The sequence below is a fragment of the Heloderma suspectum genome, chromosome 13, assembly GCF_057233095.1.
Source record: "Heloderma suspectum isolate Gila_16-S chromosome 13, 16-S_ref, whole genome shotgun sequence".
Classification (NCBI taxonomy): domain Eukaryota; kingdom Metazoa; phylum Chordata; class Lepidosauria; order Squamata; family Helodermatidae; genus Heloderma; species Heloderma suspectum.
In genome coordinates, this window is record NC_139470.1 from 3,026,363 (window position 1) to 3,141,911 (window position 115,549).

The window sequence follows — 115,549 nt, forward strand, 5'->3', positions numbered from 1 at the left end:
CCCTACTCATCCAGCTGCTCATCAGTCCTCACACCTGCCCAGCTGTCACGCTGCCACAAACTGAGGGATGTTCAGCCAGAACAACACCAAATATGCCAGATAGCTGGCTTGAGGAACGAAGCCGCCCAAATCAGTTCAGTAACGGGTTTGCAGCGGGAGAGAGAAAATACACATCATCCAAGGCAGCTGCCCTCTCAAAGGACTCCACAAACTTCATGTGCTGTTTATATTATATACAAGCTGTGCTGCCTTGAGGTAACGTTAGGCTCTGGATGTAATGGTCTCACAGCCCTCCCTGCTCCTTTTAGATGGTAATGTGTAGTACTTTACTTCAAAATGTGGTAAGCCAGTCTTGCTCCATTTGGGTGCCTTCCTGCTAAGCGGGGTCTTGGACTTCTGCTCCAGAGTCCTGCTCTGAAGGCACTCCTGTACACAAACATCCTTCTCTCAGCATCCCTTCCACCCACTACTGCTTTTTACACCTGTATTCCTCCCAGAAGCCAGGCATTTTAGCCTGACACGGCATCAGCACTGGAGATGGCTGAAGTCACTCCTTCATAGCGGGTGCTGTTCCACACAATTTCTGAGGTGCTCTGGAATGTTCAGAATGTGTCGCCTACATTATTTATTTATTTTAAGACATTTATATCCCACCAAAGAGTTGTAGGCACCGCCTTATGACAAGCCTGTCATCTGTACAACAACCCTGTAAGGTGGCAGGTATTCTGATCCTCATTTTGTCAATGGACAGGAAGAGTATGAGAAACTGCTTTCTACCAGGTCAACAATGTGTTCATCTGGTGTTGTCTTCTTTGAGTGGCAGCTCCTCTCCAGGGTCCCAGGCAGGGATGTTCTGCTGCTACACGACCCTGATAAAAAAAGATGCCAGGAACTAAACATCCCTGCATCTCACCCAGAGGGTTCAAGCCCGCACATGCTTCTGCCACAGTAAATTCAGGTCCCACAGCATGACTCTTTCAGAGGTGGTAGCCAGGTCAGTCTATTCTGGCAAAAGTAACAAGGAGTGTTTGTGGTGGCATCTGCCCAACTAACCAAAATTATTATGGCAGAAGCTTTCAGAGACTGGAGTCTGCCTTCGTCGATGCAATTTCACTTCCTGCAGTGGGCTTTCCTAGCCCACAGAAGCTCCTGCTGTAATAACTTTTATTCCATTGCATTTATTCATTATCTTTGTATACTGCCCCGTAGCTGAAGCTCTCTGGGCTGTTCACAAAAACTAAAAACCGTTAAAAATACAAAACCATTTACCTAAAAAACATATAAACAGGTAGCGTTCGCGCAGACAACATATATCTAAAAGCAATTTTTAAGCGATCAACCAAAGGCGATCCGGACCCGATTAAAAACTCATGGTGTGCCTTCAGGGTGCCGCAAGGCCCGCTGAGTGCGTCCCGCCAGGAGCTTCTGCCACGCCGCCGCAGCCCTTAGGGGGCCTCCCAACCCGCGGCCCTCCGCATGAACTGGGCCGCAACGCCCGGAACCAAGCCGCCGCCCAGCGCCTCCGGAGCGCCCCGGGCCAGGCTGCGTCGGGGTGCCGCGGCTCCCTCCGCCGCGGCTCCGTCCACCGGCAGCTCCCCGCCTTCCCTCGCCGCCGCAGGGCTGCCCCCGGCGAACACACAAGCGGGGCGCGGGAGCAGGACGCGCGAGGCAGCTGGCGCGGAGAGGGCGCGCGCGCGCGGGAGAGGCGCGCGAGGGCGTGCGAGGGCAGCTGCAGCGGCTCCCCGCCCGCCGCTCCCCGCGCGGCCGCCCGCGGGTCCCGCTCGCTCGCTCGCCCGGCCGGCGCGCCGCAGAGGGAGCCGCCCGGCGCGCCGCCCTGCTGCAGCCGCCCGCGCCTGGCCGAGCGATGAGCCGGGCGCCTCCGCCATGGAGGAAGACCTGTTCCAGCTCCGGCAGCTGCCGTAAGGCCCGGGGCGGGCGGCGCCCCGCGGGGCGGGCAGGGCGAGGCGAGGCGAGGCGAGGCGAGGCGGGGGTCCCGGGCAGGCAGCGTCCCCCGCGCGGAGAGCCCGGCGGCGCAGCTCCCCTCCCTCCCTCCCTCCCTCGCCGGCCCGCCGGCGCCCGCGCCCGGCTTGGCTTTCCGTCGCGCACGCCGGGGGCCCCGCCGCGCAGGCCGCGCGCTGGCCGCGAGGCGGCTGCGCGTCCCCGGCCCGCGGCCCGCTGCCGTGCGAGCCCGGCGCCAGCCGCGCGGAGAGGCTCTCCGCGTGCCGCTGCGAACGCGGCTGGCCCAGAGAGGCAGCCCCGGCGGGGGCTCCGGAGACGGCGGGGCGCGGGGCGCGGGGCGGGGGGCCTGCCGCCGCGCGGAGATGTGCCGCGAGCAGCGCCGCCCCCGCGGCGGACGCGCCCCGCTCCGGGCGCGGCTGCGGCGCAGCGTGGCGGCGCGGGCGAGCGCGGCTCTTGGCCGGCCGGCGCCGGGGGCCCGTCGGGCGCCTTCCGAGCGCCGGCACGGACTGGCCCCGCCTCGCGGGCGGGAGGCTCCCCGGCGCGTCTGGAGGCGCCCCTGCGGAGCCCCTCGGGCGCCCGGCTTGGCCGCCGCCGCCGCCAGGAAGGGCCCTCGAGCAAGGCGCGCTGCCTCGCTTGCCGGCAGCGGCGGGGCTGCTTCCGAGCAAGCCGCGGAGGGCCCAGCGGCGGGCGCCCGGCCGCGCCGCCGCCGCCGCCCCGAGCGGCCCCAGCAGCCGTGCGTCGTCAAGGCGGCGTCCATCCCTCGGGAAGGCTCGTAGCCTTTCCTGAAGCGAACGGCCGCGGAGCCTGAGGGCAGCTGCGGCGCCTGTGGGTGCGGACGAGGCTTCTCTCCCCGTCCCCAAAGCGCTTGGAAGCTCAACCAGCCGTCGAAGAGCGCTGCGCCCAGAAGACGAAGCCGAGGTGTCCTTGTGGGGAAATGGGCTTGCGTTCCCCGGGGTCTCCAGTCTGCCGCCCGCTGCCCCACTGGGCACATGGGCCCCGCCCTTGGCGCCCGCTGGGCCCCCTCCCCCTCCTGGTTTTTATTTTATTTCTTACAACTTTGGTTAATTATTTTGTGACTGGGGCCTGGCATGATGCAAAGCGAAGCGCTGCTTTCCAGCGCCACCTCTATGTGGGTCCAGACGAGGGGTTTGGGGTTTTAGAGCGCAGACTGCACCTCTGCCTTGGACTTGGGTTCTGGGGCAAGTTACTTTTCTTTTAGTTTCAGCACTTTGCCTTCTGGGAAATGGGTGTTTTGTGACCAGCCAGGCCCACCATGGCAGTCATTTTATGCACGGGCAAGCCTGCGTGGCAACCATTTTGTGAGAGCACCCATGACACACTTTCAACATTCCAGATGTGCCCACTGCTCCAAAAAGCTTGCGGACCTCAGTGTCCCTTCACAGATCGAGAAAGTGCAGTTGGGAGGGGGCAGCCAATACAGGTATGGACAGTCTGAGGTGACAACCTGAGTCCAACACTCTCAGAGAACAAAGGTGCTGCTTCTCTTGAGACCCTTTTCACAGCAGCAGCAAGCATGGCCAGCAGAAAGTGCACAGTGTTGGGTAGATGGACCCGTGGTCTGATTCAAGCACCACAAATCCACTGCTCACCTCTTCTTCATGTCCACAACTTATGTTCCTCTCTGTGGGCCAAGCCAGATGTGATGTGGCAGCCCATTTGGCACATAAAGTGGAAGGGGAGGATGGGGATGTCCAGTTTTAACATCAAATTGGGCAGTGCCGGTAACAGGTTTTGGGGGCTCTTGGGCAAGCTGCCCACAGTGGGTCTCCCTCCTGTTCCCTGCAGTCTGCCACTGGATCTCCCCACTGGCTTCTGGGCCCAATACACACTGCTGACCAGAGAGAAAAGGCAGGTGAGCTGCCATTCCTTTGGATCACTCCAGTTACTTGCTGGCACTCCCTCTGGCCTGTACCTCCAGGATGGAGGAGGAAAGCAGATGACAGTGACAACAGCGTTGGGCCTCCTGCTGATCCGTGATGCTGGCCCTGAAACCAGGCGCCAGAGGGAGAGGGCAATGGAACTTCCCTCCACCTTACTCTCTCATGGTTGATCACATGAATTTGCTTGCAATCAGACCTCACCCTGGCCTTATCCATGAAATGGGCCAGGCGCATGAATGAACAAGCATGGCTGCACCAGTCCTGACTATTTTGAAAACCTTTCTTGCTGCAGTGAGGCTGCTAGGAGGTCAACTTGAATGTGCTCCTGTGCATCAGAGGAGAAGAGATAAGCAGAGACCATATACTATTAAAGCAGCTTTGTTTGTATCTCCCCTCCCCCTTTTATCTTCACAACAACTCTGCAAGGTAGATTAGGGTGAGAGACAGTGCTAGGTCTAAGGTCACCCAGTGAGCATTGTGGCTGAGGAGGGATTTGAACCCAGGTCTCCACAGTGCTAGCTTGATACTCTAACTCAGCCTTTCCCCAACCACTTCTTGGTGACCACCAGGTGTTTGGGACTACAAATCCTATTGCCTCTGACCATTGGCCATGCTGGCTGAGGCAGATGGGAACTACAGTCTAAAAAACCTGGGGGACACCAGGTTGGGGAAGGCAGCTCCAACCACTGCACCACCCAGCTCTCTTTAGGCTGGCTCTCACAAACAGGATGCCCTTTGGATCCTTGGAAGAAATATTCACACCTGGGAAACCATTTGGATATTGATTATGAAATAAACAAAGCTTCTTTCCTATCCTAGTTCACAAATCATCTCCAGGAGAGTTCACACATCCATGGCTCATAATTAAGGTGTCAATTCAAAACGGCTGGATGCCGGCCATGGAGCAAAGGGGGAGGCAGTGGCACCCCGTGGCTCTAATGTCCGTGGGGCCATGAATCCACTCCAGAACCAGTCAGAACTCTAAAACTTCACACCTTGGATAGCTCCTTTAGAGTTCTGACTGGTTCTGACTGAAATCCAGAATAGATTCACTGCTCCACGGACATCGGAGCCACTGGTCCCCCTGGGGAGAGGTGTGTGAATTAAACACAAAAAGTTATCTAAGCTCTCCATCTGTGTAGATCTGGGACTACGGATGGTGTTTGTCATGTGATCGTTACATGGGATTTTTATCATGCAGTCCTAGTATATTCGGCATGCTTTACAGATGTATAAAATACCTTAACAATATGACATTTCTACCATGTCTATAAATTGTTGCTTTACACATTCAGCTTTCTAAAACCTTTTCTCTTTCCAATGACTTTGGGGTACTCAATGGACCAGCCTTCCCCAACTGGATGCCCCGTAGATGTGGACTACAAGTCCCATGAACCCCAGCCAGCATGGCCCTTGCAGTCCAACACAAGTGGACAGCACCAGATGTGTCGGGGAAAGCCAGGCCCTCTCCTAAATTTATGAAGATACTTTATTGTGAAGGAGATTCTTGGTATTTACTAGCCCAGTATTACAAAATGTGATTGGCATCAGCTCTCTAGGGTCTCAGGCAGAGATGAGACTTTTTCAGCTCCTTGTTTCTTGATATCCTTTTAACCAGAGATGCCAGGAACTGAACTGGAGACCGTCCGCAACCATGTGCTCTGCCCCTGGGCTATTGCCCCAGTCTTATGATCGTGTTTGTTTAGATGCACAGCTTTCTCTGCACACAAATTGCATGTCTCCTCACTAACAAACTACTGATATAATATCCCAAATCTCAGCTGGGGATGGAAGTCTGATCCATGAAGCTGACACATATTTCTGGGAGTCGGATCCTTTAAAAGTGCCCCTTTTGTTCATTCTGTGCACCGGAGTTCCCATGTTCAAAGGCACGATGTTGCTAGAAGGAGCAGATTGTCTGACAAAGATGACTCCAGCAGCTTCTTGCAACACCGATGAAGTGTTTGCACATAAAAACCTGAATGGGCAAAATATTAATAGCAACTTCATATGGGAAGCACACATCTTACCCACACCACCGTCCTCGACAGGTTCAGAGATTTCTGGATTGGTTGACTGGGGATGTTTCCTGTTTTTTAGGTAATATGAGAGTCCCCTGAATAATGTTGATACGACCTTTTATTTCATTTATTTCTTACATGTCTATCCCACCTTTCCTCCAAGGAGCCAAAGGTGATGTACATGATCCTCCTCCTCTCCATTTTATCCCACACCAACTCTGTGAGGTAGGCTAGGCTGGGAGTCAGCGACTGGCCCAAAGTCACCCAGTAAGGTTCATGGCCGAGTGGAGCCTAGAACTCAAGTTTCTTGAGTGCTAACTGTAGTTATCCGTCCCCAGAACTGCCAGCGAACAGCTCAGATGCATCCCAGCAGCTTTTTGTTAGAATAAAGTTTGCAAATGGAACTGAATGAGGTGGTGAGGAAGAGAGATATTTAGATGTAAATGGAACACATCCCCAGATGCCTTTGAGACTCCCAGATTACCAAGACATTAGTGACTCATGCTGCAGTCCTATTGAAAGCAATGTGGCTTCTGAGCGGACATGTACAGGATTGCGCTACATATCTGGTTTCACGTATATCTTGGGGAAAAGCACCGGGGGCCGTTCAGAGGTGAATTTTTCCTCTCAGCCCCTAACTGGCAAATAATTGAAGTTGTTTTTTCTCTTCAGAAAAAGGGGTAATGGAAAGTGTAGTCCAACACATCTGAAGGGTTGGGGACGGCTGATCTAGTTGCTGCATTCTATTGGACCTATTGTAGAAGATAAGAGAGGCCACCAATTCAAGAGGCCACCAACAGAGATGCTAAAACAGTGACGTACGTGTGCCTGTTTCCTCCGAACATCTGTGCAATGCATTCATGATCTCTCCCGCTTCGCTAGGGTCGTCAAGTTCCGTCGCACGGGGGAAAGTTCCCGGTCAGACGAGGATGCCATATCGGGAGAGCATGAAGTGCAAATTGAAGGTGTCCAGACAGAGTTAGAGGCTGTGGAGTTGGAAGATGGAGGGATGGTGCCAAAGGAGTTTGCCAACCCAACTGATGGTGAGTTGAGCACCAGTTCCCATCCCTGAGAAAGGAGCAAAGTGTCCATATTCTTGTAAAAGAGAATTGGGATGTGATGGTTTTGAATGTAAGATATTAACAACACCAATATATTAGGTTACATTTCTTCTTTTAAAACTTTTTATATAAAGAGGTTGTGTGTGTGTGTGTGTGTGTACACACACACACACACCCAGTGGCTGGAGAGCACAAGCAGGAGGACACTGTTGTGCTCATGTCCTACTCGTGAGCTTCCCATGGGCATCTGCTTGGCCAGTGTGGGTGTGGAATGCTGGGCTAAATAGGCCGTTGGTCTGATCCCGCAGGGCTCTTATGTTCTGATGTGTCTGATTCTCTTCCAGATACTTTTATGGTGGAAGACGCGGTGGAGGCTATTGGATTTGGCAAGTTCCAGTGGAAGCTCTCCATTCTGACGGGCTTAGCATGGGCAAGTAGACTGAATCTACCAACTTTGATGAGGTTGATCAAATTATCACAATTGAAGCTAGTCCTGGACCAGGGATTGAGAATTAGCAGCCAGCCCCAAGCTGCATCCATTTCCTGTGCTGGTTTTTCCCACCATCCCAAGCTAGACAGTAGAAGACGTTAATTCCGAAGAGAAATCTTGTGAATGCTCATGGCAGCCTTATGCTCAGGCTGGCTCTCGTAGTAACGCCTTGTTCCTTCTTGCCCTTCTAGATGGCTGACGCCATGGAAATGATGATTCTGAGCATCCTTGCACCTCAGCTTCATTGTGAGTGGCGATTACCCACCTGGCAGGTTGCATTGCTCACATCGGTAGGAAAATATCAGACAGCTCCTTTATTCTGTAAGGTTTTTCCACTCATTACTGTGGGTTGTTAAAAGAGTCGGAGCCCATTCTTTTCAGCAAGCTCGCTGGTTTGGGAACATGAGGGGGTGTAGGAGTCTTTTTCTCTCACGCAAAGAGATCTGTGGCACAGTCCTGTGCATGTTTGTTCAGGAATAAATCTCACTGTGTTTTCCTTCATATTACAATTCATATTACAATTGCAGCTTTAGGCTCAGTTCTCACATTACATTGAAGGGGATTATTTTTCCGTTGGGCACCTCCACCCCCAACCCCAATTTAATTACTGGATTATGGGGCTTGGTTAGAGGGGTGAGTGTGTGTGTCCTTGTGTCCACCTACTTTCTTATGGGACCCCACTCTGTTTTTTTCCATGGGGTAAACTCTCTTAGTTTCATCTCTTTACAGATAAACCCAGATGATATTGGGGTCAACTGGCATATTTATGGTGGGGTATCCTCACCATGTTCTGGTGTGTGTTGTGTTGATGCTTTTCAGAAATGCAGTGGCAGCATCCAATTAGCTCCACTGAGTAGACTATAAAAAGAATCAATAATCCACCATGTCTGGGCCCAAAGTTAGCAGGAAAAAAGTGATTATCTGAGGTGGGGGAGGGGGTTTCTCCTGAAAAAAATTCCAAGATTGGTATTAGAATAGTTATATTTTATCCCCTCCAAATACTATTGTTGTTGTTCAGTCGTTCAGTCGTGTCCGACTCTTCGTGACCCCATGGACCACAGCACGCCAAGCCTTCCTGTCCTGCACTCTCTCCCGGAGCATGCTCAAGTTCATATTCATTGCATCGGTAATGCTATCTAGCCGTCTCATCCTCTGCCATCCCCTTCTTATTGCTATTGTACTATCAGCCACTAAAGGTGCTATCAGCCGTCACGATAGATCTGTCACCTCCTGAATCCAGGAGTATCAGCCATCCAATAATGGGACATTTTATTGAAGCTTTGCTCAAACTTCAGGTGCTCATGTCAAATTCCAGTGTTGAGATTCTGCCAAACTTTGACTAGGTTGGCTATCGTTCTTAGCTTTTTCTTCTGGATGGTGCTCTCAGAAAACTCCTGTCTCAGCCTGTAACTAACAAATATTCTTCCTCTCATTCACTGCAGGTGGTTTTTATGGGAATGATGTTCAGTTCCACACTCTGGGGAAATATTTCAGACCAGTATGGTAGAAAAACGGTAAGTCCCCAGCATTGCTCAGGAATATTTGATAGGTGAATGCAGACACATTGGGCTGGCTTGAACATAACAATAAACCACAAATTAGTGTTACAAGAATGAGCTGCAGTGAGTCTCATTCTCACATGCTCCCTCTCCTCTGCAAGGGGAAATTTAGAAGTGTTTGCTTTTGCTTTAGATTAACTGCAGCTTGCCGTGTTGTTTGAACCTGGAGAAACTGTGATTAATCTTAACTACAGTTAACGGAAACATGCCAACTTCATACCACTCTTTATGAAGCTGTTTTGTTTTCACTAACCATAGTTAAGATTAACCACATTTTATGGTTCAGGTGGCACACTAAACTGCAGTTAATCTAAAATGGAAGTGGGAGCTTTTGATTTCTTCCTGGCTGCCATCCCAGAAGAGGAGAGGGTAGAGGCTCATGCACAGCGCCTATATTCATTTTTGTAATGCTAAACTATGGTTGGCATTACATCCAAACTGGACCATTGAGTATCACAATGGTCCCCAGTGACAGATAGTAGAACTTAAATCAGGGAGACTTAGATGTAGTGGAGGCTGGTGGCTCCGATGTCAGTGGGGAGGTGAATCCGCTCTGGGTTCCAGTCAGAACTGTAAAGGAGCTTTCCGAGGTGTGGATCCCCACTGATGCCCTGAGCTCAGCTTCTTTCTGTCTTTTGCAAGCCAGCTGATTCAATTTTAAGATAAAATGGCCTGCCAAATGTACCTCTCCTCCCCTCTTCTGTGCCACAGTTATGTTATTTTACATTATCTTTCTGTTCACTTTTTGCTTTATGGTATAGGAGCATTTACAGGTATGGTGTTGGCACTGTAAGGGGAGGGAATTACCTGGGGAAGATTGCTGGCTGAGGGGCCATCTGATAGGTGTTCCACAGGAGCACAGGTTTCAATGCTAAGGGGAAGTTATTTGATCTTCAGTTTGCAAGAATTACAGATTCCCCACCCACCCACCCCCACACACACACTCAAATTTGTATTTCTTCATTCTATGCAGGGGCTAAAGATCAGTGTACTATGGACCTTATACTATGGGATTCTTAGTGGCTTTGCACCAGTTTACAGCTGGATTCTGGTGCTGCGAGGACTGGTGGGCTTTGGCATTGGAGGAGTTCCTCAGTCGTAAGTCAATATTCACATTCCTCAGTTATGTCCCTCTCTTAGTAGTGGTTTTACTGAAAAGGTGACTGGGTGACATGGCCCAGGACAACCCCTCGTCCTCAAGAGGAAAAAGCTCCTGAGTTAATAGGTCAGGGAGAGGGCTATGTTGCAGAAGGGCATCATGGGTTCCCACCTTAGGACTTAGTTCTCCAGGAAGGTCCCAGGGTCCAGTTCCCCTGTGTCCAGAAGAAGTTATGTTCCTGTCCTTGGATTCTGAGGGCTCTAGCCATGAAGCTACATTTCAGTGTTGTCACAGCCTGAGGCCACTGAAATAGACCAGGTCCCTTTAAGGGAGAAAGCCCCAGTCAATAGGGAGGCAGGGCTAACCAGCCTAAAGGAAACCAAAATCATACTTGAGGCTCTGTCACAATCTGCTGCTTGTTGGAGCAACGTACAGACAGGTTTGTCTGCCTTCCAGCCCCAGCATCATTCAGAGCTCTTCGTGGTGCTGTTCTGTTCCTGTTCTTGCCTCTCTGGGAAACCTGACTCCTCTTGGTCAGAGTTCAACTTCAACAGATTTGCCCCAAGCCCTCGGTGTGAACCAGATTCATAGTAGACCCCCTGTAATCAAGAACCCCAGTGTTGTTTTCCAGTCTCCTGGCATGACTATTTTTTGGGAGGGGGGATGCAGTGGTGGTGGCTATTGGGAGGACTATGAAGTTGATTGTAGCCACAGCAGTGCAGTTAATTAAGGACTGGAGCGGGTGAGGAGAACCAGGGAAAGAATGGAGGGTTTGAGATTTGGTGGAAAGATGTCAGTTGGACACCAGATCCACCCGCTGAGAAACAATGGAGGGGTAGAATCATAGAATAGTAGGGTTGGAAGGGACCTACAAGGCCATCGAGTCCAACCCCCTGCTCAATGCAGGAATCTAAGTCAGAGCATCCCTGACAGATGGCTGTCCAGCCTCGTCTTGAACGCCACCAGTGTGGGAGAGCCCACCACCTCCCTAGGTAATTGGTTCCATTGTCGTCTTGCTCTAACAGTCAGGAAGTTTTTCCTGATGTTCAGCCGGAATCTGGCTTCCTGTAACTTGAGCCCATGATTCCGTGTCCTGCACTCTGGGATGATCGAGAAGAGATCCTGGCCTTCCTCTCTGCGACAACCTTTCAAGTACTTGAAGAGCGCTATCATATCTCCCCTCAGTCTTCTCTTCTCAAGGCTAAACATGCCCAGTTCTTTGAGTCTCTCTTCATAGGGCTTTGTTTCCAGTCCCCTGAGCATCTTTGTTGCCCTCCTCTGAACCCTCTCCAGTTTGTCTGCATCCTTCTTCAAGTGTGGCACCCAGAACTGGACACAGTACTCCAGATGAGGCCTAACCAGTGCTGAGTAGAGGGGAACTAGGACTTCCTGGGATTTGGAAGCGATGCTTCTATTAATGTAGCCCAAAATAGCATTTGCCTTTTTTGTAGCCACATCACATTGTTGGCTCATATTCAGCTTGTGATGGACAACAATTCCCAGATCCTTCTCGCTTGTCGTGTTGTTGAGCCACGTATCCCCCATCTTGTAACTGGTTTCTTTTTCCTAGGTGCAGAACTTGGCATTTGTCCCTATTAAATGTCATTCTGTTGTTTTCTGCCCAGCGCTCCAGTCTGTCCAGATCACTTTGAATTTTGTTTCTGTCTTCCAAAGTATTAGCTATCCCGCCCAATTTTGTGTCATCTGCAAATTTGATCAGCATTCCCTGCACCTCCTCCTCCAAGTCATTAATAAACATGTTGAAGAGCACTGGGCCCAGGACTGAGCCCTGCGGTACCCCACTCGTTACCTCTCCCCAGTTTGAGAAGGTCCCATTGATAAGCACTCTTTGAGTCCGATTCTGTAGCCAACTGTGGATCCATTGGATCATTGTCTTATCTAGCCACTTTGAACTAGTTTGCTCATCAGGATATCATGGGGCACTTTATCGAAAGCTTTGCTGAAGTCAAGGTATATGATGTCTACAGCATTCCCACAGTCCACAAGGGAGGTTACTTGATCAAAAATGAGATCAGATTCGTCTGGCAGGATGTGTTCTTGACAAATCCATGTTGGCTTTGAGGAATCACGGCATTGTTTTCAAGGTGCTTCCAGATGGATTGCTTTATCATCTGCTCCAGAATTTTCCCAGGGATTGATGTCAGACTGACTGGTCTGTAGTTCTCAGGTTCCTCCTTTTTGCCCTTTTTGAAGATAGGGACAACATTAGCCCTCCTCCAGTCCTCTGACACTTCCCCTGTCCTCCATAATTTCTCAAAGAGAATAGACAGCAGTTATGAGAGTTCTTCTGCCAGTTCCTTTATTACTCTAGGGTGCAGCTTATCTGGCCCTGGAGATTTGAACTTAGTCAAAGTAATTAGGTTTTCCTTGACCATATGCCTATCGATCTCAAGCTGCAATCCTGCCCCTTCAGCCTGTACTTTGCCTTTGCCAGGGGGGTCATAGACCCTCTTTTGGGAGAAGACTGAGCCAAAGTAGGAATTGAGCACCTCTGCCTTTTCTTTGTCATCTGTTATCATTTGCCATCCTTATTTAATAGCTGAACAACCATTTCTTTCCTCTGCCTTCTACTGTGCACGTAGCTGTAGAAAGCCTTTTTGTTGTTTTTAGCCTCCCTCGCTAACCTCAGCTCATTCTCAGCTTTAGCCTTCCTGACGCCATCCCTGCAATTCTGTGCTACCTGCCTGTACTCTTCCTTTGTTACTTGGCCTTCTTTCCACTTCCTATATGTGCCCTTTTTTGTTTTCAGGTCATCCCTAAGCTTTTTGTGAAGCCACATTGGCTTCTTCTGTTGTCTTCCACCTTTTCTTCTTGTTGGAAGTGTTTGTGATTATGCCTTGAGAATTTCCTTTTTTAAAAGCTCCCACCCATCTTGGACTCCTTTTCTCGCTAGCATCGCTTGCCATGGGACCTTACTGATCATTGTTCTGAGTTTATTAAAATCAGCTTTCCTAAAATCCAGGGTACGCGTTTGACTACACTCAGCTTTTGCTTCCCTTAGAACCAAGAACTCAAGTACAACACGGTCGCTTTCCCCCAGAGTTCCTGTAACTGCTACTTTATCCACTAAGTCATCTCTGTTGGTTAGGATCAAGTCAAGGAGAGCCGATCCTCTAGTTCCTTCCTCCACTTTCTGTAGGAGGAAGTTATCTGCCACACAAGTCAGGAATTTCCTGGAGGGGCCATGTTTTGCAGAATTTGTCTCCCAACAAATATCGGGGAAATTGAAGTCTCCCATTACTACTACATTATGCTTCCTTAAAACATTGGCTATTTGCTTTTCAAAAGTTTCATCCTCGTCTTCTCCTTGGTTGGGTGGCCGGTAGTAGACTCCGACCATCAGGTTCCTTTTATTCTTTGCTCCATTTATTTTGATCCAAATGCTCTCGATGGGGCTACCAAGCTCATCCTCCTGTATTTCTGTGCAGATACATGTATTTTTCACATACAGTGCAACCCCACCTGCCTTTCTGTTCCTCCTGTTCTTTTTGAACAAGTTATATCCTTCAATTGCTTTGTTCCAGTCATGAGAGTCATCCCACCAAGTCTCAGTTACACCTATCGAGTCATAATTGTATACCAAGGGTAGACTTGGTATACAAATTTCCCAGAGGACAGATCTCCCCAGCTTGGTAGACCTGATGCCCACACATTTCTGCTGCAAGTCACCCAAGATACAGCAGACCTGTTCCCTGATGGTAGTTATGTATGTATATTTTTTGCCTCTCCCTGGAAAAAATCCTGCAGGCAACCATGTCCCTAACTTGATTTGCATTTGGTAACTCCCTTTCAGCCCCCAAGTGCCGACTTTATCCTTCTGGGTTGTGCAGCTGTGCCCCTCCTCCCTTGGGCAGGATGAGATTTCAGGCCTTCTGACACTACTATGCACCACTGTTGAACTAAGTGTTGCATGCAAACAGCTTTCCCTAACCTGGTGCCCCCAAATGTGTTGGACTACAACTCCCATCATCCAACATATCCAGAGGTTGGGAGGAGGGCATATACAAAACATGTGACTTGCAATATAAAATGGATCTCCTACTCTTTACTAAAAACCTGGAGCCCAGACCTCAGTTTTGTCTGACAGCTCAGGTCTTGCAAAGGCACTCAGTTTTCTTGGAAAGGACTTCTGTTTAGGAAGCCCAACCTTTTCAGTTGTTCACATTAACAGCACGGTTTCAGAAAGCTCTGGGAAGGCAAAAGTTACCAGGAGAAAGGTAGTGTTGGGAGATCAAGATTGTAAAACTGGAGGGAGATTGGTACTAAAACAAGATATTCGCTACTGACATTCAAAGGATCGGGCAGATCCAAGAGTTGTGCTGATGCAGCAGCTTTAGGGTTGCTGCTGCTCTGGTCCACATAAGCATTTTTATTTTCCATCCCTCTCCTCGTTTATTAGATTTATTAAATGTTGATGATCTGGCCCCACAGTGGAGCTATTCCAATGCAATCTGAGCCTGCCTGAAACCAACAGCTAATGGTCTTTCTTAAAAGACATCAGTATCCACTCACCACTGAAGACTTTTTTTCCCCTGGAGTTGTTCCCAGGGGTCTAGAAAAAAATAGAACCAAAGCTTTCAGGACCATTACAAAGTGATGGATTCTCCCACCACCGACCATGGGGAAAAACACCAGGCAGGACTCTGGATTCCAAGATATCAGCAGTCAAGGGCCAAGTATGCCTGAGAGTCTATCAATATATGTAGCCTTATTGGGCTCCAGGACTCTAGCAACAGAATCTTATTAACTCCAGTTGATTTATTCAAACATGTTAGCTCTGCTCCTAGGATATTTACCTGTATAATTTAAAATCTTGCTTGTAGAACAGGTTTTTTTCTGTCCTGATGCATGTTTTTATATAATATCCAGCACCATTTCCTTGCACTCAGTGGAACTTACTTGTGAGTAAACATAAATAGGATTGGGTCACAATGGGTGTTTACTCACAGCAGGCTTTAAGAATTTTTCTGGCTTAAATCTGTTTGGTATGTAAATATAAAACCTACATTGTTCAGAAGGTCCATTCATATTATAGGAAGCCTCTCTTTTGCTCTCTTTTTTATCTTAACAAGGATCATATATTTGCATGTAGAGTAACTCATGAAATACTCAGCGCTTCTGAGAATTAAAGCTGGAGGCAGTATTTTTTCAAAGCTCAAGGTCACTATAAAGTGGTTTTTCAGTGGATTTGGACAGTGTGTTTGTGTGTGTGTGTGTGTGTGTGTAGTTTATCACCGACATTTTTAATTGCATCATTAAAAATAAGTTTCCCCGAGAATGGCTCTCTCTCCCCCCCCCCACACACAAGTCTTGTAAATCATCCAGACTGTAATGATAAGCCACAAACAAATCTGTCAAGAAGTAGCAGGCTCACACAACTCAAGTTGTGATCCGGATTTATATCGTGGCCTTTGCCCTGCATCTTAAACCGTGTGTGTGTGTGTGTGTGTGTGTCTATCAGCAGCCGGCTAGAAAAATGCTACCTGAAGGTCTCCTTCTGCCATTTTCAGTAAGAAGCCAGTTTCTGGACACACAAACCTCAGCGCTCATGTGATTGTCTTCTTCCACTTATTTATCCTCTCCAGTGTAACGCTATATGCAGAATTCCTCCCGATGAAATCCAGAGCAAAATGCATTTTGCTGATTGAGGTAGGTGGGAAAACAAGAGGTGCTTGCTTGGCACAGAAAGGGCCTCAATTCTTTTCCAAAACACAAACATTTCTGAGCTAATCGCTAGATCGGGCAATGAATTACAACTGCTTGGTTCACTTTTCAGAAGGTTAGCCTTTGCAGCAAAACAAAGAGTCTTGTGTTAAAGATTAACAAGTTTATGATGGCGTAAGCTTTCATGGGCGTTTATGCCGTAATCGCCCAGAGTGGCTGGGTGACCAGCCAGATGGGCGATTAATAAATCTAATAAATCAATAAATTTGTTGGTCTTTAAGTTACCGCAAGACTCTTTGTTGCTTTCGCTCCTTGGTTGCAAGCCTTTCCCTTGTGGGGCAGCAGTAACCGACCCTCAGCCCTTTGCCACATTGGTTACTGTATTGCCCCAAGAAGGCCAATTCTGTTCTGAATGTTTGACTGAACATATGGACTGGTCACTTGTCTCACAGAGTACCGGCTTCGTAGTGGCACGGTACCACCAGGGGTGTCGTGTCACATGCTGAAGCACAGGCATTCATCGTGACGCTCCCCATAGCCATGCTCCCAAGGAGAGTCCAAAAACGCCTGATGCTGTGTTGACCCATATCGGCAAACCAGTTCTAGCAGTTTTCATCTCCATCAGGAGCAGGTCTTTTGCAAAGCGAATGGGTCTTAATTTCCCATTGAAGACCAGGGCACCCCAAAACACTTTGTATTGCAACAGGAATAGTACATTGTGGTTGGGAAAACCCATCCCTCACCTCCCCCACCCCCAGCTACTGTGAGGATTGCAGCTAAGCTTGGAGGGAACAGGGAGTTCTGGGTGGGGGGTGGCAAATGATGTCAGCATCCCTGCTAATCAGAGAGTGCTGGCACTGCATCCCTGCGAGCCCTAGTCCCAGTACGCCCCTGGTGGCACAGACGTAGCGGCCAGCAACGGAGACGATTCTATTTCACCTGCTGTGATGAGCTCATTCAGCCACCCGCACTTCTTCCCCTTCCACACGGGCAGGTTTTCTGGGCCATTGGGACGGTCTTCGAAGTCCTCCTAGCGGTGTTTGTCATGCCCACCCTCGGCTGGCGTTGGCTGCTCATCCTTTCGGCCGCCCCGCTTCTGCTGTTTGCTGTCTTGTGTTTTGTGAGTATTCCTGCTGGCTTCACAAAGTCTTCAGGCAACCTTTGCTGGGAAGCAAATGACTTCAAATTTAGGTAAACTAAATTTAAAAGGGGATTAGACAGATTCGTGGAGGAGGGGAAGTCTGTCAAGGGCTATTAGTTACAATTGCTGCATATTACCTCCAGGATCAAGGGCAGTATGGCTCTGTGTACTAGCTGTTGAGGAACGTGAGCGGGAGGGGGCTGCTGTGTTCACACCCTGCTTATGGGCTTCCCATTGGGGCAGCTGGTTGGAAGAGAATACTGGACTAGATAGACCTTTGCTCTGATCCAGCATGGCTCTTGACGTTCATAAATTATCTGTTTGGTTGGTCCTCCCTCCCTCCCTCCCTCCCTCCCTCCCTCCCTCCCTCCCTCCCTTTCTTTCTTTCTTTCTTTCTTTCTTTCTTTCTTTCTTTCTTTCTTTCTTTCTTTCTTATTCTTTTGTCATTTATTGTACCCTGTGGAGTATCTCACAGGCTTCCTTTGCTCCCTCAGTGGCTGCCAGAAAGTGCACGATATGACGTGTTATCTGGGAATCAAGAAAAGGCCATTGCCACTCTGAAACGAATAGCGACTGAGAACGGCGCTCCGATGCCTCTAGGGAAATTGATCATCTCCAGGCAGGTGAGTGTAGAAAGAAAAGGGGCATTCATAACTGCCAGAAATACCCACCCTGAGACCAGTGAACTACAACAAGTGGATGTGGGTCTCTTGGCTCAACTCTGGATTGTTTATTTATTCATTTGCTTCCAACATTTATATCCCACCTTTCTATAAAATATCCCAGGAGGCTTACAATCAATATTAAAACAATATACAATAATAAAACAAGACATCAATACAATCAAAACAATCTTTAAGCGATTATAAAAAGCAGTGGGAGTCTAAAGCAGCTGAAGGGTCAAAACAAAAGCTTGCCAAAAGCAAACAAAAGTGAACAGTGAGGGGGGCCGGGTGGAGCAACCTTGAAAGGCTATTCCACACCTTGGGGCCACGGCAGAAAAGGCCCTGTCTCAGGTACCCACCCAGTGGGGGAACCCAACTGAGAGCTGCAAAAGATGAACAAAGATGTTGAGCAGGCACATATGGATTCATTAAGCTATGAAAAAAGGCTCCTAGGTGAAGCCTCATATATACATATAAACACACACACATCCCTTTTTCCAATGATTTCAGACAATACCAAGCGTTCCTTCTTGTGTTTATTTTTTTCCAAACAGGAAGACAGAGGGAAAATGAGGGACCTGTTCACCCCTCAGTTTAGATGGACGACGCTTCTACTTTGGTTTATATGGTAAGAGGAAGAGGGAAATGATTCTGTGTAAATCTGCCTCACCTGTGTGCCTGGCCTGGTGCCCTGTGGGTGGTACAGCAGGTGGCCACACAGGACTGGGCTGTTTTTGAGCAGCTCAGGGATAATTTGCTCAGACTGAGAAGCCAGGTGAGAATCAGCAGCTTTATTGGGCCAGGTGGGATTCTACTGGTTCCTTGGGCCACAGCAGGGGCTGGTCAACAATTCTTCTCTCTGCCTGGAAGGTGTCCTGGCAGTGCACGGAGTAAGAAACAAGGGCCCTTTTGCACAGACAAAGAGAAAATCAAAAGGCCACCAAAGCCAACAACAAAACGATAAAGCTGGTGAAATGAGATGCTTTTGGCAGTCCAGAATGGGAAAAGAGAGCAGCCAGGGATCTCTAAATGCAAAAGAACAAGGGGTTCTTTAATAACTGTGCAGGGTTGTCATCCAATTAGTTGATTATTTTATTTATTTATTTAAAACATTTGTATCCCACTCGTAAAATCTCAGGGCGGGTTACAGATAAAATCAGTTTAAATAGTATAAAACAATAAAGAATTTAAACAGCTAAAAACATATAAACCATTAAACAAGCTAATACCAATTAAAATCTAAAACAATATAACAGTTAAAACAGTGTGCTACCTTAGGGAACACATTTAGCCATCAAAGGCTTTGGTAAAAAGCCATGTTTTTACTTGGCTCCGAAATGAAACCAACGTACACATCAATCGGGCCTCCAAGGGGAGGGCATTCATAGAATCATAGAATAGTAGTGTTGGAAGGGGCCTACAAGACCATCGAGTTCCTGCTCAATGCAGGAATCCAAGTCAGAGCATCCCCGACAGATAGCTGTCCAGCCTCATCTTGAATGCCTCCAGTGTGGGAGGGCCCACTACCTCCCTAGGGAATTGGTTCCATTGTTCCATTGGTTCCATTCCACAACCTGGGTGCCACAGCAGAGAAGGCCCTCTCCCACGTCCCACCATAGTGCATATCTCGCACTGGTGGGATGCAGAGGAGGGTCCCTCCAACAGATCTCAGTCCTCGGGCAGGCATATACATTGTTATATAATTTTTTATATGATAAATATATAAATATGTGAGTTTTAGCCAATTAACTGATTAAGAGACATCAGTTAAATGAGCAAATTTGCATGAATTTACACATAGGCGAGTAGTCACCCTGAAGCAGAAAGCACACTTCTTCTGTTTCCAGATGACACAAGAATATAAGCAGAGTTATGCTGGATCTGACCAAAGGCCAATTTAGTCCAACGTTCGTTTGCACAGTGGCCAACCAGATGCGCCAGTGAGACACCCACAACCGAGACATGAGTGCAACCGTACCATCCTGCTTGTGTTTCCCTACAACTGGCATACAGAGGCATACTGCCTTTGATACTGGTGGTGTTACACAGCCATCGTGAGAGCAGCCATTGATAGCATCGACCTCCATGGATTTGTCTAATCCCCCTTTAAAGCCAGCCAAGGTCACAGTCATCACTACATCTTGTGGAAGCGAATTCCAAAGTTTTAATAATGCACTGTGCGAAGAAAGCCTTCTTTTTATCTGTCCTGAATTTCCCACCATTTGGGTTTTTATTGGCATCATAACGCATCTATCAACTAAATCTCCTGCAGTTAATCAACTAAGATTTCTTTAATCATGTGAGGGCATTTAGCCGATGCAGCTTCCTAGACTGCACTGCGGCCAGTGAGGGTTTTTTTAAAAGCACTGTACCTGTTGGATTTCTCCCTCCAGCACAGCCAGTAAGGGTACAGGAGCATGCTGCTTCTGGTGTATTTCCTGTGAGCTTATTTCATCCTTTGTTAACCCAGTCGTGCTGTTTTCTTATCTGCAGGTACACTGAAATATCCCCCAGGTACTCTGAGGAAAAGACTCAGAGTAATTTTAATTTAGTTGCAAGCTCATGGCCCATCTAGAGAGCTTGAATCGGACTGAATCACTCCCCTTTCCTCTACTGGATGCTGAGAAATAACTCCCCCCAGATTGCTACACCTTGCCACAGGTTCATTGTAATTCCATGTTGCTTTAAGTCACACCTGACCGTCGCACTCTCTCTCTCTCTCTCTCTCTTTTCCTTCCCCACAGGTTCTCCAATGCCTTTTCTTATTATGGATTAGTTTTATTAACAACAGAGCTCTTTCAAGCAGGAGACCTCTGCAGCTGTGAGTACAGTCTCCTCTGTGACTACAAAAACTGTGGGTGAAGCAGGTTAAGGGAAAATCTTCCCAGTGGGGCCCATTTCTACTTGAGACTCTGAGAATCTGAGCTGACTGGGGCAGATGTCTCTGCCCTGGTTGCACAAGGAACTGGAAAGTGAGATTATTATGCCAGATTACTTGGATGGGTTTTGTTTTAAGATCCGCACAGGGGAGTTTGTTGGGGGGAGGGCAGGGGACCTAGAACTATCTTGCCCTTCAGGGGGTAACCTCAGTTGCTCCCTCCAATAGCTCCTGACCTGCTTGCTGTTGGTTTCCCATTCCTAACACGATCATTCATCTGGCAAGCCGTAGCAGCAGGAATGGCATGCCAGGCCCAAAGGTGCAAGGCGGAATGCACTGGGAAGAGATGATTTAAAACATCACATATTCCTCCTTTCTCTTTCTTTCTTTCTTTCTTTCTTACTTACTTACTTACTTACTTATTGCCTCATCTAAGTATCTAGCAGGAGGAAAACAGTGAAGGCCAAATGCAGCCTGGCGTGTGAATACTTAACAGAAAAGGACTACATCGACCTGCTGTGGACCACTCTGTCTGAGTTCCCAGGTAGGCAATTGGGAAAGGGAAGGCATATAGAGAGAGCCAGTGTGGTGTAGTGGCGAGAGTACTGGACTGGGAGTCGGGAGATCCGGGTTCTAGTCCCCACTCAGCCATGGAAGCTCACTAGGTGACTTTGGGCCAGTCACAGACTCTTAGCCCAGCCTACCTCACAGGGTTGTTGTTGTGAGGATAAAATGGAGAGGAGGAGAATTATGTATGCCGCCTTGGGTTCCTTAATGAGGAAAAAAGCGGGATACAAGTGTAATAAATAAATAAATAATATATGAGCAGAATGGAAATTCACAGACAGAAAGAGCAATTCATATGTGGCTGCAGGAAAACTCATATCCCACCCCCACCTTCTTCTTCTGCATTGCCAACATGTTCTTTAGCTTTTTCTCTGCAGTCAAAAGGACCAGCCTCATGCTTAAACGATACCTACAGTTCTCCAGATCAATCTTCCCCAGACTGGTGCCCTTCAGATGTTTTGGACTACAAATCCCATCAACTCCAACTGACATGGGCAATGATCAAGAATGCTGGGAATTGTAGTCCAAAAATATCTGAAAGGCACCAATTTGGGGACAGCTGCTCCAGCTGCAAAACACAATTTAAAAATACATAAACACTGGCCTTTGGGATTTCCCCTTAGACTGATATTTTTTAGTTTGCTTTTCATCTTGTTTTTATTGATTTTATGATGATACCTTTAATGTTTCTCTCTCCCTTTGTCCTTGTAAGCTGCTCTGAACACATGTTGGAAAAGCAGCATCTAAGTTTTAAAAAGAAACAACTAAATGTTTCCTTTACTTAACCGGTGGATATACAAAGCACATACAAATCCTGGCTTTAGAACTGGCCTCTATGTATGTCTGTGTAAATGGAAACATGACAGGGAGCAAGGAATGGCCATCAGAGAAGCAAAGAAGAGCCTTCATCATAGCTTTGCAAATATGTTTTGAAAAGTTGCCAACAAAAATAAAAATTTAAAAATAAAACCACTAGCCTGTTAGCCTGCATACATCCATGTTTGTAGCTCAAAATAAAAATGAACGTTCACTTTATGAACTTTCATAAACGTTTCTCTGACGGCTTACCTGAAGGCTGCCTGTACTCATGCACCTTCTTGAATCAAGCTCTGCTGACAGGAAGATGCGATAACCGGTTTCTCTCTTCTCCTCCAGGTGTTCTGGTGACCCTATGGGTTATCGATCGGATTGGGCGCAAAAAGACGATGGCCCTCTGCTTTTTTGTCTTTTCATTTTGTAGTCTCCTGCTCTTCCTCTGTGTTGGAAGGTGAGCAAAGGGATCCAAATAAGTGGGGATCCCCCATTTTTTTTTGTAGAAGGGCACCCCCTTCCCCTCTCCTCAAACACAACACAGGAACCAAGTGTGTCAGAGAGCTTGTAAGTGCCTAAAATGGTGTCGACACGAGGTAGCACAACTACTTCCTTGCAGTCACTGCTTATACATAGCAGAAGCTGAGCTTTGCTTCCCAAAGAGCGATCCCAGGGCTTCTTCACACGGAGCTTTTATCCTGCGATTGAGATGGCTCGCTCACGGGAGTTTGCGGGCCCATTAGAGGATGTTGTGAACCTCCAGGGCGTCTGCCGCACTAAATGACCATATTCCATTTTTTAAAAGGTCGGAGATAACGAGCAATCAAATCACCCTTCTGAGTTCCCTCCATGAAAAAGGAAAAGCCACAATAAGAGGAGCGAGACCAATGAAACATATGGAAGACTCAGATGAGGGGGGAAAGGGTGTGTAAAGGGAGTCCATCATGATCCTGCATTTAAAATGGAAGCAGAAAGCCCCATTTAAATGTGGGATTTTAGGCTGGTGTAGAGATGCGCCTCTACTATTCTATGATTCTATACTCTAGCCTCCCGAACCTGGCCCCCTTCGGATGTGCTGGACAACAACTCCCATCATCCCCAGCCACCATGACCAATGGGCATGCTGGCTGGAGATGATGGTGGTTGTAGTCCAACATAGCTGGAGGGCACCAAGTTGGGGAAGGCCTCTATATTCCAGTTACACTTGGGATTATACTGGGTTGGGGAGAGATATGCTAGTGCTACAGTGGGGGAACAGCCGCTGTATCCTATAGGTCGGGTGCAGAACCTCCCTCCTGGTGGGGGCAAATGCAGCCCTGGGGTTCCCCAGAAGGACAATCCCCCTTTCCCTTGGCCCTGTTCCCTTCCCCCCATCACAAGTTGTTTGATGGTTTCCTGGCTTCTGTGCAGCCCCGCCCCCTTCCAAAACGTTGACGTGCCTCTCCGAAGGCAGAGTGACTGGCGGGAAGAGTTTTAAGCCAAAATCTGCTGGTACTTTTGGTATTTGGGCCATGCCCCTTTTACCTTCAGCTTCAACCACTGCTGGAATGTGGCCCCCGGGAACCTCTCTGAGATGGAATCCAGCCCTTAGGCTGAAACAGGTTCCACATCCCTGCTATAGGTGCTCAGTCCAGGAGAGGAAAGCATAAGGTGTGTACAAATCCAAACACAGCCACCACACCCCGCAGTGACCCTGGAAACACCCCCACCAGGCAGGGGCAGAGCTGGCCCTGGCATCCACATGCGCACCACGCGGAGGGAGCCAATGAACTCAGGTGGGCCGGGACATGCCCCCAGCACGCCTCTCTGCATCAACAGGCCCCCGTTGCACAGCCAGCAACGACCTCGCTGCTGCCAGACCCAGTGGCGCTGCTTCCTGTCCTATTACCCCGCCCCCCCCAAGCCGGCATAACTGAAGTACAGGACTGCAGCTCAAGAGTCCCCTTTGGGGTAGGGTAAAGAAGGTTGCAGACAAGCACCCAGAATTTCATTTGCAGCGTTGGCCAGACTTCCGTCTTGCGCTTTCCATTTGTTCTGGTCCTCCGACTGAACACAGAGAAATGGAAAGAAGACCTGCCCAAAATGTGCAGCCACTGATCCAGAAATGCAACGAAAGCCTCGGGTCAATGCATGGCACCTTTAAGGAACAATATTGTGTCTTCTGTTCTTGCAGGGAAGTCCTTACTGTGCTACTATTCATTGCAAGGGCTTTCATTTCGGGAGGATTCCAAGCTGCTTATGTTTACACTCCTGAGGTAAGAAAGGACATCAGTTATTTGTAAAACAAGAGATTCTGTGAGACTTGGGCCTGACCAGCAGTAGTGCACTTAGGTAAGCTTAGACTCTGGAGTTAATGGCCTTATGCCTGCCCGCCGCTTTATTTATTATTACATTTATATTCACATTTTTTCCTCTTGCAAACAAGAGGTTGTTAGGTTAGGCTGAGAGTCAGCGGCTGGCTCAAAGTCCTCCGGCGAGCTTCATTGCCAAGTGGGGACTAGAACCTGGATCTCCCGAGTCCCAGTCCAACACTCTAACTACCACTCCACACAGACTGTCTCGTTAGATGGGAATGTGTATTACTTCACTTCAAAATGAGGTCAGCCAGCCAGCTATGTTTGGGGGACTTCTGCCCAAAAGTCCTGCCCTGATGACACCATCACTGCCCAAGCCTAGGTTCAGGAGTTTGAGTGGTCTTGGGCAAGAAACCATCAGCCATGACCTCTTGAGCAGCAAGGAGGAGAGCAGAGAAGGGCATGCCAACCAAATCCCAGGAGACTTTGGGAGGGTATGATCTCTCTATTTGCATGGAGAAAACACAAAGACCTGGTTCATACATAACGGCGGCAAATCCTAGTTTGTTCTTAGGTTAACTTTGATTTGTTTAACCTACAAACAACCCAAAGTGTCCAGGTTCAGACATCACACTAACAAGCTACGGATCCAGGAAGGTGAGGAATGTGAGATGTTTCTGGTTTTCCCTGCAGGTTTACCCAACAGCCACCCGTGCCCTGGGCCTTGGGACTTGTAGTGGAGTAGCCAGAGTTGGTGCACTCATCACACCCTTCATTGCACAGGTAAAACAATCTCTCTTTCTCTCTCTCTAATATTTGTGGCAAATCCATTCCTTGGTGGCCCTGTCCCCTTTCCCCCCAATTGCCAATCATTTGGTGGTTTCCTTGCTTTCGCGCTATTTTTCCCCCATTCTAAAAAGTTGAAACGCCTCCCCTAAGTTACTGGCAGTAAGAGCTTCAGGGTCAAATATGCTGGTATTCTGGCCCTCTCCTTTTGTCTCTGGTCTCACCCAGCACTGGAATACAGCCCCTGAGTGCTTCTGCAAAATGGAATTCAGCCCTCAAGCTGAAAGAGGTTCTGCACCCCTGCAATAAACAGACAAATGCCTAACTGTCAGTCTGCCTAAGTGGACAAATATGGCCTTGTAAGAATGTGGTTTTAAGGTTCAAAAGCCAGAAGGCCCAGGGGGCTTCCGGACAGAGGGCTCCTAGCACTGGCAGTCCAGAGGCATTCCGCAGCTATTCTGTCTTTTCCTCCTGGACAGATGTTTTGGTAGAAAGAGAAAAGATGGAAGCAGTGGTGGGAAAACATGGGAGGGCTGCAAATTGAAGATGACATTGGCTCCCCCCATAAAATTCCATGAATGAGGCAGTTCGATTGCTCAGTAAAAGCCTGGTCTGGAAGCACCCTCGGGGCAGTGACTGGAACACGGACACCTTAGGAGCACGTGGCACAGCTGGGTTGTGAGCCCAGGCCAATCCCCTGAACAACACTGACTCATCTTTATTTATTATTACCTATCTCACCTATTTTCCTCTTGCAAGGAGCCCAAGGTAGTGTGCACGATCCTCTTCCCCCTCTCCATTTTATCCTCACAACAACCCTGTGAGGTAGGTTAGGTTGAGAGTCAGTGACTGGCCCAAAGTCATGCCATGAGCCTCATGGCAGAGTGGGGGCTTGTACCTGGGTCTCCCGAGTCCTAGCCCAACACTCTAACCACTACACCACACAGCCTCAGAGTTAAATCAGCAGCCTTTCTGTGTCCATACATGGGCAAGTGCCAGGGCCTTTGCTGACTTCCTCCTTCCCTCCACGTCAGGTCATGCTGGAGTCCTCTGTCTACTTGACGCTGATCGTTTATAGCGGGTGCTGTGTCCTGGCGGCCCTGGCCTCTTGCTTGCTGCCCATCGAAACCAAAGGCCGTGGCTTGCAGGAGTCCACCCACAGAGAATGGGGGCAAGAGATGTTTGGCCGCGGAATGCCCCGGTCAAACTCTGGATCTCAGGGGTGACGGGGCACATCACTGCAGCCATAGGGAAGTCTGGAGAGGGGGTTCCCCCCAAAACTCCCAAGTCTGGCGTCTGAGAAGCAGGACATCTAGATACTGCCGTGCGTTTTCCAAAAGCAAGAATGCTCCGCCTGTGTCTCCTTGGACTCCTTTTTTGCTCGCACCCATCGCCATTCCCTCGTGCAAAGAGAGGAATTAGATCTGGAAAGCGAATGTGTGGGCGTGTGTTGGGGAGGAAGGTGATGGAGCTAGGGAAGAAGAGAGGGAGCCTTTCCCAAGCTGTCTGCTGTGTTTTCATGGCTGACAAACAACAACTACAACAACCCAAACGAGTTTAGTTTCTTGGTGCCAAGCAAGTCCCTCTGTGTCAAGCAAGCAGTTCGATGAACATGATTTAGACTCCTCTGTCCACAAGTGGCCAATGCCCTTGACACACGCAAGTAAGTGGGCTTGTATCTAAGCGCACTCGTTCCTGCTGTAGCATGCAGTCCGGTCTTGTGCATTAAATTACCGGCTGTGCACTTTTTCAGTCGTAAACAACCATCGGCACCCATGAACCATGGTCAGTCTGCTCAGAGCCTCCTTGCTGATCCGTGTTGCTTTTTGAGGAGTTGCTGGGCATTTGACTAAATGGGAGTCCCTTCGCTGACAAAGAGTGTCGCTGGACCTAGAGGGGAAGTCTGCAAAGAAGTCTGTGCAATTGGAAATGCCGTGTACAGTTCTGGTTGGCCTCATCTCAAACGAGGTATCATATGGCTGGAAGAGGGTGCTGAAAAGGGCCACTGAAAGGATCAAAGGATGGGAACACCTCTCCTATGAGGGAAAGTTAAGTATTTGGTAGGGCTTTTTAGTTTAGAAAAAAGACAGCTAAAGGAGCAGTTTATAAGTTTATAACCTATAGAAGTTTATAAAATGATGCATGGTGTGGACCAAGTAGATAAAGAGACTTTTTTCTCCCTCTCTAGTCAATTTCACTCAGGATCATCCAGTGAAATTGATGGCAGCAGGTTCAGGACAGGCAAATCGATTACAACCAAGAATCCTTGAGCCACTTTAAAGACAGACAACGTATTGTGCCGTAAGCTTCCATGGACTACAGCCTACCATTAGATGCATGCACATACACACATAAATTGGTTAGGCTTTAAGGTGCCACTGGAGTCTTTGTTTTTTGCTGCAACGGACTACCATGGCTCCTCCTCTGGAAAATTAATTCTTCACATAATGTATAATTAATTTGTGGAAGCAGCCAAGGTTCTTGGCCAGTTCTGGATATTTATTTCTATTTATTTAAGTTATTTATACCCTGCCTTTCAAACTAATTTTCCAAAGTGAGAAAGGGCTCAGTGGTAGAATGCATACTTGCATGTAGAAACTGCCTGGTTCAGTTCCTGGCATTCCCAGGGAGGACTGGGAAAGGCTGTGCCTGAAACCCAGGAGACCTGCTATATGAGGTAGCTTCCTGTTATAGACCAGGTATTTGGATTGCAGTCTCTGATGGATGTGAGAGGTATCACTTCCAATGGTGCAGGCATGCATATTTTTCTTTGTCTCACAATTGCCTCTGGTCAAATAGGTCTTGCAGGGTTTGAAAACAAAACAAAAACCTGTGCAGCCTGTTTGACCAGGGGCAGATGTGAGGTAAATGACTAGACCATGAGTGGCAGTTCCTCATTCAAAACTGTCTCCATTCACAGTTTCAGCCAATAAAAATACCCAGGAGATTTAAGCTATTTTATTTAAATCACAGAAGTGAACATTGGCATAGCCCTTCAAACAATTTTCTATAATGCTAAAAATATAAAAAGGCCAAAGAAGCTTGTATTAGAGTTCTTTGCCTGCAGGATGTCAAAAATAGGATGGTCAAGGAACCATTCAGCCACCTTTAGAAGACAGCTTGATACACATCAGGGAATGTAGCTGTTAGTACTTTCTTAGCTTAGGCTCCATCTTCCTGATTTCACATCATTTCTGCATTTTTATGCTGCAGATTCAAAATTTACAACATCACACTGAAATAAGACACTCCTGTAAGGTTTTACATTTCAGTTGCAGTGACATTTTGTCTCAGTGAAGTATTTCAAACTCATAAGCCACTCTGAGGGGCTAAGACCAAGGGTGGCAACATGACACCGTCCAGTCATATTCAAGGCTTTCTCTTCTGGGGGCTGGCCATTCAGAGAGGTTTTTCCCCCATACCAGGTTAAGGGCGCAATCCTATAGCCGGTAGTTAGTGGCTAGGTGGCCATAGGATAGGTCGGCTCGGAGCCTGCACTCCGAGGTCGGTTCCCGGAGAACCGACCCCCACCCTCTCCCACGCCGCCTCGTAGGCAGTGCGGATCGGCCCCGCACTCTGGGCTTGTAAGAGCAGCGTGGAGTGAACGGGGTGTTCCTGGGGGCGGGCCAGGGCAGGGAAGTTTGAAATCCGGTATGACACATCCTATGTGCCATCCAGCCGCTGCTTCCCATGCTCTGAGGTCCTGTGGCTATACAGCCGAAAGGCGGTTGCCCCTGGAGTTGGAGGCGACCGTTGATATTGATAGGATTGCTCCCTAAGTGTTGTAGGCTAAATCCAGCCTCCAAACCTCAAGGTGTTTATTTTATTTATTACATTTATATCCCACCTTTTTTCCTCTTTAAGGAACCCAAGGCGGCATACATAATCCCTCTCCATTTTATCCTCACAACAACAACAACAGCCCTGTGAGATAGGTTGGGCTGAGGGTCTGTGACTGGCCCACAGTCACCCAGCGAGCTTCGTGGCCAAGTGGGGACTAGAACCCAGATCTCCTGACTTGCAGTCAACACTCTAGGCGCTACACCACACGGGCTTTCTTTGCTTCTGGGTAGGACTTTTGAAATACTGGTGGTGATGAAATTCATAATGTCCACATAAGACAACATAAATCTTTTTTGAACTACGTTTGCTTTATATGTTTTATTAAATACTGTGTAAAAGTGTACATAACCCCTGGTGATTCATCCACCTTCACAACTACACCAGCTTTTTGTTGAACAGTAATAACCATAAAAAAGGGATTGCCAAATTGAATCACACATAATTTAATAAATCAATGGGATTTCTCTTGGATGGTATAAATCAAGTTAAATTTAGTAAGAGCTCTGGACTTGTTAAGCTAGAAATCTACAGTATTGTCTTAACTGAAATATATATATATATAAAATCTGGCTTTTATACATAATGCCCTACAAATGCTCAGAAACCATTAAAAATAATAATACAAAAATCACCCGTGTATATAACAAACGCTTCCAAAGATTTTGTTCTAAATGCATTATGAATTTTTCATCTGAGATAAATTACAGTTGGTACATTCATTAAAAAAAATAATGAAGCAAAAATATCATTTGGAATTGAACTTACCTGTGGTGTTCGGAATTCTGTCGGTCATCCAGTTCGTTAACGTGCAAAGCTGTCGTGAGGGGAAAGCGATTCTCCGTGTGTGTGTGATGACTGATCTTCGTATTCCTCAATGCTTGCCGGAAAAAAAGAACACTTGAATGTCTCTGCTGTGTTTGAATGTACAGTTCCGAAACTTAGACATGCGTTCATTTTGAAGACGAGACTTCTGTAAACTGAGCTTATTGTACTATATTCTTCTGTTTCTCTGTTAATGATGCAACCTTAGTTTGATTCCACACTGGGTATTTTATGTTGAATAAATGAATAGTTTTTACAATAATAAGCCTTGTGGAGTTTTCTGGCTGTTCTGGGCCCAAAATAGAGATCATCTCTCCGTAGGACTGTATGAATACACAGCTCAGCTTCTCTCAAGGTAATTTGCTGTAGATGAACCTGGACCAGAAATCAGCCAAGAGGTGGGTGAAGGCAATAGTGAAGAGGAGGAGCAAGTCCAGGGGCGCTTGTCAGTAGGCCCCTGCTGGGGTGCGGACCCTTGGCAGGTGCCCAACCATACCTTGATGTCAGCCCTGTCAACTCAGAGTGTCTACAGCTCAGTGGCACAACCCAGGTTCAATCCCCAGCACCTCTTATTGAAAGAAACTCAGCTAGCAGGACTGGAAAAGAGCCAAGGCCTTTGATTGGCAGTTTGACTCTCCGAGTAGACTGCACTGGGCTAGAAGGCCCAATGTACAAGGCAGCTTTATGTGTTCAAAATTCTCCATTTTTGTTTAGCAGATTTTGTCTGTGCAAAGCTCAGACTCCAGCCTCCCCCAATGGTGCCCTCCAGATGTGTTGGACTACCATCCCCGTTGCCCCCAGCTTACTGGTGATGATGTGAGTTGTAGCCCAGCACATCTGGAAGGCACCAGAGTGGGGTCTGCTGCTCCATTCCTTCCTCTGCCTCTGTGGCTTATCCCACTCTTTGTCACACACTGGATGCTGCAGAGACTGAATGACAAGCCCATACATTTTACTTGGGTGCATCCCATCATCAATCATTTGGGCAGTCAGCCCGCGCCTCTTAAGGACCAAGCTCAGGGGGAACTTGTTCTAATTGGCTGGACCTTTTGACCATCACAGAGACACTCCTAACTCCATCCAGTTAGAAAAACTGGGCAAAATATTAATAAGACGCTACAAACATTTGGGGTGCTTCCAAACAGAGGGCTCCTAGAACCACCAATTAGAAAACACTGTACGGCCATTCCACCTTTTCGGCTTAATGGATTTTCTGTAGTAAGAAAAAAGATGGAAGGAGCAGTGGGAAAACACAGTGGGGCGAAGAGTGGAAGACAAGTCTGGGCCCCCTGTAAAATTCTGACAACAGTGCGATAAAAGCCTCTTCTGGAAGCACCCTTCATCAGATATGCTTGCAAGCTACTTCAGAATTTTTTTTTTTAAAAAAAAGATGACAGCTCACCTGAAGCACAGAGGAGAGGGATGAAGAGTAAATTAAGAGTTAGATTTGGAAGCCATTTTAGGAGTGCTGGAAAGCTCAGCTCACACAGCAGTAATGAAAGAACATTTCTACACGAGGCTTTTATTGTGCACTTGTGATTGGTTGCTTTTTTTTGCGGGGCCCTTTACATAATGTTGTCAACCTCCAGGGCCCTTCCTGTCCCTTCTGGCCATTGTAGTGCGTTAATTCTCTGCGTAATAAAGAGATTTCAAAGTGCAATAACTTTCTGGTGAAATTCCAGGGTCGTGCTATATTGCAGTGCCATCTAGTGGCCATATAATGAAATGTAAAGAACTTGCCCAGAAAATTTAAAAAATCAGATGAAACGTGAAAAAGAGCAAACCTCAGTCCCACAAGGAATCTGGAAGCAGAGACACACTGACCCTTGCCTTGGGGTATAGCTGTACGAACCCTTACTAGTACTGAGGAATACTGTTCAATGGTTGATGTTTGGAGGGAGGGGGGTATGAAGGGAGGGGGACATGTATCAGCCCCAGTGAGCTACTCTGTTGTTCTCTGGTCAAAACTAAGTAACTTTGGATTCTTGAATGCTCTTTAAGGAAAGCTCCTGAAGATTAGATCCACCCTGAAAGAATTTATTTCAAGCATTTGTACTCTGTTCTTCAGTCAGAAAGGCTCCCACAGTGGCCGACAGGTCAATAAACACAAAATAGTTCTTGCCCTTGGGCTTACGATCTAAAAATGCATGACACAAAAGGAAAAAGAGATGAGGGTGAAAGGAAAACAAGAACACTCAGGCACCAATTCTTAATGTTACACAGATCTTATAATGAGCAGAAGTAACGCTGCAATGGATGCAGTGCACCCGGAAAGAAGGAAAAACCAAAGCAGGGACTTCCTGAACTGATGCCACATGCTCAGAGGTTGGCGCGGGGTGGCTTGACCAACTTCTGGCCTTCTAGGATCTTCCCAAATAACCTGGCCGCCTCCATTGCACAACCCCAGTGGATGGTGAGTCCAAAGCCACCATGGCCATAGTTGTGAATCACCTGAAAGAGAAAGGAAAGATGAGACCAGGGAAGCAGAGCTCCTTTAGGGTTCCTGCTCACCAGGGCTCGCATGCTAATTTGGCAATCAATTTAAGGCACAATCCTATGCATGTTTAGACAGAAAAAAGGCCTACAAGTCCCAGCATGCCCCAGCAACATGGCTGCCTGGGGAATTCTGGGAGCTGTAAGATGTTTTTTTCTGTCTAAACATGCATAGGATTGTGCCCTTGGTGCATTTAGAGCGCAGGCTTGAACTGGCTTAACTGTCATACTGTGAGCGGAGACTGAAGACCAAGCTAAATGCGATGTCAAATGAGATATTCAACTTAGCATGCATGCTTAAAAAAAAACCCCCACAAAGGGCTGCCACTGGAGATGCCCAAGCAGGACTGGGATTGCAGAGGGCATGGAGGCAGAGTTTGAGCTTCCCCCACCCACCCCCTCTGTCTCAGTTGTTACTATTATGGCGTTGGGATTTTAAGAACTTCGCTGCTGCTTTCGGCTTTTCCAGGCAAATGAGGTAGCTGTGGCGGAACAACTTGAGATAGCAAACAAACCCCCCCACCCCCATTCTGCCAGCAGTGACATGGGGTGACAGTAGAAGGCAAAGGGAACACCATGGCCTGCTCCAGTTGGACTGTTCCCCCTGCAGCCCCCCACCCCAACTCCAGAGAGTAAGCAGGGCCATTCCACAAGTCCTGCTGAAAGTCTGCTTAACTTCTTCCTCTTTCCTCCCCACCCCTTTTTCCTTGTGTGTCATGTCTTCTTAAAAGATTGCAATCCTGCAGGCAGGGACTGTTTTGTCTACGGACTGATTGTAAGTCACTCTGGGCCTTTTTTGGCTGAGTGGGATAAATATACTTTTAATTAATTAATTAAATGAATACATTGGATGAGTCAACATCAAGAAAAATATGGCTCTCTAGGATTCCTTTATTTTCGTCCCATGTTCCCCGTTGCCATTCCACAGCTCTCACTTTATATGCTGGTTTCCTTCCAAGAATCCAGACTCTGAATTATCTTCATCTGTGAAGCTAACGCTTTCTTAACCAAGGTAATTACATTTTGCAGGCACACTCTTTGCTGTTAGAGCTTTTAATAATCTCAGAGATTTCAAGGCACTCAGTGCTCAGTGCTCATAAGGGAAGAAGCTGGGGAGTGATTCAGGCAAGAGTAGTGAGATGTTTGTTGTGTGGGGAAGAAAGGAATCTGTTGTAGGAAGGATTAGAGGTTAGCCTTAACAGCGTTGGAGCCAGAACCTTAGCAGGATCAAGTTTCAGGTGGAATTAAATCCAGGCAAGAGGCAAGTAGACTGGGACGGCCCAGACAAAAAGCAAAACAAGCCTAGGTCTGGGAATACCTGGACAGGTAAACTCAGAGAATAATTCCCACTAAAAGCATGACAAGGAAGAGGAAAAGTCTGGACACACACACACAGGGGCTGTTCACACAAGACACTAACCCACACTCAGTGGTTGAGTGTGGGTTGTTTTGAACCATGGGTTGTTTGCTGAGCCATGTGTTACCGTGTTGTCTGAATGCAGCCAGGATGGCTTGTTAACCATGCAGTGTGACTTGTTAACCACCCTGAACAACCCAACAACAAGCCATGGGTTCTCAAAGTGGCTTCATCAAGAAAAATAAGCCACACTGCATGGTTAACAAGCTACGCTGGCTGCGTTCAGACAACACAATAATCCACAGTTCAACAAACAACCCACACTCAACCACTGAGTGTGGGTTAGCATGTTGTGTGAACAGCCCCCCATCCCCCAGCTACTAAACAATGCATCCATGGATTATTGCCTACCTCTGATTGTAGCATTCCATGGTGAACAGCTTCATGTTCTAACCGTACTTTCGGCCGTACTGGACGGGAACCACTCCATTCGTTGACAATCTTGGCTTTCTGGAAGCAATATTATTCACTCAGTATTTCACAGTTATTCTCAGCAGGCAGGCAGGCCTGCTGAGAATAAGATAACATGGGAATAAGATAACATGGGAACTGGGAACTGCAATAGCAGTTCTGATTTGGTGTACATGCGTGTGTGTGTGGGGGGGAAGAGACAGAGAGACAGAGAAAATATTTATGGCTGCTTCCAGATGGAGAGTCCTAGCACTCACAATCTAAAGGTAGTAAAAAAGAAAAAGATGGAAGAAGTGGCGAGAAAACACAGGAGGGTTACCAATAGAAGATGATATTGTCTGGACCACCCGTAACGTTCTGTGAATGAGGCAGGGCGATAGCACGATAAAAGCCACTTCTGGAAGCACCCTATACCTACCTATATCAATGACAGCTAATTGTTAGGAGAGACTTTTGCTATCCAGATATTCTTTTTGAATATTCATAGCCATGACAGCAGGGGTGGGGCGAGTCCCCCTAGCCAAGAGCAGGGGCAGATGTGTGCTAAGGAACAGCAGATTTCTGAGGAAAGCAGAGAGAGGTGCTAAGGTAGCTGAATGCTGAAAGGTCCTTTTAGAAGCAGCACCTCCTTGATGTGAGGCAGTGTATTTGCTGCTGCCTGGCCAGTGAGCTTGCTGTTGGCCTCCACTTATGTTCTGCTTACAGCAGCCTTCCTCAACCTGGCGCCCCCCAGATGTGTTGGAATACAACTCCCAGCATCCCCAGCCAGCTATCTGTATTTGAAAACAAAGCAAATATTGCAGAAGTATCTTAAGTGTCCACTGATCTCTCAGTTCAAAAGATGCTAAATCCAGCTTGTGCTGCCCTTGGAACTTCTTCACCCTGTGCAGGGAAGCGGGCCGTAGGGCGCTCTGCATGCGAAGTAGCACTGACTCGTCTTCGCAGGTTTTGGCTGGCTGACCCACCTGGAGGCTAGGCAGCAACTGGCAGCACCCACGCCAGACTTGCTGGTGGTCCTGGGGGCTGTTCTTTTCACTCCAGTTTCCCAGCTGAAATATCCCCCCCAAGGTCACGGCATTGCTCCTGCAACAGAAAATGCGAAGGAAGTTAGCCCTAAATCGGGATGGAAGGAGTCATGCCAAGCAAGTGGGACCGAGGGCCTGTGTCCATGTCAACTCCAGGGTGTGGTTGGCTTCAGCACGGTGGCTCATGGCTCAGGGCAGAAGTGGGGAAACTTTCCACCTGGGAAACCTCTCAGAGGCCGCGTGCTGGCGTTAGGTGGGGCCACCCCTCATTGTCACAAACACGCCATTCACACACACTCACACATATATCCACACACGCACACCCTGTTTCACACCATTCATACACACAGAGACACACACATTCTCACACACACACACACACACACACACACATATATATATATATATACACCCACCCATCAGTAAAGCAGATTTCCATCATGGTCAGTTGCATTTTCCTTACCCAGGTATGATGTAAGGTGTCTTATAGATCCCAGATGCAATATCATGGGTGAGGATGAAATGCTTCACCCACGGGGCCTCGACCTAAAGAACCAAAACAAGCAGGGACAACAGCTACGTAGGGCCTTAATTCAGCCTGCAAAGACATTCCCAGTGGAGAAACTCGAGCAGCTGCCATGACTGCATTTGCTCGTATCCATAATTTGCCTCTCCAGTATCTCTCCTCCCACTTGGTGGTTTGCTACCTTCAGCCTCAACGCAAGCTCTCTCACCGCCTGACGCAGGACAGAACACATGCCGCTGCATCACCCCCTTCTCACTGCCGCTACATTTGGTCCCTCCCCTTCCCCTGTTGTGTGCCCCCCTTCCTTTTACCACCACGTTGGCTCTGTGGAGATCTGCGTAGCTGGAAGAAACCGCAGGGTTCTCCAAAGAGCCGACACAGTTGCAAAAGTAAGGGGCTGTGTGTGGCAAGGAAAAGGTGGCTGCTCCAGAGAGTCCCACCAGCTGCTCTCTCGCTGCAGCAAATGCCACAGTAGGAGAGCGGCTGGCGGGGCACTCCAGGACACCCACTGGAGGTGGTGGGTCAGAAGCAGCGGACCCCCTGGAGGGGGCAGGTGAAGCAGCACAATTTGCCACTCCTCCCATTCCGCCGCCTGATGTGCCCACCTCACCCAGTTTCAGGAGAAGGACAGCCCTACCTTTGCCTTTTCTCCCACTCCCTCTCTTGTCTGCCCCATAGAAAACTTCTGGAATGAAAACTCCTTCGGGCAGGGACCTATATTTTTGCTTATGAAACTCAGCAAAACAGTATGTACATTGATGATGCTCTAGAGCAGGGGTGCAGAAGCTCAGGCCCATGGCTGGCCCCACCTCCTTTCCCCTGACTGGCATTCATTTGGTGGTTTCCCAGCTTTTTTCTGACCATTCTAAAAGTTTGAAATACCTCTCTTGAGGCTGAGTTACTGGCAATATGAGCTTTAAGCTACAACATGCTGGTATTTTTGTTATTTTGGCCACGCCCCTTTTGCTTTTGACCCTGCCCCTTTTTTCCTTCTGCTCCACCCACCACTGGAATGTGGCCCCCGAAACCTTCTCCAAAATGGAATTTGGCCCATAGGCTGAAAGCAGTTCAACAGCTTGCGTTCTTTATTTGCTATAACAACTGGTCCACAGGTGAGTTCCTCCCCAGTCAGGCAGGTGGATGCTGCTCTCCACCCAGCAAGCAAAAGGTGCATCCTGGTACTTGCTCTCGCCTTTATGATTTGTCTCCAGACTGAGGGCCATTTCTGATGCTTAACACTGACCAGGCTACTCTACAAATTAGCTCCTCCCATCCAGCTGTGCCACTTCCTGTAGATGCTTCCTCAGCCTGTAAGAGGTTGGGGGTGGGGGGCTTGAACCGGAGACTCAGGCAGCATCTTACTCCCTGATGAAGGGCTCAGACTCAGGGCTCTGGCATCTTGCTCCCCGAGACACCATCATGGCACCTTGCAAGCGGAGGGAGCTGCCATCTGGATCTTGGCTGCACTGGAGCACCACCACTGCAGATGGCCAGAAGGTGTATTGCAGCATTCAGCTCAGCTGACATCAGGTGCCCTGAGGAACCAGCAGAGTCCCATCTTGCAGCTGGCACTGGTCTGGTTCCTCAGTCTGAGCAATATAACTGACTTGGCTGACCCTTCAGGCCAAACACACAAACCCAGTAATGTGGGCAGAAGCTTGCCTCCTCAAACATAGGTAACTGCTTCCCCTCTCATAAACAAGCCAAAATTATGTCTTAGAACTTGGCCTCACCTTGATGATTTGTCCCCGGCCTGGGCGCAACTCGGGATCAGGCTGCAGCTCCCCGGCACGAACCCCGGTACAGTTCATTATGATGTCCACACCTTGAGCTGTCAACTAACAAAAGACAGATTTGTGGACTCTCTCGCTCTCTCTCAGCAGAACATGGCATGTAAAGTCATAAAAGATGCATCACATCTGTCTAGAGCAGCCTTCCCCAACCTGGTGTCTTCCCCAACTCCCTCTCTGGGAGTTGTAGTCCAGCACAACTGGAGGGTTGGGGAAGGCTCCCTAGAGTCTAGAATACTGCACCACTGTTGAGCCTATCTCCTGGTTTCCACATACTGGAGAACTCCAGCTTTCTTTCCTAAGTCTCTGGCACAGTTGCTGGGGCCAAGGAATGGCTTCTTACCTGCAACTCGCTTCTATTCCCATTTATTTAAGGCAATTTAGTCGAGAGTGTTTCTGCTACAACAGCCCTCAAGGTGGCTCACAAGTCAAGTCCTTCCTTCTTTGAACTCTAAAGATCCCAACAAAGAACTCTACTGGCCAACCTTCCTCGGAGATATTCCCTTGCCTGTTTCTTCTCATTTCATGATCCTCTAACCCAGGAGTGTCGAACCCCCAGCCCACAGGCTACATCTGGCTTGCCTGAAGCCCCAGTCTGCCCTAGAAGCTGGTATTTTTGGCCCCAGCCACCACTGGAATGCAGCCCCTGAGAGCTTCTCTGAACCTGAATTCGGCCCTTGAGCTGACAGATGTTCTAGTCCTTTTGATTCTGGCAATGCAAGGGAAAACGTGCAGGCAGGAAGATACCGAATGGCTTTATAAGAAGTTATGCCCGCTAACATCTTCTGGCCAATCTGAGCAAAGGTATCAGGATTTATTTTATTTATTTAAAATATTTCTTAGCCACCTTTCAGGGCAGAAGCCCTCCCAAGGCAGCGTTCAACAACAAAACACACACAAAAAGTGCAATATTGAGAGTAATAAAAACATAACAAAACAGTAAAAACACAATAAAAACAGCAGTAAAAACAGCAACAATGGCAACAAAACCAGCAACAACAGGGATGACTGTGGAGGAACTGGGCCACTAGCCTTTCATTTCTTATTATTAACTGTTATTGTATTGCATTTTTAATCAATTTAATTACATCTATAAATCAGATTGTAAGCCCCTTGGGGGAGGGACCTCTTCTCTAGTCTGCTCAGTGCAGCAGGATCTGCAGTGCCGGATGCAGTTACAGCACCCTTGACACATGGCCATTCAGGCTGTTATTTGTACAGCACCATGCACATCGATAGTACAATATAAATAAACAAGCAAGCAAACACATAATACTTTTGATGTCAACATGTCACGTGTTTTACCTTTCTGCTGTTTCACAAGGATTTACAACTTCCTCTTCCCTTTCCCCTACCCTATTCCTTGTTACAGTCCAGTTCAGGAGGCAACCGTATTTAAATCCCAACAGTGGATTTTCCCCTTCCACATTGTATCTCCTCCTCTCTCCAGCTGGAGAGGGGGCCATCTTGATCAATGCCCCTCCACAATACGAATTATATACTAAAATTCCCAACTAACCTCCTGGAAAGACTTGATCTTCCGATGAAAGAACTTGATCCTCCGCAGCTTCAACCTTGAAGAGCAATGTGGGTTTGTAAAGAACAGAATAGGCCACCAGATCTGATGGGCGATGTGCAAGCTGAATTCTGTGACTTCGCATATTTGGGGGGGCAGGGCTTGCTGGACCCCTGACAATGGAGACATGCCCCTAGGAAGCAAACCTCATTCTGAGATCTGCAAAACATTTTCTTTTAGGATGTGCAAGAGTGAGATTTGCTGACACTCGGTAGGGCTCCGAACACTTATCTTTCTGCATGATTCACTGGAGGTAAATCCAGCATTCGCTCATGGGAAGGGAGGTCTCTCAGCTGGACATTTGCACCAGGACTGACAAAATGATCAATTCTCACTCAAAGCAGAGAATAACCTGCCCTTAGCAAAGGCTGCTTGGAAGGAGGCCAGGCCAGGCCAGAGCTGTGCATCATGCTGAGACGGAGTGGACAAACTCCTCTATAAATGGGCACTCTGGGTTGATAGGGAGGCTTGTATTATCTTCTCTATTTGTGTACTCTGAATGCTGATTCTTATGGACCCAAACTGGTACCACCCATGCACGAGAGGGATGTATCAGCAGACTTAGGGGAGCCCCAAAGTTGGCAGAAATACAAAATAAAAAAATAGAAATAAACCTGTGAGGGAGGGGGGTAGAACCCCAAAACCAACTCAATGAGAACTGAGCATGCTCAGTGGGCATGGAATGCTGGATGACTGTTGGAGGAGGGCAATGGGATGGCGTATCATGGAGGAGGGCCGGGCCTAACATTAGGCAGAGTGAAGCAATTGCTCGAGGGAGCAGATGCTGGGGTGGGGGGCAGTGGTGGTAGCCTCCTGGATGTTCCTTCTGGAGTCCTCAGCTGTGTTGGAAGACAGGGGGTCTAGGCTGCACAACCCTGTCCTGGCCCCACCAAACAACCTGTTGCCGCAGGTGTGCTGGTGGACAGCATTCCAATGCCAGTATTGAAATGAGAGTCAACTGCTGCTGTAGCCTGCTTTGCCTCAGGCAGACTTTTAGGTTTAGGAATGGAAGAGGAGGGTCAGACCAATGGTGTCAGGATTCCTTTAGGCCCCACTTCACTTCAATGCTCAGCCATACAATGCCCAGACATACACAGACAAGAGGCTTCAGTCTATAGCTTTAAATCTATTACTTCACAGGGTCATACAGATGCAAATCCTCAGAGAAACTCTCCGTCTACAAGGAATGCCTTCAGGGGATCCAAATGGAATTTACGAGAGTTGCCCGCTGTTTGAAGAAGGAGGTGGTCTCACTAGTCTAACTTAAGCGGGGGAGCTCCCTCTCTTCTCGTGAGGCCTCTAAGCGCAGCTTCTCATGCAAGGCCTATTGGGTAGACCGTCTAAGTTCTGCCCCGGCCTTCTCTCTCTTTGCTCTGTGTCTGTGCCTGGCATCTATTAGGTCAACCTCCTGTTCACTGCCTCCCGCGGAGGGTGGTGTGTGTGTGAGGAGGGACCCTCAATCTCAGGCATCTGTACATTTGTAACCTGAGAAGCAGGCGTACTCATATCTGGACTAGCCTGGGAAAACACCTCCCCCATGTCTGAAGGTTTTCCTTCAGAATCTGAACTGCTATCCCACTCCCTGAGCTCAGAAACACCCCTGACAAATGATCCGTCCAGTCCAGTATCCTGCTTCTCGCGGGGGCCAGAGAGATGCCCCTGGGAAGCCCATAAACAGGGCACAAACCGCCCTCTCCTGTTGTTCCCCGCTCTCCCACTGCAACAGGCATTCCGAGGTACACTGCCTCTGAACCTTGAGATTCTTTATAGCCATCAGGATTAAGAGCTAGCAATTTACTGACTCCCCCATGATTGTTCAGATCTTTAAAAAAGGCATTTCACCTAGATATAAGGTTTGATCAGGAGATCCAGCTGACTTCACCAACTGGCTGCTCAGTTACTGGACTCATCGGAGGCGTTGTCAGAAACATTAGCAGAGCAGGAGGCAGCATATAGGACTCATACGCACCTGTTTGTGAGCCAGGGTAAATAGCTTTTGCCCTCTAGCATCAGCGCTGTGTTAAACCAGCCATAGCTGAAATGGGGGTGGGGGTGGAGAAGAACAAGGAAATGTAAATGTGCCATGAACTGAAAAATTGCCTCATCTTGCCCATATATTGGGTAGGATTTGAACTCAAACCTTGCAATCTCAAGTTTACTGTTCTATCTCCTGAACTGCACTGGCTCTTTTATGTAGCCACACTTAACAGCACTAATAAGCCATCCTGAGACCACTACAGGAGGCTCTTCATGGGCTGTTGATCAGCTATATCTACTTTCAGTTTTGTCTCAAAATTGAGATCCCAGCAGTATACGAAGAGCATTTCCTTTTCTGTTTTTCTGCTATATAACCTCTAGGTGGCACTGTGGTCTAGCAGAATAGCGCAAATACACAAGTGAAAAAAGCTATTTCTTTCACTTTCATAATTAAATGCCACATTTTCCCAGCTCTAAAAAAAACTCACCAAAAGTGCTCTTTAGACACAGAAGTGAAACTGGAGGGTCTTGACGTTGTCTAAAGAACCCATAAACAACTGTGAGTAGGCAATGACAAGTGCACGATAAATGCCATGTAGAAAAACCTTATAGGAGCCTTTCTCAACCTGGCACCCTCTATATGTGTTGGACTACAACTCTCATCCCCCAACCAGCATGATCACTCCCACTTCTCAGTTTTCTCCTGCCTGAGACTGGCTCCTGACCCACCTAATAGATAGTCTGAGCCCTCTGCCACAAAATAAACCTTGCCACCCAAAATCTAAAGGGAAGGGCAAAATGCACAATACCTGTAGCCTGGGAATAGCTCAAGCTCTTTCTGCGACAAGTTCCTAAATCCTAAGACAATATCCTTCCATGATGGGTCCTGCAGAGAAGAAAACATTTCAGGCCCATTTATTGGAGGGCAGAAAAAAAAAGCCCACAAGCACAAGACCTTGGAAGTGCAAGCCAGCCACCTTGCTCTCTGTGAAAATAGATTTAATAGAATTGTAGTTTTACAGAGCTGGAAGGGATCTCAGAGGTCATTTAGTCCAATCCCCTGCTCAATGCAGGATCTGCAATGCAGGATTCAATTACAGTATCCCTGACAGGCGGTCATCCAGCCTCTCTTAAATACCTCCAGCAAAGGAGAAACTACCATCTCCTGTGTCAGTCTGTTCCACTTCTGAACAGCTCTTACCAATAGGAAGTTGCTCCTAACGTTTAGCCAAAATCTGCTTCCCAGCAATTTCCACCCATCAGTTTTTGTTCTGCCCTCTGGACCAAAAGAAAACATATCTGCTCCATCTTTTCTATTTGATATTTGAAAACAACTATCACATCTCCCCATGATATAACAGATTCCCTTGTTGAAGAGCTATTTTCTTGAAACATTTGGATTAGTACTCCTATACCTGTTGGGGCTTTTTTTCTGCATTGTGCCTTGGCAGTGATGCAAAGAATCACATAATAGCAAAATATTTTCCTCCGATTCCTTCTAGTCAATGCCTTATTCCAAACCTCCACCTCCCAGGAGAATTATCCCTTCAGATAATGTCACGAATGCCTTTAAGATCAGCTACTTACTGGAACAGGCTGTGTAAAGAGATTATACCCAGAGAGCAGAAACAACCCCATCTCCTTGGCTTCTGGGGAATGAATGTGTTGGAGTAGATAATCAAACGTCTCTTTGTTCCAGAGCCTGTAATATTAAAATATATATATATATATATATATATATATACACACACACACACGCGTATATATATATATATATATATATACGGTCAGACAATCCCCCCCCCCCCCACACACACACACACCTGTGCTCAAGGATTGCATAGGAAAATTTATTGGAAGTTGAAGGTTTATCTTGAGGTGTAGTTGGGATTTATGTCCGATTAGGGAAATTCAACACAGCCTAGGGTATTATTGGGCTTTAAAAGCTCAGTTTCAGACTTAATGCTTCCAAATAATGAAGCAAGATGGGTCTTGAATGGGGTATGTAATGAGTCTATAATTGCTCTTACTGGAGTAACTGCACATGCTAGTTAGAAGAAGCCTCCTCTCTCCACACATTTCCTTATGCAGAGAAACAGCATGGAAAGCTCACCTAATCCAACATCGCTCCCAAAACAGGACATCCCATAACCATCCAACAAACCCAGACATACTGTATGTAAGTAAGTCTGGAGACAGATTATAGTTCCCCACTGCACAAGCTAGCCGAAGTTGGCTCGAAAGAGGGACCGCTACTCTTGGTTTGGGTACATGTATTCCACCCCTCTTTTGTTCCACTCTTGCCTCTGGTTAAGCAGGTTTTAGAATCATGGAGTTAGAAAGGACCTTGGAGGTCATTTAGTCCACCCTACTGCTCAGTGCAGGCTCTCCAATTCAGGATGCATCTACAGCATCCATGACAGACGGCTGTCCAACCTCTGCTTAAATACCTCCAGCGAAGGAGAGCCCACCACCTCCCAAAGAAGACTGTTCCATGGTTGACCAGATCTTACTACTGGGACGTTTCTTTGAATGTTTAGCCTCCCCAACCGAGGTGCCGTCTAGAGGAACGACCCTCCAGCCAGTGTCTTGGTCAAGGTGCCTGGTTGCGTGTGGGCTTTCCCTGGCCTGATGCAGCGCCACCCCCTGATGTCTTTTGGCCTGTAGAAGACTCGAGGAGAGAGGTTTCATCTGGCTCTCCACCCCCAAACAGTTCCCTGCTCCCGGTGTTCAGGAACACAAGCTCTCATTTAGCAAGGGAGTCAAAGCTTTGGCCCTTACGTCTCATGGGTGTTTCCCTTGTCATAGAGGTATGGCTGCCAGAGTCCTGCTGCCCCATCGCTGGTGGTGTGAGGCGTAAACTTGTCAGCATAGACCTCTATCTCCAGTGACTGATCTGTTGAGTGGTATTGGTCATAGATGCAGAAGGCCGTGGACAGTCCGATCACTCCTGCTCCAATCACAGCGACACGCATGGTGGATGCTTGAATCGTCTCCTGAGGGGACAAAATGACTACAGTCTTGGACACTCAGGAGTCATTCCCAATTTACTCCTCAGTTGACATACATAGAATTGGGCCGTATATTTGTAAATACTTAGACTGAGTCAAATCATTGGTCGAGCCAACCCAGTACTGTCTGCTCCAACCTTCCCCAACCTGGTGCCCTCCAGATGTGTTGGACTACAACTTCCAGAACTGCCGGCCAATGATGGTTAAACCTTTTACAGCCAGTAACGAAGCCTTAGGAGAGGCATTTCAGTCTTTTAGAATGGGGAAAAAACTGCATAGAAGCTGGGAAAGCACCAAATGATTGGTAGCTGGGGAACAGAGGTATGGCCAGGAGAAGGGGGTGTGGCCATCTGGGGAACCCCAAAGGGCCAGGTTGGGAACACAGGAGGGCCAGATATGGCACCTGGGCCTGAGGATCTGAGCCCCTGTTTAGCACCTAGGATTGCTCCTAGTAATCACCTTGCTCCAATCAGGTCTGGTACCAGACTGAAGCTGCAGCAGTTTTATGCAGCAGTTTTTATGCTTCAGTCCAGAAGTCCCTTCTTAGACTCTGCCCCTTCCCACAAATTGGAAAGCCTTAAAGGGACATGCCTCTGACCCAGCCCCTTGCACTCCTCTGTTTCTCCAAGAGATCATGTTGGTTGTGCTGCCAGCACTGATGCATCCGTTCCATGGATGGTGGAACTCTTGGTTGATGGGTGCACTGGCCTCATGCTAGAGTTAGGCTTGGGGGCCACAGTTGTTGGTCATGGCTCAAAAGTCTTGAGCATTTTAGGCTTGGGGATCTCCAGTTTCACAGTTGCGCTCAAGCCCGGTGCCTCCTCTGCTGGCACGACTGCTTCCTGATCATCTCAGAGTGCAGGACACGGAATACTGGGCTCAAGTTACAGGAAGCCAGATTCCGGCTGAACATCAGGAAAAACTTCCTGACTGTTAGAGCAATACAACAATGGAACCCATTCCCTAGGGAGGTGGTGGGCTCTCCCACATTGGAGGCGTTCAAGACGAGGCTGGACAGCCATCTGTCAGGGATGCTCTGATTTGGATTCCTGCAGTGAGCAGGGGGTTGGATTCGATGGCCTTGTAGGCCCCTTCCAACCCAACTATTCTATGATTCTATGATTCCTCAGTCTCTGAGTCTGTGTCCAGGTCATTGCTGGACTCCAGGGTCATGACAAGATTAGAGGCACTGGAGTACCAGGACAAGCAAGAGGGGATGTCTACCTCCATCTTGCTCCCCTTGTGAGCACCCAGGGGCATTCTTCTTGGCCACATTTGGAGATCAAGTGGAATACCCAGCAGGGACAAGAGAGTTCTGTATGTTACTCTACAGGTGAGAATCAATCTGTAGCCAGAAATCGGAGGGGATTGAGAGTGCCCAAAAGCAAATTGGCTGGCAAGTTTCTTGGTCAGTGTGTCACACGGCAGTGGCTCCATCTGCCTGAGGAGCTTGGCTCACCCTCTAGTTGTGGCCACTTCACAAAGGGCTAACAACAGATCCTTCTATGCGCTGGGATGCCCAGATGAAAAGGCTGCTTTATGATTCTCAAAACTCTGCACCCACTGGCTGGAGAACTTGGCTTCCCTCCCTGAAGGGTCTTGAACAGCTATCCTATTATTGCAGCGGATTCTTTCAGAGAAAGACAGTGCTGGAAAGAAACCCTGAGAATGGCAGAAGTGTTTATTGCCAGAAATAACAAAATGTGAGAAATGCTGGACAGTGCAGGCCTTAAAAAAAAAAAATGAAAAGAAAAAAGCTGACTCACTTCTGCAGCGTAGTCTGACTATTGGGCAACTCACTCATTTCAAGAATGGTTCATTTGTCCAACCTCCAGCCACAGCAGGACAGAAAGGGCCAGTCCATCAACTCAGTAATAGATGGCATAACCTTCTAACATTTCACAGATAAAAGAGAGACATATTGGTTATAACATCCCTATCCTCCCACCAAAGATCAGTGCCCAAGCCTGACTCCCATTCTAATGACACCCCGCTGAAGGATCTACTTTGTCTATTATTTTGTTACGCCTGGAACGCAGTGGAGGCTGGGGGCTCCGATGTCAGTGGGGAGGTGAATCCGCTCCGGGTTTCAGTCCGAACTCTACAGGAGCTGTCGAAGGTTCTTCACTCATGGCATTTCTGTGATGGAGGGTTTATTTACATGCATGTACAAGTTAAGCATCAGTAGGGGTCCTCAGGAAATCACTACTAGCGATGTCCCAAAGTTTGTTGCTCCCACATCAGATCTCTAGGGAGAACAGCCATTGCCCTGTGACACTGTTACAGAGCTCAGATTTAGCCACACTGCAGCTAATGAGGTGTATTTTGAACTACTGGTAACACAATTGTGTGGCAATTACAGTTTTCCTAGGTTATCTTTAACCCAAGAACAGCAGCCTTGTTTTTTTAAAAAACCAATAGAGAGCAGGTTATTCCAGAGTAAATGAATAAAGCATAGAGTAGAAAGAGTAGAACCTCCAGCCATGTGTGAATGTGTGGGTGGGTCCAGGCAGTGGTCCATGGTGTGAAACTACGGGTGTTATACATCTGTCCCTATTTTAGCCTGTGAAATGATGAGGATATTTTGTTGGTATTATCAGGCAGATCTCGTCTGTATCCCGATTCTTTAGGAGAAACTGGCCATACACTAACACGTTTTTCTGTACTATCACGAGGACTTACAACCAGGATCTTTTTTCTTTCTTTCTTTTTTTAATTTACACTGAAAGGTGAGGTTCTGAAAACTTTGTGAGACTAGATTAGAAGTTACATTCCACCAACTTGGTATGTAACAGCAGCTCAGGAAATACCCGAAGAGCAAAGCCTGTTTTTGATCCCTTTCTATCCAGTTTTCTGTCTATTTCCTACTGTTATCAAGCCAACCTACACAAAGAGCAGACAGAATTCAGGAACAGCCAAAGAAAGCCATGTTTTCTGCAAATAAATGACAACCACCAGGCAGGCGCATTTAAATCTAGCAAGCCGAAAGAAAGCGAACGAATGAACCTTACCCTTTCGCTGGAAAAAGGCACACTTCCAGAAGTGCTTTTTAACTCCACAGTTTGCCCAAGCTGCTGACAGGCGGGAATGCGGAACACGTCCAGTGGTTCACCTGCAAGAAGATCAGCCACACACGTCCTTATGTATTTCAGGAGCTGGAAAAGAGGGGTCAAAGTTCCCTGTAGAGGGGCCACTGTGGACAAGGAGGTGGAGTTTAATACTCTCTTCTGCCAAGGAAGGAGAGCTGGCATTTTTCCTAGATAACTCCTTTCTTCAAGGGTGTAGTTCAAATAGCAGTTCCTGCTACTGGACAAACAATGCATAATACTTCTGGCACAGCGGGAATGGCTTGTGGGGGGCTTGGCCAGTAGAGACCCTGTTGTGTCAGCCTGCAATCTCCATAAAAAAATAATATTCATAGCAGGAAATGTAACGCTAAAAAAAGGTGTTCCTCCCCTCTCAAGTGTTTAGGAACTCTTTTTTTGTAAAGAACTGTTGCTTTGAGGTTAGAAATATTCGTCTTTCTCTCTTTCCCCACCCCTGCACACAGCTCATGCCCTGTTCATGCTAAGACTGCTTGACAGTGTAGTCTTCACTGACTACACAAGGGTATCAGTTCCTAGAAGGACCTTCTGGCAAACACAGAACGTTTTTAGTAATGCTTACTTGCTCTGACTCTTTATGTAATGTACATATCTATGTATCTATGCATCTATCTCCTGCCAACAATCTTCTCTCCCACTGCAACTCTACAACCCTTAGCCACCCAGTGCACATCTCTTGCTCTCCTGAATGACTCTCCTTATTCTCCCTTGTTGCCCCTTATACCTGGGGCCCTGCCCAGACCAACTACATGGTGCCACCTTCCACCCCCCTTTCTGCTCAAGTCCTTCCTCAAAACCCACCATTACACGGAAACTCTGGCTGCTTAATTCTGTAATCTTCATTGCCAGCTGTAGGCAAATGTTGTTGTTGTTGTTTATTCAGTCAGTCGCTTCCGACTCTTCGTGACTTCATGGACCAGCCCACACCAGAGCTTCCTCTCAGCCGTCACCACCCCCAGCTCCCCCAAGGTCGAGTCTGTCACCTCCAGAATATCATCCATCCATCTTGCCTTTGGTCGGCCCCTCTTCCTTTTGCCTTCCACTTTCCCTAGCGTCAGCATCTTCTCCAGGGTATCCTGTCTTCTCATTATGTGGCCAAAGTACTTCAGTTTTGCCTTTAATATAATTCCGTCAAGTGAGCAGTCTGGCTTTATTTCCTGGAGTATGGACTGGTTTGATCTTCTTGCAGTCCAAGGCACTCTCAAAATTTTCCTCCAGCACCACAGTTCAAAAGCATATATCTTCCTTCACTCAGCCTTCCTTATGGTCCAGCTCTCGCAGCCATAGGTTACTATGGGGAATACCATTGCTTTAACTGTGCGGACCTTTGTTGTCAGTGTGATGTCTCTGCTCTTAACTATTTTATCAAGATTTGTCATTGCTGTCCTCCCAAGAAGTAAACTTCTTCTGATTTCCTGGCTGCAGTCAGTTACCTAGGCAAATGTAGGTACAGACAAATGCATTTGCTCACATTCGCCTCTTGGTTGTCTCTCCCCCTGTTGTCTTCATGGCTGCCAACATTTGGATTGTAACGCCTTGGGGGAGATCTGTCTTTTTGGACTTAAGTAACTCTGTCAGCCCCTTCATGGATCACTTGTTGTGGCGAAGGGGCTTGCGTAACTCAGTGAAGCTATAAGCTATGCTGTGCAGGGCCACCCAAGACGGACAGGTCATGGCAGAGAGTTCTGACAAAATGTGGTCCACTGGAGAAGGAAATGCAACCCACTCCAGTATTCTTGCCAAGAAAACCCCATCACAAGGCTAAAAGTATCACAAGGCTAAAAGATATGACACCAGAAGATGAGCCCCTCAGGTCGGAAGGTGTCCAATATATACTGGGGAAGAGCAGAGGCATATAGGAGGGGAAGAAATGGAAGCAGTGACAGATTTTATTTTCTTGGGCTCCAAGATCACCGCAGACGGTGACTGCAGCCATGAAATTAAAAGACGCTTGCTCCTTGGGAGGAAAGCTATGGCAAACCTCAACAGCATAGTAAGAAGCAGAGACATCACCTTGCCGACAAAAGGTTCGCATAGTCAAAGCTATGGTTTTGCCAGTAGCAACGTATGGCTGTGAGAGCTGGACTATAAGCAAGGCTGAGCGCTGAAGAATTGATGCTTTCGAACTGTGGTGCTGGAGAAGACTCTTACGAGTCCCCTGGACTGCAAGGAGGTCCAACCAGTCAATCCTAAAGGAAATCAACCCTGACTGCTCAATGGAAGGACAGAGACTGAAGCTGAAGCTCAAATATTTTGGCCACCTAATGCGAAGAGAAAACTCCCTGGAAAAGACCCTGATGCTGGGAAAGACTGAAGGCAAAAGGAGAAGGGGACGGCAGAGGATGAGATGGCTAGATAGCATCACCGATGCAATGAATATGGACTTGAGCACGCTCCGGGAGAGAGCGGAGGACAGGAAGGCCTGGCGTGCTATGGTCCACGGGGTCATGAAGAGTCGGACACGACTGAACGACTGAACAACAACAACAACAACAACAAACTCTGTCAGGCTGTAGTAAAGGTCAGTTTCCAGGCACTTAGGTTCCAGGACCTGCAGGGAGTGGGGTGGAGTGGAGTAGGGTGGGGAGAAGACGGCTGTCAGCCCAAGTGGGCTGGAAGCAGAAGCAGGTCCATTAGGAACACACACACAACCGCCTCTCTCACCACACACAGAGAAATACACCATCCATCATAGTGACTGGCATTTCTCTAGTTTGTGAGGAACTCCCCAAGCAAACAAGTTGTTATCTCAGTGGTCCTCAGAGCTGGATCCCACAGGCGAGTCAGTGCCATCAGTTGTCCCCTTTGTGAAGTGAAAGGAAAGTCAGGCACCTGAGGACCTCAATGGCGAAAGGCTTTACTGACACTCAGCAAAGCCTATTACATTAATTACCCCATTACTCGTCTGTCTCTTGCTTTTAGTGTTTCTGGCCCCTCACACTTTCACAGCCCTGCAATCTTTTTAAACCTGTGTTTGGTGTGGATCTTTGCACATAACTGTAAGTGGCCAGCCCTCTTGGAACAGACTATCACTGCTGCGTTCTGGGCCAATGCGCAATACTCTGTTGACGGGTTGACACTACTACAAATGTCTTGTGGGCAGATTCTTGAGGCCACTCAGTTCATTTTAACCTTCTCCTGATAATCAAGCTGGTTAAAGTGAGCTCGCAGTGGGATTTTACGATGCTTTCAATACTTGATGTACAAAATGAGCAGTAATTATATTTGCCCACCAAGTGAATGAAGAGCTTTGAAGAAGCCTACCAATACGTCCCTCCTCAGAATTTGTTTAAAACATTAACCTCTGACCTTTTCTTTCTCTACAACAATAGGAGAGCTATTATTTCTACTGAACACTGGTTTCATTGCCAACAGCATATTAGATGCTGGAGAGAGTAAGGAGTGGCCAGGCTGGATGGATAGGACAGAGATGGAGATAAAAGAAAGGGTTTGAATAAATAATTAGGCAGGGGAAGAGTAAGGGTACCTGGAAGCAGAAGCCATTGGGGGGGGGGAGCTGCAACTTTGAATGCATGTTTGCATTGATGTTCTTACTGCATGCTACTTTCAGTGCATTTTTTTACGTAGAAAAGGATAAAAATAAAATGAAATAAATAAAAATAGCTATTTCCTTACTGTGAATTGCTGCCATAATTTGGCCCTAATCTCATCCATTGCCCCTCATCTTCAACAACTAACAGCAGAGGTGTTTAAAAACAAACAAAAATAAACTGAGTCAGCTGTCAGTCTTACCTTGTGACAATCAATTGATCCATCAGCCTCAGGTGTACAAAGACTTTTAGAATCCAGCATTCCTTCCAGTCTGCCAATCTCCCTTCCATCTGGAGAGCAATTTGGTTCAAATTAGATGGGTTTGGAAGCAAATTTGTATGCTGTATGGAGAACCCTTCTTTACCAAGGCCTCTTTTGAACACACACAGAAGAAATACACACACTCTGCTCGTATCGTCTGCTTGGCCTTTTTGTCTAGCTGAAGCAGTACAGCCGTAGTGCAAACTCTTGGATGCTATTCAAAGACATGTTATCAGAGAGGTGTACACTTCAGAGAGAGATCAGGTGTAGCTATCTCAGAGGGACAGCTAAGCCCGCTTGTGGATCGGCCTGATTTAAACAAATGCCCCCAGATCCAGGGAACAATCTGCTAGAAAGTTCTCTGCATGAGCCCCATTGAAATAAATTAGATATTTGCTCTTGCACAACCCATTCATTTCAGGAGAAACTCCCAGTGGATTGTGCCTATAATAGCTCCAGATGACAACTTAAATTGTAATCAACAATTGAGAACCAGGTGTGTTTCAATAAGCCCTGTTGCTATCGTTTTGTCATTTATATTTTGTTACTATTATTAGCTATCTATGTCATTGCCAGCATACATCATCTTTATGAAATGAGCCACAGGGCTGAGGCCTGTGAACGTAGTCATCATCATTTGCATCTTCTGCATTTTCCTGCATGGGTCCAACATCATGGAGAGAGCTTTGGTGTGCAACCAAGGGGGTATAATTCCCCCTGGAGACTGACACTTTAGGGGGAACTGGTGGATGCAGGCTGTTTATGTTTCAGCAGGGATTTTATGGAGCTGTCGGGGTCTTATAAATGGAGCCAAGTAGTATCAGGGTTGCCCCCCCCTTTGGAATTATGGGATCAGTGATGTTCTGTGGGTCTCTGGAGGTGTGAGGCCTGTTCTATGGGATGGAGACGCACAAACATCAGCTGTACAGATGTAGGTATTATACATAAAGTGCTGGGAAACTATACTGCCATATCCTCTCCCAAAAGCCCTGCTCCTTAAGCTTTGAATTTTGTGGGGCTGAATTTAACAAGGGTTTCTTGCAAGAGACGGAGTGGCAAATTATTCTATGGGTTCTACAGCATATATACTGCCCTAGACTCTGGATGATCTCTTCTTGATCATCCCAGAGTGCAGGACACGGAATAATGGGCTCAAGTTACAGGAAGCCAGATTCCGGCTGAACATCAGGAAAAACTTCCTGACTGTAAGAGCAATATGACAATGGAACCAATTACCTGGGGAGGTGGTGGGCTCTCCCACACTGGAAGCCTTCAAGACAAGGCTGGACAGCCATTTGTCAGGGATGCTCTGACTTGGATTCCTGCAGTGAGCAGGGGGTTGGACTCAATGGCCTTGTAGGCCCCTTCCAACCCTACTATTCTATGATTCTATGATTCTTGGGATGGCAGGATTTTATTCTATGGTGAGCAATGTAATAGGGTTAATATCAGAACAGGTGCGTGTAGGGCCTTGAGCCTATTCTGTGTGGAGTATTTTATGGTGCTTTATTGGGGGCAGAGAGAATTAATTCTATGAGGCTTCATTTACATAATTTTAAAAGCTTATATCCCGCCTCAAAGAACTCAAGGCGGCCAACAGACTAAATCAGCAATATTTAAAACAATCTTCAAACCCCGAATAAACAAACAACGATAACAACATTTGGAATCAAAGTCCTGTATGTATCCCTTTCAGCTTCTATGGGGCCAGTTGGGAATTCTATGGTGCTTTTATTGGAGGTTGGTCTTTATTCTACAGGCCTGTTTGGTGATTCCGTGGGACCCCATGGGGGCAGAAGTTGATATGTACTCTAGGTGGATTCTATGGGGCTCATGGGGATATTCTAAATCCAAGGGGCTTTGGCAGGTGCAGGTGAATTTTGGCTGTATTCCATGAAGCTTCTTGTGGAGCTCAGCAGCCATTTTAGGGAGTTTTTTGGGGGTGGGGGCCATATGGTTTCTATGGGTTTGAGGGGATATAAGGAATTTCATTATAGGGGCCGCGGTGGTTAAGACGCTGAACTGCAGACCGGACGGTCGGCAGGACAGCAGTTCGAGACCCGAGTGCTGCGTGACGGAGTGAGCTCCCGTCTTCAGTCCCAGCTCCTGCCAACCTAGCAGTTCAAAAGCAAGAAATTCCAAGTAGATAAATAGGTACCGCCTCGGCGGGAAAGGTAACAGTGCTCTGTGCACCTCGGTGTTGTCATGCCGGCCACATGACCACGGAAGCGTCTTCGGACAGCGCTGGCTCTCCGGCTTAGAAACGGGGATGAGCACCGCACCCTAGAGTCGGACACGACTGGCTGGGGACACCTTTTTAAGGAATTTCATTATGCAGTGAGATTGTGTTTTTATGTATTCCAGGCTATTCTATGGGGCTTCAAGGTGTCATTGGGTGGTGGGAGTTTTGTGTCCATCCCTTGGGGACATCTATGAGGCCTCCCATCTATTCCACGGGGCGTCATCGAAGAACGCCGTAGTTTCTTAACCGCAAACAACCCCCAGTTCACAAACCATGTGTTCTCTTCCTCGTCTACAAACCGTGGTTTGTTAGCCTGGCCTGCTTCACACAACCCAAGATTCAGTGACAAGCCACACTCAACCAGTACAAGGGCTTGTCACGTCGTCGTGTGAACCTCCGTGTGGGGAATGGCGGGCGGGCGAGGGGGGGCTTTCTACCTACATGCCTCCCCTGAGGTCTCCCTGTGAGGCTGAGCCAACGCCATTCCGTGGGGCTTTTCCCCTCAGGGCGGGTTTTTTGTATGTGGGGTGCGCATTTTCTGCGGGGCCAACACGTTTCCCGCCCTGTGGGACTTGACGAGGAGTAGGAATTTTCCTTTTCAAAACAACAAACAAACAAACCCTTTTACATTTCCCAACTAGACACACACACACAGGGGAGGGGGAAGAAAGAGGGCCCTAGATGTCAGCGTGCGCTTCTTCCATGAGGGGAGGAACTCACTAATGCATTAATTAATTAATCCTGCCGCGGGGGAGAACCCCCCCACGCCGGCCAAAGCGCCCCCCAATACCGCGGGCCCGGCTGACCGAGGCCTCTGCTGAGCCTCGCCTCGGGGACTCCACGGCCCCGCCAGGCCAGGGAACGAAGCCGGCTGGCTCTGGGGCCGCTCCAGCCCGGCCGAGCCGGAGGCGGCGGCTGCGCAGGCGGGCGGGCCGGGGGCGGAGGCAGGGAAGGCGAGGACGCAGACGGGAGGCGGCTCCGGCTAGGAGGCCGCCGGCCCGCCCGCCGGCCGGAGGAGCGGAGCAGCAGCAGCAGGAGGCCGCGCCGCCGCCGCCGCCATGGCGCTCGTCACCTTGCAGCGCTCGCCCACCCCCAGCGCCGCCTCCTCCTCGGCCAGCACCAGCGAGGTGAGCGCGGCAGCCGCGAAGGACGCGGGCCGAGCCGGGGCCCCGAGCCCCACGCGCGCCCGGGCCGGAGGCGGCCTCCTCGGACGCTCTGCCCCGCCGCCGTTGCTGCGCCCCGCAGCGGCCTCTCGTGCCCTCCTCCCCACCCCGCATAACCGGCCTTCGGAGGCTGCCTCCCTCCATCGCTGGACCCCGTAGCTTCTTTCCTTATGCACCCCGCTCCCCCGTCACACCTGCCAGGCCCCGTAACTTCTCTCCTCCCCAGTTACTTGGCCCCATAGCGTATCTTTTTATGCTCCCTATAACTCATCCACTCATGCTGGGCCCCGTAACTTCTTACCCCTCATGACCCCATAGCCTCGTTGGCCCCCGCCCCTGTTGTTGGACCCATAACTTCTGATGTTTCCCTTCATTCGGCCCTATAGCCCCCCCTCTCGTGTTCCCCCAGTTACTTCTATTGCTGAGCCCCATAGCTCATCCTCCTCATGATGGGCCCATAACTTGTCTTCTGATGCTTCCTATTATTTGGCTCCATAGCCTGTCCTATTATGTTCCCTCTATCCCTTTTATTGCCGAGCCCCATAGCTCATTCTCTCATAATGGACCCCACAACTTGTTTTCTGATGTTTCCCCTCATTATTTGGCCCCATAGCCTGACCTCCTATGCCCCCCTGCATGTATTGCTGGGCCCCTCAGCTCCTCATGCTCTCCCCTCATCACTGCTGGATCCCATAACATGTCTTCTCCTGCAGATGCCCCCCCCCCCATACCTCATAATTGCTATCATTGTCATGCAGTCAGCCCCCTATCCAAATTCGTGTCAGTGTTCCCACTGACCTTTTGCATCAGGCCCTATAACATACATGTATCCCCCTGTTTCCCCTTCATGGATCACTGCCTTGTTGTGGCGAAGGGGCTTGCGTAACTCAGTGAAGCCATAAGATATGCCGTGCAGGGCCACCGAAGACGGACACGTCATGGCAGAGAGTTCTGACAAAATGTGGTCCACTGGAGAAGGAAATGGCAACCCACTCCAGTATTCTTGCCAAGAAAACCCCGTGGAACGTATCACAAGGCTAAAAGAGATGACGCCGGAAGATGAGCCCCTCAGGTCGGAAGGTGTCCAATATACTACTGGGGAAGAGCAGAGGGTATTTCCAAGTAGTGCCAGAAAGAGTGAAGCAGCTGGGCCAAAGCCAAAAGGACACAAAGCTGTGGATGTGTCTGGTGGTGAAAAGAAAATCCGATGCTGTCAAGAACAATATTGTTTAGGAACCTGGAATGTCAGATCAATGAATCAAGGTATGCTGGAGGTGGTGAAACATGCAATGGCAAGACTGAACATCGACATCTTGGGAATCAGCGCACTAAAATGGACAAGCATGGGCGAATTTAATTCAGGTGACCATCATATCTACTACTGCGAGCAAGAATCCCTTAGAAGAAATGGAGTAGCACTCATAGTCAACAAAAGGGTGGGAAAAGCAGTACAGGGCTAGAATCTCAAAAACGATAGAATGATCTCAGTACGAATCCAAGGCAAACCATTCAACATCACCGTAATTCAAGGCTATGCCCCAACCACTGAGGCTGAAGAAGCTGAGGTTGATCAGTTCTGTGAAGACCTACAACACCTTCTAGAACTAAGACCAAAAAAAGAGGTCCTCTTCATCATAGGGGATTGGAATGCTAAAGTAGGAAGTCAAGAAATCACCGGGATAACAGGCAAGCATGGCCTTGGTGTACAAAATGAAGCAGGACAAAGGCTACTAGAGTTTTGCCAAGAGAACACGCTGATCATAGCAAACACGCTTTTCCAACAGCACAAGAGGCGACTCTACACATGGACATCACCAGATAGTCAATATCGAAATCAGATTGATTATGTCCTTTGCAGCCAAAGATGGAGAAGCTCTATACAGTCAGTAAAAACAAGACCTGGAGCTGACTGTGGCTCACATCATGAGCTGCTTCTTGCAAAATTTCGGCTTAAATTGAAGAATGTAGGGAAAACCACTAAACCATTCAGGTATGACCTAAATCATATCCCTTATGAATATACAGTGGAGGTGAGGAATAGATTTAAGGGATTAGACCTGATAGACAGAGTGCCTGAGGAACTATGGACGGAGGTCCGTAACATTGTTCAGGAGGCAGCAACTCGATCCATCCCCAAGAAAAAGAAATGCAAGAAAGCCAAGTGGCTGTCTGATGCGGCTTTACAAGTAGCCGAGGAAAGAAGAGAAGCGAAAAGCAAGGGAGAAAGGGGAAGAGATATCCAACTGAATGCAGAGTTCCAGAGAATAGCAAGGAGAGACAAGAAGGCCTTCTTAAATGAACAATTCAAAGAAATGGAGGAAAACAACAGAATGGGAAAGACCAGAGATCTTTTCAAGAAAATCGGAGATCTCAAGGGAACGTTTTGTGCAAAGACAGGCATGATAAAGGACGAAGAAGGCAGGGACCTAACAGAAGCAGATGAGATTAAGAAGAGGTGGCAAGAATATACAGAAGAACTATACAGGAAAGATCTGAATGTCCCTGATAGCCATGATAGTGCGGTCACTGAACTTGAGCCGGACATCCTCGAGAGTGAAGTCAAGTGGGCCTTAGGACGCATTAGTAACAACAAAGCTAGAGGAGATGACAGTATTCCAGCTGAGCTATTTAAAATCCTAAAAGATGATGCTGTTAAAGTGCTGCACTCAATATACCAACACATTTGGAACACTCAACAGTGGCCACAAGACTGGAAAAGGTCAGTTTACATTCCAGTTCCAAAGAAGGGCAACGCCAATGAGTGTTCAAACTACCGTACAATTGCGCTCATTTCACATGGCAGCAAGGTTATGTTCAAAATCCTACAAGCTAGGCTTCAGCAGCATGCGAACCGAGAACTACTGGAAGTACAAGCTGGGTTTCGAAGAGGCAGAGGAACTAGAGATCAAATCGCCAACTTTCACTGGATCATGGAGAAAGCAAGAGAATTCAAGAAAAACGTCTATTTCTGCCTCATTGACTACGCTAAAGCCTTTGATTGTGTGGATCAGAACAAACTGTGGCAAATTCTGAAATAGATGGGGGTACCAGACCACCTTATCTGTCTCCTGAGAAACCTGTACGAGGGTCAAGAAGCAACAGTAAGAACCAGACATGGAACAACCGATTGGTTCCAAATTGGGAAAGGAGTACGACAAGGCTGCATATTGTCACCCTGCTTATTTAACTTATATGCAGAGTACATCATGAGAAACGCCGGGCTGGATGAATCACGGGTCGGAATTAAGATTGCCGGGAGAATTATCAACAACCTCAGATACGCAGATGATATCACCCTAATGGCAGAAAGCGAAGAGGATCTAAAGAGCCTCTTGTTGAGGGTGAAAGAAGAGAGTGCAAACAGTGGTTTGAAACTCAACATTAAAAAAACTAAGATCATGGCATCTGACCCCATCACTTCCTGGCATATGGAAGGGGAAGAAATGGAAGCAGTGACAGATCTTATTTTCTTGGTCTCCAAGATCACCGCAGACGGTGACTGTAGCCATGAAATTAAAAGACGCTTGCCCCTTGGGAGGAAAGCTATGGCAAACCTCAACAGCATAGTAAGAAGCAGAGACATCACCTTGCCGACAAAAGGTCCGCATAATCAAAGCTATGGTTTTGCCAGTAGCAACGTATGGCTGTGAGAGCTGGACTATAAGGAAGACTGAGCGCCGAAGAATTGATGCGTTCGAACTGTGGTGCTGGAGAAGGCTCTTACGAGTCCCCTGGACTGCAAGGAGGTCAAATCAGTCTATCCTAAAGGAAATCAACCCTGAGTGCTCATTGGAAGGACAGATACTGAAGCTGAAGCTCCAATATTTTGGCCACCTAATGCGAAGAGAAAACTCTCTGGAAAAGACCCTGATGCTGGGAAAGACTGAAGGCAAAAGGAGAAGGGGACGGCAGAGGATGAGATGGCTAGATAGCATCACCGATGCAATGAATATGGATTTGAGCACGCTCCGGGAGAGAGCGGAGGACAGGAAGTCCTGGCGTGCTACCATGGGGTCACGAAGAGTTGGACACGACTGAATGACTGAACAACAACAATCCCCTGTTTGGTCTGGCCCTACAGTAATTTATATTCTTCTCAAACCACCCCCTGCTATGTGATAATCAGGCCCCAAAGCCTATACTTAGTTGCTCCAGGGACCTCATGGACAGGCCCTACAACTCATACCCCTTTGCCTGACCCGCTCCACGTTGCCTTGGCTCCATAATAATTTGTATAATTTTCTCTCTTCTCCCCCCCCCCGCCCCCACAGCAAGTTACATCCCATCTCTTGCATCTCTACAAGTCAAACTCCCCTGTTTGCTTCACTTTGCCCTGTTCTGCTCCCCAGCTGACCTATAGCTGGACCTTATAAATGGCATTTATCCACACACATCCAGACCCATTCACTTTTCATGTACTCAGGCCCCACAACCTTCACCCAGTGCCCTACTGCTTGTTTTTTAGGCTCACCACTTTACCCAAAATCTGCCCCTTTGCTTTCCCTCTCTATGCCCCCTTCCTCCTTGTCATAATTGTTTTATTTCTGAGGGCCACCACAACCCACACTCCTTAGCATGATATATTGCACGTTCCATATTCTGAATCCACAGAGTTTCCTATAGCGAAACCCCACTCAACTTATATTAACCCCCCTCTCTTTATAGACAATGTATATTAAACCCCACACAACTTGTATTAATCCCCCCAGGCCTTTCAACTCTTGCCCTATGACTTATTCCTCCTCTTCCCAGACATGACAACATGCACACTCTTCCTTTGTCACTGTAGCTTCATTGCTCTCAGCCTTTTAAGCTCTGCGTAATTTTATTCAGCAATAGGTGGTGTTTCTCTCCAGTCACAAGGTTTCTGCCTGACTTCTCCTTAAATAAACCTTTTAAGGGTGAGCTCAGGTCACCCTTGCATGCTCAGTGACTTGTATGTGTGAACAAGTTACCAAACAACACAGGCAAAGTTTCCATGCCACCTGTCTTTGCCTCACGCACAGTGCTTTTTGGTGGCAGCGAGTCACACGTTCAACTGAAGGCCTGGTCTATACATGCAGTGGACCAAAATGGTAGAAATGCTGAGGAGGTAGAATGGGCTGTGTACCACTTTAGGCTGAAGCTGGAGGAAGGCACCTGTGCTGCTGTCTTGTGAAAAGGTAAAACCCCAAGAACTGCCTGCAAGTAGAAAACTAGCAAAGGCAGGAAGGAGGTGAAAGATTTCTAGCCCAGTGTTCTAGTTTTCTACTTGCAAGGCTTTTTATTTACATTGGGGAGCTTTCAGAGATGACATCCACCTCCTGAAGCCTGACAGTCAACTCTACTGCCTCTGGATTCTGCTCCATTTATAGGTCTGGTCCAAGGCACAGCAACAAGAGCTCACAATGTACAAGTTTGTAAGTTCCTCATCAAAAGTGCCTACCTCTTCCAACATACCTGCCCCCTTTCCTTGCCACCTGCGTCTCTATAACCTGAGGCCTCTGCCATCTTAAACTCCTTGCTGATGCATGTCCCACCTTTCCATACTCAAATTGAAATGTATGTGGAGAATTCCATTCTTCATTTTTAATATTTAGTAATAGTAATGCATCATTGTGCATGGCTCTTTACCGAGTAACAAGATAGCAGGTCACCTGCCTTGAGGAGCTTACCATCTAAAATTTGGCACAAGGGAGACCATAGGGAGATAGAGGCAAGGGAAGATCCCTGTCTTACCTTACTTTTACCTGGTCTTCTATATCAACTCCATGAACTTGTGACCTGTACACAGGTTCTGTACACGCCTGGCCTGATGATGACCTCATTCGCACATAACGCTAACCCATCGTTTATTTAAACCATGTTTTGTTGCCTTACTGAGGGTTTGCCCTGGTTCTCACATAACAACAACTCAGAGTATGGGTTGAGCATGGGTTAGAAAACCCATGGTTTGTTGTTGGGTTGTGAACTCTGGATTGTCTGTGGATAACAATCCATAGTTAAACCATAGAGAAGGGTTCGCACATAATGACAACCCACGATTCAACAACAGCCCATACTCAACCTGTATTCTGGGTTGGCATTACGTGCAGACCAGATCTTTGTCTAGCAGACAAAGAAACTATGGTTTGTTTTCTCAGTCTCTGGGTTGTTTGTTTTCCTTTTCTTCACCTGGTCCCTTCCTGTATCCCAAATGCCTTTCTGGCACTGCAGTATTGGCATGTAAAGAGGTTGGGTTGTTTGACTGCTCTTGTCTCCTGCCTCTGTAGGCTGGCAAAACAACCCATGAACAAACCACAAGTCTGGGTACACACGTAATGACAGCCCATGGTTTAAGCAACCTACAGGTCACAACTCATCAACAAACCACGGGTTCTCTTCATGGTTTCTTCATGGTTAACAACCCATAGTTAACCTATAGTTCCGGGTTCTCATGTAAAGACAACCCATGATTGAACAAACCACAGTTAAACCATGGTTTGTAGTTACATGCGAACCGGGTTCTGTGGCATAGTCTCAAATCCTGCCTCTTCCTCTCAGGTTATGAATCCTATTTCCCACTTTCAGATCCTTGCTGCTCTTTCTTTCCTACCCGCAACTTCTGGTGGCTTCTTTGTGCATTATTGAATAGTTGAAATCACTCCCCACCCAAGGCATATTCTTCATGCCCAAACTAGATTATTCAGTTCAATTCCCTTGTTAATCTGCTTCCTCTCTTGTTGGAGTCATTCCATCTAGCCATGTTTGCTGTTAGTGAGACCAGTTTGTGACTTTCAGCATAATCCTATACATGTGTACTCAGAAGTAACTCACGTTAACGTTCAGTCAGGCTTAGTCTCAGGGTGAGTGTGCATAGGATTGCAGCCTTAGCGAAGGCTTTTAAAATCACGTTACTAGCAGTGCATACAGCATAATTTTAAACTGTTGTGCATTTGGCTGTGTTGTTGAGAGAGCGTGAGCATTACATGGCTTCATTGTGATCCATTTACCCAGTAGTAAATTGGGATTAATCCTAATAGAAGTGATTGGGATTAAATTGCTATGTGAACTGATAAGTGTGAATGGTGTGTCGTGTTTGTTGTATCTCATTCATCCTTTTGTGTGTTCTGTTCTGCTGTCTTTAGGCCTCCTAGTGTGTAAGGTGCTGCGTGCATGCAGCTCCTTTTGTGAGATCTCTGTGGCTCCACCTGTCATTCAAAGTAGCCCAGTGATTGGATTCCAAACAAAAAATTTATTTTCACAGACTGTTCAGTTTGATTAGGGGAGTTCTGAAAGAGTAGCTGGTTTTAAAGAATATTAAAGTGCATAGCACCAAAACCTCCATAGAACTGCCATTTTGAAATACTGAAAGCAGGGTAAGGTAAACTACAGTTTAATGGAACATGAGCAGCCATTCAGGAAAGAGCATCTATAATGTTTTCTTTTTTCAGTCTCTGTTACGATAACATCCCAGACCCAAAATAGCCTCAAAAGAAAAGTATGCCATTAACTCTCAGCCCTGCCGTTTAAAATTTGCATTTACCAGTTAATTAACGAAAACATCATGAGCTTAATCTGATGATTAAAGTTTGCAGTCCTAAGAGATAATGTACCAGTCTCCCCACCTCCAGAAACATGAACATAATACTTCCTTTTTTATGTTGTCAAACAAAGACAAAAAAACTTAAGGGCCATTGTGGTGTAGCCGCCTTGAGTGCTGTTTTTCTTCGTAGAAAGAAGAAAATGGGATATAAATCAAATAAAAAAATAAAATAGTGGTTAGAATGTTGGACTAGTGGTGGAGAGGCTTGAGTTCAACTGTCTTGTCAGCCACAAAGCTCACTGAGTGGTCATTGGCCCCTCTCTCTGCCTGCCTACCTTACAGGGTTATTAAGGTAAAATTGGAGGTGGGGAGGGGTGGGATAAAAGGGTAATAAAAGTATATATGGCTGCATATTATTTTATTGCAGGTATTCTAAAAACAAAATATTTGAAGTGTATTAAGATTATTTTGGCTTTTAATACTTAAAGCTTCTTTCACTTTTGCCTTCAGTTGGAGGTTGGCAGTGATGAAGAACGGAAACTGAACCTGAGGTAAGCATGAGCTATTTAAACTTTTGCTCTAGAAGTTATTCCTGGCATTTTTTTTAACCTCCTTTGTTTTATCTCTTGCTGTATAAGGCTTTGATTTGGTGTGAAATGCGGGGTGGAGTGGAGGGCGGGGTGCGTGCTCACAAGGAGGTGGGAATTGCTGCTGAATGGAGTGTGGTTGGATCCCACTTCAGCATGCCAGATTGGTCAGTTGATCATTGCCACTTCTTCCATCCAAACTTTAGTACGTCTGTGGTGCAATTTTAAATGTGATGTTGGACATGCAAGAAAAATTTACCCATGTGGCGTTCCACATTTCTCATTTAAACTGGGTCACCTCATCTTCCCTGGAGCAGGAGCATACCAAGGACCAGTGATTTAATACTGCACAATGCTAACAGACATGCATGTGCTAGTGCCATATATGCAGCGTTTGTAGGCCTGGTTTAAAAGTGAAGGTGGTTGCATGGAACACTGTACAATCAAGTTTTCTTACACTTGTGTTGTGTCATGTTTATTTTATTTATTTCTTATCAGTGTTTAAATTGTTAAACAGCAGCACAATAAACATTTATTAGTGTTTAAATTGGGCCTTACCAGGTCTTACCCCCATGAGAGAAGGGGATGCATTAATAACATCTTTTAAGCTAGCCCCAAAAAGGTTACTAGCCCGCAAAAATGTTCACTAGCCTGCTTTTTGCTGATAAGAAGGTCTGCTGAAGGAGGGACAGATCATCCTTCCTTTTGCCAGCCCCTGTTTGGTTTCTCTGCTGGATGTGTGAGGGGACTTTTTCTTCTCGGTAGCCAGCCTGCTGTGTTTCTCTACTGGATTTGTAGAAGGTTTGCCTCCTGCTTTTGTCTAGCATAGACGAACAGTGGGATGGTGGCAGACAGGCCGAGCTACCTATTCTGCCACCTCTCGTGGTCTCTATGCTGGATGCGCAGGAGGAGGCTTTCTGTCTGCTGCAGCCAGCACTGAAATGCAGTGGGCTGCTGGAGGAAGGATGGAGCACTCTGTCCCTCCCCGAGCATCCCACCTTGGGTTTCTGCGTTGGGCGGGGAGGAGGCAAAGAGCCTTGTTCCCCCCTCAACATAGAAATGCACTGGGCAGCCAGAGGAGGGGGGAGCACTCTGTCCCTCCTGCAGCAACCTGCTCACTCGCCTGAATGAAATTCCTTGTTGCCTGTGGTGACCAGACGAGTGGTTGAAAACAAGGCTGAGTTAGTGATGTCATAGGGATAGGGCTATGCAAACTATTTCTGTCCCAGCTGGCATGGGTGTTCTGCTGTGCGGCTAATGGTGAATGTCTGTAATAAAAATACACAGCCCTGTACGCATTACTCTTTCCTTTTCCCCACATGGTATAAAGGACAGAGGGATTTCCCCCCCTAACACAGATACAACAGAACTTGCTGTTCCTAGCACATAAGGCTCTACCTCTCTGACATAGTTCTCTTCTCCTTCTCTCTCTCTCTGGGATGTTCTTAGGTGTCCTATGAGTAACTCTTGCTTTGCATCGCTTCCCCTTCCTCTCTGGTTGTACCTGCATGAAGACAAGTTATGCATGGGTCGGCTGTACCTCAGCTGTGGGGGTAACAGCCAGCTGACGTTGTGCACTGCCAAACTGATTTGGCCAGTTTGGCAGCATGGCTGTGTGGCAGCACAGGACTGAACGTGTGACCTGGTGCGATTGCAGGTGCATTATCTGTGCTGGTATCTGCCTGGTGGTAGGAGTTTTCGGTGATGGGTCTTCATCTACTATGGCATTTCCCATTAAAGAGGAGACAACGTGCATCTCAACTCCTCCTCCCAGTTTTAAAAATTTTTCCCCCAGGCTTTTAAGATACAATTTTAATAATGTGGAGTGTTTTATGCTGCTTTTGTGATTTTTTTGGTGGCTTTTAGCTTATTATATTTTCTGTATTTGCATTTTATTGTTTTATTCTTTTTTTGTAAACTGCCCAGGGAATGTAATTGAAGGGCGTATAAAAATAGCTATAATAGATTAAAAAAAAAAAAAGGTGGGGGAAGGAAAACAAGCAAATTCAGGTATTTCCAGTTTCATAACTTCATTGATTGATTGATTTTCTTATTACATTTATATCCTGCCTTTTCTCCTCTTGCAAGGAACCCAGGGTAGCTTACTTGGTCTTCCTCCTCTCCATTGTATCCTGGCAACAACCCTGTGAGGTAGGTTAGGCTGAGAGTCAGTGACAGGCCCAAGATCACCCAATGAACAGGTAGAGGAGAAGAGGTCCTACCTGAGCCAGTGGAGTGGTCTGTGCTGTCTCACTTCTCCCTCTGCTGCAGCCAGCTGGAATGGCTGCTGATACATGAGTGCACTTAGCCTAGCGCAGCCTTCCCCAACCTGGTGCCTTCCAGATGTGTTGGACTACAACTCCCATAATTCCTGGCTGGGGATTATAGGAATTGTAATCCAACACATCTGGAGGGCACCAAGTTAGGGAAGACTGGTGTAAGTAATAACCTGGGAGCAAGTACCAGCCTCAGGAAGTTTCCAGTTCAAAGTACAGAATCCCAGATAGGCTGCTGCCTATGAATGGCTGTGAACACCAACCCCTTCCTGAGGAATTGCTCCTCTCTGCCTGGCAGCAGCTGTCTGCTAACCTCACTTCTGAGAAGACGTGATCAAGCAAGCTCACCTTTCATCAGAGGATATGGCAGGCAGTCATCACACTGTGTTGCCCGCTGACAATGGGTGATACCAGTTAAGCATAGAAACAACCCACCTCCACTGGCAGAACACAATAATTGCTAGCTGTAAACTTCCGGTCCCCATCTGTGGTGCAGCACAAGTATCAGAGCTCCTGTCAAATAGCTTGAGGACTTTGACTCCGTCCTGCCATCAAAAATGCTTAAAGGATTTTCTTGTTTACAGTCATTGTATTGAGGCTTTGGTCCATCAGGGGGCAGTCTCATTCCACTTCTTGTCAAAGTTTCCCAACCAAGTCCTTGTTTGTTTTCCCCACGAGATGGTTTTGTCTAGCTGTTATGAAGGGCCTAGAGTGACCTTGTGATGAAACCACCAGCAAGGCTGCTGCAGGAAAAAATTGGGCTGTTTTTGGGGGGGCACAAAAGCTGCCTTGAGAGGAGGGTCCTTCCAACTGGAGGTGTGAAGGGGATAATCAGAATAGAGAAGCTAAACACCTCCGGTGGTGGATATAAGCTTTGGGCCACGGAAACTCTGTCCAGGAAAGATCAGAATAATCTGTCTTAATTATTTGTTGAAATATTTATAGACAGCATTTTAGCCATAAAGCCCTCAAGATGATGTACAAAATAGATATAGAAACAATTTAAAAAGTAAAGATTAAAATCAGAGTCCCGAAAACCTCCATAATAATAAATCCAGGTATTAGTCTATAAAAACCAACAAATGGAGCAGAATAGAAATGTCTTTGCTGTGTGCCAGAGGTTAAGCATTGAAAAGGCTAATCTAACCTCCCTAGGAAATGAGTTCCATAATTGGGGTGCTGCCACAGAAAAGGCCCTGTTTTGTGTTCCCACCAGCAACCTCTCTCAGCAGTGGGGCATATAATAGGACCTCAGACAAAGATTGTATGCTCTGGGTAGATTCATATGGTGGTCCTTTAGGTATCCTGGCCCCAAGTTATTTAAGGCTTCAGATGTAAGAACTATCATGTTGAATTGGACCCAGAAACAAATTGGAAGCCAGTGCAGCTGATGTAGGACCAATGTAATATGGTCTATGCGCTTGATGTAGGACCAGTGTAATATGACTTTTCATCACTGGTGGATGGGATTTGGGGTCCAGGCTTGGGAAACAGGATTTGGGAAAAGCTAAACAGTGCCAAAACCTAAAAAGAACCATAGAATTTAAAGGAACGTCTAATGTCATCTAGTCTAACCTCCTGCTGATGCAGGAAATCCACTCCTGTAGGTGCCCATCCGGCCTCTGCTTAAAAACATCTACCAAAGGAGAGTCCGCCATCTTCTGAGGGAGTCTGCGCCACTGCTGAGCAGCTTGTAGATCAGGAAAGCCTGCCTCATATTTAGTCGAAGCCCTCTTTTATTGTAATTTGAATCTGTAGTTCAAGTCCTGCCCTTCGGAGCAGCAAAAAACAGTTTTGCTCCAGCATCTCTGTGACAGCCTTTCAAATATTTAAAGAAAACTGTCACATCACCTCTCCGTCACTCTTCTCCAGACTAATCCTCCCCAACGTCTTCAGCTGTTGCTCACAGGGCTTGATCTCCAGGCCCCTTACCATCTTCGCCATGCTCCTCTAGACATGTTCTAGATGGTCGATATCCTTTCAAACTGTGGTGTGTAGAACTGGATCCAGTACTCCAGCTGAGGTCTGATCAAAGCAGAATAGAGTGGTACCAATATTTATTGCATTCTGGACATAATACTTTTTTGATGTAGCGTAGAATTGCATTCTCTTTTGTAGCCGCTGCATTGCACTGCTGATTTACATTTAGCATGTGGTTTACTAAAACCCCTAGATCCCTTTCACAAGTACTGCTGTCAAGTCAGGTGTTGCCCGTCCTGTCTTCTTCATACTTAAATGCAGAACTTCACATTTATCTCTGTTGAAATTCATTTTGTTAGTTCTGGCCCAGTTCACCATCCTGTCAAAATCATCTTGGATCCTGTTTCTAAGGTATTAGCTACCTCACCCAGTTTGGTGTCCTCACGAAATTTGCCTGTACTTCCATTTCCTCTATGTGTCCCCTTTAAATCTGAGCTCATCAGAAAGCTTCTTATGCTGCCACCCTGGTTGAAATCTTAAGACATTTACTTGACTTTGAATCACTGTGAAAGCACACACTTGTGCCACAGGCTTGCTCGGAGAAATGCTACACGGTTAAAAACGCTAAAGAAATAACTGAACAAATATTTGCACATTACATTTCAAATGAGATGGAAAATTAGTTTTGCCATATGTTATAACCTGAACTGGAATACTCCAGAACACTGGGTGGGGTTGTGTGACCCAGGCCTTGTTGCCATTCTGCCCCATGGAGCAGGAGATTTTCCCCCTTCCCATTCTGTTCACTGTTTTCCAAGCGTTTCCACACTAAGGCAGTCCACAGAGCATCAAGGCCTAATGTGTGGTGTCAATTTTCCAGGCCGCACCTACACGGTGGACGGATACAACTGCTCTCAAGCCCACTGAGTTGCCTCCTTGTTGCTCAGAGTATGCTGAAGTCAGGATGCTGCAACCTTGCCAGGATGTGATTCAGCATCCTGTTTTTAAACCTCTGATAAAGTCAGCAGCTTCTGCCTACAGTTCTCTTGCTGACTTCAGCTGCAAGACAATAAGCATTTGTAGCTTGTGGGATGGCTAACTCTACAGCATGGCTATTGTTTTTAGGCATGAGCCTGTGAGAAGTCCAGCAGCTCCCTGCAGTAAGCTGTTTAAGTCTCTGTTCATTTGCCCTTGACTCAAAAGCCCTGTGATTCTGACTGACCTATAATCATGACCTAAATTATGAACTCCACACCACACTACCCAGATTTTCCATAATGTATTCTATTTCCTAGATTCAGGGTTTGAAATGGAGGGAGACATTTGCCTGGACTTGTTCATTTAATTCCAGTGGTATTTTTGAAGACAGCAAAGCCAGTGGTGTTGCTGGTGTATGTATCTTGCTCTTTCTCTGTACTGTGTTGTGGGTTCTCCAGTCCTCTGCTTTTTCTCAGCTGTAACCTTAAGCTGCATAGCTTTAGCAGCAGACCCAGGTCCTGCGAGGAAGTGTGAGCAACATCAAATAGTATAAAGGATTAGAAAGTCATGAGAAGCGAAACCAGTTAGTGAAAGTTGTGAGAACTGGGTTTTGCACCTTTTCTTTTTTTTTACAACGTCTTCCCTAAGAAGATTACCCATTCTTTTTGGGGGACGACTGTTATACCAAGAACTCTGCTTACCTGACTTTGCTGGGATGTTTCTTCTGTTACACTCAAGGGCTTCTTCACATGGAGCTTTTATCCTGCTAGAGTTTGCAGGCCCTTTAGATGACGTCTCGTCAACCTCCAGGGCGTCTCCCACACTAAATGACCTCTATTCCATTTTTAAATAGATCAGAGATAATGAGCTATCAAATTACCCCACTTGTGTTCTGCTTGAGTTCCCTCTGTGAAAAAGGAAAAGTCGCAAGAAGAGGAGCTAGATCAGTGAACCATCTGGAAGGGGGAGAAGGAGGGGGAAAGGGGAAGGGGGAAAGGAAGCACATGTAAAGGGAGTCCGTTGTGATTCTGCATTTAAAATGGAAGCAGAAAGCCTTGTTTTAAATGTGGGATTTTAGGTTGGTGTAGAGAGATGCTCCAAGATAGCCAAGTCTGTCTCCCTGAAAACTTGATGGTATAATGGTCTCCTCTGCAGAGACGGAAGAAAGTCCATCTGCACACAATGCATTATTAATGTATGGATTTTGTTGCCATGGGAGGTGGTCATGGCCACGCATCCCAGAGTGCAGGACACAGAATCATGGGTTCAAGTTACAGGAAGCCAGATTCCAGCTGAACATCAGGAAAAACTTCCTGACTGTTAGAGCAATACGACAATGGAACCCATTCCCTAGGGAGGTGGTGGGCTCTCCCACACTGGAGGCATTCAAGATGAGGCTGGACAGCCATCTGTCAGGGATGCTCTGACTTAGATTCCTGCATTGAGCAGGGGGTTGGACTCGATGGCCCTGTAGGCCCCTTCCAACCCTACTATTCTATGATTCTATGATCTTAGATGGCTTTCAAAGGGGAATTAAACAAATTCATGGAGAGCATTATTGGCACCAGTTAGCTGTTATGGCTAAATTGAACATCCATGTTCCGTAGCAGTGTACCTCTGATTACCCATTGCTGGGGGGAGGGACACTAAAGGGAGGGCTATTACCTTATGCCCTGTTCATGGGCTTCGTGAAGGCATCTGGCTGGCCACTAAGAAGCAGGAATGCTGGATCACATGAACCTTTGGTCTGATCTAGCAGGACTCTTATGTTCTTTCCTCTGCAGCTGCAGAAAACAGCTATAGCAGAGGTGGGCAGCATTGGTGTGGGGGGCACATTGCCCCACTAGGGGCTACTCTCCGCCTCCAATGAAATTCCTGCAGCCCAAATTACCACTGAATTTGCCATTGTGGTGGCAAAAACCAGGTGATTTTGCAAGGAAACAAAGGCTCAGTGTGCACCTTGTTTCCTTCCAAATTGCCCTTTTTTGCTGCTGAGGCAAATTCAATGGTAGGGGCAGGGAAACTGAAAAATGGCCAGTGGGTGGGGCCACATGCAACATGAGTGTTGCCCACATAGGCTGGCTATGGTAATTTCTTAGACGCCATAAAAATATTTTCCCGTTGCATTTTGGTAACTGGAAATTGAGAGAGAGTCTAGCTGGCTGTCCAGGACCGACTATTCTCTGAGGAACTTGCTCTGCTTTAAGCCAGGGGTTTTCCGAAGAGTGGGTGCTGATTTGCAGCAGCCACATCTTCTGTTTCAGATATATATTAAATTCTGGAGGTGTGTGCCAACGGCTGGGACAGAAACACATTAGGTGAAAACAACAGCTAACGTCTGGGAAAGGATTCTTAATTTTTTTAATGTGAATTTCTTCATCTGTTTTTGTGGACACCATGGCATTAGAGAAGGGGAGCTCTGAGGCAGCTGGTGCCACATAAATGGTACCATTTTTCAGCAGGAATGTCAGAAATGTTAACTACAATTAGGACATTAGTTCCAAGGAAGGGTTGCATAGTTTAATGATGCTGTGATTGGGGCCCCCTGCCTGCTTTAGCTGTTCAAATAACAGGCAGGACGTCTCCAGCAAGCTGTTTGCCTTTTCTTATGCCGTGCTGTTTAATTTTCCTAGCTGTCCAAAGTATACGCAGCCTGTCTTGCTTGCCTAGTGACATTTTAAACTTTGGTGGTAAGGACAGTGGTGTAAAACTGCCAGACCTGCTGACATGGTCTGCTGATGTGGAGTCCCCCTGAAGTCACTTCAGTATTTGATTTGTTTACATCTTTAGGGGTGACTGTGGTTGAAATGAGCAGCAGCAGAACAGACAAAGGATTCTTGACTACCCTGTCTTTTCATCTCATTGTAAATGGATCATGTAAGCAATAGGATAATTAACTCAGATGGGTGGCATTGGCAGGGCCATAGAGGGACACAGTAGTCTGTGAATAACCCAAGATGAACATTGAGGGGGAGTGCCTGAAATACTCCCAGAGGAATTATTTTTTTGTGTTAGACACATGAACATACGAAGCTGCCTTGTAACAAAGTTGGGCTGTTGGTGCAGACCTGGTAAAAATCAGCTTCCTGTGCTGCTAAACTTCTAGTTCTTGGCTGCATAAGAACGTCTCCTGTAGTCCAGCTTATCTAATATCCCTGGTCATTGAGTTAGGGTGTCTTAGGAATGATGCTACACTGAGTTTGTTGTGAGCTTTCTTGGCCTTAGGGAAGCTGCTATTCTCTCAACGTTGGTGCCCCTTCCTATCAGTATATTTCATTTCTTTTTAAGATTATCTAATCTGTCCACCATTTAGATTCTCAGTGCGGCTTACAAACATTATAAGAGTATAAATACCAGTAATAACGTACAATTGTTAAATGGCCTAACAAATTAATTACATAGCCTAAAAGAAAAGAAATCAGTAGGCAGCAGCTAAGGGAAGATTGACATTAATTGCCTTTGAAGGCTGCCTAAAAGATCATGGTGTTCCCGTGCAAATGTGCTTAGGCAGGGAGTTTCACAGTCAGGCACCACTGCCAAAAAGGACCTAGCGCTGGTAGCCACCCATCTAACCTCTGAAGGAGGGTGTACCTGAAGACGAGGATCTGATGAAGATCTTGGCTAGTGGGCAGGTTAATGTGGGAGGAGGCGAACCTTTCGATGTCCTGGTTCCAGACCATTTAGGATCTTATTGATCAAAACCAGGATTTTGAATGGTGTGCTGATGTATGCAAAGTGCTTTGAACGATCTAAAGAACTGTATAAATGCTCAGTACAATCTTTAATGTGCATATTAATTTTATGGTGTGCCATCGGCTTGGAGGGCTCATTCTCCCATGCTGCTCCATTTGTTTTCAGCAAGGCGTCTACCCAGAAGACATTCCTGTGGATTGTGCCCACGCTGCTTAGGTTCATGTGCTCGCTTGCATTCAAATGGCCATCCTTGAAAATAACTCCTTTGTGTCTGTACCTAATGTACTGCATGATGGGAGACGAGAGATTAAACCCTGCTCCCCAAAAGGTAAGGTTTACCTTTTGTCACATAGCATTGCCTTGCTCTTCTTCCCGGTATGGAATCCTCTCTTGTGGTGCGTCTTGTGGCCAAGTTTCCTGACAAAAAACGTGCAGATTGCAGTCGTGATGAAGCAAATCCCAAGGTCACCAAGGCAGTCTTGGCACGCATCATTTGCAGTTTGTTCCTGCTGGGAAATCTGCCTTTGTGGGCTCCCTGATTGATTTCCTCTCTCCCCGCTCCTTGTCCTGAAAGAGCTTTTGCATCTGGCACCGTGAATGGCCTGCAGTCTCCGAAAATGCTGTTTGGAATTCTTGGGTAGCAAATGCGGCCCACGCCTTCTCAGCCAAACAATACCCGCTTAGAAGATACTTTTGTTGGCGGAGTGCTACAGCCATTTGGAGCAAAGCTTGCCAGCCACTCTGGCTCACTGCCTGCCCTTTCAACTGAAATGCATCGGAGGGCTTTGGGATTACTTTGGGGCCCGATTGGATGCTACTGCCAAAAAGGGCACTGCCCTGGCCAGAATATCAACAGGCTCCATTCCATAATTGTCAGAGCAGTTTGTTTGAAGCATCCCTGAGGAGACATCTGTACCGTTAGACCCTCCCACAGAAATTCAACAACAAACTAACTACCCCTGGTCAAATCACAAAGCCCTCCCTCCCCCGAGCATTGTAACTGCCCATTCAGAACTAAAGTAGTGCAAAATTGATAGTGCTAGTGAAAATTCTTCTTCTTAGGAATTGTACTTATAGGTTTTCTGTTGCTTTCAAAGAGGACACATTGGGAATTCTCTTTGGAGCAGTCTGCTCTGCATGGCACGTTCCACCCTTAAAGACAGCCTAGAAATAATTTTAGATAGATAAATTGTAGATAGATTATGATGCTTAGAACAAGTAAAATTATACCCTTTGGGGGTGTAATTAACGTTAAGTTAAAGTTTTAGGCTTTTGAACTGTGTGTTCTTCATCTGGTGTAGTCTTCAGAGCACAAAGATCAACAAAACTCAGGACTTATTAAATAATGTAGCTCTGTCCAGCTACAGGTCGGACCAAAGGTGTACCCCTAGTCCTTCATTTTATTTCCATCATTGGCCAACCAGATGCCTTTGGGAGATTTCATGTGCAGAGCATGAGGGCAACAGTGCTTCCCTCTCCACTGATTAATCTAATCCACTTTTTAAAGCATCTATGCCAGACACCATCAACATGTTTTGTGCCGTAAATCATGTCCAAGTGAAAATGTACAAACTGATGGGCATTTAATTTCTTCCTTCACCCAGGGAAGATTGTGCATCGCTTTTGGAGGTCACTGAAACTATCTGTACTTCAAACAAAATGGTTGAAGGAGATACATTGATTGAAATGGGCAAGTGCAGAGTACTAGCGTTGTGAGTCTTAGCTCAGCAGTCAGCCTCTCCATAGTTGATCCGAAGTGGGAACTCATCGACATTGTGGATCAAGCATTTGGGCAGCCTAGGTCTTATAGCTGCCAAGATCACAGTTAATTTTGCTTTCCCCTTTGAAACCGCACACCCAGGGGAGCTAAGGTTGTGATATGGACTTCAGCTGTAGCAGGAGTATGAAGCTGGACTGTCTTTCTCAGGAAGCTGATTATAGCAGCCTGTCTGTGAGCTACAGCAGACCTCTTGGATGCTTGGAACATGAGGGCCAGTTCTGGCTTAGGAACTGGCACCAAAAAAATAAGGTCACAGGAACTTAAATGCTTTCCTTTCTTACAAGAGAAGTGTTGGAAATCTGTGGGATGGATACATTGATGATTAGTTCACCATATCTTGCTAGATGGATGGGCCGAGTCTATCCGAATGAAACACAGAATCAACAGCAAACCATTCATAAGCCCTAGAGATCCCACAGCAGTTTCTTTGGCCAGCTTAAAGGTGCTGTGGCCAAATGTGAGCTCTGGCGATTCCATTCCGATGTGTTAATTTCCTCCTGCCATTCCAATTAGATAAGGCTTTCCTCGCTTCCTGCATTCAGCCGTTAAGGAGCTACTGCATTCTGTTCTGGGTTGGTGGCACCTCTCCGAATAAACTGAGGGGTAGGATTGTGTTTTGCATGTTCCCCTATGTGCCTGAAATGTATAGAGTGTGAGAAAGAGAGCTAGTAAAGTTTTCTGGCGATACCAAGGCACTTGAGGTGTCTACTTCTTTAGCCCCTCTCCCTTGGTTAAGCGGTCTTCACAGGCACAGGTCTCTTCACTTGCCTTAGTACTGGCTGTGTGCATCATGGGCTGAACTGGATCTGCACCTGTGCAGAGTCTTGCAGCAGGATGACCTGTCTTGTGACCCATCGCAATGGCTGTGTTGGTATCTGCATAGGGTTTGGACCAGTGTTCATGCCACAGCATCCCACGCTTGATTTTTGAGGCTGGCTTACTTATGGGACATCCCTTCTTCAGTGGAACTACAATGACAGAAGCTGAGGATCTGGCCAAAGTCCTATAGCACAGGTGGGAAACTTGCAGCCCTTGACCTAATTTCATGCTGCCCTCAGTCTGATTTCAAAAGCCCTCTGTGGATGATCAGTTCAGACCAAGAGCAATCTGTTCCTCCCCTAGTAGCTAGGTGGATGGGAAGAGGGAGGGAGAGAATGGTGTGTGTGTGTGTGTGTGTGTGTGTGTGAGAGAGAGAGAGAGACAGACAGACAGACACCCATTTTTGCTCTGGTCTCTGTGCAGCTCCCCACAAGTTACTCTCGAGGGAATGTGGCACCTGACAGAAAAGTGTTCTTCATCCCTGGTCTATAGCCGCATTGTCTTAGAAGAGCCTTGCTGGATAAGCCCCCAAGCCTACCCAATCCAGCATTCTCCTTGCTTGCCCAGAGGCCACAACCAGGTGCCCACAGGAAGCCCACAACCGACACATGAAGGCAGCAGCCCCCCCCCCCCCAGCAGGTAGTAGTCGAGGCATCTAGTGCCTCGGAATCTGCAGGTTCCATAGCCATCTCCACTCATGGCCCTTGGCAGACAAACCTCCCCTCCTCCTTGACTTTCTCTAATGCGGCTTTGAAAGCCACCTTGGCCAGTCACCACCACTGCACCTTGTGCAGTGAGTACGTTTGCGACGGAGGGCTTCCTTCCGTCTGGCCTGAATTTCCTGCCAGTAAATGTCACAGGGTGATCCCCGGTTCTCACATTTTATATGACAGGGGGAAATGTTTAATCCTTACCCACTTTATTATTTATTTGATTTATCTCCTTCCTTTCCACCACAAAATGGTGTTCAAGGCAGCTAACGATAATAAAACCAAGATGAAAACAAAAGGTTAGTTATAACAATCATAAAAACAAATGAATTAGAAGCAGAATTAAAAATGACAGTAAAAGCAATTTATTTAATATACCTCTGTCATGTCCCTCCTCTTAGTTGTTTTCCCACTCAGACTCAAAAAGCCCCTGACACTTACAACCTTTCTCCATAGGGAAGATGCTCAATCCCCTTGCTCGTTTTGGTTGCCCTTTTCTGTACTTTTTCCAGGTCTGCACTGAAAACATCCATTAGGTACCTAACCTTTAGGCTTCCAGTGTGTGCTACTACCTCATAAGCTGTTGACTTTTAATTGTGTGGCCCAAGGTGGTTTTTCAGCAGAGCTACTCCTGCTTTCTTTATCTGAGGCCTTTGTTGAAATGACCAAAAAGCTCTTGCTGCCATGACATTTCTCCTTAAATGCTTGCCATTCAAATGAAGACTGCCCGTAGCTATGCTTCTTGCTTGACTATGATGATTTCTTCATAGCTCCACAGCTTGTCTCCTCCTATACCAACGCAAGCTGACCCAGTGAAGAAATAGCTATGATTAGCTTAAAAACAGCTCCGTACACGTCTATCTGCACCTGAAATTGTTCCCAGCGAGGAAGTATGAGAAGTGAAATCTAACATAATACAGATTTCTTTGAGACTGTTTCATTCTCTCCGTATGCAGTACAAAGTTGGGGGCAGGGGGAGATTCTGTTGTTCATCTGTCAGTGGGACACTTTTTAATCTAGTGAGGTCCAAATGAATTTGGAGTTCTGTTTTGCGCCCAGCTGTTAGACTGTACTTTTCTTCTGATAATGCAAGGCACTGCCGCTGTTTTACAGAGCTTGCAAAGAAGAAAGGCCTGTAGGAGGGAAATGATTTGATGAGCTTCAGCTGGTTCCCCCCCTCTTTTGAAAGGCCTTCTTTCATCAGGATATGTTAGGGCGAGTGCTTTTCGAGCCAGGATATCGCAGGGGGAGGGTAGTGTTCCATAGCATCGTCAGACTTGGAGATTTCTCTCTCCTTCACAGAATAATTGGTCGGCCTTTTCTCCCCTTCGCTTGTCTTGCCAAAAACATTGAGAAGCAAAAGGATGTGACTTGAACAGTTGGTTATGAACCTTTCTGATTTCACTGACTTCTGCCTGTCTTTTGGGCCTGCACGATGCTTCTGCTGTTCAAAGAAATCCCGCACAAAGTAGTATGTATGCAACACTAACCCCACCCCTTAAAAACTTTGCTTGCTTAGAGCTTTTGCGGTGCTGTTTAGCCTTTGCCTGCCTTTGCTAGTGCTGAGCAGTTTGTGTAAGTGAAATCTGTGCATGTGTGTGAATCTTTACCTGAGTTTATGGTAATGAAAGAGAAAAATGAAGAGATTCTTTTTGTGTGCTGTTTACAAAATACTTGAATTTTAGGAAAATGACTTGGGAAACAAATGGTTTAAATGGTTAGGTTTTCTCTAGTTACCTTTGGGTGATAGTCAAGGGAAAGTATCTTGCAGGTAATTATTGTGGCTGGGGTGGGGTGTGTGTTTGGGGCAACCGTTTGGCACAGAAGTCTACCTGTTCTTTGACATGTTCAACTCATCCAAGGAGCAGACCCCAGCAATACTGCCTTGTTGGGTTTCTGAACATCACCATTTTTGGAACCAGCTTTAAGAGAGACGACGTGGAGGACTGTGGCAGTGAATAAGCAAGCCATTGGGAGATCCATGTTGATTGCTTGTGAGGTTGCCCCTGAAGTACAGGAAATGCATGTCAAATATTTTTTTACAGTTCTTGCTTTCAAGTTCTTTGAAACCTCTTGAGTGCCTTGTCCTGTCTAGTGAATATGTGGCCACAGAATTAAGCAGTCATTTGTGGACTTCGCTTTCATTAGGCCTGGCTGTGGGATGATCTCACTGATGCTTGATAATGCCATGTTCGAGTTTGCAGGCAGTTGGCAATTTTTTCTCTTCTTTATCGTAAACAGGAATTGTGTATTGCCGTTCTTCGAATGGCAGGAAATGTTGGAAAAGATTGCCTGTTGGGTGTTGTGGCTAATGGGAAAGAGATAACTCTTTATCACTTTGCTTGTCTGACCAGACTTTTAAAAAATTAAAGCCAGTATTATGATCGTGCATCATCATATCTCATTGTGTATTGTCCAATGATTTTCCATTATGCCTTTTTCAGCCTGGGGCTGTTAATGGGATTTTATTTATTAAATTTATTAATGGGATTATGTTTGGCACATTATTTCTAGGGCTATTAACTAATTCAAAAGGTTTAGCAAACTGCCTTTTGACTGATTTGATTATCCAGTTAAACTTACAAATGTGAGCTTATTGAAAGGACTCAAGAAGGACATGCATCAGGTGGGAGCAGCACTTTTTCTTCTCTATGGTGGGGGACTGTGAGACCCCATACCCAGTCTCCATTTTGTGTTTTTCCTTCACTTCCAGCAAACTTTCACAGTGGGGGACTCTTTCCTAGCAGTGTTGGATTTTGGATGCCCATATGCAAATCATGCACTTTGCCTCTATTGCCTCCCTGTAAAATAACAGGTGTTTGTCTCATACGATTGTTGTTAGTCTTCTGGTGTTGATCTCAAAGGATGGTAGGAGGACTGTATTTGAATTACAATGGAAATTGGGACTCCCCCCCCCCCCCCGTTCTTTAGGAATGAAATAGATTTATTCTCCCATTTCTAAGTCTCTTCCCGTACTCACCCCTGCAGTTTTATTGGACAACGGTGCTTTTCATTGTACTGCAAGTGTTGGGTCTGCTGAGAACTTCCACAGCATAAAATCTGTTGGCAAGAATGGGATATGCAAGCCATGCTGTACCTTGAGACCCAGTTGTTTCGATGGAGGTTTCGCAGGAGAAGCTCCCAGCCGATGGGAAATGCGATTTTAAATGGTAAAGCCTTGAATGTCACCTTGGATGTCAGAGGTCCCAGGTTCGGTTCTTGGCATCTCCAGCTTGAAAGATCACAGGGCTGGATAAACCCCTTGACTGAATAACATATTGCTACTAATCAGAGTAGACTGTTCTGTGCTCGGCAGACCAGCAGTCTGTCTCAGAATAAGACTGTGATTCAGAGCCTTAAAAACACAGAATCTCTCACACATGTGCAATTTTGGCTTGGTAAGTCCAAGGAAACCAATGGGTGATACACAACAGAACACTCATGTTCTTGCCCACGTCCCGATCTCATCCACAGAGCTTGTGTGGAAGACGTTCTTGTTGATTATCCAAGCTTTATTTGTGTTCTCTTCCTCCTCCCACCCCCATTCCAATGTTCTTGACAAGTGTAATCGGAAGGTGGCAGGGGTAGCTTCCTCTCTAAATCCCAAAGTATCATCTAGAATTAAAGTTGTTTGAAGAGCAGCTTGAACTCAGTATGGTAAGGTACACAGATACATTTAAAGTTCCTACAGACAACTGATCTTAAATCACGGAGCATTGTAACTGAGTGTTGTTGAGTAATTTCATTTGAAAGGTCACATGTTTTCCTATTAAAAACTCATAAGGCAGCCAAATATGTAACCTGGTTGGAAGATTACACAGAATGCCTCTGACTGGAGCCCTGATGCCTTTAAAACCATCTTTTAGCAGCGAAGCATCATTGGCGCATTATGACAGCATTTACTCATTTGTTTAAAGCCTGGGACTTCGCTTCTGGCTTTCGGGTGTAACAAGGCCCCCAGTGTTTTGAAGACCATGAGCCATAATCCTTTGGTCACAGTAAACATGTCCTAAGATTTCCAGAAACATTGAAGGTATGACACACCCACTTTTCCTTGAAAGAAGGGGAGAGCCAGAACTTCTCTGGGGGAAATAAATCAAAATATTTGCAATCAGCTTACCATGTACTTGCTTTGTAGCCTTTGGGCTGAGAAAACAATGCATGAAAAAATCTACCCACTGTTTATTTTGAATATTACAGAAACAAGCTTGGGAACATGAATTGGTCTAGGTCGGCCTTTCCCAACCTGGTGGCTTCCAGATGTGTTGGGACTGCACCTCCCACAATTCCCAGTAAGCATGGCCTTTAGGAATTATGGGAGGTGCAGTCCCAACACATCTGGAGTGCGCTGGGTTGGGGAAGGCTGAGCTAGGTATATTTGTGGAACAGGCTGTTTCTCCCTCTCCCTCCCTCCCTCCCTCTCTCTCTCTCTCTCTCTCTCACACACACACACACACACACACACCACAAATGAAAGTGTCACGCTACTAATCTAATGCAGCCGTTTGAGTGGGCATTTATTAACAAGTATGTAAATGGACCTCAGTGGAATCCTGACAGCCTTTGACAAACTGGTGGGATTGGGGATTCTTTCCCAGGCCAGTTTGGGTGGACAGCGTGTGGACTGGGATCACCCAGAATTGTTATTCCCACCCACATATGTGTGTACATACATAGACACGTGCTGCCACCCCCGTTGGCCTGATCACCTCTGTCGGTTTGTGTTTCAGCTTGAGCGAAAGCTTTTTTATGGTGAAAGGTGCTGCGTTATTCCTCCAGCAAGGAAACAGCCCACAAGGTCCACGGAGCCTGCCTCACCCTCACAAACATGCAGGTAAAGAGTGTCACGGTGAAATGCATTGCTTGGTCAGTCGACATAGTGTCGTATAAGCTTGGGCAAAATAAAGGTTGAAAAGATATTTAAGGCAATGCCTGTTTGAGGACTTCAGTGAAAGTGATGATCACATTTTTCCTCCTTGGGAGCCGTGGAGGGAATATTGGGTCATTTTGAGTGGAAAACAGCCTGTAGGATGGTGCACTGCATGGCACTGTGTGATTGGCAGCTGAGCTTCAGATTTTTCCAGCTGTCAGCAGTTTCTGAGACCCAGCCGCCATCCCACAGAGAGAATTTTTATCTTGCTGAGCTTGCATCATCAGATTGTTAAACCAGGACTCTTTTTATGGCTAACATTTGCCCTCATCATGTTCACTGTGAGGTCTCTTCTGGCTGTCAGCACAAAATGGGCCAACGTGACACAAATGTTAGTCTTGAGTACAGGAGCATGGTGCAAGTGATTCTCTTGGGACCTGGCATGGGTGGTGGCCCAGTGTGCTTGTGACGCTTGGGAGAGATTTGAGAGGCCTTTAAAAACCAACAAATAAGACCAGGCCAATTAGTTTTTGACCTGGGGGCCAAAGTGACTAGTCGAAGCCATAACCCACTGGTAGAACACATCCTTTGTATTCAGGTGGTCCCAGGTTCAATCCCCGCCATCGAAAGGATTTCAGAGTAGGGCTGGGAAACACCCCTGCCAGAGACCTTGGAAAGCTACTACCTGTCAGAGTAGTCAACCTTAAGCCAGATGGACCAATGTTTTGACCTGATACTAGGCTGCTTACTGTGTTCTGCCATCGTCCAGCCTCTTTGAGGCAAGCAGGGTTTGCGGAGGATCCAAAGCAACAGGGACCAAAACCCACATGGGGCTAGGCATGCTTTTCCTGAGCAACTTGGTTTGCTGTGGAATATCGCATAGCTTAAAGAGTAGGTCAAGGTGCTATACATTGATGATATATATTGATGATTTCCCACTTATGGATCTGCAGGAGATTTACCCCAGCACCTTCAGGTGATGATCAACCTCCTTCGCTGTGAGGACAGAATCAAATTGGTAAGAGGACTTGCCTGATTCCCTGCTGTGGTATTTGGGCCACAACCTCTCTGCAGAACTGGGCTTTTCTTATACTGAAACCTTTTGAAAAAGGAGTTGCCTGTGAGAATATGGCAGATCTGTGAAGGGAACTTAAAATCCATGAGGATAAAAGCAACCCCAGGAGCAGAGCAGCCCCAAGAGTAATTGTTCTTCCAGGCTTAGCCACAATCTAGCACACAGTTGAATACATTTCCTCCCTTTAAAGTCAAAGGGTGTTGACTCAGTTGTATCATGGCTGGAGCATCTGTACCAGCCTACCTTCTCTGGGGCACCATTCAGGATACAGTTACCATAAAAGCCCCCAGCAGCCTGGGCTGCATATTTCTTTACAGATACCTTCCTTCCATATGGCCTCTCATTTAGTGAATGGGGCCGTCCAAAAGGTTTAACCCACTGGGTAGGATACAAATTAATTTAAACCATCCTCTCTTTGTGTCAGCAGAAACATACATAGGTAAATTAATACACAACTTGTAAGAGGTATGGACCTGAAGGGGGTTATTGCATTATTGAGGCCCAAAATACCAAAAATGTCCAAAAAACCCCATATACTTTATTTTAAAGCTCTTATTTGCCAGTAACTAAGCCTCAAAGGAGGCATTTCAACCTTGATAATTGGGGTGGGGGGACCCAAAAAACAATGAAATGGTTAGAAAAGGGGTGTGACCATCTAAGGAACCCCAGCAGGCTCTGGGCCTGAGGTTCGACACCCCTTCCCTATAACTTTAACAGAACGGAATGTGAGCCATTACTGAGAACTGTCTTGCTTATTTTTAGGCTGTGCGTTTAGAAAGTGCATGGACAGACCGAGTGCGGTACATGGTGGTTGTCTATGGCAGTGGGCGCCAAGACACGGAGGAGAATATTCTGCTGGGAGTGGACTTCTCCAGCAAGGAGAGGCAAGTGCTGAATATGTAGGGATGTTCTGAAATACGATGCCGTCAGCCTGTCATTTTTTGGTGGGATCAAAGCCCTTACTAAAGAGTTGCAGTCGTTGCTGCACAGCTGTTTATGGTGTTCTTCTGTGTGGAGGTGTTGAGTGTCAGTTACCTTTGAGTCACCAAAACACTTAAACATGTGTAATGTTTAAGTAGCAAATTGTGGATTTTTTCCAGCAATAACACACAGCGGAACGCTTGTGCCTATGAGCTATGATGCCCCATTGTGGAATGCCAGTCCAGGGAGTAAAATTGAAGGACATTTTAAAAAAAGTTAAACAATTTGAATGGCTGGAGTATTGGACTTGAGTCCTTGCCAACTACCCTGTCATGTGGGTGGCCTTGGGTCATTCGCCCTTTCTCAGCTAGCCTGCCCTGCAGGGTAGTGACGAGGATGAAATGGAAGCACAACAGGAGCAGGGATAACCATACATGCCACCTTGAGCTCCTTTATTTATTTATATTTATTTTGTTACGTTTATGTCCCACCTTTCTTCCATCATGGAACTCAAGGTGGCTACATGTGGTTCCCAGGTGGTCTCCAAGCACTGACCAGAGTCAGACCTGCTTAGCTTCAGCAAGGTGGCCACCTCATGTGCCTTCAGACCAGGCCCTGGGACCTTGGAGGAAGGTGGGACAAAAACAAAACAAACGAAGGAATAAAGTCTCTGCCTGTTGATCTCTTGAGATCTGCCACGTGTTTGAAGCCCATACTCACTGGAAGTTTCCATTTTTCTTTCTTGACAGCAAAAGCTGCACCATAGGGATGGTTCTGCGTCTGTGGAGTGATACGAAGATACATCTAGATGGTGATGGGTAAGAGACAAAAACATGTTGGGAGCTGGCAGAGGAAAAGCAATGTGAGTGGGATCATGTCTCTTGCGAAGAGCCAACATATTAGATACATACATACATAGATGTATATACTACTTAAAACAAGTTAAAATATTGCTAAATGGTTTACAAAGAAAATACATTGAAATGAAACATCTTTAAAAACATTAAAACCAAGTACTCACAGTGTGGTAATTAACAGACAAACTGGGCAGCACAATCCATCAGGGAAGGCCTGGGTCAAGAGATGGGTCTTGAATTGGCTCCTAAAGGATGCCACAATCGGCACCTCCCGGACACCAGGTGGGGACGGCATTCCATAAGGTGAGCGTCGCCGTGGAGAAGACCTGCTTCTGGGCTGCCACAAGATGACAATCTGCAAGTCCTGGCACAGCCAGCAAGGCCGCCGCCGATGATCTTAATGATCGCACAAGTCTATACGGGGGAGGGCAATCAGCTTCCACTATGTATGTGAATATATAGACATTCAGATGCACGTACTCTTCTATAAGTGTTTGCCTATGTATATGTGTGTGCTACTGTTAGGATATGCATTGTTGGTACTGCCAAACCAGAGATACAACTCTGTTGTTTTATGTAACATTGTATTACCAACTGCTATGAAGTAGTCTATACATTTAAAAATGCGTAATAACTTGTGCTGCCTAGCTTGAGCATATAGCAATTATTCTTTCTGTCTGTCTTTGCTAGTGGATTTAGTGTTAGCACTGCAGGGAAGATGCATATCTTCAAGCCTGTTTCGGTACAAGCGATGTGGTGAGTTACTTTATTTTCTCTGCTAGAAGCTGCCACTGTTCTTGTTCCCTTCCAAATGGTGAAAGTAGTGTTTTGTCTGTGTATTAAGTGCCCCAACTGGCAAACAATCCCCGCCCCCCCCCCCCCGGAATAACCATCGCTGTACAGCTGCAGTTGCTGGAAGGGGGTTTCTAGAAGGCCTGGCTGGCTCCTGGCAATAAATCATTATATGGTTTGGCTCAGAACGGCTGTAACGCTCTTTAGATAAAGTGTCAGGGGGAAACTAGACAATTGAGATGGATAAACAGGAGTCTTCCCTCCTCATCCATAGGAGCTGCAAGCTGCCAACACACCCTGACACTGTAGGTTTCCAGAGACTGGCCGAGAAATTGAATTTCTGTCTCATGGGAGACTCTTAGCACTCTGGTGTCATGCTGAACCAGAGTCTGAAGTCAAAATGGGAAATGATATAGGAAGACCAATAATTTGAGAAACAGGTAGCTGACAGGAAGAATATATACAATATTCTAGGAAAGGCTTTGTGGATGAATTTCATTTTGTGTTGTTCTATACCTGCATGGGTTCTGCGCACATTCTCTCTCTCTCATGTAGTGCAGAAGCCACACAGGTGTATGGAGCAACACGAAATGAAATTCATCCACAAAGCCTTTCCTAGAATACTGTAACTTGGCTCTTCTGCTACCCTATAACCCGTCCTGTACCTCAACCTTTTCTATCCCTTGTTAGGAATGTAAGAAGCTTTCTGTGAGGTCAGACCTATCCCAGGCTATACCAAGCCTTACTGAGAACATAGGAAGGAGAGTTATAGGCGGTCTGGCTAGGCCAGCATTGCCTATTCTGACCGACAGCGTCTCTCCAGGGTCATGGGCAGAGAAGGGTCTCCCAGTTCTGCCTCAAGATGCTGGAGATTTGAGCTTGGGACCTTCTGTGTGCAGAGCATGTGCCCTGTGGCTGTCGTCCCTCCCTGTTCTCCAGTTTTCTCCTCTGCTGAGTTGTGTGTCACCCTTTGCCTCCCAGCTTGGTTCCTATGGATCATGTCATTACCAGAGGTGGTGAGGGCCAGCGATCTGTGACGACTCGGGACAATTCTCACATTGTCGAGCGATAACTGTGGCTGTCCTGAGAATCGCACAGTGTGCAAACCCACGTGTTAGTGAGTTTTGCCTGAGGCTGAGTGGAACGGGGCCCTCTTTGGGCTTGGCCCCTTCTCTCTTGTACCCTGCTGGTGGCTACAGCAAACCAGCTGCTTCTGTGGTGCTCAGGGGCCTCTTTCTTACTGCCGTTCTTCTCATCACACTGTCGATCCAGCCCAGCACGGATCCTGCTTTTCATGCATATGAAAAGAGCAGGGCAAGGAAGCCTGGGGTGGGCCCATCCACTCTGCAGAAATGAAGGCCTGATGCAGGTAGCGGCCCAGACACCACTAGATTGCGCTGTTGCTCTGCAGTCATTGCTTTTACAGTCCATGTGGCAAAGGCCCACTCCATAGGTTCAGCCAGTGGCGTGATCGCTGTTTGAAAAGCAGCTGTTTGTGGCAAGCGGTTGGTGAGGAGGGGCTCCATGTGTGGTTCCCGCCATTTAAACCACATCAGTGCAAAGCAGTGTGTGTGTGTGTGTGTGGGGGGGGGACATTATAGTGGTGTGGCTGACATTACTGGAAAGCCGCTTTCATGCCTCCTAAAAGCGGCATTCTTCTTACGAGTGTTTGCTCTTGTGCAGATTTTATTATTGGGCCTTATCCCTGCTCCTCAGGACATGGCACCTGGGCTAAGGTTTGCACTCTCTGGGTTTCCACGCTTGCAGGTCTGCCCTGCAGATCCTCCACAAGGCTTGTGAGGTGGCTCGGAGGTACAATTACTTCCCTGGTGGAATGGCACTCGTCTGGGCCACGTACTACGAGAGCTGCATCGCCTCTGACCAGAGCTGCCTCAATGAGTGGAACGCCATGCAGGACCTGGAGTCTACACGCCCTGACTCACCAGCTTTATATGTGGACAAGTGGGTTCTCCGTTTTTGGTTTTGATCTGAGACTTTCTGGCAATAGAAATCCCATAGATAGAGAGGGCTTAGAGTTCTACATTTGAACATAGAAACCCGTCCCTGGCATAAATCTGTTTGTGACTGTTTAATTTGGAGGGAAATTGTGTGCCCCCCTCCTTCCAGGACAGTATGGTGAAGAACAAGGAGGGAGTAGTGTGTAGGATTTTGATGGGCATTTGGTGTATATGGGCAAAGACTGGGATGCAGAACTGGGAAGGACAAGCTGGTCGGCCAAGAGAATTCCACTGCTTAACTTCTGGAAGTTCCACCCACCCAGTCTGCCTGACCCTCTAGAAGTCACTGCATTGGTGGACTTCTAGAATCATGAGCACTGGTAATTGGCTTGTTTAAAAAAAAAATAAAAGTTGAGATTCTTGGGCAGAGGTCTACCATTTTGGGGTGGCTTTGTTGGCCAAGCCAAAGATTGTAGTCACCAGCCCACCCTTTCCAGGAGGGTCTCTCCCTGTCCCTCTCACCGGTGGAAAGTCCAGTGGGAGAGTGACCCACGTTGTGCAGCACCCCGTCCCCTTCTGGCCTTCCCATCGGGAGGGTGCTGTTGCACTCATGTCCTGCTTGTGGGCTTCCCACAGGGAGCTGGGTGGCCACTGTGTGAACAGAATGCTGGACTAGATGGACCTTTGGTCTGATCCAGCAGGGAGCGGCCGGTTGCACGGCATTGGTCAGAGGCAGCCTGGGCAGCCCTGCTCGCCTTTTCTGATGGGAAAGGCCAACAGGAAAGTGGCCGGTTGGGTCCTGCTGCATGCCTTTAGGCAACGGTGTCCAACTTTCCCCACACCTTCCCTGCTCTGGAGCAGGAGAGGGCAGCAGGGGAAGGGTTATCCCTATTTAGCCCTGCGTGGCTGGCTGTGCGTCACATTTGCCATGGCAAGTGGATTTATCGAAGCCTGTTCTTGGGGTCTCAGAGAGCACCATGTGCTCTTCGTTGGAGCCAGACCCTTCGCAGACAAACAGATTTCATTGCCAGGAAACCCCTATCTGCTCCTTCCTTTTCCAGGCCAACTGAGAGGGAGCGGGCGGAGCGACTCATCAAGGCCAAACTCCGGAGTATTATGATGAGCAAAGATCTGGAGAATGTCACCTCTAAAGAAGTAAGCAGAATCTGTTGTGGGTGCGATCTGTGATCGCCTCATTCCCTTCACTGCCTGCTATGAAGCTGCCTCGCACCAAGCGGAACATCTAGCCCAGTGCAGTCGGTCTGGCTGTTAGTCGGCAAAGTGCCAGGATCTTCTGTAGTAGTAGGGCAGGACTCTTCACTCCTCCTGAAGGTTAATTTTCAGTAGAGATGAAGTGATTACATTGCCATGTTTCTGCCCTGTCCATCTGGATTTGTGTTGGGCACGTATGGATAGAAAACGTGAGCCTACTATTATTACCATTGTCACTATTACCTTCTCTGGATCTTGGTCTTGGAGTTCTGGGAAGCCCCTCCTTTTGGTGTCATGTGCATGGTGAGCCTGACGTGGCTTAGTAGCCAAGACTGCCTCACCCCAGTAACTCTGAGAACGGAAATTCACAGGTACTCAGAAATCTCCCTGTTTCTGCCCAGGAGCCTGGAAGCAGTTCTCTCTTTGCTTCTGTCACCAGAAACCCCCTTATACCAAGTCACAATGTTGGTCCATCTAGCTCAGTATTGTGTAGTCTGTCTGACAGTGGTTTTCTGGGGTCTTGGGGAAAGAGACATCTTTCCCCATACCTACTACCTGGGTCTTGGTTTTCTGGGGTCTTGGGCGGAGAGAGGTCTTTCCCCATACCTGCTACCTGATACTTTTCAGCTGGAGATGCCACAGCTTGTATCCAGGGCTTCTTGCATGGCAAGCATCTGCTCTAGCCACTGAGCTAGGGTCCTTCCCCAATGGTCCAGCTGTGTACGTCACAGCCAGTCCCTGTTCAGGTGCAGCCCTCCTCCCTCACTCTGCTACTCTTTGCCTTTGCAGATCCGGAATGAGCTGGAGAAGCACATGAGCTGCAACCTGAAGGAGTTCAAAGAATTCATCGACAACGAGATGCTGCTGATCCTAGGGCAGATGGACAAACCCTCCCTCATTTTTGATCACCTGTACCTGGTAAGTGGCGGTGCGAGTGAACCCGACTTTGAGCATCTTCAAGTGCTGCTTTTGCTGTGTATCTTGATTCTCGTGTGATTCTTCCAGGGTTCTGAGTGGAATGCCTCCAACCTGGAGGAGCTCCGGGTCTCTGGGTGAGTACCATACCTTACACTGCTTACAATGGTGAAGTTTCCTGAAATATGGCTTGGGAAAACCCCAGGTCCCTGTCATGGGTGGCTTGGAACTTTGGCGAAAATATGCTTCATCTCCAAGCCAGCCACTTTATGCTGGCTTTGCAACATGTGATGCTGGTGCTTAGGAATCTGGTATTTACTTTTCCATCCCTTATTTTGGGCTACAAGTTAGCAGGCTTAGGTGTGAACGTCGGAAGAGAATTTCCACTGTGGGGCTGAGCAACGTGTGTTGTGCTGACTGTGTGGCTTCGTATCTTCCTTTAACTTGCATAATTAATTCTTATCAAAATGTTTAAGGTTTTTAACCAGGACCAAAGAGCAAGGAAGGAATCTGGGCAAGAACTGTGTCAGGGAGGAGGGGCAGAGGGGCCAGGTTGATTTTTAATGAATGGTGTAGGAGGGAGAGTTTTAATAGGTATGGCCTCACCTGTTACGGTGTAGCAGTGGTGGGAGAAACTGTGTCAGCTGAAATACCTCATCCTACACCTCTAATTTTAGTCTCAGGAGCATTGCCCCATATTGAATCTGGCCATCTGGGGGGAGGAGGGCAGAGGGCAGAGGGAGCTGTATTGGCAACTCTGAGTGCTGCAGGGCCTATCCAAAATCCACTTTGTTTTCTCAGCCTTCTGCAACCAGGACAGCTTAGTGCAGAGCTTGCAAGGAAGCTGATGAGCACTCTCCAAAATCTAGGTTCTGTGCAGCATGCTCATGACACCTGAACAGCTGTTGGGGAAAGGGGTGTGTGTGGAATCTGTACGACCCTTTGATCCAAATTGCATTTCCCATGAGAACCTCTGTGCTCCAGCTATAAAATAGGATTGAGTGCAATTTTCCCTGGTATGTAAAGTGTTCTTGCTCCTGGTTTGCATGGTGAAGGCTCCACAGAAACTGAATATTCAGCAGGACAGATTTGTTATGCCATGTGCAAGCTCCAAAGCGGGTTTATAAGGCTTGGTTTGGTGGTGTTTATCAATTCATTTATTTATCTGCTGCATTTCAAACCTGCTCTTTGGCTCTCAGCAGTTTAAAAAGATAAATAGGACAGTCTCTGCTCTGTGGCTTACAATCTAAAAGACCTGACCCAAAAGGAAAAGGGATAAGGGAGGGAGGATTCCAGCTGTCTAGAGTTGAGTGCTGTCACTGAAGTCACTCATGGCCCCTCAGGCAGCCACTGTGGGATCCCTTGTGATGATCTCTTGGCAGCTCTCTAGGCATTTTTGTTGGGGTGAGGGAGGCTTAGACCAATAAGTAATTGTGAGAACCATTCACCAGGAACTCCTAGCCCTGTTGAAATGCTGTTGTTTTTCATCTCTTCTCTTCCCCTTCCCCCCGCCCCCTTAAAACACATTGTTTTAATTTGTTTCTATCCTTGCAGCGTTGACTACATCTTAAACGTCACCAGGGAGATTGACAATTTTTTCCCTGGCTTGTTTGCATACCACAACATCAGAGTTTACGACGAAGAAACAACAGACCTTCTTGCCCACTGGAATGAGGCCTACCATTTTATAAGCAAAGCCAAGTAAGTTGGTGCACCGAAGCGATGCTTGTTAGTGTGTGCCTATCTGCGGCAGGGATGAGGAAGCACTCTCTGTTCTGGAAGCTGAGAGAACCTCCCTATGGTCCACCTAGCCCGGTGCTCTGACTCCAGCAGGGGACAGCCAGATGCTACAGGGCAGCTTGCAAAAAGGGCAGGATGGTAAGTAGTCATTCCCTGGCTGGAAATAGGCAATATCCTGCTGGTGGATATGGAGGTTTCAGTCCTTGCAGTTTTAGCACTCCTATGGTGCTTCAGAGTGTTCATACTCCTGTATGTGCATTATCTCAGTAGTACCCCTCAAACAACCATGTACAGCAGGCCAGAAATATTATTCTCATATTGCAAATGGCAAAGGCAGGATCTGAACGGTGTTTTCCAGGTTCATCAGTAAGTCCCTCAGCCACTACACTCTACCTACCAGCTCTCCTTGCCCAAGGTAGTCCCCGGTTGGACTTCCCTGGATCGTTGAGGCCGGCGGCTGTTGCAGCACCCTGTGGCAAGAAACAGGGGCGTTAATTACGCGTGGCAAAATCAGCACTGTTGTAGTGGAAAGCGCTTTAGGGCCTTCTTCTGCTTGCTTCATTCTCACACCTGCCCTGTAAGGTCTGCCCATATTGTCCCGTTTACACATAGGGAGCCGAGTTGGAGACAGCGAGAAACAGGCAAGCAGCGGAGGCTGGTGGCTCCGATGTCAGTGGGGCAGTGAATCTGCTCCAGGTTTCAGTCAGAACTCTAAAGGAGCTATCCAAGGTGCATTGCTCTGGGTAGCTCCTTTAGAGTTCTGACTGGCTGTGACTGAAACCTGGCGTGGATTCACTGCCGCACTGACATCAGAGCTACCACCTGGCTCAGGGAGGCTCTGTGATCTTCAGCACTGCCTCTGTTCTGTGTGGTGCTGTCAAGCAGAGGAAGCAGCTTTCCCTCTGATTAATTGCTCATTTGTTAACAAGGCAGCAAAGAGATGCTTGGAATCTTAGTTCACAAACTGCTTTTTAAAGAAGTTGTCCCAGTTTGTGCATGTAGTTGGTGCCATAGAAACAAAAACGACCATTCCTTCCAACCACCTGTCACTCCTCTCCCTCCGATCTCTCTTCCCTTCCAGGAAAAATCGCTCCAAGTGTTTAGTCCATTGCAAAATGGGCGTGAGCCGCTCTGCGTCGACGGTCATCGCTTATGCCATGAAGGAATTCGGGTGGCCCTTGGAGAAAGCATACAACTACGTGAAGCAGAAGCGCAGCATCGCAAGACCCAACGCCGGGTTCATGAGGCAGCTCCTGGAATACCAAGGCATCTTGGATGCCAGGTAAAGTGGGGCTCGGGGGTGGGGGGTGGAGTAAGTGTTGGGCCCACAATGTCCCATGCCCCATTCGCCTCTTTCCATTTGAAACGGTGGAGCTCAGAATGGGTCTACACGTTCAGATGGTACAGTCTTCTGGAACTGTATCACTTGCACGTAATTAATTAATTAATATACTGCCCAACTGGTAGATGCCCTCAGGACAGTTTATGATAATAAAAAAACACCAAAATAACAATAAAATAACAAACAAAACAATAAATATAATAATGAAAATATCAAACATCAAAATATTAAACATCAAAAATGTTAAAGAACCTTCTTAATAATCACAGCACCAGGTTAGAAATTCATTGCCTCCTTGAAGAGGAAGGTCTTAACCTGGCATCTAAACATACAGGGGCACTACAGAGAAGGCTCTTCCCTTGGTAGCCACCCATTGCACCCTTGTGGGCAGCAGCACCCAGAGAAAAGCCTCCAAAGGTGATCTTGGCAATTGGGATCTTAGTAATATGGGAGAAGGTGCTCCTTCGTGTAGATGGGACTCCTAAGCCATTTAGGGCTTTAAAAGTCAGCACCAACACAGGTTCTTAACAACACCCACATTAAAAATGCTAAAAGAACTACACCAGTTGCCTGTCCATTCCAAATCTCAGCACAATTCAAAGTTATGATATTGTGCTGCTGGGCTGGGGTGGTGGAAGGCAGCTCTGGGCCTCTGCTTTGCTGACTGCGATCTCGAGGAGAGCCCTGTCAGGAGGAGGAGGACGCTGAGCTGCTATTTCAGGGCCAGCGACAGTTGTGGTGTCTGATGGCTGCCTGTGTGTCTGGTCACTGGGGAAGCTTCCCTCTGAATCAGCATTGGGCAAAACTGCCAGCAAAGCACATTTTCCTTGTTAAGAAGACCACTTTTTCCCCTGCACATTTTCTGTAGGATTTTAACCCTGGATACATCATGCCCCAGAGCAGAGCAGCACTTGCCCCCAGGTTATGCTGTTGGCTGATCCTTGCTTGCTGCATTCATTGAGTTTACTTCTGTTCTGCTCTTTAGAAATCTCAGAGGGGCCCCCAGCTCAGTGGTAGACCGCAAGCATCTGGCGGGCGGAAGGTCCCACGTTCAATCCCTGCAGCATCTCCAGTTGAGAAGGACCTCGGGTTGCAGGGCTGGGCATGGCTTCTCTCTGCCCAAAGCCCCGAGGAGCTGCTGCCAGTCAGAGGAGTCAAAGCAGGGTCAGTGGTCCAATAGTCTGGTTCAGTATAAGGCAGCTTCACATGTTAAACTATGTGGAGGGGCTTCCATGGGGCTTTCTGTCCAGGCTCCGCTCAGGCCCATGTCGGCTGTAGGATGAGGTGCTCCCAATGCTTGGGCGGAAGAAGTCACCATCAGCGACTGGGGAGCCCCAGAGCTGCAGTAACAGATGCCTCTCTCTCCCCCCCCCCCATAGCAAACAGCGTCATAACAAGCTCTGGAAGCAGCACTCGGAAGACAGCGTCCCCCAAAACTTGGATGGCTGTGGTGGGCCGAGTGCTTACCTGCTTGACAGTCTCGAGGTTGACCTGGATCCTCCTTGCCAGCCCACCTGTGCAGACCCCCTCGCAAACCAGGAGGCCGTGGGCTTCCACTACTGCTTTCGGCGCCTCTCCGACTCCTTGCCTGGGAACAGGGAATCGTTTTTCCAGGTGGAGGACCTGGAGAGAGACGTGCTTCTGGAGGAAGCAGATGCAGCAGTGTCAGCAGACCTCCCTTTTCTGGAGTTCTCTGACAAGTCGGAAGTGCAGAAGCTGAAGGGCAAGGAGAAGGCAGAGAACTCTGGCCTTAGTGAGAAAAACGCCAGGAGGAAGCCTGAGGCCAGCCTCCTGAAGGATGGAGCTGTGCCCAGGCTTGCAGTCCCAGAGGAAAGAGGCCCCGGAGAAGAGAAGCCCATGGAGAGGTGGAAACGGCGCTCGTCTGCGCAGGAGGAGGAGAGCAGGCAGAACTGTGAGAACCTGAACAACAACAACAGCAAGAGGAGCTGCCCTGAGGACTTTGAGGTGTGTATGGGACCGTGCTGAGGAGCTCGGTCGAGCACGGAGAGCCGAGCTGGGCCCGTCTCTGTGCGAGAGCGTGCAGCGCAGTCTCATGGCCAACGGCGAGCTGTGTTCGGTGCTCCTCAGGAGTTATTCAGGAGGGCATGCCGTATGTCCGGGCTGTTCGCCCACTCCTTGGATACGGGAGTCCGTTCCGGCATGTTCTCCCTTCAAGGAGAGCCCTGTTCAGATGCTGCATGATGTGATATCCCCTGAGCTGCGCTTTCCTTTCTGGGGAGCTAAGTAGCCCTTTTCTCTCCGAGGGGTGGACAGGCCTAACTGTTTGTGTAGCTCTGTCAACATGCGTGGTGCTTTACAAAGAACAAGACAGCAGTCCCTGCCCAAAGGGGCTTTTGATTTCTGGTAGAGTGTTCATGGGAAAACAAGTCAGGAGTAAGGGGGGAGTGCCCTTGTTTTTTTTAAAAAAAGAGCTGCTCCTATTTCTTTTTCCCACTTATTTCAATGCCTCGTCCTAACCGAGGAGTTACACAACAGAGCTCCCACCCCCACCCCTCAATTTGGAAATTGAGCAAAACTAGCTGAATGGGCCCAATCAGCTCAGCAGCCAGCCATCACTGTCAGGCGTAAGAGTTCTGTTGCTCGTGTGGAACATGTCGACTCGTTCACTGGACCTTTCCAGACAGACTGGTTCCTCTTGCCTCCCACAGCACAGCCAGTGGGGAAAGTCCTGCATGTGGAGGTGGGGAGCTCGTTGACATCCAGTCTTGCTGAAAGCACAGCAGGCGCAAGACCACATTCACGATGGGTAAAGCTGAAAGGGCTGTTCGTGTGATTATGTGACCGCTGAGTGGCTAAAGCCTCTTCCATGGGGTCTTCTGCCTCCGAAGTTGCCCGCCTGACCACTGATTTGCTTGTTCAAGCCCCAGAGCCAGGTGCGGCGGGGGCCCCACAACCCAGGAACTCTCCCATAAAGCTGACAAAGGCTGCTATTTCTGTGACCGCTGCTTTGAAAAGGCATCTTTCTGTGGCTTTGTCTAGCAGGATGACGGAAATCCTGATTCATAGGGAGGAAGTTGGACACTGATGTTGGTTTTCTCCACTACTGTGAGCATGCTGTTTTTAGTAGCCGTACTGGTGAGAGGCCTCTCAGAATGTCTGTTCTTTTTAAAGGAACAGGTTTCTCCTAAGTTCTCCTAAGTTCTTAGCACTATAAAGTATTTCACACCCCTCCTGATACCCAGAGAGGGAGGTTGGTAATAGCTTTTGTTTTGTTTTACTGGGAAGGAAAAGCTGAGAAATTCCCACTTTCTGAGATGGACTTGTGAGCCTGGTTCTCCTGAATCAGTCTCCCTGCAGATCCCCTTTAGGTGGTGCTGTCTCAGTGCTCTGCCTTGGCTGAGCAGAACTGGATTCATGAAATCAAACCCTCAAGCAGACAAACAAAAATGTCTGTAATTTTCTACTGACTTACATAGCAATTCTTAGATTGTGTTTGCCTCACAAGAGGTTATGCTGATCATTGTTCCTGTTTTATTTTGGCGTGTTAGGTGAACCAAGACTAAGGATTTATCAAGGCTGCATCTTCAGCCTTGAACCCCCAAGTTGCCCAGGTCCAGGCCCCAGGATTCTCTCCTCTGGGCCACACCACCCTTTAACACAGCGCCAACTGCCTAAACGGTTGTGCTTACTGTGAATGTGGCTTTCCTAGTCCTAGAAGTTTCACTCTGATATGCAGGAAACCCAGAGCATCGCTGTGCATTGAGCTTTTATGTTAATATGTAGGGGACCTTTTCTTCTTCTTTTTTCATTGTGTGGTCTGCTCTGTGGCCCCATACTTCACCCGATTCTGTTCTTAATAGCGTAAGAAGATCGCTGTTAAATCCAGCCAAAGGCCTACCCAGTCCTGGCCTATTTCACCTGGGGCTCAGCAAGCCAAGGGCAGCCCAGCAGGCATGTACTGGGCAGGCAGCCAAAGCAGGAGACCAGTCAGTGCTGGCCGGGGTGGGGAGGGGGAGAGGCTCCTGGTGTGGCTGATAGGTCACAGTGGTGCATGCCTGATCTAGCCCAGCATCCTATTTCTGAGAAGTACACAAGCTACAGGGCATGAAGTCAACGGCCTTGTCCTCTTGTTTGTCTCCAGCATCTATTAATTCTGAGGTAGACTGGATCTGAATGTGGAGGCTTTAATCAGCTATTGCGGCTACTGAATAACCTGATTGATCCGCCATACATTTTAAAAATTACTTTTAATGCAAGTATGTATAAAAACTGCTGGTGACAAGTGCCATCTTTAAAAAGGCACACTCTCTGATGTGAGGGAAGTGGAGGGAATTCCTCTTCTAAGGTGATCCAAAACCAAAAAGCGTGCTTCCCCCCACTTCCCCTCCAGACGTATTGTTTTTTTCCTCATATGCAGGTCTGATTGATAGGCTGATCGGCTAAAGCTCATACAGTTAATTGACTAAAGTTTCTTAAATTGGCTGGCAACCATCGATAGACCTGTGTCCTACATTCACGTCCTGTTTGTAGCCTGGCTTCTTAGTTCCCTGTTCTGTCCTTTTCAGCACGATGCCATCTTTGGAATCCTCAACAAAGTAAAGCCTTCCTACCAGTCTTGTGCTGACTGCATGTATTCCTCCGGGGGCGCCTCCACTGAAGCCTTTGGGGAGTCGTGTGAGAACTTGCATCTGGTCCCTCCGTGCCGCAGTTCTACAGTCTGCACGCAGCCCTCGTTCCTCTCACATGGGACGCCTATGTTTTTGGAGCAGGCCTTCTGCGAATCTCCTCTGAAGGAAATCCGTGGAACAAAAACCAACAGCTTGCCTTCGGTGCTGGTGGGGGGTGATATCGATCCTGGTAAACCTGCAGCTGGTTGGTCCTGTGCTGCTTCCGAGAAGCCCAAGGATGGACCAGAAACACTAGCTGGGGCCTTGCCGGGTTCAAGAAATTCTCTCTGCGAGAGGAGCCCCGTCCTGAACGATGGGCTGAAAGAGGACTCCTTGCTGAGGAGAGACACCCGGCCGACAAAGGACCTGAAGTACTTGCTGTTCAGTAAAGATTTAGAAAAGCCGACCACCAACAGCTACTTGATGCAGCATCAGGAGTCCCTCCTCCAGCTCCAGAAAGCAGGCTTGGTTCGGAAGCATACGAAGGAACTGGAGCGCCTCAAGAGCCTGCCATCTGAAACGGGGTTGCAGGCAAAGGAGGGCCCAGGGGGCCCAACTGACATGACCATTCTGGAGGAGCCCCAAGAGCTGGTGGCCCCTCAAGGTCAGCTGCCTCTTCTTGGCAGCTCACCTTTGGTTCCTGAAAAGGCAGAAAATGACACTAGGAAGCTGCAGAAAACCCCACTTGTAGGCGGAATGCCTCATAAAACTTCCACACCTGTCCTGTGCAAGCTGGACCACATGAGCAGTTTCACAAAAGACTTCCTCAAGACCATCTGCTACACACCGCCATCTTCAAGGAGTTCCAACCTGACACGGAGTTCCAGCAGCGACAGCATCCACAGTGTACACGGGAAGCCCGGCCTGGTGAAGCAGCGGACCCAGGAAATTGAAACCCGGCTGCGGCTGGCCGGCTTGACTGTCTCGTCGCCTTTGAAGCGTTCCAATTCTCTTGCCAAGCTGGTGAGCCTCAACCTGTCCTCGGAGGACCTAACGGGCGATGTGGACTTGTCTGTGCTGACGGACTGGAGAGAAACCAAATTGAGCGAGTCTTCGGGGTGCTGCGACTTCCACCCCTCTTTGAAGAACATAGAAGTGGGCCCCAAACCATTGGCAAAATCCACCCTGGGGAGGTTGAAGAGCACACCTTGGATGGGAAAAAGCTGACATATTTGTAATCTTTTTAAAAAACTAGTTACTTTTATTTTTGTCTGTACTAAATGCAGTTTTATCAGATTAAGAAAGAAGAGAAAGTTCACCCCCCTTTCCATGTGGTGCTGCAAGCAAAGGGATGGAAAGTGCGGGAGACTCTCTGACAAGGGTGAACAGCCCAAGGAAAAAGGTGCTTGTAGCCTTCCGGCTTGGAAGGCAATTGCATGTGTAACTTAGCCTCCTGTTTTCTCTAGAGCGGTATAGTGGCAACCTCTCTCCCTACATGCCGGAAAACCTCCTTGTTCAAAAGAATTGCAGAGATCTTTTTCCGCAGCTCAAGCCAAGCACAATTCTTAGTTCAAAGAGGCCCTTGTCGCAGGAGCCTGAGAGGGCAACATAAAAATGCTACCTCCATTCTTCATGTATTTATCTATATCTATATATGTGTATAGTTGGGATTTTAAAAAATCTTCCTCTGAAATGGATGCTTTTTTAAATAGTCATACTTCAGTCATGCTTGGCAATACTGGGTGTAAAGATCCCAATGACCAAGGTCCAGTTTCAGTCCACTGAGCACTAGCTTTTCTGTGTTGGCTTTATGAGTCTGGTTGAGTGAGAGTTGAGTTGCTTTTGTAATGTGGGTTGATCATCCAAAGCTCCATGTCTCCTTGCCTTAGGTTATAACAGAGAGCTGTCTTTTTAGTCAGGTGATTTTGCTGATGCAGTTTGTAGCTGTTCCATTGATGCTGATGGGATGGCGACCAGGGGCTCTTGTTGCAAATATGTGGACTGGATTCAGTGTTGTAGCCCTTCTGAGTTTGAAGCTTATCATAAAAGCTGGTGATGTCACAAGTTGCTGATCTCACATTGAATAACAAATAGGGTGTCAATGGAGAGCTGTTGGGGATTTTTTCCTTTGCTGTTGAAATTGGGGGAGTTGGTGCAGGTTTGCTTATTTCCCTTTGGTTTGAAGTTTAGTAAAAAGTAAATAAATTGTGTGCTTTCTTCAACTTGCAGCAGAAAGAAGCAAGCTCTGGGTCACCTCAGGAACAGATTGTGGTCTTTGCCAGCCTCCAGAGCTGCTGTTCGTGAATTGACGCTTTACACAGCGTCGTCCACTTGGGTGGGGCGTTTCCTTTTTTCTCTTTGATTGCCTCGGTGCCATGGGAATGGGGTGGGAGGAGAGTAAGGAACCAGGGCTGGGCGGGTGTGTATCTTGCCTGTTGTATCATGGGTCAAAAGTTACGTGAAATAACTCCTTGTTTTTGTCAAAGTCTGATGTTGCTGCAGGTCCTACTGATGGAGGCTGAGTCTCTTTGGGGCTCAAAGACAAGGTCTGACCTGGCTCCTAAACACCCCTGAGGGGACCCCACGCATGCCAAACGCAGTTGTGGAGGGTTCCCTGAGCAGTGTGATCTGAAGGGCCAGGAAGGATTTATGTTGGATCACACTTGCTCCCATACTGAGGTCCCCTGGCCTTCCTCAGACCCACCGAGAATGGGGCACTAAGAGGAGAGATGGTTAGCTTTTCCCATCCTAAGAGGTCCTTAGACCCCTTTCCTTGCGAGCAACACATCACGCCAAGTGTTCAAGACACAGGCTAGATATGAGTGTTGAGGAGGGTCAGAGAACTTCCAGTGCTGGTTCCAAAGCATTGCCAGGAGGCACTCATCCAAGTGGAGCAGAGGAACCCTGGCCTCAAGCATGTCTTCCTCATGACAAGTCAAGGGCCAGACAGAATGTTCTCTGGCCCGGCCCAACAGCCAACAGGGTGGTTGACTGGCAGGCTGATGCTTTACAGCAGACTGTATAGAGCTTGCCACCTCCTGCTCACCACATTGACTTAGGGCAGCTGTTCCCAAACTTGGGTCACCATCTGTGGTCTAACTACAACCCCCATCATCCCTAGTCAGCATGGCCAGTGTTTAGGAATGATGGGAGTTGTCACCCAAGCAATTCCTGGGGACCCAAGATTGGGACAGGCAGGAGGTCCAGTTGGGGTGACAGGACTGCTGCTTGAGGGGCCCTGTGGCCATCCTAAGTTCTTCGGCAAACCAATGTCCTTCTCTACCTTTTGAAGGCGATGGTGGTGCTTCAGGTTGCATGGGACAGGTTGTTGGAGCACAGGGTCCCTTCTCCCTTTGCCTCTTAACATGGTAGAGATTTCTGTTGCTGGTTTAGGGGCACCTCAGAAAGAGAGTCTGCTCAGGCTTTAGAGACTGTTCCCTTGTCAAGGAAGCCCTCAAGGGTGAGTCATTGGGCACCGATTTCTGGACCCCTTTTCTCTTTGGTGCGAGTAAAACATTAAGGCAAAACCTGAGAGGGCAAAAATGGTGACTCAGATGAAGGGGTGTTACATGTACTCAGATAATAACATACTGTTCACGAGTCATTGAATGTTTCTCTTCCTATCTGAGTACAAAACAGACGTGGATAGTGTACATCTGTGGTTCTGTTTAATGTCAGATATTAAATGTGAACATTCACTTCTACAGTGTAATACATTCTCTGGATCCCTTTGGTCTGTGTAGGGGAGTCATGAAAAATACATTTTGAAGAAAGCCATAATACTCGAGGTCAAATGTGAATTGTCTGTACTGCACAAATGTTGGTGTCATGATGGAAGTTGAAATCAGGAGCAATCTCTGAAGGGCTTCAAGTGTCGGCTCTGCTAGTCTTTGCTGCCCTTGGAAATTTCATCTTGTACCTGGGTAGCTGGCTTCCGAAAAGTTTATATGATGTGGGAAAAGGGATACTTGTTGTGAAAGGTGCTTTTTTTTAGGAACAAAGAGCAAGTCTCTTTCAAGCACTGTGTAGGTGGAAAATGTAAAGAATTTCTTTGTCAAGAAATTCTGAATCAGTTTCAGAAATTCTCCTGAGCTGTGCTCAGCATATTTAATCTGTAATCCGCAGTCCTCAAAAACATGGGGGCCTGTCTCCTTATAGTACAAAGATCCTTATTCCTGGCTGACAGTTATCGCAAACTCTCCTCTGGTGTATCTGCTGACTAGCAGGCTCACTACAGAGAGAATCCATTGATGGCTACCCTACCATCACCTCTGGCTTTCTTAATTTGGGAAGTGGGAGGCTGATTGCACAATGCCACTTCATGCCTTCCATGTCCAAGTACTGTAGATAACATGTTCAGGGTTCAAGACTCTTGCTGTGTGTAGCATTAAATGCAATTAGTATTACTTCTTTATTTGTCCCCTGCTGAATGTCAATGTAACTACTTGTGTATTTGATGGCCATACTGGGTTTCTGCAGAAGCGGTCACCTGTGGGATTTACCCATTCTGACTTTTGGCCCTCCCATCTAGTACGCAGTGTGACAGCTACTATAAAAAGTAGCCCTCACTTTTTCTTTTGGTCTCACCCAGCAAGGCAACCTGCCAGCCGATATCTGTAGCCACAATAGGCTGGGAAATGCACAGGTAGCAGCAACTGAGGGAGGAAGCAAATTGGCCCCTCGCCTGCCTATATTCGCTCCTCAGTTGGCAACCTGGCAGCATATTTCTGTGAATTCCATCACCACCTTTGAGCCATGTTTCCATTGTGGCTTTTACACACAGTTCTAGCTACATCCCAGGGCCCTGCAGCCATTCTCGGTTTGGAATGTCAGAACGCTACTGAGCAAGGAGGTGTTGGGCTTCAGCCAAATTTGCCAGCCGTTGCTGGGGTGAGTGCGTTGCTAAGCAGGGGCTGGTGTTCCCAATTACGTTGGGCGGCTGCTGATCAAGCAGTGGTTTCCCTTACAAATGTGGCCCTTTTCTTGGGTCGTCTGGCTCCCCACCCCCTTCCTTCTTTTGTGCATGCTACATTTTGGAGACGTTTATCTGTCTTCATAATGTGCATCAGGAGCCATAATTTCATTGTAACGGAATGGGACTCTAATATATTCCCCCGGGCATCAAAATCCACCAAGTGCAGACCTTGGGGAATCTTGACAAACTGTGTTGTACTCATACACCTTTAAACCAAGCATGTAGGAACCCTACTGAAGAGTCCTGTTTTCTCCGACTTCTTCTGTGCCCCTTGTTAACATAAGTTGTACCACTGCTAGAAAGAAAACATCCAGAAACGCTCATCCTTGAACATCAGGCACATTTAAGTTTAACGATGTAACAAGCAATCTTGTTATCCTTAAGTTATGACAGACTTGGCTAATATGAGGATTTATCCCATGGTCCTATTGCTCTTCTCATGAGGGCCCTTTCCAGGGAGTTAACTTCTAAGGATTTATTGCATGGGCCAAATATTCCCCCCTTTTTTTGACTTATGGAAGACTGCTGTATTTGATCCTCCCTGATCAACTGGAGGTCTGCTTAGTGTATCTCAGGTCTGCATTGTCCTTTTTCAAGCAAAAGAAGCAAGCAAATGTTTTTCAGCCAACGGGAAGTACCTAGCCTTTAGCATGCCATTTCAAAGATTGTGGGTTGTTGTTGTTTAATCTCCAAACTAGCAGAAACTTGGCCAGTTTGTCTGGGCCAATGCATGAAATGGTAGCTGGTTTATCTTCTTCCATGTATTGGTGGTATTTTTTTCCTTTTAAAAAATAATAATGGAGTGCCTTGCGAATAGTTTACAAATACTGTGTATTATGTGAAGCTTTTACTCCGTTCGTTTTAGTACCTTTGGTGTTTGTGATGTCAGTACAACTCAGTATATAATTTTTGTATACAACATGCTTGGTTTATCCAGTCGTTTGGCATAGCTAACCACTGTCTCTTTTGCTATCTGAAAAGCTGCCAAGAACAGTTTGGAGCTTCTTCTTTTTTTTAAAGCTTTCATACAGACCCTCTTTCCACACGTTGCACAATTGTTAGATTAATCTATGCAGCAATAAAGGCATCCAGGGACTCCAGAAGGGCTTCCCAAAGATGGAAGGCATTTGTCTGCCCCACCTGGTGGATTTGGAGCCTGAGCTCTGTGCCAAGGTGTGTCCCAGCTTAAAATCTGAAATGCACAAATGGGCACTTTTAATTCCAGCCTATGCTCTTCCCTTAAGTTTTTTTTTTTTTTTTAAGTAGGACCATTTTGTTTCTTGTTTCTTGCTACCCAGGTAGCCTCAAGGTTTGTGTTGCCAATGTAGGTTGGTGGTCCCACCAAAGCGTAAATTGAAGTGCGCTGGTCCGGACATTGATGGACCTGATTAACACTCTACACTTTGTGCAACGTGGTGTAGGGTCTCAGGACGATAAGCACCCACCACTGTTGCACAGGAAGTTAGGGAACAAGGCAACCAAGGGCAAGGAATCTGTTTTTAGAAGGAAGTGAGGGTAGGATCACCCATGACTAAGATGAAAGCATATACATTCCTACATGTATTAGTCTTGGTTTCATGTTACTTCATAACGCTGGAGGTGATGGGCGGACGGGTACATTCCCAAGGGCTGGTGCTCCAGTCTAGTAAGTGGAGGCTATTAGCAAAACCACCATCAGCTGAACTGGTTTTATCAACATGTGAAAGAACGAGCGCAAATGAGTAGCAATCCGCTGCATTACTGACAACAATGTTCCTGGTACATCTTTGTTTTCTCAATTCTTTTTTTAAAAAATATTTAAATACACACAGTAGGGCATGCATAATGCACTTTTTTTTTTTTTTACTTTTTGTCGGTTAAAGTGTACTGTATTATGTGCTTCTTGTGAGGAAACAATTAAAAAAACTTTCTTTACAAATTGGGCTCTTGCAGTCTTTGGAGTGAAGGTTCCCCACTTGTGCACTCAGTGTTTGAAAAGGTGTTTTGTAAAACTGGAGGTGTTGCAAATAAGCAGTCTTGCTTGACAAGAAGTCCACAAAAGTTACTAGCCCACATGAACCAACATGACTCAGTTGTGGCACATTGACAGCCTGAAAGGAAACAGAAAGAGCCAATTCTCTTCTAGCTTATAGAAGCTTAGTTGCCAGGATATAATTCTCACTTGCCCCAGGAAACGAGGTGTGCAGCTCTTTGACAGCCTAGCAAGGGAATCAGCAGCGCTCAAAAGACTTGCCTCTTCTGCCTCGTCTTTTACAACATCTGTAACCTGAGGATGGCAGGAATTTTGTAGGACCTTTTCTATCTAAACATGTATAGAGTTGCGCCCTTAGGGCTTTAAAGGTTAAAAGCAACACTGTGAATTGTGCTCAGAAAGCAATTGGCAACCAGCGCATATCTTTCAGGACAGGTGTAATTTGGTCCCGACACTGTGTACCGGTTGGCAGCCAAGCTGCTGCATTTTGCAACTGTTGAAGCTTCCATGCACTCTTCAAGGGTAGCCCCAGGCAGAACTTATTACAGTCGTCTACACATGATGTAACTGTTGTCAAGCCAGACCAATTCAGGAAGGGCTGCACTGGCACGCCAAGCGTAATTGCGCAAACTCACTCCTTGCCGCCGCTGCCACCTGAAGATCCAGGGACAGCCTAGGATCAAGGAGCACTCCCAAACCACAGGCCAGATCCTTCAGGGGGAGCGCCACTCCTTCCAGAACAGGCTGGATCCCAATCCCTGAGCCAGGCTTTCTACTGACCAACAACAGCCTCTTGGCTGGGTTTATTAAAATACCATTTTTTATTATTAATAAACTACCATTATACCATTTAAATAGTATAAAATACCATTTTATTATGCCATTTGCAATAAGATACAATCTTAAAATACTAGTAGTAGCAAATACCATTTAAACTTTCAATTAAAATCCAGGGAGAACAGACAAATTTTTAAAATCCTCTTAAAAGCAGCAACAGATGGGGCCGGCCATATATCTCAGGAATAGGGTAGGGGCCAGCACTGAGAAGTCCCCATTTCTAGTTCCTGCCCACCTTACTGATTTTGATGGGAGGTCAATGAGTACAGCCTCCAAAGTGAATCTTAAAACAGCTTCTGTAATCCTTGATCAGACCAAAGGTCAGTGTATTCTAGCATTCTGCTTCCCACAGTGATTCAGAAGCATATATGCAGGGGATGAAGGCAATAACTCGGACCCCCCATTGTACTTTCTCCTATCTGTTCTGCATCTGTTGCTAATTTTGATACCAGCTTTTTAAAAAAAACACGATAACCTGTAAGTTATCTTACACGATAACCTGTAAGTCTGCTCATTTAGCAGGGAACTGTTTGAGCACATAGACAGTATTGAAATATGGAATATAATATTGTATTTATCACAAATAACATTGACTCTTAGAAAATGGGCCCTAGATTTTGCAGCCAGGTGAAAGCAGGTATGTTTTGGATAATACCATTGTGTGATCCCCTGCCACAATGCTCTTTCATGTTCTTAGCAGGAGGCCAAATGGAGCAACTTCTTCTGAGGAAAGGTTGCAGTGTTTGGGGCTGTTAAGCTTAGAGAAATGGTGAGTAAGGGGAGGCATGATAGAGGTGTATCAAATTATGAATTGTCTGGAGGACAGGGAGAAGTTTTTCTCTCCCTCTCATACTACAACCCACTTGGGTAGGCTGACCATATTTCCTTGAGACAAAAACGGGATATTGGGATGACAAAAATGGGACGGGGTTATGTAATATTCCATATTCATGAAAAACCACAATATAACAAAACAACTGCAGCTCCCTTTGTGGTCTCTCAGGCTATGAGAGACCTAAAAAACAACCTAAACTCACTGCAAAAGAACATGGAAAGGGGCGCAAATGAATAACACTAATTTATTGCATATACACACAAAAAGCTAATAAATATACATATACACACAAAAAGCTAATAAATATACATATATAAAATACTTACAAAATATGACATGAGCAGTAAACAAATCTGTATGGCATACCACACTGAACACTCTAATGCAGGACTGCAGTGGCCCGACTGCAAAAAATCATAAACATACACCGAAAAGAAAGAACACCCCGACTGCTATCACAAGCTGGTATATGCTAATGTCCCACCGGAGAGTTCCACTCTAATAAAAAAAAAAATAGCTAACAGCCTGTTGAACCGAAATATGAGTCTGAAGAGTCTGAATCAAACTGAATGTAGGGCAGAAAGAGTCTCTATGGGTGGAATGATGGTAGAAATAACAGTAAGACTCACCCTCCTGGCTCCCACACGCTGAATGGGGCTTAGCGACTGCCTCTTGAATTCCCCGCCACCGCAGACAAGCAAGGGGGTGGTGTCTGATCATCGCTAGCTCAAGAAGCCTGGCCCTGACTGGATAAAGTAAAGGGAACTTCCTCTTTCGTCACACTAGTAGTTTTACCGCACGCCTTGATTAGCATAGGGCCTTATGATAAACGCGTTCGGTTTTTTACAAAAAATTAAAAACGGGACAACATTGACATTTATATTAAAACGACGGGATGGTCGGGAAATATGAAAAAAACAGTACTGTCCCGTTTAAAACGGTATGTATGGTCAGCCTACACTTGGGTCATCCCATGAAGCTAATTGGTGGGAGATTCAGGACACACAGTGCATAGCCAGTCTATGGAATTCACTTCTACAAGATGCAGTGATGGCCACCAACTTTGACAGCTTTAAAAGGAGATTAGATAACAAGGAGGATATGGCTGTTAATGGCTTCTAGTCGAGGTGGCTATATGCTGCCTCCCATATCTGAGGATGCATGCCTATTGCTGGGAACATGGGCAGGGCAGGTGTGCTGTTGCTTGTGGGTTTCCCCGATGTGTCTGCTTGGCCATTGTGGGAACAGAATGCTGGTCTAGACAGGCCTTTGGTCTGATGTAGCGCGGCTGCGCTTATGACACCAAACCAGCCCACACCGATGGTGCTAAAGGCAACTTACTGCCTTGCTTTATACTTGTAGAATCTTTCTTTGTTAATGTATGTTTTACCCAACCTGTGTGTGCCCTACATGCGTAGAACCCCACTGAAAGTGTGTCCAGCCAGAATAAGTAACTGGTGATCTTGGCTCCTTAGCTGTAAATCCTTGAATTAAAAAAACTGAATGCATAAAAATTTCAGGGTGAGTCAGCGTTGTTCCCTTTCAGGGGGAGCTGGCTTTTCCAGAGTCCCACCATATTTTGCCTTTAAAGGCGACTGGTCAGCGTTCATCTTCAATGTCTGGAAGGGTTTTTTTTTTTGCACTGCCTGGAATTGTTCTCATGCTGGAGGGAAAGAAACCGTCAATGTTTATTTTAGCGGAGCAACAAAGTTGAAGCCAAGGATTGTCTTGTGCTTCAGCGCCATCTCTCATTGACTATTAAAAAGTCATTAACAGGAATAAGGAATGCTTTTAATTACCTTTTGGAATTGAGGTGGCTCTGGGTTTTGAAAGCTGCACAGCCTGCTCTCACTCGGCTGCTACTCCACAGAGCGAGCAGCCCTTCATCTTTACTTGCCACGTTTGCTGACCTACAGCCCGGTGTGTGCTAGTCCAGGGGAGGGCCTGGAGCTCAGTGGTGGGGCACCAGCACGCTCAAGGTCCCAGGTTCAATCCCCAGCACCTCCAGTTGAAAGAACGCCAGGAGCAGGTCACGGGAAAGACTTGTCTCCGTCTGAGACCCTGGATAGGCACCGCTGTCCATCCCAATGGACAGTACTGGCCTAGAGAGGCCAGTGGTCTGACCTGGTATAAGGCAACGTTCGACATTCCTGACAAGTTGGGGGGGGGGGCTGGTGGTGGGGAGGCAAGGTGCTGGCAAAGGCCAGGCAAATAGCATCACTCCTTTTGCTCTGATCAACACAATACCGTCTGAGCCAGACGCTTTTCTAGAGGACTGAGCCTGACCACGTGATCAGTCCTGGCCTGTTGCAGGGCTCTTGTGGGTCTGAGTTCTTGCCCATTATCCTTCATGACTTTCTAGAACATTAGTTATTGGACGGATTAAAAATATAATAAATAAAAATCTAGCAGAGGTATGCATGTAATTGAAATATCAGCTCCTGCCTCCATCTCCCTCCCCTTTCTTTGTTCTTTCCCATGTTTTGTATTTTGATTTGTAAGCTACCCGGGGCAGAGACCAGTCCACGTCTACTTTGTGAAGCACCACGCACACTGGTGGTGGCATATTAACCATGATTTGTCAAGCTTAAGCTCCTGGAGCCTTATTCTCAGGCCCTTTAGGGGTCCCCGATACAGCCTGTAGCGTATCTGGTGCATCCCCCAGAGTTCAATCATTTTCAGGGCCAAAAATATGCAACCAGCAATGCTGGTTTATTCACATGCAAACAGATCCATTGCTGAAAGGGCTGCTTCAACATGCCATTTTTTTTAAATCACCTTAGCCTTTGGAGGCAAGCTTGCAACAAGTTACGTTCCATGCTATGGAAGGCAGGCAGACATCAGGATTTGACCATTGGTGCTCATTTCCAAAGCTGCCTTCCCCCCAGCTCTTTTTTTTGCAGTTCCCAGCCTGGGATATGCTCCCGGGACGGAAATGTTTGCTATGGGTAATGGTTGCCATCAGGAAGAGGAGCCAGTGTGGTACAGCGTCACAATAGGATGGGGAGAAACTTGCATTCAGATCCCTGCTCAGCTATGAAGCTCACTGGGTAACCTTGGACGAGTCCCTAACTCTCAACCTAACCTACCTCACAGGTTTGTTGTGAGGATAAAGTGGGCAGGAGAAGGGGAGAACCATGCATATCAGCCCAGTTTTTTATCCTGCAAGGGCAGGATAAAAAATCAGAATGAATGGATGCATATTCTGCAACGTTTTGGGGTGGGAAATATGGATCAGCCCTGGAGAGTCTGCTGGGTGAGGAACTGGTTCCTTCCACATGGATTTCCCCTTTCCCAGCTTTATAGTCTGTCGTGAGTTCTGAAGGCCAGTTTAACCTGCCTGGTCCCTACTCTGTCTTGCTTTGCTGTATGAATTCTTACACCTTGGCCTCTCTCCACAGATTGGACTTTCCTGCTGAACTCTGAGCTCCAAATCTGGATCATCCCACTGGTTTGCCTTCCCAGTTTCCTTCAGCTTGGTGTCCAATGTACTCTGTGTGCTTCTGTTCTACCAGCATAACCAGGACTCCTTCATCCTGCCCACATTAAACAGTGCACATCAGGCAAACACTGAAACGTGTCCCAAGTTGTAAATGCATAAAAAAAAAAAGTGTTAATGAAAAATGCCCATCAAGGGCAAAATGAAGAACTCCTAAACCTGATCAAGAAGCATTCTTAAGGAACACAAAAATGGATTTGATTCCATCTCGGCCATGTTTTAGGACAACCCCAGTCATTTCAGAGTGCAGCTGGCACCAGTTTAATAATGTAATCTCTTATGCCACCCTGCACGTAGTTGCAAACTGTTTAAATCCACACCCACGTCTCTGGGATTCTTGTTCCTTTTTTGGCTGATTATAGCATGCGCTGCTTTGGAAACCCTTTTCTGAAGAGCTCTGGGGCTGTAGGTGTGTTCAATCTAGCAACCACAGAGAGCTCACTGAACAACAGCAGTGTCGCTCTCTAGTGAGTTGCCTTCAGGGAATAACTGTGTGCGAGTGGACTGTGCTGAAGTGTGTGATATCAAATATCCCCCTCACCAAATTAAAATCTCACATCTGGAGGGCACCAGGTTGGAGAAGGCTGGTCTATGCATTCCACCACATCTGGGTCAGCTGGGATTTGAACAAGGATCCTTCTGCTCTGCTTGCTCAGGACAATTCGTGTTCAAGGCTGCAGAATGGAGGGAAGGGGCCTCTGCTCTCCTTTCCAGGTGCTAACAGGGCTCAGCTCCCAGCCAGCCCACTGGTTCTCCCAAATGCCTATCTGCAAACACTGGGTCACTGCCTGGCCAACCAAATATGCACAAAATGGTGGGCAAGCTTTTGAGATCTCCAGATTTCTTCATCAGCAAAATGTTACAAAAAGGGGTGGGTGGGTGGGGAAAAAAGCTGACTTGAAGTCATGAGGTCTGTAGGCTTAGATTTCAAAATCTACGCTAGGTTTTATATGTTAAAAAATGGGCTTATCAGGCATTACTTTGTTTCTTTGTTCCAACAGTCCTAGTAACCGAAAACCTGCATGGCACCTGGTAATGTCTGCAGTTGTTCCTCCATTCCACCATAAGACTTTGACTGTGCGGACATCATAACTTCAACATCAAATCAGCCTCCCCTCCCCCCCGGCGCCTCTTTCTGAGGAAGCTTGGGCCATGAGGTAATGACATGATCAGAGATCCAATGTCCGAGGAGGAATTTGAACATGTGTCTCCCACTCCAGGTCCAATACTAGTATATCTGCTACATGCCAAACTATTGCCAGTCAGATACAAACGGTAAGGACACACTGAGCGATAAATTGGCAGTAGTGATATGCTCTCTCTCTCTCTCTCTCAGTTTTGTATACTTTTCTCTACAAATAAATAAAATTCTCCATTAAGGCCATTCAAACTCTGAGCCAAGAAAAACTGGATTCCACACCAAGTAGAGATAATGCCAGTTAAGCACATTCACAGATTTTCTCTATGCATCATTTACTCTCGTGCCGTGCCATTGCCGGAGTGCTTATTCCCCTGCTCCTCTAGCCTTTGAGATTTTGGCAGCTCTTGCTCATGAATTTTTGTGCATCGCTTTGCTTCCAAAGTTTCCAGCCCAGCTTCCCCAACCTGGAGCACTCCCGCTATGTTGGACTCCAGCTCCCAATGATGGGAGTTTATAGTGGATTAAACACATCTGGAGAGTGCCAGATTCTGTCTTTGCTTTTCCTTTTAATGGAAACCAAGATACTCGGATGAATTCTGCACCTAAATAGGAACATAGGAAGCTGCCTTATGCCCCTCATCCAGTATTGTCGGCTTTGGCTGGAAGCTCTCCGGTCCCATCACCTGCTCCCTGATACTTTTAACTGGAGGTACCTGGAATTGAACCTGAGACCTTCTGCATGCAAAACAGATGCCTTCTCTCTGAGCTATGGTCCCACACGCTGTGCTTTGTGCTTTTTTCTGTGCCTTTGAGGAACTGCTGCATACCTCCCCCTTAACTACACAAGGAACTAATCGTGCTTCCAGACCAGGCCTTGATGGTGCTGTCGCCTTGCTTCATTCACAAGTTTTTTTCTTAGCACAGAAAATCAAGGAAGGAAGGACAAAATAGCCACACAATGCCTTCTCGTGGTTAACACTAGGACCCCTCTGTCTGGAAGCGCCCTAAATCAGTAGACGTCAGCAAAAGGAAGCCTTTGTGTTGAGTTCTTTCTTTTGTAAAAATGAGATTAATAAATAAACCTCTTTTGACCCAAGGCTTCTTCTCTTATTCCCAGAATCAGAAGGTAGCTGAACTTGTGTCCTTTATTCCCCCCACCCCCAAACACACAAACACTAGTGAACGAAAATACTTTATCATCAGCCATCATGAGACAGCATCCTAAAACTTGAGGATGCTCTGTGTTCCAGCGGCTGGTGAGTTTTATTTTTTTTTATTTTTCGTGCAAGGATTGCATGTTTATATCCTGTTATGAAGGTTGCCATGGCAAAGCCAGACAACAACCTGTGACCGGAGATATTCTTTCTCTATTGGTTGACTGGCAAGCGAGGGATTTTTCCACCCGTTCTTGAACTGGACGAGGGGAAAACAGCCCTGAGACGCACACGCTGGCACAGGGCTCTTGCACTGCTTGTGCTCCAGCTGACGTGGAGGGAGGAAGATGCTTTTGGAGGTGTTGCAGTAGCCATGTTGGTCCCCCAGAACAAGAACAAACGGCACGTGCAGCAAGGCCATCGTCCCGTAAATACTGTGCCACTGTGGTGATGTGATGCCTCCCCTGGATTTAGCCCCTAGGGAAATTCCATTATTTACTCCATAATATTCACAGGCTGCAATACTCTAGGACAGAGTTGGGCTACTTTTGGCCCTCCAGGTGTCTTGGCCCACAACTCCCATCTACTCTAGCCAGCATAGCTACTGGGGAGGGATTATGGGAGTTGCAGGCTAAAACATGTGGAGGGCTACAAGTTGCCCACCCCTGTCCTAGGAGGGAGGGCAGTCTAAAAATATTTAATAATAAATGAAAAGGCTTGGGCAAGTAACATGTTCATCTGGCACGAAACAGAACACTAGGAGGGTGCCAGGTGTGCCTCCCAGGGGAGGGAATTCCAGAGTCTGGGTAGGTGGGACGGCCCCACCGCAGGAAAAGCTCCGCCTCCTGTCACTCGAGCTGGCAGAATTTTGGGAGCTGCCTCCCACCGAGTCAGACCCTCGCTTCTCCCAGCTCAGTTTTGTGCACTTCTGCTTGCCGCCGCCGCCGCCGCTTTCCGGGGTTTCGGGCAGGGGTCATTCTCGTTCCCAGCCCTTCCTGGAGCTGCTGGGGATTGAACCTGGAATCCTCTGCATGCAAAGCGGCAGGCAGCTGCTCTACCACTGAGCTGCAGCAGCTGCTCTTAACACCTGGCAAGTGAATGTAGGTGGCCCCTTCGCATAACCTGGTCCCTGCTTAGGGCTCCAGAGGTCAAAATCAGTACTTTGAATTGTGCCAGTATACAGACCGGAATCCAACTATCTCAGAAAGAGCAAGATTTTCCTATTGGGACCAGACATCCGGTCCCAATTATGTTACGCTAACCACAGTTTCCAAATGGTCCTCCAAGGGCAGCCCTGTGCAAGGTGCTCTGCAATAGTCGAAGCAATGGCCACGTTCTACAGAAGGCATGGGGAAAGGTTTGTTGACAGTTTCACTTGTGAGGGAAGGATTTCTCCAAACAATGTGTCACTGACTTAAGGAATTCGGGAGCCCCAGTTGTGGTGATGGACGGTAGCATAATAGCATTGTTGTTGCTGCTGTTGTTAATCAGCCTTCTCAAACCTGGTGCCTTCCAGATGTTTTAGGCTACAACTCACATCATCACTGACCATTGGCCGTGCTGACTGGGGCTGATAGGAGTTGACGTCCAACATGTCTGGAGTACGTAAGTAATGGAACAAACCAACATCATTTCAAACTTAAGGATCGCCTTTAATACCTGGATGAAAATCCTTTGCAGTCAATGACTGCCTGAAGTCTGGAACCCATGGACATGACCAAATGCTGAGTTTCCCCCCTCGAGATGCTTTGCCAGGCCTTTACTGCAGCTGCCTTCAGCTGCTGCTAGTTTGTGGGTCTTTCTGCCTTCAGTCTTGTCTTCAGTAAGTGAAAAGCATGCTCTGTTGGGTGGAGATCAGGTGACTGACTTGGCCATTGCAGAACATTCCACTTCTTTGCCTGGAGAAACTCTTGGGTAGCTTCTGCTGTATGTTTTGGGTCATTATCCATCCGCAATATGAAGTGGCGTCCTATCAGTTTGGCAGCATTCGGCTGAATCTGAGCAGAAAGTATAGCCCTACACACTTCAGAATTCATCCCGCTGCTTTTATCAGCAGTCGGGTCATCAATAAACACCAGTGACCCAGTTCCATTGGCAGCCATACATGCCCATGCCATAACGCTGCCTCCACCACGTTTGACAGAGGATGTGGTGTGCTTTGGATCATGAGCTGTTCCTTTCCTTCTCCATACTTTTCTCTTCCCATCATTCTGGTACAAGTTAATCTTGGTTTCATCAGTCCAAAGAATCTTATTCCAGAACTGGGCAGGCTTTTTAAGGTGTTTGCTGGCAAAGGCTAATCTGGCCTTTTGGTTCTTGAGCATTACCAAGTGGTTTGTATTTACATTCATAAGGGTGTCTCTTGACTGTAGATGTTGACAATGACATGCCTACCTCTGCAAGAGTATTCTTGACCTGTTAGATGTTGTGAAAGGGTTCTTCTTCACCATGAGCAGAAGTCTGCCGTCATCCACTTTAGTTGTCTTCCGTGGTCTTCCAGGCCTTTTGCTGTTGCTGAGCTTGCCAGTTAATTCCTTCTTTTTCAGGATGCTCCAAACTGTTGTGTTGGCCACTCCCAATGTTTTTGCTATCTCTCTGATGGGTTTATTTTGTTTCCTCAGCCTCATGATGGCCTCCTTCACTCGCATAGACACCTCTTTGGACCTCATGTTGGGGGTTCGAGTGAACAGCTACCAAATGCAAATGTAACACTCAGAGCCACTGCCAGGCCTTTTATCTGCTTGATTGGTCATGGGGCACCCAGGAAACAGGCCACACCTGGCCATGCAGCTGCTTGTCAGCCATTCGTTCCATTACTTATGACCCCCCAACGATGGGTGTGTGTGTCTGCCACTGGCTGTCCTTCCTGCATGGTTAGTGCCCCACTTTGTCAAACCCCTTGAATTACAGCTGGAAGTCCTGACTTCACTCCCATCTGGGTGTGTTTCCTTTCAACTTCAATGTGGTGGTGTACAGAGGCCAACTGCCAAAACAGTTATCCTTGTTCCAATATTTCTGGCCCTGACTGTATATCACTGGCTGTGGACCAGAATCAGAATCTTAGAGTAGGAGGGGGCCATTTAGGCCATCGAGTCCAACCCCCTGCTCAGTGCAGGAATCCAGTTTAAAGCGTCTCTGCTTGAAGACCCCCAGCGACCAAGAGCCCACCACCTCCCTAGGCAGCTGGTTCCATGGTCTGACAACTCTGACCATTAGGATGTTCATCCAAAATCTGCCTTCCTATAACCTCAGCCCGTTATTTCATGTCCTTCATGCTTGGATAATAGAGAACAGGTTGCGGCCCTTTTCTATGTCATATCCCCACACAGACTCCTCTGCTCAAGACTAAACACACCCAGTTCCTTCAATCTGTCCTCATAGGGCTGAGTTGCTAGTCCCCTGATCATTTTTGTTGCCCTTCTAAATAGCAAAATAGTATACCCCCCCCCCCCACGAGTACCAGGTACTGGAGACCAAGGGGGAGGGGAGGGTTTTGACTCCATTCCCTGCTTGTGAGTTTCCCGGAGGCATCCGGCTGGCTGCTGTGGGAAAAGGGAAGCTGGATTAGCGGGACCACGTAGGGCTCTCCTCCTCATTCTCACATTGAGTTGACTTCATCGCCGATGGCTCTGTTGCCAGCTATTCACAATGATAGCCAAAGGCGGAACCTCCGTAGATCCAGACTGACCTGAAGACAGAGCTGGATTGCATTTGCTACTGAGACCCCTGGACGTGGCTTTGACACACCCGCTCCTCTTCGGCGAAGACAGATGGAACATGGATAATGAGGGGAATAAACGGAGCCGTTCACTTCTAGGTCAGGGGTTCCAGCTCAGCTCTGGGTGGTGGTGACAAGAAGTCATTAGCGCTGATGGCTGACACCGTCGAAGGACTGGGGTGCGGCGGGGTGGGAGAGCCTCCATCAGCAGGGCCTTGTGGACAAGGGCTTCTCACTGTGCAGGTTACTGCTGCTAAGTGGCAGCTTCTAGAGAGAGGCCAAAGAGGACCCTGGAGAAGGAGCATCATCTGCAATACTCCCCAGCCACAGGAGAGAGGGGTGGTGGAGGGGGAGCAGCGCTTTGTGGCTGGCTGCCGTTTGAGAGGCTCCCCTTGTCCTGCTCTTGAAGAAGACAGTGTCGTCTTAGAGCTGTCGGACCAGGGTCCACCAATCAAATAATTTAAATTGTTGTTTATGCATTTTTGCCCCCACTCTTCAGCCAGAAAGGCTCCCGAAGCAGCTCACATGAGAACAACTGAGGCAGTCCTTGCCCGCAGGCTTACAATCTAAAAGACGGGATGCGAAAGGAAAATGTGATCGGGAAGGAAGAGGAACACAAGCAAACTCAGGCACAAGTTCTTAACGTGACAAAGCTCTTCTGGAAACGGTTCAGGAGCGAGCGAGTCTGAGAATTAAAAATTCATCTGGGGAAGGGAAGGGAGGAAGAGAGTGGATTCCTTCAGCTGGGGTGGGGCGGGGCAGGAGGAGAAAAACGAATGGGGAGAATCATTCCCACTAGCCCAGCCAGGATGGCTAATGATTAGGAATTCTGGATGTTGCAGTCTAAAATATTTGGAGGACATCACGTTGAGGAAGGCTGTCCTTGTTGCTCATAGGATCTGAGAGAGGAGGATTACGGTTGGGGCGGGGGGGTCCAGATAAGAAGGAGGTACTGTTACTGGGTGATTCTTCTGCCCACATGAGAGATATTCAACCGGTTCGGGGGGGGGGGGGGCTGCACTCCCACAAAGGATCCGCTTGTAGTTTGGGGGTGCTCTTAGATCCAGCACCACCATTAGAGGTACAGGTGACCTCGGTGACACGGAGTGCCTTTTATCAGCCTAGGCTGATATACCAGCTACGATCCTATCTGGGCAGAGATAGCCTAGCTAGACTTATCCACACTCTGGTAATCTCTCCTTTGGACTGATGCAATGCATTATATGTTTCCAGACTTTGAAAACAGTCTGGAAACTTCAGCTGGTTCAAAATAGGGCAGCAAGATTGAACGAGTGCTGGCCGATTCGATGATGTTATATAGTGTTTTATAATCTGCACTGGCTGCCGGTCCATTTCTGGGCCAAATTCAGAGTGCTGGTATTATTTATTTATTTATTTTATTTATATCCCGCCTTTTTTCCTCCTTAAGGAACCCAAGGCGGCTTACACAATCCCCCTCCTCCATTTTATCCTCACAACAACAACCCTGTGAGGTGGGTTGGGCTGAGAGTCTGTGACTGGCCCAAAGTCACCCAGTGAGCTTCCATGACCGAGTGGAGACTAGAATCCAGATCTCCCAACTCCCAGTCCAGCACTCTCGCCACTACACCACACTGGCTCTCAGTACCATGCTGGTATTCTTACAAAGCCCTAAACAGCTTGGGGCCAGGTTACCCGAAGGACTGTATCCTCCCATATATACCTGCCTGGACCCTAAGATCATCCTCAGAGGCCCTTCTCCAGGTCCCCCCACCGAATGAGGTGGGTGGCTACCAAGGAGAGGGGGCCTTTTCGTTGCTGGCACCCCGGTGGCACCTACATTGTGGTGTTTGGGGCATCAGGTAAAGACCTTTTTAAATTTCCCAGGCTTTTTAGCCCTTCACTTTTAGAAATTGCATTAGTGTGGTTTTAGATCCTTGCAGTGCTGCTGGCTTTTATCTTAGTTACTACTTCGTTTTTACTCTGTTTTAAACTTTTGGTTTTATATTATGTTTTACTATGTTATTGGATTTTATGGTTTTAAGCTTTGTTTTGTAAACTGCGCAGAGAGGTTCCGCTCACAAGTGATACAGAAATGTAATAAATAAATAAATCCCCAGGCAGTGCTACTGCAATTTTTGGGTGGCAGCAGCAGGGTGGGTGGGAGTGTCTGCGGGCCACTAGAAACAGCTTGGCGGGTCACCTGTGGCCCACAGGCCACAGTTTGTGCACTCCTGTTATAAAGGGAGGTCTCATAACAGAGGGAAAGAAGAGGGACCCCTTTCCCCTTTCCTACTTTCCAGAATAGAACCCTCCACTACCACCACCACCATATGAAAATATAAAGCTCTGGTTTGCGGTTTACAGTCAGCTCTGAACCTGATCCCTTTAGCACTATATTGTACAGCAGGGGAAGGCTTTGGAAAGGTGGGAGAGAAATAGGTGGCCTTTGAACCCCACTTAAAAGCAGAGGTGTGTGGGGGGAAACAGGGGCACTCTGCCCCACTGGGCCCAGTCAAGACTCAAGAGACAATGCTGGTGGAAGGTTAGGGAACCAGCCCTGCTTCCCCAGGCAATGGCCAGACCTCCCGCCACCCCCACCAAGGCTCGCCGGAGACTTGGCAACCGGTGTTTTTTGTTATATTCCTGCAAGGGAGTCTTGGAAGAGGGGTTAGGAGAGAAGCCTCACACCTAACACGCCATAAAAGGCAAGGAGCGAAGGGAAGCCTTTGGGATGGGAGGTGGACAGAGGCAGTTGCTCCCTGTTTAGCTGAAAATGTCAAGCAGCCAGGG

General features: G+C 47.4%; 3 protein-coding genes across 28 annotated transcripts; 2 read left to right on the forward strand and 1 right to left on the reverse strand.

Annotated features, from left to right (window-relative positions):
• The first annotated feature begins 1,175 nt into the window (after positions 1-1,175).
• Positions 1,176-29,841, forward strand: SVOP (SV2 related protein). Of its 3 annotated transcripts, none has more exons than XM_084819584.1 (16): positions 1,176-1,919; positions 6,764-6,924; positions 7,287-7,372; positions 7,624-7,722; positions 8,875-8,946; positions 9,965-10,089; positions 15,697-15,760; positions 16,770-16,895; positions 17,411-17,539; positions 18,136-18,209; positions 20,326-20,402; positions 20,896-21,003; positions 22,182-22,293; positions 24,010-24,091; positions 24,824-24,913; positions 25,951-29,841. In XM_084819584.1, the coding sequence occupies exons 1-16, from the start codon at positions 1,477-1,479 to the stop codon at positions 26,140-26,142; spliced, it is 2,040 nt and encodes a 679-aa protein (XP_084675710.1). In that variant the 5' UTR covers positions 1,176-1,476; the 3' UTR covers positions 26,143-29,841. The 3 variants fall into 3 exon arrangements, with proteins under 3 accessions (XP_084675710.1, XP_084675709.1, XP_084675711.1); XM_084819583.1 differs by having other exon boundaries at positions 15,622-15,760; positions 25,951-29,838; XM_084819585.1 differs by lacking the exons at positions 24,010-24,091; positions 24,824-24,913; positions 25,951-29,841 and adding an exon at positions 22,642-22,846.
• Positions 29,842-30,387: 546 nt separating this feature from the next.
• Positions 30,388-54,521, reverse strand: DAO (D-amino acid oxidase). Of its 20 annotated transcripts, none has more exons than XM_084819604.1 (14): positions 54,251-54,292; positions 50,665-50,753; positions 46,819-46,919; positions 45,574-45,698; positions 43,578-43,792; positions 42,384-42,498; positions 41,606-41,682; positions 40,789-40,854; positions 38,763-38,817; positions 37,187-37,291; positions 35,391-35,473; positions 34,868-34,985; positions 33,843-33,941; positions 30,388-32,032 (listed from the first exon to the last, which is right to left on the reverse strand). In XM_084819604.1, exons 5-14 carry the CDS (start codon positions 43,769-43,771, stop codon positions 31,901-31,903), a joined length of 1,044 nt encoding a protein of 347 aa, XP_084675730.1. In that variant the 5' UTR covers positions 43,772-43,792; positions 45,574-45,698; positions 46,819-46,919; positions 50,665-50,753; positions 54,251-54,292; the 3' UTR covers positions 30,388-31,900. The 20 variants fall into 20 exon arrangements, with proteins under 20 accessions (XP_084675730.1, XP_084675732.1, XP_084675729.1 ...); XM_084819606.1 differs by lacking the exon at positions 54,251-54,292 and adding an exon at positions 54,039-54,183; XM_084819603.1 differs by lacking the exon at positions 54,251-54,292 and adding an exon at positions 53,757-54,050.
• On the forward strand, positions 53,907-99,914 carry SSH1 (slingshot protein phosphatase 1). Of its 5 annotated transcripts, XM_084819580.1 has the most exons (16): positions 53,971-54,093; positions 62,144-62,184; positions 71,253-71,415; positions 79,127-79,230; positions 80,220-80,284; positions 81,104-81,225; positions 82,012-82,080; positions 82,810-82,875; positions 84,679-84,873; positions 85,931-86,024; positions 86,871-86,999; positions 87,087-87,133; positions 88,551-88,697; positions 89,818-90,018; positions 91,458-92,043; positions 94,605-99,914. In XM_084819580.1, the coding sequence occupies exons 4-16, from the start codon at positions 79,146-79,148 to the stop codon at positions 95,871-95,873; spliced, it is 3,075 nt and encodes a 1,024-aa protein (XP_084675706.1). In that variant the 5' UTR covers positions 53,971-54,093; positions 62,144-62,184; positions 71,253-71,415; positions 79,127-79,145; the 3' UTR covers positions 95,874-99,914. The 5 variants fall into 5 exon arrangements, with proteins under 5 accessions (XP_084675703.1, XP_084675706.1, XP_084675708.1 ...); XM_084819577.1 differs by lacking the exon at positions 71,253-71,415 and having other exon boundaries at positions 53,907-54,093; XM_084819582.1 differs by lacking the exons at positions 53,971-54,093; positions 62,144-62,184; positions 71,253-71,415 and adding an exon at positions 75,708-75,864.
• Positions 99,915-115,549: the final 15,635 nt, after the last annotated feature.

Coding starts and splice junctions, on each gene's coding strand:
- DAO (XM_084819587.1), bottom strand. CDS start 50,724: ATGCTGGATTCTAAAAGTCTTTGTACACCTGAGGCTGATGGATCAATT. Junction 43,793..46,818: donor TGCCTTTTTCCAGCGAAAGG/GTAAGGTTCATT, acceptor TTGTCCCCTCAG/GAGACGATTCAAGCATCCAC. Junction 33,942..34,867: donor AGTTGCTGCCTAGCCTCCAG/GTGGGTCAGCCA, acceptor TATTGCTTCCAG/AAAGCCAAGATTGTCAACGA.
- SSH1 (XM_084819577.1), top strand. CDS start 54,025: ATGGCGCTCGTCACCTTGCAGCGCTCGCCCACCCCCAGCGCCGCCTCC. Junction 82,081..82,809: donor ATACATCTAGATGGTGATGG/GTAAGAGACAAA, acceptor TGTCTTTGCTAG/TGGATTTAGTGTTAGCACTG. Junction 87,134..88,550: donor GAGGAGCTCCGGGTCTCTGG/GTGAGTACCATA, acceptor CTATCCTTGCAG/CGTTGACTACATCTTAAACG.
- SVOP (XM_084819583.1), top strand. CDS start 1,477: ATGAACTGGGCCGCAACGCCCGGAACCAAGCCGCCGCCCAGCGCCTCC. Junction 1,920..6,763: donor TTCCAGCTCCGGCAGCTGCC/GTAAGGCCCGGG, acceptor CCGCTTCGCTAG/GGTCGTCAAGTTCCGTCGCA. Junction 7,723..8,874: donor AGGTTGCATTGCTCACATCG/GTAGGAAAATAT, acceptor CATTCACTGCAG/GTGGTTTTTATGGGAATGAT.